Here is a 144,179-nt window from a genome sequence, read left to right on the forward strand (position 1 = left end):
TTTTTGACACAGTTGGACTAGTGAAGTAATATGACATATTTACGTTTAACTATAAGTTGGTACAAATAAAGAAACTGATACAGAACTATTTATGTTACTTTATATGAATGGGACATGTCACATCAACTGTTCGTTGGTCCAAGATTGAGACCACTTGACAGGTCAAACGCCCATATTGTATTAATGGACATAAAATTCGATTATAATTTTTTCAATTTTAACGAATTTGTTTAAAATTCATTGACAAATTATCAACTTTTTGACATAGAAGAACAATTTAAGCGACATGTCATTTTATCACAAGCCACAGAACCCGCAACCTGTCTGCGTCAGATGTTTTTCATATATGCAACTCGTTTGTCTCAGAGTAAACATTGAACTGAAGGACCATGTATTTTGATATATTCAGCATGGTAGGTAATTTCTACATTTCGTGCTAAATTTGGCCTCCTCGGGTATGAAGACACATCTACCCTGTAACCCTCGCAAATATTAACCGATCTAAATTCAGCTAAAGAAGGATGCAAACATTTCACAACACAATATTTTATGTCACTGATACCTTAGGAGATATGTATTTGAGAAAAATAGTTTTTTAATTCTTAGAGTTTTCAATAAAACATTAAAATTTCTGATAATTACAAGACTTTGTTAACAATTTCTTTATCGTTAAGATTAATTTAAGAGTTAATTTTTATTTACATACACTGGACTTCAGGATATACTTTTCTAACGTTTCATAAAAATTAACCGAATAATTTACAATATTTCGTCATGTTTCCATAACATATCCCAAATATTGCAAATTTAAGTAAAATCTTCTGTGCAGATTTTTTATTTAAAATGTATTACAGTAAAAAAAATTATGGCTAATTTGTCAAAATAGTTCAAAATATATTTTTTTTAGAAGTACCCAGAATTCAAATCCAAGGTACGACTAAATTGTTATTGAAAACATGGTTTAATAGTTTTTATTCAAATATTATAACATAACATGTAACATAACTGTACATGTCAGCGTATTCATGCAGCTTGGCAATGAATTTTACAATATTGTTGAAATTTGAGCAGTTTGGAAGACGGCCGCACAATGGTATAAAAAAATATAGGGAAATAAATCTGTAAATGCACAAAGAGTAAGTCTTATCGATTTCAAGCTTTGAGTTTGGAGCTAATGGACCCACCAGGGGATCCCAAAGTAGGTCACCTCGGGTATGTTAACTTTTTAAAACGATTAATTTTTCTTCTTTTGGATTCCGATTTCAAACAAATTATATATAATGAATCTCCTCGCCAAGCTCAATAAAAAATCAATTATCTCTTTTAGCTTAGGAGATATTCGTATTTGAAAATTAAAATTAGTTACCTTGTTATTTAGTGTTTGCTTGGTTGGGTTGTGCTAACAAAGTAATATTTATACCATGACACAACAATATAAGGTACACTCATTAGAAAATAAATTCTCAATTATACAATTGTAACGTCAAAGAAAAGAAAATATGAAGAAAATCAAAATCAAAGTTTGACATTATAGGGGTAAATATTGAAAACTCCCCCTTCTCTACCTTCTAAAATTATTGTATCATGCTTTATACTATACTCTTTGATAAATAACGTAAGTAATAAAATGGTTAGATTACTTACTACTGTGACTGAAATATGTTTTATATAATGTGTTTCTCTACATAATATTATGTTATTTTGTAAGGATGCCGCGTGTATTCAATGAACATTAAATTGAAGACCTTCGGATGGGAATATGTCTGCAGTCTTGAACACGACGAAGAAGAGAATTATTAGGAGTATGTCGATCTGATGAAGATGCTCGGTGATATACCTTCGGGGCTCCAGTTAAAATATGATAAAATTTGGCTAATACTTCTGTTAGTGACTTATCTACCGAAACTGCTGTGGTGGAATCAAAACGGTGAAAAAATTTTAGATTGGAAGAGCCGGTTGATTATACAGAAAGTGGGTGTATACAAAATTATATAAAATAATTGGAATATAGTAGGTGAGACACCTACACAGCAATTTCGTTTGTTTTGTTCAGAAAATTTAGTCAAAATTTATACGCTACGAAAATTTTTATTATAATTATTTTATAATATTAATAAACTAACCACCTCCATAAAAACCTTTTGCTGTATTTTTATTTTTTTATACCCTTCACCATGAATGGCAAGTTTGTAATTTCCACATTTTTCATTTGCGACCCCATAAAGTATATATATTCTGGATCGTTATAGATAGCGGAATCGATATAGCCATGTCCGTCTGTGTGTTGAAATCAACTTTCCGAAGCCCCCAAATAACTTACATACACGATTCGTACATCAATATCTCCGAAATTCTTCCGGCTCGGTCGCTAATAAAAATCGAGAAAATCGGTCAACAAATGGCTGAGATATATTTTTCACCTATATCTGGATTACTAAGTCATTAATATATACTATATGGATATCTAATGATAAATATTTCAAAGGCCTTTGCAACGACGTATATAAGACCATAGTAAGTTGGACATACAATGGGTCAAAATCGGAAAAAAATATTTTTTCACCAGAATTTTTTTTTCATCAAAAATTTTTTTTTTGTCATAAATTCTTTTTCCAAAAAAATTAATTAAAGAAATTTAAAAAAAAAAATTTGGACAAAAACTTTTTAAAAAAAAATTTTGAAAAAAAAATTTTAAAACATTAAAAAAATTTTGATTTTGTTTAAATAAAAATATTTAAAAAAAATATTTTTAAGTATAATTTGGTGAAGGGTATATAAGATTCGGCACAGCCGAATATAGCTCTCTTACTTGTTAAATTTCGAAAGGGTAATGTCCGAGGCCTTCAGTTTTCATCGGTTTCAACGTGCGAGTGATGATTTGTGCGGCCACCCATAATAATCGATGTAGAACGCTTAATCTGGGATACTCTTAACTTCAGAACAGAGTATCCAAAATTGGCTTGATTCGTTCTTGGCCTCAAAAGATTAGCTATTCTTTAGGCTCGCAATCCATATGTTGCGAGAAAAGGTCGTAGCTAACAATGACCAATAAATATGAATAAATTTACATTGTTCAAATGTTTAACAAATTTGCATTTTTAAGTTATACACCCAATTAAATTTATCAGTCATGTTCAAAACTCTCAGTCCGTTTGAGATTTTTAATTTCTAATTTATATTAATTGTTTAATTTGCCCTAATAATCAATCTAATTTATTTAGCACTAAGTAATCAATATAAAAAAAGAAAACAAAATAAAAAGAAAATAATAATAATGAAATCCTTAGGTAACACAACGAAATAATTTCACAATTTGGAGGAGCACATTATTAACACTGTTGTAAATTTGCAAATGTCCCTTCCTCTCTAACTCTCTCTCTAAATAAATCTCTCACTCTCATTATTTATTTCCAAATTCTAGATAATTTTTATTAAAAACCAAAATTTTGCTATTGAATGAAATATAAAAAGAAATACATTAAAGTTTTTATATTATTTATTTCAATGTCTCGTAATTTACATGAATGTATAAAATGTGCTTTTTAAATTGATGAAAAATATTTCATTTTTAATTGATTTATTACAACTTAAATAAATCTGTATGTTTATGTCACTATAAATTATTTAAATGTCATTTTGAGAAATTATTAACAGAAAAGCTGACTTTTGTAATGGTAAATATAATAAATTTTAGAAATTAAATATAAAAAAACGAAGCACACCGATAATTATAAATTAAATAAACAAATAAACAAAAATTATATAGTAAATAAATATATTCACGTACCTTTATTAATATAAAAACTTAAAATTTTCAAAAAAGAAAAAAAATATAAAATAAAATACATTAAAGTTAAAATGAAACAAATTAAATATAAAAAAACCAATACAAATTAGAAATATTTAAACAAAACACACGAAAACATTTGAATTTATGGCTGTTTAAACACTTTAGAAATTAAAGAAAAATTATATAAAATTATAAGAACAAAAAGTAAACAACAACAAAATAATATTATTATTAATAATATAAATAACTAAACATTTTTTAAAAAAGAAAATTATAAACATAGTTTAAACATTTAAAGTCTTTTTAATTTTTTTTTACATTTCCAGTTTATAGTATTTATACATGTATGTATTTAACTTAATACTAATAAAAACTAATATATTTAAAATATTTAAATAAAAAAAAACAAACAAAAAAAAATATTCTACACAAAATATTTAATAAATAATTTAATAAGTATTTAACAGAAATTCTAAAACAAAAATACAAATACAAATACATACAACAAAATAATAATAATTTAAAAAAGGCCGTCGTAGTAACAAAAAACAAAAATAATTTGTATTATAAAATAAAATAAAGTACATACAAACATATGCATAAATCCATTACTTCTAAAAAAAACCACAACAATAATACATATTTAATTATCATAAAATCAACTTAATCAACTCTTTCATTTAACATTTAACCCAGTAACGATTTTACTATATTAGTAGAAATGAATTTGAATTTACTAAATGTATGTATTTATGTCCGTGTATATACAGATGTGGTCATAAAAATAGCACAGCAATATTTACACTAATATTTTTTGTTAATAATTCACTTTAGTATGGTTCTGCTTAAAGCCAAAAAGATCTGGCTACACGACTGTCGACGAAGACATTATTCGTGAAATTTTGGTTATCATTAGACATTTCTGAAGATTCGATATTCGAAATAAGGCTCCAGTATTTAAACCATTGGTAGGAGTTCATTTTGTTGAGATTACGAACATTTCCGTAAATTTACACGTACACAACCCGAAAGTAAACAAAACAATCAGCAAGAGCGTGAAAAATACAAATAACTCATTTAGTTACAAACAATAGAGCGTAAAAATACAAATATTTCATTCTGTTGCTTGATGTTGTTGTGGATTTTTTATATTTAACCCATACATGCACACAAACTACAATTTCTCTTTTTGCGCTTCCCTGATTTAAACGAATATTATCCGAACTGCTAGTAAACTGAGTTTCAATCCTAGCAAAACTGAACTTGTATTGTTAACAATGAAATACATGATACCTAGCTTCTCGCTGCTCCGGTAATCAGAAGTATATTGAATCATCCAGATAACATTGATTATTGCACTCCCAGACTCGAGAAACTTTGGTTTTTCAATTCCGAACAACATGGAATTAGTGGAGGGTCCTGCTTTTGATGCGACAAGTCTTTAGGATGGCCCTAAAAAGGCGATCGAGTTGGCGGTTGTGTCTAAATTAGGGTGATCGGTCCGGTTTTTAATAACCGGTTATAACCGCTTTTTTTTGCTAAGGTCGGTTTCGGTTTTTTTGAAAAGCTCACATTTCGAATATCGAAGAAACCGGGGTTTTCTCCTCGAATAGCCGGTTTTATCTAAAAGTGTGTTTTTCTGAGTTTTAGTGTAAAACTTTAAAAAATATTCAAAATCCAAAAAAAATATAAAACAAATATTTCAACTATTTTAGAAGAAAATATATATTTAGAAAATGTCACAAGTGATCTGGAAAGCCTGAAAACTTACTCAATGCTTTGTTTTCTATAGGTCCTACAAATACACCAAGTAAAAGATAATTTTCAATGTCTAGTTTTATAAAAAAAAATCGATATACTCCAAAGTATTTAAACTGTGTTTTACTTATTCTTAAGAGATTAGTTTACCTTCACAAAGTCTTCAAATTTACTGACGTTAACGATCTTCGGGTCAAATTAGAATTATATTTTTTAAAAAAACCTAATGTAGTTGTTGACATTTGAAATTCATAAATTCACTCATGACATTTGAAAGTCATAAAATATCAAAAATATCAACCACTCATTTTTAGAAAAATTCAATTTTAATTTCTAAATGGGTAACATTTTACCCGAAGACCTTATGAAGGATAAGAAAAACAGTAGTTCAGCATGTATGAAAAGAGATATATATTAGAGCTACCAAAAATATATTGTAGTGCTACCAAAGCTCTGAAAACATGTAACTTAATTGTACGTAACTTAACATTAAGTCCAAACAAGTTTATAGATATCTTTTTTGCCAATGTGTTTTTCTAATAACCTAACATAGTGGTTGACATTTGAAATGAAATAAAATTCAATGTGTTTTTCTAATAACCTAACATAGTGGTTGACATTTGAAATGAAATAAAATTCATAAAATATCAAAAATATAAACCGCTAACTTTTAGAAAAAATTAAATATTAATTTCAAAATGGGTCAAATTTGAACCGAAGAACTTGTGAAGGATAAAAGAAGTATCAAAATAGTTTTAATCACTATTATTTTAATAAATAAAACTTTTATTCTTTTTATTTCTAGGTGTTTAAATATTTTTCCAAAAAATCGGTTAACCGGTTATTATAAAAAAAACCCGAAACCGGTTTATATTATATTGCAATTTTTCGAAGAAACCTAAAACCGGTTTCTAAAAAATGTCGAAGAATCGATCACCCTAGTCTAAATCCAAGAATTTTGGATAATGTTATAGTTTAGGATTCAGACTGAAAAAATATAGCTTTGAATTAAATCAATTTGAGTTTAATTTACTAAAATCTTAATTCAGAATAAAAAATTTCAGCAATTCATTGCATTAATCCATTCCCAAAAACCAATTCTTTAGCTACATTCATAGGCTTTCATTTTAATAGAATTCATTCACTGCTGGATCAATTCACAATGGAATTAATTCATAACAGAATTCATTCAACCTTTGAATGATAAAATTTTTGTTAATTAAAATCTAATCCACATTGAATGAAAATATGTCTGCTTCATTCAATTTGTTTATGTTTTTAATCATTTACCCCCTGTCTAACTTGACAAATATTTAATGACTCACAGTGGTATAGAAAACAAAATAGAAGGAAATAAATCTGTAACTCGTCCGATTTCAGTCAAATTTGACATGCGCAAGTGTTGTCGAATCCAGGAGACCTCAAAATAGGACACCTTGGGTATGTTATATTTTTAAAACGATCATATGTATTTCTTCGTTCCGATTTCCAAAAAATCACACATAATGAATCTCCTTGTCGAGCACTATAGAAAACCTCGTCGTAGCTATCAATTATATTTTATAGCTTAGGAGATATTTGCGTTTTAAAATTAAATTTTAAAAATGTTTAACCACCCTACTCCATTTTTTTGATAATACCGGGTCCAAATATTTTCCGATTTTTTCCATTTTTCTTTTATTGGACTAACAACAAACGTAAATGTTTAACAGAAAATGAATTGTTTAAAAATCATAACCGACTTCAAAGTTATATGCATTTTAATTTAAAAAAAGCCGATTTTTCCCTAGTTTTTTGGAAAAAAGTATTTTTCAAGGCAACACATAATCTTCGACACTGAATAAATAAAAAATAATATCATTCGAACGGATTTATCACAAAAATCAATAAATTCTATTATTTTATTAAATCTGGAAAATATGCGTAGTTTGTTTCGAAAGAGAACATTTTCAAATCAGATTGTATACAAACAAATTTAAATTACTATTACACAGGTCAACAGCAAAAAAGGCTTGAATAACCACTATGGCTACCTAAGTACAAAAGCGGTTAAATTTTTCAATTCTATGGAAAGATTTTTAAAAAAAAAAATTTAAGTAAAATTATAAATTCATGAAATTATAATTCATGACAACTCAAAAAGGGTTAGTCCGATATTATAAAAATAAACTTAGCAAAATTGTTGCGTTTTAATCGGCTCAGAAGTTTCGGAGTTATAATAATAACAAATTGAAGCAAAAAATAATTTTTTACATGAAAGTAGCAAATTTTTTTTGTTTTAAAAAAAATCATGAAAAATTTTAAACGGAAAATTTGTACATAGCACGGGGAAAATGTTTTCAAAGCTCAATCAATCAAAAGAAGAAAATTAACAACTCAATTTTATGTATGTATATCAAACAAAAAACTAAAATTCTGTGAAAATTAGCGAATTCACTTAATTGTGAATAAATTCGAAAAAAACGATATTTATGATCGATATCTTATTTTATTCATATTGCTATGGACTTTGCGATAAAGTAATAAATCGGAATATTTTTTGACGTTTTCGATTTTTCGTGATTTTTTTAAAACAAAAAAATTTTCTATTTTCACGTAAAAAATAAATGTTTTGTTTAATTAATTAAAAAAAAACAAACGATATTTATTATCGATATCTTATTTCATTCCTATTGCTATGGACTTTGCGATAAAGTATTAAATCGGAATATTATTTGACGTTTTCGATTTTTCTTGATTTTTTTAAATCAAAAAATTTGCTATTATCACATAAAAAATAAATTTTTTGCTTAAATTTTTTATTATAACTCCGAAGCCGATTGAAACGCTATATATAAACGGATTAAAAATTATGTAAATCACAACTTTTCTAAGTTTATTTTAATAATATCGGACGAACCCTTTTGAGTATGTGAAGAAACGTCTAAAAAAATAATAAAATTTTTTTAAAAAAAACTCTCCCTAGAATTAAAAATTTAGACCATATTTGTACTACTGGAAGCATAATACATCAAAATGGTTTTAAATTTTTTTCGATTTTGTTGCCTTGTGTCACTACAAATATTATATCCTTAGAAGTTGTAATGTTAGGCGACTTAATAATTCCTTTAAAAACTTAAAATATCAATTTGATTCGTTCGAATATCCACAAATTTGGCCATCATAACGAATCTAAATATTGTAGCTTTAAGAAGAAAACGTATAAAGAAATTTTCGACAAAAGTTTTCCCAAAAGGAAGGAATATTCTGATGGTTTAGCTTAATACTAATTAAAATTTTAACAATTTAAAAAACAGCATGAATTATTTCTAAGACTACATCTGTATTTTACGTTCAATTAGCATATTAAAATAAACTTAATAAAAATAACAAAAAAATAATTAAAATAGTAATAAATAATATTACAAAAGCATTACAAATAGGAGGAGAGTCTTAAATATATATAAAAAAATAACTTTTTGTGAAATTCAGTGTCTTTTTAAACACATAATTATAATAAACAAGAAAACATATAAATATAGAAACAAATACAAATACAAATGAGAGAAAATAATTAATTAACAATAAAAACAACAATTTGTTAAAATAAACAAATACAATGTGCATTACATTAGTTTATTTGTATGTGTAACAAAAAATTACCAAAAAAAAATATATAAATTAGAATTTTTATGTATGTAATAATACAATATATACTATACATTATACCTAAACATAACTATATTATTATTATTATTATTATTATTAATAATTAACTATTGCTCTGTATGTAAATGTATAAAAAAATAAACAATATTTATAGATTACAACAACAAAATATGTACAATATTATTATTATTATAATTAATATGAATTAATTGAATTAATACACATGAAAGAGAAAAGTAAATAAGTATTTAATAATTATACATATATATTTATTCATTTATTTATCTATGTATGTTTTACTTTAGATAGTACAGATCAAATCTATCTACTAGATATTTATTACCAAAAGTACTCACTCATCTATGTGTAATAGAATGTAGTAGATACTTGTAATTGTACTTATGTGTAAAAAATAAACAAATAAATACAACTTATACTTGGTTTATATACAGACGATGACAAATATATTTAAATATGTATTAAACTCTTTGTATTTGGATGAGTATATGTATGTATATGCCTCCCTCTTATTGCAAGCACTAAAACCACACACTAATCCTTATATACTACATACATAGATACATCCATAGATTCATACATACATATATCTATAGATACAACCAAATACTCATTGATTGCATGCAACCGTTGCATGTGCAAATAAACTAAAAATTCAAAATTTAATTATCCTTGTGTATGTATGTATACTTATGTAATTTAAGAATTTAAGCAACAACAATAACAAGATATACATACTTATGTACATAATTGTCAACAAATATATAATTTAATGTGTGACAATTAAATTTGCAATTAATTTCATAATAAATAATAGTATGACGAAAACCAAAACAAACAATGTAAAAAGAAAAACAACAAATAAATATTAAACAAAAATATATATTACAATAAAAAAAATACAAAACAAACACAAAACAAAGAAAATCAAAGGCAAATAATAAACAAAAGTAAATATTGAGAAAAAAAATACATACTTACATATATGAATGTTGTGTTTTATTTAATCATGAGGACACTTTTTCAATTGAGGACACTTTTTCAATCGAATTTAACTAACCCAATGCACAGTGGAACATTTTGGTCATTTTCGGATCAAAAATCTGTAACATTGGAATGGATGAGGACTTTTTTTGTTAAATAGGTGGGACTTTAATCTTTAATATGTATTTTTAATCATAAAAATCGAATTATTAAAAAAAAGTTATGAACGGTGAAAAATACATTTTTGATTTTTTGTATAAAAATAATAGTACTATAGTACCTCTAACTCACATATTTTTAGACCGATTTCAAAATTTTAAACAATTATGGAGAGGCATCGAATTAGTCTTTCATAAATATTTTACAAAAAGTTTCGCATTTTTTATTTTTTTTTTGTAATTTTTCAAATTCAACAATAGTTATTTTAATTTCTATTTTTTGCACTGCGTTTTAAAGATAATTTTATATAGACAAAAATGAGATATTACTTGTTAAAATTGGTTTATATTTGCAAAAGTTATTAAACTTTTTTGAAAAAATTTACCTTGTAAATTAAAAAAAATATTAAAACACTGTTTTATTAAGAACTAAATTTTCTATACATGTATAATATACATTTAGGGTGGCCCCAAAATTAAAGTTGCGGATGTTCCCACCTAAAATGAAAATTTGATTCATTCTAAGACTACGTTTTGATTTTTTTTCGTCCTGGGGTCAATATTTGGCGAGCTGGATCGAAGGATAAAAAGGTCCTTTTTTGAGGTTTTTTACATTTTTTCCATATTTCTTCCAAAGGAAGTATATGTAAATTTGGTATCATATGAAAGGTCTTTGAGAGACGCATTCAATTGGTTAAAAGAAATTTAAAAAAAAAAATTTTTAATTAAAAAATTTTAAAAATTTTCGACAAAATTTTAGTTTTTTTTAATTTTTTCATAGAATTTATTCAAATACATAGATGAAATTTCTTGATCATAAACATCATGTAATTTCACCGAAATGGTTTTTCTCGTTTTTTAAAATTCAGTCCAGTTCAATGTTTATTCAAATTTGTTTAAACCCAATTTCATCCCTATCTGACAATCTCTGTATACTCAATTCATAGTATATGTAATGGGCATCAAAATAACTCAAATTTTATAAGCTTTCCATCGATGTATAATTTCGTATACTTTTTTTTTGTTACACTACGAATATTTAAATTTAAGCTAAAACATTTACTATACATCGCGCTATAATGATTATTTTAATGTTATTCCTTTGGAATGTTGTTGTTAATTTTAAGTAACATGTGAAAAACTGCTTATTACATATATTTTTACATTGTTTAGTATATTGTTTGCTAAATGAGAAATATTAATAACAGTTAAAACTTAAAAATATAAATTCATAGAAAATATTCTATTAGCAATATAAGAAGGTCGATTTTTTTCGATTACTGATAGCATGGATTGACTGACAAATGTACAAATCGTTCTGTATTTTGTGAATGACATAGAAAATCTGAAATTAGTAATATATTATTAAAATATCACGATTTTATACATAATAGCTTAACCAAAGATAAAATAATTTTCTAGTAAAAAGTTAAATTTTATTATTTTATTTTTATGAGAATTTATAATGTTTTACCTGGAATATCTATAATGTTGCTTGAGTCGTTGTATTTCATTAATTGTTCTGTTGAGTAAAATTGAATGCAAGGGGTCTCTGAGAAGGCTACTTCTTTCCAATCTATTAAATCCGTATACGATTGACAATTAAAATTGAGTGTTGGAATTGTGAATTGACGAAGTATATAATAAATAATAAGTTTATAATAAATATGTAGTATGAAAACTATTTTTGTTATAAAAATGATTTGTTATTACATTTATTATCTCCCAACCTACACAATCATGTCTGATATGCCCTTTGAATTTTTCTTTAATAAAATTAAAATAAATAAAATTGGTATTGTTGACAACAGTGTTCTAAAATGTGCTATGTTGCAATGTATTATTTCCAATCAAAATGTAAAATTTTATTTTGTTGGTTGTTATGACCTTTTGATTTTAAGGTGACCATATACAAGATTTTTTGTAAAAATTAAAAAAAAAAAAAAAATAGAAAAAATTTTCTCTTAAAATTTTACTAGTTGTCAATGATTTTATACAAATTCTTCATTACTTTAAAAATAAATGACAAAAAACAACAACATTCAAAAGCAAATTATTATTATTATTATTATTATTATTATTATGGAATAATGTTTTAGCTTAAATTTAAATATTCGTAGTGTAACAAAAGAAAAGTATACGAATTTATACATCGATGGAAAGCTTATAAAATTTGAGTTATTTTGCTGCCCATTACATATACTATGAATTGAGTACAGAGATTGTCAGATTGGGATGAAATTAGGTTTAAACAAATTTGAATAAACATTGAACTGGATTGAATTTTAAAAAACGAGAAAAACCATTTCGGTGAAATTACATGATGTTTATGATCAAGAAATTTCATCTATGTATTTGAATAAATTCTATGAAAAAATTAAAAAAAACTAAAATTTGGTCGAAAATTTTTAAAATTTTTTAATTAACAATTTTTTTTTTTAAATTTCTTTTAACCAATTGAATGCGTCTCTCAAAGACCTTTCATATGATACCAAATTTACATATACTTCCTTTGGAAGAAATATGGAAAAAATGTAAAAAACCTCAAAAAAGGACCTTTTTATCCTTTGATCCAGCTCGCCAAATATTGACCCCAGGACGAAAAAAATTTAAAACGTAGTCTTAGAATGAATCAAATTTTCATTTTAGGCGGGAACATCGATACCTTATTTTTTCTCCATACAAACGGGGCCACCCTAATGTATATAAATCAAAAAAAGTTGATAATTATTTTTTAAATTTCTGAGTTGCTCAACATTTGTTCATGCCATTTGTTTATAGGCACAAAAAGGCAGCTAATTTTGATATATCTTTATAGATCGGCGGCAAGCGGTTAAAATACTAGTCAAGGTTGCGTAGGTAAGCCAAAAAACATTATAAGTATATTTTAAATGAATAAATTTCAAATCAGCTAACAATGTATACAAAACTCATTACAAAGATATAATCTGGACAAGATACCCTTTCCAGTAAGGTATAACAATTCTAAAAAAATAATTATAAATATTAAAAACTAGTTGATCGTCCCGGCTTCGCCCGGTAGCATTTACTAATGTTAGTTCTTCAAGTTTCTCCAACCCAAGTACACCAGCCTGTTCTTATTTACATATTTGCAAATAAAATATCTAAATTTGTACTGCATACTTTTGGGAGTTTCTTTTATTACAGTTGACAAGACTCACAAAAAAAGAATTTCCGAGTTTTACCCGGAATTTTTAAATTTTTTTCTTTACAAACCATATCTTGAAAATTTCGAATCGAATAACAAAAAATCAGCCAAATCTCTCCAGCTGTTCTCACGTGATGACATTACATACATGGACTATTTCATTACACCACCATAGTGGGGAGGTTATTATGCGTTTGTGCAGATGTTTGTTTAAAAAACCCACCTTAAAGTACACCGATCGACTTAGAATCACTTTCTGAGTCGATTAAACGATGTCCGTCCGTCCGTCCGTCCGTCTGGTTGGCTGGCTGGCTCTCCATGTAAACCTTGTGCGCAGAGTACAGGTCGCAATTTTGAAGATATTTCGATCAAATTTGGTACATATTACTTGGCCCAAGGACCAAGCCTATAGAAACTGGCTGAAATAGGTCCATTATTTCACCTAGCCCCCATACAAATGTCCCCTCGAAATTGGACTTTATCGGTCATAAATGTTTAATTTATCTATGTATCTACACTAATTTCGCTCCAAATAAGTTCTATATATACAAAATTCATGTCACTAAATTTTGTTACGATCGGTCCATAATTAGTCATAGCTCCCATATAGACCCGCTTCCGAAAATCACTTTAACGTGCATAAATCGCTTAAAAATTTTGGTATACACACAAAATTCAACATAGTTAACTTTAATATAGACATAAATCACACGACCTAATTTTATGATGATCGGTCCATAATTGGTCATAGCTCCCATATAAGGCCCACTTCCGAAAATCACTCAAATATAAAAATTATTGATATTTTAAAAGAAAAATATTTTTACTCATTTACTTGGTGTAGGGTATTATATGGTCGGGCTTGACCGACCATACTTTCTTACTTGTTATATATATAGATATGTCCTTGACTATGTTGTAATTTTAACTCCCCAAATATTTAAAGTAGTGTGTTCTGTCGCCATTTTCGAATACTACTGTTGACATAATAACTATAATTTGTGCAAATATCTATTGCTTGACATCTTAACTTTACGATAGTACTTGTTTTATGGTTAATTTCAATCATTTGGAAAAATCAATTATGAGATGCATACACCTAATATAATCCACTGTGCGTTTCTCTGTTCAGAATTTGTACATATATAAAACAAAAACAAATTTTTAAAATTTTTGAAATTTTGTTTTTGCTTTCCACATAAATATCACTTTGGTGACGTGATTTACAAAATTAGGGCCTTAATTATCACAACACCAACCTTAAAGTATACTAATGCTCAGGATCATTTACTGATCCGATGTCCGTCCGCCCGTCAGTCATGTAAACAGGATAATTCGATAAAATTTGGTAAAAGCTCTTCTATTGCTCCAAGGACGAAGCCTATTGAATTTGGTCCATTATTTTTCCTAGCCCCCACATGATTACCCTATCTGAAAATAGTTAAGCTCTCATAAATATCTTAGTTATATAGATACCAAACCAAATTCAGCAAAAATAAATAAGTTTATATAAGTCGAACACGACTCACCAAATTTTGTGACGATCGGTCCATAATTAGTAGGGTTTTCGAATTATTCGATTTTTCTCTTGTTCGAATAATTCGAATAAGAGATTTTAACTTGTTCGAATAATTCGATCACACGTTTAAAATTAATCGAATTATTCGAATAATTTAATTTTTTTTTAAAAAGTAAAGAATAAAGTTTTGATGTCGGTTTTTTAATATTTTAAAAACAAAAAATAACGTTAAAGTTAACAATTCAAGTATTGATAATGTTAAAAAACATTCGAAAACAAAGTCCATCATTAAATTTTCATCAGAAATATTCTGACGGTCCAAAGTTTGATATCATTGTCAATGAACGTGGCTAATTTGAAGTCAGGCAGTGCATGATGTTCAAAATCATTTAGAAGACGAACTCTATGCTTTTCTTGCAACAAAACGTTAGTTTGCAATATTTGTGTTTATCATTCGATTTATTAAATATTTTCCAACACGGTTAATAACATCACTTATAAACATATATTTTAAGATCATGGCCTTCATCTATTTCAATGTAATCATTATAAATGTCATCCTCAATATCACTTTCGACGACCGTTTCAAAATCACATTCTCCATCACATTCAACTACACTTTAATCTAAGTTAAAATTTTGATTATTAATTTCGATTCTTCTAATATTTTGCCAGCTAAATAACAAATATTTTATTCCGTACCTTATATTTTCATTGGTTTGTTTTTAGAATTGTAACTTCTTGCAGTACTGTTTATATATTTATAGAAGGAGCTATCGGTGAATTTTTGTGAGTCATTATTACTTATTTAAATTTGAAATTATGAACAATTTTAAGCAATTTAATAAATTTAAATATATGGGGCATTTCATGTCAAGTGAACCAACTTCTGAAATCGATGTCTTCCGATCGGTATGAAATTTGCACCAAGGTTAGTTAGTTCTATTGGAGAGTAACTCAGACACAATTTCAAACAGATCGGTCAAGAACTCTCTGAGTTAGAGGGGGTCAACATTTGACATTTTTGCCAAGTAGGTGTTTTTTTCTTATCCATGTAACTTATTACCAAGGCAAGGATTTTCATGCATTAAAAAATTAAAAATATGCTCTTAAAATATGCACTAAAAATTACAAAAATATGCAATAAAACCAAGTTTTTTATTTGAAATATATTTATTAATAAAAGAAAAATATAAATTTCACTAATCGTAAATAACTTATATGGGGGCTAGTAGAAGTAATGGACCGATTCCAACTAAATTCAATAGACTTCGTCCTTGGAGAAATAGAAAAGATTGTACCAAATTTTGTGGAATTATCTTTGACAAAAAGACACGATTTCGTTACATCATATGTATACATCCGAAGGTAAATGCAGACTGTTCTGCAGGTGTTATAGAATTACTTCGTTAGTAAAAGTTTAATGATTTCTTGCAAGCATTAATTTTCTGACATTAGGGTGGTAAGAAGAAAGATCTGGTGGATAAATACTAGAACGGAATAATTGAGGTATATTTGCCCTTAGAGCAAAACATTGGTCTTCCCGAGAAAAAATATTGATATATCATATTTTAAGATCCGACTGTATATGGCAAAGATATAACGAAAAATTTAAAAAGGCGACCCCTACGTTCGGCAAAAAAAAATTGTTCGTAACTGTCTTTCAGAAATACATTATATTAGGGGGTGTACGGGGATTTTTTTTTGAGGTACGGTCTAATGAACAGTGTACACTGATATAAAAATATATCCAAAAGAATATTAAATATGCAATAAAATGAAAAAATATGCTTAATATATGCATTTAAAAGAAAAATATGCAAAATATGCAACAACAAATCGATGCCATTTTGTTGCAAATTCTTCGATTCGGAAAGATAAATTGTCAATAGTGATTTTGAGTTACTGACTAAAAACATGCATTTGCATAGAAATCCTTGCCTTGCTTATTACCTATTGTTCTTAACAAAATGTGCCCCAAATATCTTAGATAGCTCTTTCTTCAATCTTTCGAAAAAAAATATTTAAAAAAAGATACATGTATAAGAAAAAACACCTGCTTGGCCAAAATGTAAAATTTTGACCCCCCTCTAACTCAGAGAGTTCTCGATCCCACCCTATTAAACAGGCTGTTACATGAAATAGTGTTAGGTTATAAGTGACTACACAGAGTTCGAGTTAAATTTCTTTTGAAAAATAAAAGTAAAATTTTATTTGCAATGAAATTTAACCCTCCGTTAGTCGCAATTATTTTCAATCGAGACGAGTCGCAATGTATCAAATTGATATCAATAAAAAAGGCGCGTTTGAAAATAATCTCTTCACTTTTTATTTCGAAAACATAAAAACAATATTAAATGCAATGTATTTAAAAGAGTAATACAAAAAATTGCAGTAAAAATATTATTTTATCAAAAAATATCTTAAAATTTAGGGTGTTTAAAAAAATTTACAATAGACAAATTTTTGTCTGTATCAACCAGATCAGTTGCGAGTAACGGAGGGTTAAACTTCAGAGTGATTGTTCAACATAAAACAGTCTCGACCAAAGCGCAGCTGGATGACCATAATCCTTCTAGAGTTTTCTTCAGGTACTTTCCATCGTGGATTTCCGTAGCGATGTATTGGTATCTTGCCCACAAAGAAAAACAAAAAATAAAAATATTACATAAATATCGTTATCTTAATATAGAAAGGCGCTAACTCGTGTTTTTTGGTAAGTCCAGATTTTCGTTTATTTCGATATATCATATTTAGCCAAAAAATCTCGGCTTAAAAAATAACAGTTGGTGCGTTTCTATTTTCAGGTAAATATATGCAACAGTGGGTAAATAGATCTTAAGTTCATATAAATACATTATGATCATATAGAAGACTTTTTTAATTTACTTATGACTTGGATTTTGTTAATTTTTGGCAGTTGCTTATGCTAGCTAATGCATATTGTGGTTGGGCCTTAAACTGTTTATCTAAATTTGTGTACAAGTATAAATATTCTGGGTCCTCATAAGATTCTAAGATATATCTATGTTCGTCCGTTTGTCTATTGAAAACAAGAGCCCAAACGCAACGAGCTAGCTGGCTGAATATCCCACATTATCGGTCCAGGATTTCACTTAGCCCGGAATACTGTTTGAGAAGTCAGAAATATGTTGATTATGCGGAAATCATGATAAAATTGAGCAGAAATTAATTCTAAGTACTCTGAAATTATACTAGTCCCCAAAATGACTTAACATTCATAATGATCATGTAGTAATTACCAGGGAAACCGGAAATATGCTCTAAAAAAGCGTTTTAGGCGCTTTAAATATGCAGTAAATATGCTCTTAAAATTTAAAAAAATATGCTCTTAAAAAACAAACTTTTACATAATTTTTAACCAAAAAAAATTTACTTAAATTTTCAAATAAAAATCGTTGTCTATTGGATCTGAAAACATTTTTAAACATAGAAAATGTTCTTTCGACATCAACTGATGTTACAGGAGCAAATTTAAAAGACAATATTTCTTTAACACTTAGAACGGTTAAGTTTGAATTAGAACTAAAATTTGATATTTAGATGGAGCTATTATTAAAATAGTGCTTAATTTATATTAAAACAAGTAAGAGAGCTATATTCGGCTGTGCCGAATCTTATATACCCTTCACCTAATTATACTTCAAAATTTTCTATTTTTAAATTTTTTTTTGGTGAAAAGCCATCTATTTTTCAATTTTGAATTTTAAACAAAGGAAGTAAAAACCTGTAACACAACAGCGAAAAATAAGTAAGACAAAATTTTTTTTTGATAAACTCAAAATATGCTATTAAACAGTAAAATATGCTCTAAAAACGCAAAATATGACATAAATATGCTCTTAAAACAAATATATGTTAGTGCATTATGCAAAAATAATCACTAACAAATCGATGCCAAAATTCTTAAATAGTTCTGAAACGTGTAAATATCTTATCTCATTAGACTCACCAGAAAAAACATGCATTTGCATATTTTGGTTTCCCTGGTAATTACTGTCATGATTGAAATGGACATAAACATGTTTCCTATGAACCTTAATCTTTCTAACAACTTTTGAGTTCCATAATTTACCCTATATAACCCTACACTAAGTAAATGAAAAAAAACATTTTTCTTTTAAAATATCAATAATTTATATTTGTGAGAGCTATGACCAATTATGGACCGATCACCATAAAATTAGGTCGTGTGATTTACGTCTATATGAAAGTTATTTATGTTGAATTTTGTGTGTATACCAACATTTTTAAGAGATTTAAGTATGTTATAGTGATTTTCGGATGCGGGTCTATAGGGGAGCTATGACTAATTCTGGACCGATGGTGACATGCATTTTGTATATATAAAACTTATTTTAAACGAATTTTGTGTAGATACATATATAAATTAAATATTTATGACCCATAAAGTCCAATTTCGGGAGGACATTTGTATGGGGGCTAGGTGAAATAATGGACCGATCGTAACAAAATTTGGTGACATGAATTTCATTTATATAAAATTTATTTGGAGAGAAATTTGTGTAAATACATATATAAATTAAATATTCATGACCCATAAAGTCCAATTTCGGGAGAACATTTGTATGGGGGCTAGGTGAAATAATCGTCCGATTTCAGCCAGATTCGAAATTTGATCGAAATATCTTAAAATTGCGACCTGTACTTTGCGCACAAGGTTTAATCGACTCAGATAGTGATTCTAAGTCGATCGGAATACATTAAGGTGGGTGTTAGACTAATTTTTTTGGGCATTACAAACATCTGCACAAACGCATTATACCCTCTCCACTATGGTGGTGTAGGGTACAAAAATTTGATTATCAATAAATAATAAAATACCCACATGTTGACTCTTAAATACTTGGTATACTAAAAATCGATTTAAGATATTTGAGCTTATTATAGTAAACTTAAATTTTTACCCTCTGAACCTTCGAATTTTCAAAAATACCTATGTAGATAGGGAGACGGGAACGTATAGTCCAAATTTCATGTATCTACCTTTTGGCGTTTGGGCTGGGTGATATTGAACAAGTCAGTATAGATAGGTATATACAGGGGTAGCTGATTTAACCTTTGAGTATTTTCTTTGTGAATTTTTGAAAATACAAAATCCTATGGAAAACAAAACAAATGATTAATTTTATTATACATTTTTTATTGTTCTTGTTTTTAGTGGTAAATTAAGTAGTATGTATTAGGACAAATATATAATTAACAAAGTGGGCAGTGTTAGGTATTGCTTTTGTTAAAAAAGAACTTCTGTAAAAATAGCATGAATTTAAAATAAAATCAAATAATTAAAATAAAAACGAAAATCTTACAAATATGTATGTATTCAAACTAAATCAAGTGAAAAATATATAAAATTCATTAGAATAGAATTAGAAGTGGAACGTATATGGAATTACTACAACTTACATTTAGTTATAATTGATATCTCGAATGATGGTACAAAAAAATTGTAATTAATCGTATTAAATTTATATAAAACTACATATAAAATAGTGATTGTTGGTAAATTCTAGCATTTACCATTGGAGGGTGCTTTGGGGCGACAGATCTTGCTGCGACCATTTGCACCATAGACTATGTTGCAAGAGAAAGTGAAATAACCGCAGGTGGATGATTTGGTGTAATAGGTGGACTGGAAGTTCTTGCTGTCTTGAGGAGGATTCTTCGAATTGTCCATGCTGCCAGTTACAGATTTTGTAACGGTGACATAACTGTCAGGAGTACGTGACTTGTGTTCGGATTTTTCATCGGCAGTTATGTTTAGCTTGTTTTCGGTCTTATGGGGTTCTAATGATTTGGTGTGGAATTTCTTCTCAACATTGACGGTGCCACGGAAACCACTGGGTACAGTTTCGGTGGTTGTGCGCGAGGGATATGTTTGGACGCGTCCATTTTGGTTTTGTACTACATTATATTTTTTGGTTGGATCGGCAACAGCCACTTGTTGAGTTTGAGTGGGTGATGTTTGGGTGTGAGTGCGATATAACGCTGATGACTCTTGGTTTTTATCATCGTCGGTCTTGGAAGCCATCTTAACTGGATTTTCATTATAATAATCTTCCTCATCTTCGTATTCATCATAGGGTTCTTCCTCATCTTCTTCGTCGGGTAAGTTCAAATCATCATCTAATTTATTTGAGTTTGCTACTAAAAAATGAACATATTGTTTTTGCTTACGTTATATGCTATCGAACAATTAGGTTACCTTCTTTAGCCGTTTTGGAAGCTTTCAATTGCAAATCGGGAATGTCAGATTCAGATGTAAGGGCTGGATTGTAGACAGTATCAACACGATCAGTTACCCTGTAATTAAAATGTTTAATTAGTTCCTTGACTACAATTCACAGAATATTAACAATATTACGCATCAGTGTTTCCAAATTGGCTGATTGTGTTAAAGAGATCTCTGTTTTGTTCACGATATGTTGCAACCTGTTCCTTTGTACCAGAAGCAGATTGAGCAGCACCATGATAAGAAACGCCATATCTACAATAAATCAAAGATTAATAAATTATTTACTCCATCATTTTTCCGAAAATAAAATTTCTTATTACTTGGATGTTCCTTGAATTTGAGACTGGCTGTTTCCGGAATGTGCACCTGACTGAGCTGAGGCTTGTCCACCGCCTGCAGATCGTACAATTTCACCATCTTGACCAGGCCTAAAACCGATTTGGGCTTGAGAAGATGTTTGTCCAGGACCACTTGACTGAGCATCAGCCAAACCACCTTTATCGTTGGCTTGTACCTACATTAAAAATATGTTTTTTTTTTAACATTTGCCTTCATAATCGATAACAGCGAAATATTACCTCGCTCTGGCTTTGGTGAATTATTCCACCACTTTGAGATGAAGCCTTTGTTCCTCCAGTTTTTTCGTTGACTTGCACTTGTGCTTGAGATTGAGCTGCTCCGCCTTGACCTTGGGACTGACTCATGGCACCTTCTACTCCTCCGGTAACTTGTGAACTTGCTGACCGGTCACTGTCTGATGTCATAGCGCTAGCACTGAACGACCCACTTGAACTGTAAGTACCCTGCACTTGCGTTTTAGCTGTGCCACCATTCTTTTTACCTTGAGCACTTGCTGCTGCTTGTCCATTACCAATTGAAGATTCAGCCTGGGAGAAAGCATCTTCAGCACCACCAACACCCGCTGCTAAAGAGAATTAATTTATCGAACACTCAGAATTTATTGCGATTACAAGTTCTTACCTAAACCTCCAGATCCTGCAACTCCCTGTTGTACTCCAGAAGGCTGTACACCACCTGGAATGAATGTTGATCCTGGTTGAACAATTTGTTGTGGACCTTGACCGTATTGTGTTACGCCGGTACCGGTAGGTTGACCATAACCAGTTTGAACTCCTGAACCGGGTACTTGAGATCCAGTGCCAGTTGGTTGTCTTAATCCACCTCCAGGCTGAAGTCCAGTTCCTTGTGATCCATAGCCAGGTTGACCATATTGAGTACCATCACTTGTCTGTCCATAAACAGTACCTGGCTGACCACCACTAGTTTGATCGTAAGCACCACCAACTCCAGGTTGTTGACCATAAGTAGTATCGTAACTTGGTCCATAACCAGTACCTTGTTGGACACCAGCACCTTGCTGAACACCAACACCTTGTTGTACACCAACTCCTTGCTGTACACCGGCACCTTGCTGTACTCCGACACCTTGTTGTACACCAGTACCTTGTTGTGCACCACCAGCGGGCTGTAAACCATCACCATGTTGAGTATAACCAGCACCAGGATATTGAGTAAAGCCAGCTCCAGGTTGAGCACCACCTTGTTGACCAACTCCAGGTTGACCAGTAACTTGCTGTCCGAATCCTGTACCAGTTTGAATTCCAGTTCCTGGTTGACCATACTCAGTACTGGGTTGTACACGTCCTGGATGCACGCCAGTACCTGGTTGTACAAATCCTCCACTTGGACGCATGCCAACTTGTTGATCAGTACCGGGTTGACCGAATGTAGTTCCTGGTAGGTAACCAGCACCTTCTTGACGGCCTGTTTGTGGTTGTTGTCCAAAGCCAACACCTGTTCCTGGCTGAACTCCTGTGCCTTGCTGTCCGTATCCAGGAACATAACTAGGGCCTTGTTGAACACCAGTAGGTGTTTGTTGCATTCCAGATCCAGGTTTTGTCAAACCTGCACCAATCTGAGGGCCAAATGCTGATCCTGGTTGATAACCGGTTCCTCTTTGACCGAAACCAGCACCTTGTGATACGCCTGCACCTTGTTGAATTCCAGCACCTGGTTGGCCATATCCAGCACCAGGTTGACCACCAACTCCTTGTTGAGTATAGCCAGTGCCGGGTTGTACACCTGCTCCTGGTTGTCTATAGCCAGCACCTGGTTGAACACCACCTTGTTGAGCGCCGGCTCCTGGCTGAACAAAAGTACCACTTGGTTGAAGACGTCCTTGTTGAGGACCAGTGCCGGGTTGAACAAATCCAGCACCAGGTTGTGCACCGGTTCCAGGTCGACCAAAACCAGTTCCTGGTTGAACTCCTCCCTGTTGAGTTCCAGCACCTGGTTGAACAAAACCTCCTGTCGGTTGGCGTCCTTGTTGTACGCCAGCACCTGGTTGGCCGTAGCCAGTGCCATGTTGCCCAAAACCAGCACCAGGTTGTACACCAGATCCTGGTTGTCTGTAGCCAGCACCAGGTTGAACTCCAGCACCAGGCTGTACATAACCAACACTAGGTTGAAGAGGACCTTGTTGAACTCCAGTACCTGGTTGAATAAATCCAGCTCCAGGTTGTCCACCAGTTCCAGGTCGACCAAAACCAATTCCAGGTTGAGCGCCACCCTGTTGAACTCCAGTACCTGGTTGAACAAATCCACCAGTACCTGGTTGAGCACGACCTTGTTGAACTCCTACACCAGGTTGACCAAATCCAGCACCAGGTTGATAACTGCTTTCTTGACCAGATGGGACACCAGTTCCTGGTTGACTATAACCTGCACCAGGATGTGTTTGATAACTTGGATGAACACCAGCTCCAGGTTGTTGACCAATGCCAACTCCAGTGCCAGTTGTTTGTCCAAAACCAGTTTGTACTCCTTGTTGGACTCCACCAGCTCCGGGTCTACTAATTGTTCCTGCTGCAGGCTGTTGCATAATTTGTTGGGGACCTGTACCCGGAAATTGTTGTCCTGGTTGGACAGCTCCACCAGGTTGTCTTCCTGCTCCTCCGTAGCCTGGACCATAGCCGGGTTGTTGTGGATATCCGACGCCTTGTTGTTCAGTACCGTATTGTGGTATTTGCTGTTGTCCGGGAGCAAAGCCAGAACCTTATATAAGAAGAAAAACATTACAATTCGTTTACAGGATTTGTTGAAATTATTGATTACTTGGTCTATAGAATGTTCCGGGTTGTGTAATTTGTTGACCAGGAGTCTGTTGTCCGGGTTGTTGTCCATATGATGGGATATGTTGACCAGGTTGACCAGCAACACCTGTTGGTTGACGACTGTCGCTGCCATATGTTGGTACCTGTTGACCACCTATTCCATATTGGGGAACTTGTTGTTTACCTGTAGGTTGTATCTGTTGACCAGCAGGCATTTGAGGACCATAGCCAGGCATTTGAGGACCAAAACCTGTACCAGGTTGTTGACCTATAACATATTAAGGAAAATAATAATCTTAGTAAATTATGCTTAAATTACAGAATACCCTTCATATTCAGAAACGTTTTTTTATTAAACCCAATTTCAATACAAAATTTGTTTTTATAGACCTTTGATAAATTTAAAAACTGTTTATGAATATGGGGGTACATTTTTATTAGGCCGGGTCGATTTTTTTCATAAAACATCGTATAGCAGAGACGCATTCTACGGAAAATTCTAAGAAAGTTTCCTCAAGAAACCATAGGTCTAAATATTAAAAAAAATATATACTGAAATATCATTGGATAAAAGTCGAAATGCGCAAGATAGGATTTCATTTTAGACCTATGGTTTCTTGAGGAAACTTTCTTAGAATTTTCCGTAGATTGCGTTTCTGCTATATGAATATTTTAAAAATGTAAATGTATGTATATTTTATATAAATAATCAAAATTCATAAACATAACCAATATTAAAATACTACTAACTAAACATCCCTGTGTACCGTGCAAATCTGAGAATCGACTCTGCATTGTCAGAATCAACTGTGAAAAATACAATCGTTGCTATGCCATTTCAACAGAGTTGATTATTTTTGTTTATATTGACATTGATTGCTAAAATACACTGTTGTTATTGTAGTTGGTGTATCACTGATAGCATCTTGTGAATTCACCTTGATATATTGCTTCAATTGGCAGCTGACTAAAAACAAACAAAATCAAATCTTTCATTGATTACATGAAGTCAATAATTAGCGTTCAGATATTTTGTATGTCTCAATCTCATTTTAGATTTTTGAGCTTTGTCATATTTCAGACAAATAAAAAGTTAAATAAGTAATAATCATTTGTCAGGGTTTAACCATTAAAATGTAACGATTCCCTTACTGAAAGAAACCTTTAATTGTCTTCAAAATTGCTATTTTCACAAGAAAATGCATGTGGAAGCAGGACAAAATGGTACAAATTTCGATCAAGTCTTGCCTTTGCACAATGTTCAATGTTGGAAAAAACCATCAACATCAAAAAAGAACCAGGAAGCTGATAAATACGTCATGTATGGTCAGCACGATAATAGAATCCAGAACTACCGAATCAATATACATGTAAAGAAATAATATTGGCCTTTGTGGTGTAATACATTGAATTCGGCAGTTGTGATTGCTTGAAAATTGCATTGCTTGATTGCAAAATATAAAGTTGAGAAACCTATGGATAAAAAACCAAAAAATAATCTTCGTGATTGTTGAAAGGAAAGAAACTAGCGATGATGATGATGTTGACGATAAGTAATATCGAATTCAAAAATCGTCGTTGTCAATTGAAGGGTTGTGATAAGCCCCTAATTTATACATACATATGTGCGAGAAATGCAATGTTAATCTGCACACAAAGGCCCATAATCATAGTCAGAAATAAAGTATATTTTAATAGAAATAAAGTCGTCTTTACTTAAGAGTGGACTTTAGGTCTACCATAGACAAGTTAAAGTATATTTTTGACGTTAAAGTCGACTGTAAATATAAAACAAGCTGAAGCTGTTATTAACTCATTTAACAACAGCTGTTCTTCGCCATGTAAAAAAGTTCGGCAATAAGTAAAAAAAATTAAGTTACAAGAATTTGGCAGAGATTTTGCAATTATTGAACAGTTATCAATAAAATTAGTACCAAAATATTCTAAATATGATATTAATCTTATCTTTTCCATTTTTCCACCACAAAAAACTTTTTTTCTTTAGTTGTCCCGGTTATTTTTATTGTTTACCTTTTTTGGTTTTTGTTTTAATTTTCTATGTCAGCTGTTCAGCGGTGCCACTTGTCTGTATTTTGTTGTATATTGTATGAAAACATTTTCTACATTTGAGGTGACACCCAGTTAAAGTCGGTTCAATTTAAAACACACTTTAATTTTGACTATAGTTGCAAAATAATTAAAAGCAGGTTTTTATTTTAAAGTTGTTTTTAAAAAGAACCGACTTTAGTGTTTGACTATGATTATGGGCCAAAATGTTTCAAGCTAAAACATGAATAAAAGCATTTTTTTCGCAACTTCTCTTTCGGCTATTCTTTTTTTGCGATTTATCTCAAATAGTATCAATATAAATTCAAGTAAAAACCACAAATCTTATATACCCTTCACCAAATTATACTTCAAAATACAAATTGTAAATATCTTTAGGTAAACAAAATTTATTTTTTATGCCAAAGTTTTTTTTTTATTTTTTTGAAATTAATGTTTTTTTAAATTTAAAAAAAAAATGTTGTTTTTTAATTTTTGTCTATATTAATGATTTAGTAATCCAGATATATGTAAGTCAAAAATCGAGGTTGTCCTGGGTTTTTCCTCATATCTCAGTCATTTGTGACCGAATTTGCTGATTTTAATTTTTGCATGTCTGACCGAATTATTGAAGATTTGGATCCCGAAGATATCTGGGATCTTCAGAAAATTGATTTCAACAGACAGACATACGGACATGGCTTAATCGACTACGCTATCTATAAGGATCCAGAATATATATACTTTATAGGGTCGGAAAATTACTTTATAGGGTCGGAAATTGGAATCGGAATGACAAACTTATCACGATAATAAATTTTCACAAAATTTAATAACTTTTGTACCATTTGATTCGAAAATAATAAAATAAATTAATAAGCCAAAAACAGAAAATAAATCCAAATGTTTTAATTGCATACAAAGCTGGCATATAGGATAAGCGGGAAATTTCGAACAGGCCTTTCTGGGAAAAACGAAACAGATTTTGCAATCAGTCCTAATTACACTAAAAAAGTATTTTTAAAAAAAAAAAAAAAAATGCAAAATTTAATCTCGGAGCGAAATGGATTATGGATGTATGCAAGATTGTCTAAGGGATTTCAGTTTACTGTCAGCAGAATTTATGTTTTTTGAGTACTACAGAAACAAGACAATTTGGTTATTAATATTTTATATTAAAGTTGGTAAAATATAAAATATGTCTTGAAATTATGGTTTCCAAAAAACCGAAGAATTTAAAAAATTTAAAACCGATCGGTTTCGGACGGTTTTTTTTAAAATAATTTATTAAATATCAAGTGTTATAGAGACAAAATCAGTTAGGAAAAGCTAAATCAGAATATGAATAGCTAACAAATTTAAAATTCAAACTTGACGGGTGTTCAAGAGAGGTGTTGTCGGTTTCGGTTTTAGGCCTTGAAAAACCGAAAATAAAAATAACTTTTATTTTCGACCGTTTTTTTTAAATGAACTTTCGGATGAATCAAATAACTTACGAGCATAAACATACATTAATATATCGGGTATGGTCTCGAAAAGGTTGCTAGGTTGCTATTAGGACTAAAAAAGACAAATAAGTTTAAAAATCATTTTTATAATAGATTGCCAAAGTATTTTAAATTAAATTAGTAATAAATACAACACTATTATTTACTTTATTTAGTGAATTTTAAATAATACAACCATAGTTTGGTCATACAATCAAAATACACCTAAAAGTTGTATAAACCTTTTTATTAAAATATTAAACATTTAAAAAAAATAGAAAATGTTCATTTACATATACATACGTACTTATATATCATTGCAAAAAATAACATTTCAGAACTAATTACAAACATTTCAAAATCCATTAATTTCGCTTCTATTTGAAAATTTGGTTTCGGTAGCAAAACACTACAACAATATAAATATTTAGTTTACAGATTCAAATTAAATAATTCGCAAAAAAAATAAAAAAATATAACGGTAATGAGGTTTTTAATTTCTTTAAAACACAAACGATTTTTTTTAAGTTTAATAATTTCAATGTGTTTTTGTATTCAATGTGTACTACTACTGCATTCATAATATTCGAAATTTTAATTAAAAAAATTTATAATCAATAGTTTGAGAAAAGTATATAGAAATTTTTTCCTTAAACCATGCACAATTTTCTTTGATGGTAAAGATCTTCGCTTTAAAAAATTCGAAAGAGCCGAATTTATAATTCTTACTCGTTTTATGTAATTTACAATTTGGTGAAACTAATGGCAATGTACCTTGAACTTGTCCTGGTAGTGCGGGAGGGGCGATCAGTTGTGGTTGTCTCTGTCCTTGTTGTCCAATGCCACCCATGCCAGGTTTGCCAACGCCTGAAATGAAAATGTTAAATTGTTAAACTATTTTAGAGAACAAAAATGCTATAATATGTATGTTGCCAAAAAAAACTTTTTCACAGTGAGACAGAATCACAATATTTCAGATATAAATCGGCCATTTCAAACTGACTGTTTCGGTTGACGTGAAATTTGACATGACAGAATAGTTTTTGAAATTAAGTTTTGACGAAACCTTAGTCTTGGATATTTTGAAATATTTTACATTTATGACCGATTTCAATAAAAGATATTTCCAAAAGTAATTGTTTTTATTAAAACAATTTCGTAGTTTCGAATTTTTTCGGTCGAAAAACCTGTATAGTATTTATTCCGAAATTTTAACTAAAAAATATCCCATTTTTGGAATAATTTTTTAAACATTGAAATTCCTTTCTATCAGAACTATCTTATCGTTTTACAATAATGCATTAAACACATTCAAGACAGCAGGCTACCAACTTCAATCTGTCAAAAATAAAATGCACACGTTTATATGGAGACGATTATTTTAACGACAGCACAGCTACACGGCCACACGACTACACATGCCGATGTAGCCGAATTAGGCTAATTTCTATTTTTGTCAACTACAAAACAGAAATAGTGTTGCTAATATAATAAAAAAATGTAAATCAAATTAGTGCTTAAAAAAATATATTTTTTTACTTAATTAAGAGAAGTTTTTGATAACCATATTGAAATAAATTAATAACAGGTACATAATTAATTATAACCATATATATATTTTTACTCAAAATAATTGTTTCAATCTTAATTACTTTGGAATTTTGTACGGTTATTTTTTATTAAAGTGGCACCACTGAATTATAAATCAGCTGTTTACTTTGTAGCTGTCGTCTTTAAAATAATTCAGTAGCTGCCACACGACTACAACTGTAACCAGCAGAATTTATGTTCGTGTAGTCGTGTAGCCTGCTGTCTTGAATGTGTTTAATGCATAACGAACAATAAATTCCTATTCTGGAGATACGAAAAACAATTATGCACAGTCAAGCATTAAAAATTAATTTAAATATTCAGAATCCGATGAACACACAAAAAACTGCCAACCAATTCTGTCGTTAAAACTCCTCGTTTACGTTTATTGGAAACGAGGAGTTTCCCCATATATCTGTGGTCACAAGCAATAGCCGCCTAATTCAAAAAACATGTTTTTGAGAAAAAGACATTTGGCTATTATAACAGCACTGTTTTTTATGAAAATTTATTTCGTGAAAAATATACAATAACAACTAAAGTCATTATAAGCTACAGTAGCGATCATAAAAAATGCAATGTGATTTTCAACAGCACTGATTTTGCTCAAAAAGATATCCAATTGTCCACATCTGCTGTTTTTATATTCTTATTGATCATAGGCAATTATTGTATGACATTGTGTCCAATATTTTTTTACGTAAGGATAATTATAAAATTTTTAGTAAAAACAGTGGTAAAATTGTGCGAGCAAAAAAAATGCAACTCTACGAAAATTTACTTAATTTTTAAAATGTTGAAAAAAAATAATTATAAAAAATTGCTAAAAACTATAACAATGTTGCATTACCATCATTTACTATTAATACAAACACATTTAAGGACTTTAAAATTCAAAAGGATAAACATTTGATAAACATTTGTCTGATAGTTTTGATCTTGTACTCAGGCCATCTGGTCACAGATATTTCCTTAAATATTACATTAAAATAGTAACAAATTGCGATAGCTAGTAATCACGTAAGCTAAATATAGGATTCTATGAAATAGGAACAGTGTCAAATTTAATATTATTTACAGTTGTCTTTCGCTGTTTTGAAATTCGTTTACTTACCAAAATAAATGAATATTTGAATATGATTTCATTATTTGTAATTTTTAAAGACTACATGATGTCAAATGATTGTGAAAATATTATTTTAGCATTAAATTTCAGCAACCTTCTAACATTAACTAGTCATATCCTTTTGATCTTGAGTTCTTATGCACTCAGATTTAGGCACACCACCACAATTATTTGATTTCCTTTTCATAGAGGATTTTAAATTGTTAAAAAAATTAAAAAAAAAAATTTTAAATTTTTCTTGGCTTTCAAAAAATTCACCATGCTGAACAGAAAATGAATCATACGTTAATTATGTTATCCTTTGTAGATTTCATATCCTTGAATTTATTAGTATTAACAGTAAATTACTGTATTGTAATAGTATCATAGTTTTTAGCAATGTTTTATAATTATGTATATTTTTCAAAATTTTAAAAATCAAGTCAATTTTCTTAGTGTTGCATTTTTTTTGCTCGCACAATTTTACCACTGGTTTTACTAAAAATTTTATAATTATCCTTACGTAAAAAAATATTGGACAAAATGTTATACAATAATTGCCTATGATCAATAAGAATCAGTGCTGTTGAAAATAACATTGCATAGCGTTGCATTTTTAATGCTCGCTACTGTATTTAAACAAAATAAAATATAATTGAATGTTTTATTAAGAATATTTTGGCGCTTATTGGTCTTAAGCCAATATGTTTCTAATTAATAACTTTTTAAATATGAAAGTTGGAAGTTAGGGATTTCATGTATATATACAGTTATATGAACAGAATAATGTAGCATATCAAATCTCAAATCTTTCTTAAGTCGACTTAGGTGGTTATTGCTTATGACCACAGATATGTTCATTGTACATACAAATATATTTCAAAAATATTTTGATTCTGCCACACTGTGTGCTGATGTGTTATTATAGATTGAAGACCTTATTCATAATCAAATTTTTTATATTTATCACAGGTTTATGAAACTAATTTTGTATAGAAATTTTGTTTAATAAAAACTTTTCATAAATTTAAAAATTGATTTTGAATAAGGGGAGAATTCGAGAATATTAAAATAAATCAGAAACACAATTCAAAAAGTATTTGAAACAATTTGCGATTTTTCTATATGTGTTTCTGAATTAGCCTCTTAATATTTTGAGTTGTAACTGTGTAAATATGTATATTTTTAATACCTGTTGGCTGAACTCCGGATCCTGGTCCAAATGTCGTTCCTAAAAAAAATATTATATTTATTATACCCCAAACAATGATTGTATATCGAATATTAGTACCTGGAGTTCCTTGTTGTCCAATACCACCACTACCAGGTGCTGGTCCATAACCAGGTCCATATGATGTTCCTTGAGAAAAAACATTAAACAAATATATAAATATAGGTTTGTTTAGTAATTACCTGGTGCTCCCACTTGTCCTGCACCACCAGTACCAGGAGCGAATCCAGTACCAGGAGCGAATCCAGTACCAGGAGCAAATCCAGTTCCTGGAGCATAAGCACCATCTGTGCCGGGTCTTCCGATTTGTCCTGCACCACCAGTACCAGGAGCGAATACAGTACCGGGAGCATAAGCACCTCCTGTGCCGGGTCTTCCGATTTGTCCTGCACCACCAGTTCCAGGAACACCTGCACCTGGAGCGTAACCACCACCAATTCCAGGCTGTCCTGGTGCAAAAGATCCACCTATGCCGGGTCTACCGACTTGACTCACACCACCAGCACCAGTGTCAAAAGCACCACCTGGCAATGCTCCCGGCATTCCAATCATTGATGATGGTTTACCATCTGAATAAGATACGACATTTGCGCCCAATGTAAGGGGATCGGGTGATCCAGTAGAATATTCTTAAGAAATTATTAAACATTGCAATAAAAACATAAAACATATAGTATATTAGGTTGGCTCTAATAAAAAGTTGCGGATGTTCCCAACTAAAATAAAAGTCTAGTTAAGATACCGTTTCTTAATATTTTTTCCTGGCGTCAGTATTTGATGAGCTGGATCAAGTGCTAGAAGAGTGAAACAAATCACAAAAACCTGTTCTTTGATCCAGCTCACCAAATACTCAACCCAGTACAAACATTTTGAGAATAAACGTTCATTTTAGTTGGGATCCTTATATTTCCTCCATACAAACGGGGCCATCCTAATGAATACATAGAAACATGTAAGGAAGTCCACGTTCAATTTAATCCCTATACGAATGTTATTCAGCAAACTCATTCAAACTCATATTTATTTATTCTTTTATCTGAAATACCTATCCAAAACTGAAAAATTTTAGCTGAATGATTTTCTAATAAACAGCTGGGAAGAATATAAATTAAAAACAAGCCATATTCAGCTGTACCAAATCTTATATACCCGATTTTGACCCATTGTAGGTCTTATATACGTCGTTGCAAAGGTCTTTGAAATATCTATCATTAGATATCCATATTGTCTATATTAATGGCTTAGTAATCCAGATATAGGTCAAAAATAAAGGTTGTCCTGGTTTTTTCCTCATATCTCAGCCATTTGTGGACCGATTTTGCTGATTTTAAATAGGAAAATTCTCGAAAGCATTTCTGACAGAATTATTGAAGATTTGGAACCCGAAGATATTCTGAAAATTGATTTCAACAGACAGCCAGACGGAAATGGCTTAATCGAATCCGCTATCTATAAGTATCCAGAATATATATACTTTATTGGGTCGAAAAATTATATTGTGGAAATTACAAAAGGAATGACAAAATTATGTATATGGGGCATTTCACGTCAAGTGAACCAACTTTTGAAATCGATGTCTGTTAGTTAGTTTGGATAGTATGTTAGTTCTATTGGATAGTAATTCGGACACCATTTTTCAACAAGATCGGTCAAGAACTCTCTGAGTTATAGGAGGTCAAAATTTGACATTTTGGCCAAACAGGTGTTTTTTTTATACATATAACTAATTACTAGGGGGCGGATTTATATGCAAATGCATGTTTTTTCTCGAACGTCCAAATACAATGTAGACCAATTATCTATACGAATCGCATATTTTGCTTTAAAATGGCATCGATTTGTTAGTGCATATTTTTGCATATTTTATTGATAATGCATATTTTGTTATATTTTACTTCAAAATGCATATTTATATGCATATTATCCAAGTTTTTAATAAAATTATAATTTTTTATCGACAATGGGCAATATATTGTCGAGACACAAAGTTTTATTCGAATTGAGAAACTCGCATTAGGTTCTTTATTTCTCTATCAGCAATTGACGATTATCATATAAAAAATGTTGCTTCAAAAAAGTCTAGATTTTGTTCTAAGTATCAAAAATTCATTAGATATATCGAAACCATTCATAATTGTTTTCATTGCAATTCCGAGTTATATGAGATTTCGTTATCGAAAGATTTTTTAACTCCAAATACACAGTTACCGCTACTTACAGTCATTTCCCAGCAGTTATAGGAGACTGTCCTGAACTAGTGATTTTCTTATCATTTAGGGTGACAACCGGTTACAAAACTAGCTACGTGACTAGTTATTTTAACACGTGCATATTGTAAGCTGGGGATTATTTGACCCTTTTGGATAGCTTACAGACTAATTTTAAGTAGAAATTTATAATCGGTTATGGCCAATAGGCTAGGTTGTTGAAAATAAATAAATGAAAAAAAGAAATGCAGTACACAATTTAAAGTGACTACACTACAGATTACTTAGGGACACTTAAGTGACAATTGTCTTTACGCTAGATTACATATATGTATGTATGTAAATTGGAGTCAGCCAAGTGATCAGATATTAGTGACAATTACTGTCTATAAGGGAAACATTTACTACTTGCTTAACTGCTGGGTTATTGTGAGATCAAAATTAAGGTTGGATGCTACTTTACATCATGATCATAATATTACCGAGATTAATTAATTACTATATTAATCATAGTTAATTATTTTATGTTTCTGTACTAAAATATAAGTGCATATTTTTTAAATTTTTAGGTCATATTTTGAGTTTTTTGAAGCATATTTTATTACCTATTGTTCTTAGCAAAATGTGTCCCAAATAGTTTAGATAGCTATTTATGCAATCTTTCTAAAAAAATTAAAAAAATTTAATAAAATATTTTTGATTTTTTTTTTTTAAATCAAAAATATTTTTGACTTTTTTTTTCAAAATGGGCCCTTTTTATTTTTTTTTTTTTATTTTTTTTAAGAAAGCTTAGGTCTTTTCCTAAGCGACCTATATGGTCGCTTAGTGGGATGCGAGTGGGATATCTATCAAAAAAAATATTTTGTAACTCAAGATTTAAAATTTTTGTCAGTCAACAAAAACTTTGTTGACTTTTTTTAAAAAATGGACCCATTTTATAATTTTTTTTTTTTGCTCAGAAGAAAGCTTATGTGTTTTCCTTTAACACCCTTTTTGTCGCTTAGTGGGATGCGAGTGGGATATCTATAAAAAAAATGTTTTGTAACTCAAGACATAAAATTTTTTACTTTTTTTTGAAAAATCAAAAATTTTTTTGACTTTTTTTTCCGAAATGGACTCTTTTTTTATTAATTTTTTTTTCTCAAAAGAAAGTTTAGGTCTTTTCCTTTAAAACCTTTTTGGTCGCTTAGTGGGATGCGAGTGGGATATCTATCAAAATAAATGTTTTGTAACTCAAGACAAATGTTTTTAAATTGATTTTTTTCATATTTTTGTGTAAGTGTTTCTAAAACCTTAAAAATAAAAACCACAACAACTGACCGATAATAGCCACTGGAGGGATGCAATATGAGGCCGACCGCTATTAATTTTCCACCCCCAAAATTTGTCTGAGTTTTGTATCTTGCGGCTTTTTTAGTCAATCCTAGAGGTAGTTTTCAGCGCACGTGATTTTCATTGTTAAAATATCAGGTGCCCCAGAAACAAATTTTTGGAATCAAGTGGAAATATTTTATGGCTCTTCTCCGAAGTACCAGTTAATTTATTATTTTATGACATTTGACTTTAAGAAGTGGGTGGAGAGGTAGAAGTTGACAGGTAGGTTATGGTTTATTTTTATTATTATTTGTAACATTTGGTTAAACTAGGTACTTTAGTATGTAAGCCCTTCTTGACCCTAATAAAAGATTTTAGACTCATTCATTAAAACGTACTACCTATATGATCTTAAAAAACTATTTATTGTCATTCTGAAGACATACGGAAATCAGTTTTTTAGAAACAGCGTTAAAGTTAAGACGTGTGTTGTTTACATAAATACTTACAAAATTCAAAATGTCTACGACTTCTAAAAAGGCTAAGGTTGAAAATGAAATTTATTCGTCTTTTTGTTTTAATCCCTTTAACAAAATGAAGCACAGATCATCAGATATGCGAAATATTTCCGACGGCTTATTAAAAAAATTCCCTACGCTGTCAAAACGATTGAAAATTTGTGGATCATGCAGGAAAGAGCTCGGAAAGTTGAACGAATTACCGAATTTGAATAGTAATGAGCCTTGCGTTGAAGTTATTCCAGATGAAGACAAAAGTAATTCCGAGAACGAAGACAGAACTGTTGATGATGATGGTTATTCTAACTTTTCAAATTCAACGAATGAGTGTCGAAACCAATACCATAAGGATGCAGTAGAAGTTCTCAAATAAAAGAGAAATACAAAACGTCACAGAGTGAAGCTGAAAGAATTCAACTTCTCACGCTTGCTCCAAGAACATGGAGTTCTGCAAAAACAATGACTGAGTTTGGAACGTCTCAACGAAAAGCAAGAATTGCTAAACAATTGGTTGCTGAGCATGGGATTCTCACACTCCCAAACAAAAAGAAGGGAAAAACTTTGGAGTGCGATACTAAATCTCTAATAACTCAGTTTTATCAGCGAGATGATATGAGTCGCCTGATGCCAGGGATGAAAGACTGGATGTCTGTACGAATCGATGGCAAGAAAGTTCAAATGCAGAAGAGAATGGTTCTCTGTAACCTGAATGAATTATTCGCTACATTTCAATCTGAATACGAGGATGTCAAAATTGGATTCACAAAATTTACACAACTGAGGCCAAGGCAGGAAGCAGCGGAACTCACACAGTATGTGTTTGTATTTACCATGAAAATGTTAAATTGATGTTGAAGGAAATCAACTTAAATTACTTAAAAGATGATTCATCAGAAGATTTACACCATTACCGCGATTGCCTTAAATTGACTATGTGCCCTAATGCTACAACTTCTTGCCACTTAGGTGAATGTTCGAATTGCCCGGAAACCACATCCATGAAAGAAAATTTAATCAACTATTTTGATCGAGAATGTATTGAGGAGTTAAAATTTGAATCTTGGCTTCAGACTGAAAGATGCACACTGAAAACCATAATTTTAAATGTGGATGATTTTGTGGAAGAACTGTGTAGAGGATTGCTAAATTTGAGAACCCATGACTTTTTAGTCAAAGAGCAGTGGTCATTCTTCAAGGACTTCAAAACACATTTGAAGTCTGGTGAATTCATTATTTCATTTGATTTCAATGAAATGCAGCGAAGTATAGCCTCCAGTGCTCTCATCAAGATCGCATCTTAGATGCGACTGCTTTATTCCATTGGGCAACGAATTATTGTAAAGAAACTAAAATAGTTTTTAGTAGCAAAGAGGATCATGAGGAAACATTGAAAACACTAAAGAGCAGATTCGATGCTGCGGTAACAATCGATGGCACTGCTCAATACCATGCTTTCATACCGCTTGTCGATGGAAGACTCAAATTAAAAAAGTTTTCTGCATCTACTCAATGCGATTTCTTTCCAAAGCCAAAAAAGAAGCCAGCAGCGAAATCAGTAGCTGAATCTAATAACGCCAAGAAAGGATTGACAAAAAAAAACAGCTAATAAAGGTGACAAATAAGGAGGATAAAAGTATGGATATTTGAAAATTTAAAAACTTCATAAATTAAGTGTAAAAATAGTTATTATATAAATTGATCTATTGTGATTAAGATTAAATTTTACTAAATTATTCATCTTTTTATTATTATTATTATTATTATTATTATTATTATTATTATTATTATTATTATTATTATTATTATTATTATTATTATTATTATTATTATTATTATTATTATTATTATTATTATTATTATTATTATTATTATTATTATTATTATTATTATTATTATTATTATTATTATTATTATTATTATTATTATTATTATTATTATTATTATTATTATTATTATTATTATTATTATTATTATTATTATTATTATTATTATTATTATTATTATTATTATTATTATTATTATTATTATTATTATTATTATTATTATTATTATTATTATTATTATTATTATTATTATTATTATTATTATTATTATTATTATTATTATTATTATTATTATTATTATTATTATTATTATTATTATTATTATTATTATTATTATTATTATTATTATTATTATTATTATTATTATTATTATTATTATTATTATTATTATTATTATTATTATTATTATTATTATTATTATTATTATTATTATTATTATTATTATTATTATTATTATTATTATTATTATTATTATTATTATTATTATTATTATTATTATTATTATTATTATTATTATTATTATTATCATTATATATTAAATTAATTATTATTACAAATAAATAACAAAATTAAATTATTCAACATTTCCATAGAAAAAAAGTGATTTTTATTCCTGAGGTTAACATATTATGGTTATTACAGTATCGAGGCTATGAAATTTTAGTTGGGTATGTTACATACCATCGGAAAGGCTAATGTGTCTAGTTTCTCTGCGTAAGTTTAATTTTTAAGGTTTACACACAAATATGAAAAAAATTAAAATAGTGCAAATTTAAAAACCTTTGTCTTGAGTTACAAAACATTTATTTTGATAGATATCCCACTCGCATCCCACTAAGCGACCAAAAAGGTTTTAAAGGAAAATACCTAAGCTTTCTTTTGAGAAAAAAAATTAATAAAAAAAGAGTCCATTTTGGAAAAAAAAGTCAAAAAGGTTTTTGATTTTTCAAAAAAAAGTAAAAAATTGTATGTCTTGAGTTACAAAACATTTTTTTTAAAGATATCCCACTCGCATCCCACTAAGCGACAAAAAGGGTGTTAAAGGAAAACACATAAGCTTTCTTCTGAGCAAAAAAAAATTAAAAAATGGGTCCATTTTTTTAAAAAAAGTCAACAAAGTTTTTGATTTTGCAAAAAAATTCAAAAATTTTAAATCTTGAGTTACAAAATATTTTTTTGATAGATATCCCACTCGCATCCCACTAAGCGACCATATAGGTCGCTTAGGAAAAGACCTAAGCTTTCTTAAAAAAAATAAAAAAAAAATAAAAAGGGCCCATTTTGAAAAAAAAGTCAAAAATATTTTTGATTTAAAAAAAAAAATCAAAAATATTTTATTAAATTTTTTTAATTTTTTTTTCGAAAGATTGCATAAATAGCTATCTAAACATTTTGCTAAGAACAATAGGTAATAAGTTATATGGATAAAAAAAACACCTGTTTGGCCAAAATGTCAAATTTTGACCTCCTATAACTCAGAGAGTTCTTGATCGATCTTGTTGAAAAATGGTGTCCGAATTACTATCCAATAGAACTAACATTGGTGCAAATTTCATCGCGATCGGAAGACATCGATTTCAAAAGTTTGTTCACTTGACGTGAAATGCCCCATATATGTATACCCTTCTCACGAAGGTGAAGGGTATAAAAATAATTTAGAAGTAGCCAATAATATATTTGAAAAGAAATTAAATTAAGCGTGGACAGTTGTTATACAAATTTAGTTACCATAGACAGGACTGCCAACACCACATCCACTGCAGTCTCCACTTGAAAATTGACTTTGCGCTTGTCCCATGCCATGTGTTCCAGCTGTAATAAAATTCAAATTATTAGTGTAACTTCTAGTTGTTGACAGATATTATAAAAATATACATACAAACAGTAGATCTGGAACCACTTTGTGTAGCTTCAGCTTCTGCTTTACCATCTAGTTCAGGTTGTCCAAAATTTAAGTACTGAGATTGAGTTTGACCACGTGCACTATAAAGTAGTAATGAATAAATGGTTATAAAAAAAATAGAAAGGTCCTTCAATCAGATTGTTTCCAAACATACACGAAATATCGATCCATCAAATTAAGGAACCAAATATCAAATGGTCATGTTTCGTATGCCGAAATTAATGAGATATGTATTAAATTTAATTGTTTTATTCTCAAAATAATATCTCGTACAGCTGAGTGCCCTGGTAGACGGTTTTCAGATCTTACAATATTATCTGGAAAATTTTCAGAAAATGTCTAACATCCGTATGTTCTTACAATTTTTGTCTTGCAACGATGTCAGAAAAAGCACACTGTAAGACTATAATATTGTCAGACATCTGAAAATCGTGTGACATTGTCATATTATTGTAAGATCATTTTCAGGCACTTTTTATTGTCAGATGTGCGATGTTTATACATTTGACCTGACTTTTCCAGTCGCCAACAAACTCTGAAGCTGTAAAAAATCCTACCGCTAAAAGGTGGAATTCGTGTGGTCACACGAAAATATCAAATTTATCGAAGAAGTTAAGGCACGGCGAAGTATATGGATTTTATGGAAGGTGTCGCGGAAGCCATCCTGGTATGTAAATCTCTGCCACTCTTTCAATTGCCAAGTCAGGACAAGTCACTGCTAAACAATTCCAAATTGTTTGCTTCAAATGATTTGAAAGTTCTAGTAATGTCTAACAAGGGATCTTGCAATTTTTGCCATACTACCGTGTTAACTGATAATTTTTGTTGGCAGATAAATTGATTGTCTGACAATCATCTGGCTATGAAATTGTAAGGTTATATATAAACTTAAGTATTGTCTACTTAAATTTACAACCTTGCGGGACGCGGGTTCTTGCTATCCGATTGGCCTTAGACTTTGCATCAGTTAGTTTTAGCTAACTGATCCCTGAAAGTAGTGTTGTATTATTCGGAAATAATTATAATTTTTCTCTATCCTTAGTCCGATTTGAATGAAATTTGACATGAGCCAAGAAGTGTTGTCGAGTTTAAGTTCCCAAAGTAGAACACCTCTGGTATGTTCAATTTTTAAAACGATCCTATTTCTTCTTTTCCTCGTCGAGCACTACAAAAAACCTCGTCGTAGCTATTATCTCTTATAACTTATGCGATATTTGCATTTGGAAATTAAATTTTCAATATTTTTACCCACCTTACTCCAGTTTTTTGATAACAATGGGTCTAAATATTCCCGATTTTCTCCACTTTTCTTTTGGAAACAACAAATGTATTTGTCAAACAAAAAAATAATTGTTTAAAAATCGTGACTGAATCCATAGTTATATGCATTTAAAATTTTGTTTAAGATTTTTTGCTAGTTTTTAGGAAAAAATTGTTTTTTTTTCTTTTTAAGTTAATTTATACTTTTTGAAAAGCTACCCAGCAAAAATTTTGTGAATTTTTGTAATGACAACTAGTTATTTCATGCATTCTTTTGTAAGGAGTGGTGGTTACCCAGCACATTATTTTATTTACTAGAATAAGTACTTATTTTTATACAGGCTGGTAATGAACTTTTGCATTTAGCACAGCTATCTAGTGTGTTTGACTGGAAAACGGGAGGTTAGTGGTTCGCCACCTGTCAAAGCCATTAATTTTTTTGTTCATTTCATATTCATTTATATGTTGATGTTAAAACTATTGTTAACTTCCAATAAAATAACTCGTACATGGAGCAGTGAGTTAGCAGCTTGACTATCAAACACAAGCAAATAATGTGACTGTTCGATTCCCACACAAGGCAATATTTTTTGTGTTTTTTTTTAGCTACATATTCTTGTTGTGAATTTACTACTTATTTCTCAACTGATTGTAAGTACATTTGTAAGCTTGACCCCTGAATTTTTTAAAAATCTCGAACAACAGTAAGTAGTGTTTCAGTGAAATAATAAGTAGTTATCGCTTTGCTCCAATTATACTTTCTGGCTTACTAGGTAAGTAAAGTATTTGCTGGGTAATTTTACACTAAATATTTTAAATGAAATTTTTGATACCGAGGGGACCAGATCCATCCAAAAAAGGCCTATTTTTTATATAAAATTCAACTTTAGGTTAAAATTCTCAAATCACATAGACGATATGAAAATATAGTAACCCATTTTAGATTCTATATATTGTTACGTTTTAACCTTTTCAAAATGTTTGTTTATTTCCCTTAAATAAACCGGATACTTTTGATTGCAAATAAAAGCCGTTTAGTAGTTTGAAAATTGTAACAACTCTTTATTTATTTAAAATGTACAACAACATAATTAAATAGTCACTCAATGTTTTTTATATACGTTTATAAATTCGCAGAAATACAGACACACTTTATAATGTACACGAATTCACTTGAAAAACACAGCACACTTTAAGGCACTCTGTTGATGTTTATTCGAATAGCGTCTCTGATAAACTCACTAACGACTGCGACCTCTGCCACTATTTATAACACTGTCATCTGCACTCTAGATGGCTCTTTAACTGTCAAAGCTCGTATATTCTAGAGATTTCTAATACATACGCCATCTGTGGTGTACTTTCTACAATGTTCTTTAACTAAATATTCGAATTTGAATATACGGTCGCAGCAAACAGCGTTGCCATACATACGATCAATGGTCAACTGAAAGCTTTTATTCAATGTTAATAATGCCCACAGATATGTTACAGTTTGCTATTACAGCACTGCTATTTGAAAGCATTATGCTACTTTTAAATCAGCCGTTAAAATCGTTATATTTGAATTCAAGTACAATTTCGTAACAATATGTATTTTTTTTTTAAATCGGAACACAGACTAAGAAATAGGATCGTTTTAAAAATTTAACATACCCGAGGTGTCCTATATTCGGGACCCCTGAAAGCACCCCTGGTGGGCCTTCATTGCACACGTCAAATTTCATTCAAATCGAACTAAGGGCTTAGAAGTTACAGATATATTTCCCTCTTTTTTTCTATAACACTGTGCGTTGTTATATTTCAAAATAGCATTTCTTCAGATTTTTATTTGTATCGCTTAAAAATAATGGATCTTAAGGATCAATCGGCTCAGAAAGCGATTACAAATTTTTTGATTAAACGTACACGCTGTTCAGTTAAACCTGAAAAAAATTTGGGAGGGCTTCTTTAACCAATGATTGTGTTTTTACTAATGGATTATGAACTGTCAATTTTGTTAGCACTGCTGAACTTTTCAGTCAAATCAGATATGCATTCATCAAAATTGTTGATATAAATATGTCAATACTTTAAAATTTATAATAAAAATAACAAGTAAGAGTGCTATATTCGATGTAATTTTACCCATTTTCAATTTCAGACCATTTCTGATCCAAAAAGAACATTTGTGGGACATTTCTATGTCCTTTCTCTATTCAATATTGTGTCTTCAACAGAATGAAGGACAGACGGTCGAGCATTGCTAGATCGTTTTAGAATTGCATTAGGATCCAGATTTAATCTTTTGTGGGTGTTCGACAATTATCTCGAAGTGTTACAAACACAATGAAAAAATCAATTACAATCCACTTTTTTGGTGGTTGATATAATTATAATTCTTTTTATGAGAATTTTAAAAGACAACAAAATTTAACACTGGTGGTTTTCTATACGGATTTTTGTTAATTCGAATTTTTCATTATTTTGGTTATGTGATGATTTATCATGTTTAATAATTGATAATTGATTACTACAATATCAATTATTGATTTCAACTTACAAGCTTCTTTTGGATCTTTGAACTTCATCCATATATTCAATATTTTCATCATTTCCAGCAGATTTCTGAAAAGTAATAAAAAAAAACACACATTATTTTAAAAATCTGTTGAAACATTCATATTTCTTTTTAATTATAATTCAAAACAACCTTGAATTATTTGTATTACATTTATTTATGTACAATAAATATTAAATAATAATTATACTGCTTACTAAATTAGACTACTTGTATGTTTGTATGTTTATTAGTCTCTTAGTTTTCAAATTAATTTCAAAAATATCTGATTAAGTGTTTCAAATAGTAAGTTCATCTTTAATGTCAACTTTATCAACAAGAAGACCTACTTTTTCAGTTGTTCACGGATTAATTACACGCATCACTGTGTTTGCTGTGCTTTAAAACTGATTCAATTTTATTGTTTTTTTTTTTTTGTATTTCTTGTTCTAATTAATTTTTTTCTAAAATATACATGACCTTGGTCTTTCATTTCTTTCGACGCAGCAAACTATTAAACTCTTATCATAGATCTTTGTAATTTCCTGTTCAATTTCAAATTGAGTGCGACCGCAATAGAAACGGATGTTTTGAAAGGCAGAAATAAATTGAATATACGGTGCAACCTCGCGTCGGCTATTGCCAAATTTTGTAGTATCTAACTTAGCTTTGCATTCGTTTCATATCTTATATTATGCAAATTATTTATCAAGGAGGGCGGGCTACCGATTCCAAACGGATAAACGTTATCGCTAATTTGAATTATGTCGGTAACGGTATTTGCTGTTATTTATGTAACGCTAGCTTAGCGGTAACAGTAATATACATATGTATCAAATTTAGGGTGGATCAATTATTGTGGTCCACAGGCGTATAGCAAAAACGTAATCTACGAAAAATTCTAAGAAAATTTCACCAATAAACTATGGGTCCAAAATCAAAACCTAGCTCCCGCTGATCGGCGCAAATATTTGAATAATAAAATCAATATAACCCCATCTTTTTGATGGTGGGTATAGAAATAGAACCATTACTGCTTCGAATTTATAATTCATGATTTTTGTTCAAGATGAGCTTCTTTGCTGCATTTATGTAAGCTTTTGCAGCGAGTAGCTATAATAGAAGCATTGCATTGTTTCCGTAAATTTCTATTGCATCCCAATGAGAATTATATTTAGAATTTTATCGCCAATATAGCTGATATTTTAAAAATAAATTTCGACACTCCGTAGGCCCGCCATATCTAAAAAACCATAAAAACATCGAGCAAAATTAAAAAAATAAATCAATAAACCTGAATATCTCTACAACTAATAGAGATAACCTATACTTGTAAGCCTATTTTTTGTAGAACTTCTCTGGGACTATTTATATTTAAAATGTCAGCTCATTCGGATCATAAATGGATTTTTGAGGAGGACGCGACCAACTTTGAGGAGCTACGCACTGGCGCCCATTATTGCTGGAAAGCTGAACAAACGTAAATCAACTCGAAATCACCTCAGCTCAAAGCATGTGAAATTTCGTAACAATATCTGAAATAGTTCCCAAGATACGGAATTATTTCCAAAAAAAAGTTTCTAAAAAGTTCTCCTTAACATTTAGATTTTTGATAAAAACCATCTGGTAACGTTAAGCATTACAAACACATATTGTGGTGTAGGATATTAATGCCCCCAGGGGGAACGGAACTGACAACTAAACTATTTATGTGATTGTTTTTTCTGGAATTTATGGGACCTATCACTTTGATAATTTTGGCCATGGAGGGGTAAAATAAAACATTTGAGATACTCTGTGACATGATAAGGTACTATTGCCCGTAACTTCAACAAATATATAAAAAAATAACCAGCAGATAAATTTACCTAAAAGGTAACATGACATTAATTTCAAATCAATATCTACGGTAAAAAAATAGCAAATATTTTTACTCCATAAGCTCTAATAGATATCTGATAGATTACGGGCATAACCCAAACAAACAGTTGAATTAATTACATGTCAGCAAAATAACTAAAATAAAATCGCTCACAATCAAAAACGATAAATTACCCAAATGAAAAATAAGCTAAATTTATGGAAAAAATTCCATAGCCGTAAGTTTTTCCTGTATAACCGGACTTTTGTCATAAGGAAGGAGTTTCTCCTCTGGGATATGACGAAAGTTAGCTTCGTTTATTAAAGATTTATTACTTAGAAAGCCCTCAACATAAAATTTAAATTCATTGAGATTTGATTATAAAATATTTAGTCGTGTGGTGTATTTAATAATTATTTTTTATACCCATTACTAAGAAGAGGGTTATATGGATTTTTTACATACAATATCGGAATATCGGTTGAGCAATTTTAATTTGTGCGAGCTCATTTTGAACACCTACTTTAGCATAAACGCCTTTTAAAAAATATGTATATTTGTATGTTTAATGAAAGTTATACGTATGATGATATATGAGGAAAACACTTAAAATTTTATGTTTTTTCTACACACAGAAAACAAATTGGTTGGAAAACGGTTACTATTACGAAAATTTTATAAAAGTAACCAAAATATTGTTTTCATAACTAAAAATTCATAAATTCAATAGTTTTTCCGTATTTATAGCTGCGGAAACATAGCTATAATGGAATTGTTGTTACTACAATAGCAACATTAGTTATTATAATCAATTTGTATTTGGTTAAAATAAATTCAACGAAATCGGCAGACACAACCTAATTAAATTCTCCTCTTAGTACTAAATATTGGTTATTGCAATCATAAACTTGTTCGTATTCAAAGAATTTACGTTTTAACTATATTTTCAGTTGTAGTTATTAATAAATTTACGAATTGTTCCCAACCGACAAAAGATTACGTAAACCCAATAATGTAAATTTGTTTGACTTTTTTTAAAATAATAAAATATTAAAACATAAATATCTTTAAATCTGCAATTGTTAACATAAAAAATTAAAATGTGTTAAAAAAGAAATAAATGTGAATTCGGTAGATAGCGGTAGGTCTTTTTTGGAATATAAAGGGTAAATATGCTATGTATGTATATTTTTTCAAAGGAAATGTATTTTAAAAGATATTCATCTTGAAAACGGAATGGATTATGTGGAATCTGTAGTAGATTGCAGACAAAAGATGATGGAAATTTAAATGGATTGATTTACTCCCTGACGAATAATGGCCGAAATAATGGTAAATTTTAACATATTCCTTAAAAATCATTGTTTAAACAGTTTTGTAAATTCTCCTCAGGAATTCTATAAACTTTGACCCACATGAGGATCGTTATGAAAACCTACATCATTAAGTGCTTACATATGCATTTGTGCAGAAGCACATAAAGAGCTGCCTTTAGAAACATCGCGTTCCATTTTCGACAGCGTTATTAAAGGGTAAAGGTAAATGTGCAATTATGCACTTATTGAACATATTAATTCATTGTCTCATTTGCCTAGATCAAGAAACTCTAGCTATAACATTTTTACAGACATTTTCCGATAAATGTCGAAATATTGGCTGTTTGTTTACCGATACCTGTTGGCGAGTCAATACTTTACAAGATTATAAATCCATTGTGGAATGTCGTTTTGCCGACTATAGATTCTGGAATTTTTACATTGTATATACTTAGTTTGACTTAATTCCTGATAATGAAGGTCCGAAATGAAGGTAACATAACTTATGACTTTTGGGATATGCTTTAAAAAACATTCATTGTCTTTATTATTCTCGTCAGGAATTCCACATGAAGATTCTACATACATCAGCCGTTTTGAAAAATTACCTCATTTTGCCGATGTACATAAAGCTGCCATAAAATCCATGTTTGGCTGCCAAATTTTAAAATTCAGCTGCTTTAGTGATTTTCTAAATAGTCTTTACGTATTCATACAAGTATAAATATGCGTTTATTTGCAATTGTTTCCCTATTAACGTTAATAAAACATGCATAACTTTACAAAATAATATTTTTTTACTTGGGTTATATATTAAATTCGTAAGTATTCCAACCGAATAAGTTTGTTATTAGCAGTTGTGACTATCAATATATTCAGTAACTACAACTGAACAATGTGATAGTGCATGCAACCGACAGAATTCGATTGGCGACAAATTCGGTTGTGACAACGAATCTGTTTTCTCTGTGTATTTATTTTAAATCCGAACCAAGTTTTTCATACATATATGTATTTTGATTCAAAACTTTTTACCGGCTCATCATATTTTGTTTATTTTTGGACACATCGGCTTTGTAGGCCTAATTGTTAAGGTTTTATTGTGTTTTAATTATTCTTAAACATTGGACGGATGTATATTGCTCGTTTTATTTAAGTGATACCTTTTTCTAACTTTTACGTTCTTTAATAAATTAATGTATACATATTAGGTTAAATTTTTCCTTTGTTAGAATAATACCATCACTTATATAAATTTTAAGGTCATGTTCTTATTCTATTTCATCAATATCACTGTCAACAGTCAACTCTGAGTTGACATTTTGATTAGGATAATTGGTTAATATTTCTGGCAATATTTCGTATCTGGACCATACAGTGTGATACAAAACAATTATTTTCAAAGGTTTTGGAGAAAAACTTGGTTTCGATTATACAGGAAATTGTAAGGGAAAACTTGAACTTAAACCGTGATTTGGGGCAAATCCATTCGATTTGAATGAACGCCATAGAAGACATAACTACTTATTTAAATTTAGAATTATGAAATATTTAAAAAACATGAACAATTAAAATAAATATATTTTTCGTTTTATTCGATTACACAGGTCAACGCAAAAAATTGGCTTCACTAACCACTACAACAGATTTGATGCATCATGGTTACTTAAGTACAAAAATTATAAAATTTTTGAATTCTATGGATAGATTTTTTTAAAAATATTTTTTTTTCTAAAATTGTGAATTTTTTTAGATTTTTCTCCACATAATTTATGATAACTCAAAAAGGGTTAGTCCGATATTATTGAAAGTTCAAATTTACATAATCTTTAATCTGTTTATATATCAGTAGTTTCATCAAAAATCGAAAAAGGGAGAATTTGTTAGCAAAGCCGCATTTGTGGAAAAACGTTTAAAAAAATTACAATTTTACAAAAAAAAAATAAAAAAAAACTTCTCCATAGAACTTAAAATTTGGACTATATTTGTACTACTGGAACCACAATACATCAAAATTGTGTAGTGGTTTAAAAAGCCTGTAAAATTTTTTTGATTGTGTTGCCTGTGTTATTCTTCATAAAATTATTCGAAATATTCGTTATTTGAAAATGGGTATTTTTAAATTCTTCGGATAATTATTCATAATAAATTGTTCGATTAACCCTAGTAGGTAGATACTGTTGTGGCTAGTTAATTATGATCAAAATTGTTTACTAAATTCCATGTGATTCTCAATTAATTTTTCAAATATTTCCACAAATATGTATGCATAAGGATGTTTTAACTTGTGTGTTTTATTCAACTGTGTCAATTCATATACATATATTCACCACGAACACAGAAGATTTTTCTACAACTTGACCAACGTTTTTTTTTTTTTTTTTTAAATAAACATATTTTCTAACATTTATATCATTACATTTTTATTATTATAAAATATTCGGACCAAATTTTGTGTTTATTAACAGCGGATGTTCGCTGAGGTGGGTCATATATATTCCTGATCCATATATGTTGTACCTATTTGTCCAAACATTTTTGAGAAAGAAAAATATTAATAATAAGTTTCATATCCTTAGGTCCTTTAGCTCTATAGCACTTAAAATTCAGTTGATGAAAAAAATTCAAGTATTTGTCCTAAATAGTTGGCCGCCAATGTACATATTGGAAATTTTAACAATAAGTGACATATGGGCAATTCCACGAGAATAGCTACCACGACTGAAAACACAAAAACCCTTGAAACTTTTTTTCAAGATGATTTGAATAGAAGAAAATAATAAAATGTTACTATGTGTAAGTTTTTAGATCATATTACAACATTTTAAAGACAAAAATAACAGTTTAAACTGATTATATTTAATTTTTTAATGTTTATGGTTTTTTCATGCGAAAAATTTTATATGCTGTTTGACAGCTCGCTGTTGCTTTTAATTTCGTGCGAAAGAAGTGCTGCGTATGTTATTTCGTGTGGAAAAATAAGGTTGCCAGATTTATTTCACATGTTTTCCACAATAAAAACAGAGTACTGCTTTTGCGAAATTATTTCGCATATATTTCATTCCAAATATTTTATATGGAGTTTGACAGCATTTCGCACGAAATTTTGAACAGAGTACCTAGCTTTAGGCTAAAATTGCGGCGAAAACTAGGCTCCCAATTAGCTTGTAGTATGAAATGAATTTGACTCTGATTGTTTTTTTTGCTATTGTCAAATTGTTTATTGAAACCGAATGTATATTTTCTGTTCACTTTTTTTAGTTTTTGTATACATACATATATTTACAGAATATATATTGTTTTATTATCACGTGTCACGTACGATATTAAATTTTATTTATTAAAAAATCATCCAAAGATTGGTTTTATTTAATAGAAAACTATTTCGTTTAGTGTAAGAAATTAAAATAAAACATAACGCCTGTCACGATTCGAATATTTTCGCATATTTCTACATGTACCTCAAAATGAGTTCAGTTTTATGTTACGTACGTATACCCTTATTTCGCTCAATATTTTGGACAACAATATTTCGAAAGAACTTTTTATTATTTTAGTACCCTCTGAATGGAACATAAAGACCAAATTATTTTTCAGATACTCTTATTTTTGCAAATTTCTATTCCACTCTATAGGCGTACAAATGTCATGTACGATGATATGGAATTGCCCATATTGGAATAAGGAACATATTGGACTATTCACCTTACTGAATACAATAATTAATATGACTATACAAAAAATCTAAAAAGTCTGGATAAAATTTTACTTGAATTTTTCGATACCTACTTTCTACCCGATCTAATGTTAGCTACATGTTCCAGCCATACACAATATAGATATCAAAATAAACATTACATTGCACTATGGCTGAATTTTTAAATTTCGCTGCAAAAACTCGATTTTTCAACATCATATTTTTCAACATTTTGCCAATTTTGCATAAATTTATTCTAATTCGTGTTATCAATTGTGAAGCAATATAATTTGTATTAAATAAAACTTTGTTTTCCAAAATATGCATTCAATAAAATAAATCTTTGAATATGGATTTTATTACTCGAGGTGTGTTGTAAAGATATTTTGTAAATGTTTGTATTTAGCACTTATTTTGATGTTTTTACTGGGTCATCTTTTTGTGAAATTGTGAATAGTGTTATCGTCCTTTGTGGAGTAGAACTCCTGTGTATAACAACCGATAAAGGAGTTTCCTATATCAAGTTATTCGTGGGAAACTAAGGTTTAATGCCATATAATTTTGCAAATACATAATAGCAAACTCACGATTTAATTCTGCTTTTGCAAAAGTTAAGTTAATATGGGAGGCCCACAGACAAACTGATACCACTTTCATAATTTTGTCTAAGGTTTATGGAAATGTATCTACCAAATTATAAAGGGAGTGTTTTAGTAAATATAGTTCTGTAAGCCTACTTCAAAAATTGGGCGTGGACCGCTCATTATTTCTCAAATCAAATATTTTGACAGTAGAAGACTGCATACAAAATTTGGTGAGGCTAGCTTGCCAGGAAATAGTTTTTGCCGCAACTTGGGGTTTTTCTAAAATACAACATTTCACGCAAAAAATTTTATTTATTTTAAAGCTTTCTTTGTGAATAACATTTTTATAGCTTTATAATGTATTATGGATATGCAATAAATTTAAAAAAGTAGTTATTACATAATGGAAAGTTTATTGTTTTAAAACTTTATAGATATTTTAGGTACAAACTTTGTGTCTTGAATATACATATATCTAATATCAGATCGGGATGAAAATAGGTTTTCAAAAATTCTAATAAAATTTTAATAGATTGGATTTCAAATAACATAAAAATCCATTTCGGAAAAATTATTTTAAAATTTAAAAAAATTAAAAATTTTACGAAAATTACAAAATTTCGGAATTGCAACCGTCTTTCAAAGAAATATCTTTCACATGGTATTAATATTTCATATATTTCCTTTGAGAGAATTATGAGAACAATCATAAAAACCATAAAATGGACCTTTTTATCCTTTATACTGAACCCAGTTATCCACAAATTCTGAACCCAGTTAATCGGTATCTTACAATTAATTAAACTTGGGAACATAAACTATTTTGATACCAATCTAATATTTTTCTTAATTGTTAATTTTTCCTGACAATATTGAAAATAAAAAACAAATTAAAAAAAAATTGTAAATGTGACCTCAAGCTCAATAAATAAGAATTAAAAATAAACAAGTATTTATTTTTTTAAAAAAAGTAAAAAATAAAAACAAAATATAATTACAGTGAATACAGTGAAAACTCTAAATTTCTAGTTTTCCTAAAAAAAATTGTAAAGGTGTCCTGATGAGCTGGCCTCAGCAAGCAACTTATCTCAATCACAGTACATTTCATTTTTAAATTAATTTATTTAAAAAATAAAATTTTTACAAAATATCGAAAAATTTAAATAATTCACTAAAAAACTCGAAGTAATTATATTCATGTTTTCATAAATGTCTTACATACATATATTAAATTTATTTGCAAAAATATGTTTTATTAAATTTGCATGATTTACGCTTTTATAAAATATCAGTTTTATTTATTAAATTTATTTATAGAAATTATTAAATAAATAGTCTTAATCATTTCGGTGTTTTTTTTTAATAATTTGCACTTACAATTGATGCTCCATGTGTGAAGGCGATCAATAGCGCCACGCCAAGCAGGCCCCAACGAAAGGGCAACATTTTTCTTATTAATCCAAAAATGTATTTGAATTGATTAAGAAATCACTGTTTAATTCGATTAGATTTTTATTATTTTGTCGTTGCTAAGACACGACTTAATTCCACATAAAATACCAGCAAACTAAAATGAGATCGAAATGAATTATCACTTTTTAGCACAATAATTTTATAATATTAATCTTATATTTTCTCAATTTGTTTTTTTTTTATTTCTTTCATTAAAACATTCTATAATCTGTAGACATGTGATTAAACAAGTGTCGTTAATTTTTAAATCTATTTTTTTATAGCATCACTTTTTTATTTTTTTTGTTCAAAACTGTATTTATTGGTTGTACATAATTACTGTAAAGGGTTTATTTTTATTGTTTTGACGCTCTTTTTAATTGTTTCAATTTTATTTTATTTTTAAAAAGGGTTTTTTTTTGAATGTTTAATTAACACTAGTTAAAAATATATTTAATAATCTTGATATATTCATATAAAGAACGTCTGAAATAAATCCTTTTTTATTTTTTCTCACAAATTTTGTTATTTTTTTTAATTTTCTTGTACATATGTATTGAGTTACATATAATAATTATAATTACTTTTCAACGCAGGAAATTGTTACGATTCCAAATGCTTCCGATCGCGACAACTGCTGGATTCTAAATAACGCACAATATTCCAAAGAACTAAGAGCTATACTTACAAAATATTGAAATTTATTCAGAAAATAAATTAAAACTAAAACAAAAAGACACAATTGCACACAGATACTTTTCTTGATCGATCGGATGGATGGTCGTTTTTATGTTCGTTCGTTTGGTGTTTTTTTTCTCACATTCAAATGAAATTCAATACAGACAGACCAACATTGAAACAACCCAGCAGTTTTACAAGTAGTCAATGTATCCCTTAGCGACAGTAATTGTCACTAAAAATTATATATTTTGACAGAGAGAAGTCAATTGGTTACTTTATACATCCCAGGTAATCTAGCGTGAAGACAGTTGTCATTTAAGTGTCACTAAGTAACCTAGAGTGTAGTCACTTTAAACGTTTATTTTATACTGCACGTTAGAAAGCAAGCTATTGGAGAGTAGAAGAAGGAAGGTTTATTTACATGTAATCGTCTGGAACTGACTATTTGATATCAATTAGCTTCCGCTTAGAACCCTTACATGTTAATACATATACATATGTACATGTTAGGGGTAGCAAGTAATGTACCCTGTATGAGAATTCGCATCTGTTGACTACTTTGGACCAGCTACAAGACTGTCTCTTTGTAATCTATGTATGTAGGGTCAGGATACGCATATATTAAAATAACTACTCACGTAGCTATTTACGTAACTAGTTGTCACTCTAAAATGATAGGTAAAATCTCTAGTTCGGGACAGTCACCCAATACTGCTGGGAACAATGATGTGTTTAGTCGTTGTTGTTACATTCAGATTACGATTAATTTTGTTTTTGTTGTGTCTTTTACATTTTTAGTAGAATTCATGACAGCCCCACAAATATGTAACAAATACACACTTACACACTCTATAACACAGATCCATACATAAATGCATATAAATGGATCTGTGTGTGCTGTTATTCATAATTTCCATCTTGGTTCGCATTATCGCACACATCTGAAACAATATCAGCAAGACCAGCCAGCGATTCCATTCATCAGATATTGTCAGAAACTGTTAAAATGTTGTTTTTTATATTTTACGAATGTAAACGATTTAAATTGAAATGGAGGGTGCGAACATGATGAGCGCTATCAAAACACTTTGATCGCATAATAGATCAATAGGATTGCATTGAGCAGACAGACGACTTGCTATTTTAGCGTTTCTTTAATAATTAAAGATGTCATTCTATCATAACACTCAATAAATGTAAAGAATATGTAACTGATGTAAAATCGTTTGGCTCTGGAAAAAATATATGTAAATATTTTTAACAATTTTACTCAGAAGACAGAGGTTTCTGCAGATTTTTGATTATACATATACAATATATATATGTATATGAAAGTATTGCATATGTAGGTGGAAAAGTCAGAAGATTCATTTCCATCTGAGTAAAATTGTTAAAAATATTTATATTTTTTCCCGAGTCAAACGATTTTACATCAGTTACATATTCTTTACATTTGTTGAGTGTTATGCTAGAATTTATGACAGAAATTAGAACTGCAACATAACTGAACTAGTATGAGTCTCAATATGTCATGGAATTTTGTGATCCCCTAAAGATTATGCTCAGCTCCTCAAGAGGTCCTTCACATGTCAGCAATGGGTTCAGTGCCGAACCAACCAGACGCACGAATTAATGAATCTATCTTCCTGACATCTACAGTGGATAGATCCTATTTTCACAGTCCGAGCCCCAGATAGAGCAGGGCAATGACAGAGGAGATGTTTAACCGTTTCTTCCTCGTCTTCATCGTGGCAACTTCTACATAAGTCTTTATATGTAGTGTTCAGTCTCCCAGCATGCATCAAGCAGTGCCCAGCAAGCACTGACATCAGAACTCGCCACCAAGCCACATTTGGCCAGTTCATTCGCAATAGCATTGCTAGGTACACCAGAGTGACCCAGCACCCAGAATAACTCCAGATTAGAATGTCTCACCATCTCATAAGAGACACCCGGCATTCATGTACCAATCTGGATGTCGAGTAGACACTAGATAGGGATTTGATAGCAGGCTTACTGTCAGTATAGATTCGGATATTCACACCAAATAACCTATAGTACCTCATCCAGTGTTGCCTGTTACCTGAAACACACCCCTTCTGAAAATAGGGATTATGGAAGACACCACCCACCCCAACCGCAGACTTGGAGCCATCTGTATAGATGACAAATCTGTCCCTAGAAGAAGGTAACTCTCCCACCAACGACACAGAAGAACGTCTGTCGATAAAGGGTAAGGGAGTGCAGTAGTCAATGTAAATAGGGAGATAAGGTACACTTCCTAAAATAGACGCATGGCCGGTACCAGACTTCCATACTCCTACAGTACTTAGCCTAACCGCCGAATTTATGCCCTTGAGATCAGCCGGTAGCCAGTACATCATAACGAACAGAGCATGAGACGGAATGCTTCGTTGCGCACCCGTAATCATTAGTGCAGAGATTCGCAGGATTCTCTCAATCATCCCACAGTAGGTGGATTTACTTAGAGCCTTCCACCATACTAGTGTTCCATACATTAGTATGGGCTTAACCACTATGTCAAAAAGCCATTTCGCATTCCTACGGCTTATTCCCCAAGACTTTCCCAATGGCCATTTTGCAGGCAATAGATAGATATTTCAATAGATATTCGGGCTGTAGGATAGCTTAGTGTCTAGAATGATTCCTAGATACTTTGCACTTTCCGAGAGCTTAAGTTTCACTCCGTTAAGACGCGGTAATGGCAACGAAAAAAGCACAAGCTGCGTTTTCTCATGATTCTACTAGCAGTGCTTCACTTGCTGAGTGTACTAAGTGAAGTTTTTAGGCATTGTATGGAAGAGGTAGCTGACAAGTACGCCCTTCTGAACCTAGATCAGGTAACGTTGGCACATTTGTTAAAATGGAGCATGGTGAGATTGATTCAAATCAATCTTCACCACTTTAGATCCACCAAATCAATGTATTGATTTTAATATTTCTGTACGTGGTATGTGTGATAATACCATTATAAATATAATAAAGACAAACTGGGAAATGCAATATGATGCGCACACTCAGTGTCTACTATGTCCAATCGTTATCGAGAGTAGGAACAACATTGAGGTAGCTATAGACGCACTAACGGAGATGTTTCTAGCATGGGCTATAGGCATATTATCCATAGAGGTAGTAATAAACCTCCATGGTGAAATCCTGGTAAAATGCATACTAGAAAGACGTGTCGTTAACTTTTCAATGGGGTAAAGATACTAGAAAACTGGTCAGCATATAAAAACACAATGAATCACTTCAAAAACATGACAACAAATGCGAAGAGGAAAGCCTGGAGGAATTTCTGTAGCGGCGTTAGGGATCATCTGAGACTAACCGATTACATACGGCAAGCCTACTCACACTAAACCCACGGATTTCAGACCAGTTAGTCATCGATGTACACTTGACAATGGATATACCAACAGAACTCATCTCTAAATCCCGAAAAGTCCACACTAAGGGAGATCTGTGGAAACAGCTCTACATTCGCTTGTTGGCTGCATATCATAAGGAGTATTCTCTAGTTGCCATCCTGGATATATATGGTGTTTGTAATATTGTCAGATCCAGTGTCATTTTATCTGCCAGATTTTCGAAAGGATTCTTGGTAATAGGGTAATATTTGCTACGCTGGATGATGTCACCGTTTCAATACTCGTACTATCTTCAAGGGGTTCGGTACATCTTTCCGCACCCACCTGAAACACATTAATTTCTTCATCAGAGAATCTGGTTGGTTCAATATGAAACAACGAGTGTCGAATGAGAGATCTGCTGTTTAATTCATGGGTTTCACAACGGGATCAGCTTTTTGAATGGACCAAAAATTATGCGCGAAATTATCGTATGCTAGATTTTTGCATAGTAAAATATAATAGCGATATTCGTTGTATTTACGGAAATATTACTAAGTTAATTTCATCGTATGTGAAATATAATTTACTAAATCGGTTATTGAATTGCATTTAAAATTTGTATTGATGATACTAGCCAAAGCAAAGAAATTTAATAATAATAACGTTCTCCTGTAAAATATGTTTTTTGTAAGATACGATAATTTCAACAATTTATGCGAAAATTTTTGATACATCATTGAAAGCGCCTTTCAAACACCCTTCATATGGTACCAATATTTCATATGTTTCCTCAGCGAGAAATATATTACAAGAAAATATAAAAGCTGCAGTGGGTAACACTGGCGACAAAACAAATTGTGTACGAGTACAATTGAATTGATTCTATTTTCACACAAAATTCATTCATGTTCTTGGATGACCCCAGCAGTCAGTGTGGTAAAAATAATTCTCAAGTGTATTTCTTATGTTTAATTTATTTGATGTTTTGATGTGTTCGCTTTAATTCATTAACTTGTCATAGACTTTTGACCCATTTTAAAAAAGTATTGACATCCATTAAGTTTCGACTACATATGGCATTAAAATCCTTAGTAATTTATGTCCATATGTTTAAAACAAACATTATTATTGACATGAATATACTAGTGGAATTGGTATGTATTTCATAGTACCCAGCAATTTTAAAAATGACAATTGTCAACTTTACATTTACTACCACAATAAATCCTTATGTACTGAAGTATAAGTGATTACCGACACTAAACAGTTGGTTTTCAATATAAAATGCAGATATTGACTGTCAATTAGTCTGTTGTTGCAGAAAGAAATTACATTCACCAGTCAAAAGAATTGATGGGTAACTAGTAGTGCTTATTAGTAACTAATGAATTCGTAAACGCAAGACTATTTCAATGTACTGCAAAGTACTTAAATATGTAGATGATACAATTTTGCAAAACATACATAAACATTTATTTTTTGAACTTCAATACATTGCATGTACTACATATTAAAAGTTCTTATTATAGAAAACAAAAGAATTAAAATCTTTTAATATTATTGTGAGACATATATGGTCGATTCATAAGGTATCCTATCATGTCATATTGTCATAATGTTCCAATATTTCAAAATGGTTTGAAAATTTTGTTATTGCCTTTCCAGCAAAAATATTTTCTAAAATAATACTGCTCTGTATGCTATGTTTATTATGTTAACGTAACCAACCAGCATAGAACTGCGCCGAACGCCTAATTGTCGGGGTTAAGCCGAGCCACCGAGTCGTGAACAATTAGAACATTATGACAATATGACATGAATCGACCAATAGTATCAAACAGAGATGGTAACATGGCAGAAACAGGATTTTTGATCCTGACTATTGGTACAAACTAAATTGTATTACAATAATTGCATCCGATGAAGTAGCATGTCACTCTTTTTAGGTTAAGCATGGAAGATTATAATCCATTTTTTGGAAATCTTCCAATAAAGTATTAGTGATAGTTATATATAATTAAGTTATATAGATTGAATTGAATAAATTTACTTACAGTTAATAAAAATTCAAAAACTACCATTAGAATAAAGAAAGAATCCCTTGTAGTAACTTGTAGATTCTTACTGACTTAAGTTTAATTTCTTGTTGATCGTAACTACTCAGGAGTCATCCATAGGGAGGTAAAATGTATCAGAAATCTCCATTATTTCTGTAGAAAAATTTTACCCTCTATCTCCAGCCCTTCCAACCCTGAAAAAATTGCATTTTTCGCCTTGTAAATGCACCTCAAAACTTTAGCGCCATTGCGCCACCAGTTATGGTTATCCTATCATTCTAATATTTTACACAACGTGTTTCTACAATTCTGGAGGGTGGGACGTTCAAAATTAGCAATATTACTTTTCGTGAAATTTTTTGATTCCTGAGTAGTTACGAGCCTTTTTCTATCCATTTTCCTCCAATTTCCTTCTCACGAACTTTAACCCTTGTAAGGCACTCCAATTTTTAACCGATCGAGTTCAAACTTTTGTCAAATTTTATTTTATCCTAACCTCACACAAAACTGCCCTTCGTTTTTGAAAAATCGAAAATAAAACAAGTAAGAGAGCTATATTCGGCTGTGCCGAATCTTATATAAAAAAAATTATTTTTTTGAATTTTAATTTTTTTTTTGTTTTTTCAATATTTTTTTTGGTGAAAAAAAAATTCGGGTTAAAAAATATTTTTTCCGATTTTGGTTCAACTTACTATGGTCTTATATACGTCATTGCAATGGACTTTGAAATATCTATCATTAGATATCCATATTGTCTATATAATGACTTAGTAATCCTGTTATAGATCAGAAATCTAGGTTGTCTTGGTTTTTTCCTTATATCTCAGCCATTTGTGGTTTCGATTTTCTCGATTTTATATAGCAACCGAGCGGGAAGAACTCCGGAGATATTGATGTATGGATCGTGTATGTAAGTTATTTGGGGGCTTCGGAAAGTTGACAGAAAGACAGACGGACATGGCTTAATCGACTCCGCTATCAATAAGGATCCAGAATATATATACTTTATAGGGTCGGAAATGAAAAATGTAGAAATTACAAACGGAATGACAAACTTGTATATACCCTAAGCGGCGAGGTACCTCTGGACTTCTCTCCAAGTACCTCCAAAGCCGCGAAAGCCCAAGTCGTCAAGGCGGCTAAACCCCCTGTTTCGGGTGCCTCTAAGGGGGAAGCGACTAAGTCGCCCCTCACGGATGCTTCCCATATGCCAACTGTGCGCTCAGGTCTTGTGAAGGAATCCTCCTGTCCTGAAGACGCATCACCCCTGGCCAATCCCGGCTCTGAAACTAACCCCAGGCATAAAAACCCTGCTAGAAGGGCTGCTACCACCAGGCGTTCCGCTTACCGCTTTGTTGAGGCACTTGGCTCGAAAAAAAGTCGAGGACCTCACTAAGGAGCAACAAGCTTCGCTTTCCTGGGCGAAAGCCTATATTGCTGGTCTCAATACCGCTCCTCCTTCTGCTGAATTACCAGCGGGGCCTAAACGGCAACGTTCAGAGGAGGATACAGCGACCAAGAGCCAGCAACCGGGACCTAAACGTCCCAAAGCGGCACAAAGGTCGTTAGCTAAATCCTTTAGCGAGATTGTCAAAGACAGTCTTGTTAGGGCGGTTATCGACCGGAGTGCGAATGACGGATCCATATCTCAATTGAATTGGGATATGGTGAATCAAAAACTGGTAGGGGTGTTTTGGAAAGTTCTCAAAGAGAACCCAGGCACTCCTCCACAATGCGATGACGCTGGTTGGTACCAGGGTCACGTAAAACTTATGTCTTGTGTAGATGAACGCTCAGCGTTGCTACTAAAGACTGCCGTCGCATCACTGGGTGAGGTTTGGCCGGGGTCTAGGCTTGAGGTGGTATCTGTGAGTGAGATACCCCGAAAGCCTAGATCCATAGCTAAAATACCAGCTGAGCCATCTAGCCCGGAGGAGATCTTGGAGATCCTTCAGTGCTGTAACCCACAGCTTCCAACTCAAGACTGGAAAGTTGTTAAGGTTACGGACGCTGAGGGCTCTTCAAGGAAAGCGATCGTTGTCCTGAATAAGGACTCTTTGGGGCCGCTAAGGAAGGCACAAGGGAAGGTCTACTATGGATTTGGTACGATCATCCTGCGTGTCTACCGTAGCGACAACAAAGGCGATACATCCTCAGGTGATGTAAAGCCCATGCTCTCGGAAGAGGGCATGGATTGCAATGACGCCACTGATCCAGCCGACACTGAAGATACCAACTCAGTCTCCGAACTAGTTGGTACATTCTTTGAACGGATGGATGAGGTGGTGGACGAGGACGCCCTCCTGAATTCTGACCAGGAGGACGCCGACGTCACTATTGTAAAAATGGAGCATGGTGAGGGTGACCCAGATAAACCTTCACCACTCTAAAGCAGCATCAGCTGCACTGCTCCTCCGAATTGCTCAGAACGGGGAGGAGCTAGTCATGGTCCAGGAACCTTGGGTCCATCAGGACCGTATCTGTGGACTATGTTTGAAGGGCTATAAGCTCTACTTCGCTAAAGGCGCAGGTAAAATTAGATCCTGTATATTGGCTAAAAGCTCTTTGAAAATCTTCATTCTGTCTGATTACAGTAATGAAGATACAGTAGCAGTCTCATGGGAAACTAATGAAGGCTGTTTGTTATGGCTGATATCCAGCTACATGGCGCATGACCACGGGGAGCATCCACCAAACGATGATATCCGTAGTGCTGTGAAAAAGGCGAATGAGTCCAGGATACCATTGGTTATCTGTGCTGACGCTAACTCGCACCACATTGTATGGGGTAGCAGCGACACCAACACAAGAGGTGAGAGTCTTTTCAGTTTCATACTTAATAGTAGTTTGGAAGTAGTTAATAGGGGTTCAGAACCTACCTTCATTGTTTCAAACAGAAGTGAGGTACTAGACTTAACACTTGTGAGTGCTGAGCACCACAGTATGATTAACAATTGGGCTGTCTCCGACGACTGCTCTTTTTCTGATCATCTATATATTGATTTCAATATCAGTGTAACTTATAGGAATGATAATACCATTCTAAATAGGAGGAAGACCAATTGGGAGTTGCAGAGTGATGTACTCTACCGGTCTCTACCAAACCCGCCCACTATTGAAAATAGGGACGATATTGAGGTAGCAGTTGAGGCACTTACAGAAGCGTTCCAATCAGCTACTAATTTGGCCTGTAAGCCGAATATCTGCAGGGGTAGGAATAAGCCACCCTGGTGGAACCCTGAGATTGCACACGCAAGAAGGGCGTGTCGTAAATTGTTCAACGAGGCAAAGAGGCTGGGTAACTGGCCGGAATATAAGTCCTCAGTGAACCACTTTAAGAACCTTACGAGGAATGCGAAAAGGAAAGCCTGGAGGGACTTCTGTAGCGGCGTGGAAGGATCCTCTGAGACTAACCGATTACGTAAAATTCTATCAACTTCACCGGTTGTACCAAGCTATATCCAGAAACCCTGTGGTAGATGGACTCTGAATAGTAAGGAAACACTTGAGGTCCTATTAGATACTCATTTTCCAGGTTGCCTTCCAGTCGATGATGTGACTATGAATGGGGCTGCCGATTCTGTTGCTCCGGGTGATAACTCTGTTCCGATAAACAGGGATAGAATCCAATGGGCAATCAAAAGCTTCGACCCGTTTAAATCTCCAGGGCCGGATGGCATTATTCCTGCTGATCTTCAAAAGAACGAAGAAATAGTTGTACCATGGCTCATTAGCATATACACAGCGTGTATTAGATGGACCTATATCCCCACATGGTGGACGAGATGCAGAGTAGTCTTCATTCCTAAAGGTGGTAAGGCGACTCACACTAAACCAAAGGATTATAGGCCAATTAGCCTTGCATCCTTCCTGCTGAAAACCCTAGAAAGGGTGATTGACGTATATCTGAGAATGACCATTCCGTCGGAACTCATCTCTAAATCCCAACATGCCTACACCAAAGGCAGATCTGTGGAAACAGCTCTTAATTCGCTAGTTGGCTCCATTGAGGAGTCGCTAATACATAAGGAGTATTCACTTGTTGCCTTTCTCGATATTGAAGGAGCTTTTAATAATGTCAGGCCCGATGCCATCCTATCTGCGATGGATGAACTGGGAATTGATCTATGTGTTCGCCGACTAGTCGAAAAGATACTCGGTTATAGAGTCATTTGTGCTACTTTAGGTGGTGTAAGTGTTTTAAAAGTGGCCAATCGTGGAACCCCGCAGGGGGGTGTTTTATCACCACTTCTGTGGAATTTGGCTATGAATTCCCTGTTGATCAGGATGGACAACAGAAGGATCAAGACAGTCGCATATGCTGACGATGTTGCAGTTTTTATATCTGGTAAATTTCTGGATACAATATCCAGTTGTATGGAATCAGCATTAAGTACACTGAGTGAGTGGAGTATTTCATGTGGACTTAGTGTGAACCCACAAAAAACGGAACTGGTTCTCTTCACTAGGAGGTATAAGATCGATGACTTCAGACCACCTAGACTGAATGGAATCAGTCTTGAGATTAGAGATAATGCGAAGTATCTTGGCATCATTCTAGATAAAAGATTGTCCTGGAATTTGAATATTCAAAACAGGATTAACAAGGCTTATGTAGCCATCTACTCCTGTAAGAAGGCAATTGGTACAAACTGGGGTATTATGCCGAAGGGTATCAGTTGGATCTTCAAAGCAGTTGTTAAACCCATCTTGTTCTATGGAGTGTTGGTGTGGTGGCACGCCTTGGATAATGCTACTCACCGTAAGGCTGTGGAACGAGTTCTCAGGACTATTGCGATACTGATTACAGGCGCTATAAGGACTACCCCCTCTAAGGCACTTTTTACTATCCTGAACTGGTTACCAGTTGATTTGATGGTGATACAAATGGCTCTCAACTCTGCTGTGAGACTAAATGCTGGATGTTCGTGGTATGGTAAAGATCATGGGCACTCTAAGATACTGAACTACTATGGGTACTTACATAGTAATGTCGATTACTGCATCGCAAAACCATTTTTCGATATGCATTTCCATATTAGGATCCCGAATAGGGATTCATGGCAGCGCGGACTCTTACCCCCTGATGATGTCATAAGGGTATTTACTGATGGCTCAAAGAGGGGCAATAGGGTCGGTGGTGGTTTCTTTATTGAGAACTATGGGATTAAGTCCTATTTCAGGCTACCTAACTTCTGTACGGCTCTTCAGGCGGAAATTACGGCCATTAAACGTGCATCCAACTGGCTGAGGTTTTATCAAATATCTGGTGATATATGTATATTTACCGATAGCAAGGCTGCCGTTAAAGGAATAGCGGGTGTCTTTACGACATCTAGGTTAACCGAGGAATGCCGGGTATCCCTTAATGAGATAGCGAGACATTCTAGGATAACGCTTATATGGGTCCCTGGCCACGATGGTAATCAGGGTAATTGTATAGCTGACGAACTGGCCAAAATGGGGGCGATGATGGATGATGATGAGATCGACCCCTTTTCTGGTATTTCCCTTGCTATATGCAAGATGGCTGTTCAGCGGACACTATATGAATCTGCACAAAGCAGGTGGACCAATGAGTCTTCCTGTGTTACAACGAGGTCTACTTGGCCCGTATATGATGCCAGCAGGACGAATCTACTTATGGAATTTCGTCGTGAGCAAATAAGGCTAATTGTCTCCTTCATTACAGGACACTGTATAATTGGGACACATGCTAGGAGATTGGGCCTACGGTATAATGACTACTGTAGGAGCTGCCATAATGAAGAAGAGGATGAGACGGTGTCACACCTATTCTGTCAATGCCCGGCTCTGATAAATCTGAGGGAACGCATCTTCGGAACACCATTCCTATCATGCTTAGATGAGCTATCAAGGATAAGTCTTAGACGAATCTACTCTTTCATCAGAGAATCTGGTTGGTTTAGCCTGGAAACAACGGACGTATAATTAATACCAAGATGTTTACCCCTTGGGTATCACAATGGGATCAGTTTTGAATGGACCCAAGTGAGCTGCTTGAAGAGTGGCTACCCATGGAACCGAACCTAACCATATACCCTTCTCACGAAGGTGAAGGGTATAAAAATCTAATAGAAGGGCGGATATTTATAAAATAAATATGTTCGACATACCCCAGAGTTAAATTACATACTGATTTATTCTAATTTGTTTTTTTTTTAAATTGCTTCTTTAAATCATCTCATGATGAGAACTCAGATAATAATACTAGGCCTAAGCCAAAACTTAGAAAATAAAAAGTATTTTAGTTCATGATCAATTGCAACAAATCACCCGACCGCCTCTATTTACGAATTGTCACAGAGAATAATATTGTTTGTTTTTTTTTTTTAATAATCTTTTTGTATGTGTATGTAAATATTCGGAACAATTTACATTCTTTCGAACATTTAGTTAAGTCGACTTCTCTCATATTGATCGTTATCAGATGTTTGCTGTCATTGTTAATGTCCCTAATAAAATGTATTTATGTTGTTCGTTTTGTTGTTTCATTGCATTAAGATTTAAATGTCCCTGTATTCATTTCCATATTCTACTTAAAAATACTTAAAAGATCGATTCAATTTATTTGTCGCAGCTTTTTGTACTTCATTTATTACTTCATCATACGCACAGTATAACTTTGAACAATTAGAGCTTCAATGCATTTAAATTACAATAGAAACAAACAAATAAGAAAATATTATGAAATTATCGATCACCCTACTCTCTAAATTTTTGTAGACAAAATCCTCTATACATTGATATATAACATGTCTACCTTATGTTTTTTTACGTGGCAAATTAATTAGGGAAAACTTAATAACTCGCAGATAATATACATAGCACTGTTATTTACATTCATAAAAATGTTATTATTTAGGCAACATGCTTTTTTATGAATTTCTAAGTTAGGTAAATTCTCAGCGAGTTGTTAAGTTTTCCCTAATTTATTTGACACGTAAAAAACATAAGGTTATATATCAATGGATAGAGGATTTTGTCTACTTTTCAATAATGTAATCACTTTTGACAATTAAAAAATTCATGGAATACTTTTTTTGAAAAATATGACAAAAAATGTTTTTTATTAGGTTTTTTCATAGATACAAATTTTTCAAATTGTAATAAAATTTTTATTTATGCATATTTTTTAATGAAATTTTACACTTATATAGATTTTTTTTTATTGAAAATGGAAAAATAAAAACAAATTTTGAAATTTGTAATCACGAATCCCGCAATTCCCAAAAAAGAATGGAAAAATTCCAAAAATTGGATTTTTTCGTTTTTTGGCTATAATATCCATACCAGGGGCAGGGTTATCGAAACCCTTTTCAAAATAATTAAGAACATATTGGGCCATCTAAAATGGGTTACTATGTTTTGATATCAACTATGCGATTTGAGAATTTTTACCCTAAAGTTGAATTTTACAGAAAAATGGACCTGGTCCCCTCGGTATCAAACATTTTTTTTCATTTAAAATATTTGGTGTAAAGTTAGCTTTTAAAAAAGTATAAACTCATTATACATCCTTTTAGATTTTTTTTAGATAACTTAAAAAGAAATAAAGTACTTTTTTCCCAAAAAAATAGCGACAAATCGCTTTTTTTAATTTTTTAAAATCAAATGCATGTAACTTTGGACTCAGTCTTGATTTTTAAACAGTTCTTTCTTTATTTGATATATACATCTGTTGTTAATCCTACAAAAGAAAATCGGCAAATATTTGGAACCGCGGTCATCAAAAAACTGGAGTAGGGTGGGTAAAAATGTTGAAAATTTAATTTTCAAATGCGAATATCTCCTAAGCTTTAAGAGATAATTGATAGCTCGATGAGAAGATTCTATATATGTAATTTTTTTGAAATCGGAACACAAGCCAAGAAATAGGATCATTTTAAAAATTGACCATACCCGAGGTGTCCTAATTTGGGGACCCCTGGCGCAGCTCCTGACGGGCTCATGAGGTCCAGATTCAAAACTTAAACTCGACAATACTTCCCTTTTGCGCATGTGCAATTTCATTCAAAATCGGACTAAGGGTTTAGAAGTTACAGATTTATTTCCCTCTTTTTTTTCTCATACCACTGTGCATCGTTGAACATCTTTGTCTAACATGATAATAAACTTTTTTCGTATTTGTATGTGCTCAAATTTTTTAAAGCATAGCTCCAAAACGGAAACTAACGGGTTAGCTAGTCAATTGATTTGTAGATTGTTCGGGTGTTAATCTGATCAGAATATTTCTGTTGAAAATTTAATAATGAACTTTGTTTTCGAATGTTTTTTTAACATTATCTATGCTTGAATGGTTAACTTTAACGTTATATTTTGTTTTTCTTTAACAATAAAATATTAAAAAACCGACATCAAAACTTCATTCTTTATTTTTTTAAAAAAATTTAAATTTTAACTTGATCGAATTATTCGAACAAGTTAAAATCTATTATTCTAATTATTCGTTTTATTCGAACAAGAGAAAAATCGAATAATTCGAATACCATAGTATACATACATGTATTTGTTTGTTATTGTACCTATAATAAAAGGGTTCAGTTTAAACATATTTTTGTACTACAAATGTGTAGCGTATTAGCATAATCGATTAAACACGATCAGTGTTCTATTTTAGCCTTTATTTATTGTATGTATGAAAGTCATTAAAATTTGTTCAATTAAATGGCGACATTGCCTGCACTAAACAATTAAAATTATTTTTCATTCATATGGTAAATTAAACAAGTACGAGTGTTATATTCGGATGTGCCGAATCTTGAATACCCACTATAAATAGTGACATTTTTTGAAGGGAATCTTTTATAGGGACTAGGGACAAATGTTGCGCGATTCTCGCCATACTTTACAGTATAATTTCGGAGTACTTAGAATTGATTTGTGCAATATTTTATCCGGATAGCCGCATAATCAACATGTTTATGGCTGCTCAAACAGGGCTAGGTGTAATCATGGACTGACATTACCAATTTTCAATACCAAACAAATTTCAGCCAACTGTTTCAACAGAAAAACATTGCTATATCGTCTTAGAATCGAAGAGGACAGAGAATATATACAAATGTGAGCCTGCTACAAATATTTTGATGTGTTACAAACGGAATGACAAAATCAATATACCCCCCTCGATTTTGATAGTGTATATAAAAACTCTAAAATCTTCAAACAGCTACATATCGTCACCTAAAATGCCAAACAACGTAACAACAAAAATTTCAAAATCGAATATTTGATAGATAATGACGAATAACTTAAAAAAAATCTTAATTTAGAAATGTGTATGTCATTCTGTTTAAAGATTGAATAGGATATATTAAGTTTATATCAGAGATACTTTTCATTTTGCAATGGTTTTTTGCACATCACTTTCAACATTTTAAAAATGATGTTGCGTTATTTAGCATTTTAGGTGACGATATGTACATAAAGCATTAGTTTTTACATAAATATTGTGACACACAAATGTGTCAATTCATCTTTTGAGTCTTTATGAAATACTCCAGAGTACCACAAACTATAAATGAGTAAGAGTTAAATAAAATTCATGTAAAACCAAAATTTCTAATAGATTTTTGATTGATAAGTTATTCGATTTATGTTCGTCGGTATTACGAAATACATTTTTGAAAATTCAACATTAAAATACTACGTAAAATAGGAAATCGTTTTATTATTTAGATTAAATTGTGAAAAAAAATAACAAATAATCTTTTGCATACATTGAACGACGACAACTATGTATGAGACAAACTTTAAAAATAAATGTTGCGTGAATTTCAACTTTTTAACGTTCAAAGGTTATCAAAAGAAAGAGTAATTGATTTCAAATATACACTGTACTAAGCTGTACTAAATTAAGTAGAAACTCAACATATTTAAATAAATATTTGCTAAATGTGTACATATAGTTCTTAAAGTAGAAAAAACACACTAAAATAATTATGTTAAACGAACAATTCGCTGAAAGTTTATAAAATGTATTTTCGGTTTTTCTAAAAAAAACAATTTAAGGAACAAAAATTTAAAAGAAAAACAATGTAACTATATTTTCAAATCGGATTTGCTTTTTTTTTTGAGCATTCTAATACTCCCCGAAGATAGAATATGTTTAAATTAGAGTTATTTATAGTATTAATCGTGCTTTTAAAATATTAACAGAGCCAAGGGTTTCAAATATGCACTCAAATATTTACCATGTGTGGCCCCTACCTTAAGTTCGATGGGGGAGCGAAGTGTATCCTGGTATGGCCAGGCTTATTCAGTAGTAAATTCATAAAATCGATTAATGTCGTTGTATGGAATATTTTTAACATACAGAAATAAACATTTCGGCTCAATCGGATTATAAACTTTTGGAGATTTTTTAAACGATTCAAGTTCTTCGTTTGTATTCCTATTTCAAAAAAATTATACATATAGAATCTACTCATGGAGCATTACAAAAAATTATCTCTTATAACTTAGGAGGTATTCGCATTTGAAAATTAAATTTTCAACATTTTTACTCACCCTACGTTTTTTGATAACAGCGGATCCAAATATTTCCCGATTATCTCCAACTCTTTATTGGAGTAACAACACATTTAATAGAAATAGAAAAAATAATTGTTTAAAAAGAATGACTAGGTCCAAAGTTATATGCAGCGAATTTTCGCTAATTTTTTGGGAAAAAAGTACTTTTTTTCTTTTATCGAAAACAAAATCTAATAGGATGTATAAGGAATTTATACTTTTTGAAAAGCTAACTTTTCATCAAATATTTTAAATGAAAAAAAAATTTAAATTGTTGAAAAACAGTTTAAAAAAAAAAAAAATTCTATAGCATTGGTTCTTGATCAATTAATCGGGTAAAAAAATAATGATGGGATCAATTAAGCGAAAACAACTGTATTTTGATAGCTGGAACGAAATACGATTTTTTTTAATAAAACACACTTTATTTTAAGGTTTTTGGAGTTTTTTGTTTTATTTTAAGTTTTTTTTTTTTAATAAAGTCTAAAAGGTTACTAAAAACTAAAAAAAATAATAAAAATTCTATTATTAAGATATTCTTTGGTATAATTAGCTGTATGTGTATATTTGTATGTATAACATTTGGCATAAATACTTAATATTGTACATAAAAATATATAAGAAAAATAAAATATAAAATTAAATGTATTTAAAAAAAATAAAATGCTTTTTTTTACTATAAAAATAAAATTAGACTTCGTATCATAAACAGATAAACGAAAAATATTGACTGTTCGAAAGAGACTGTATCAAGGATCGTTGAAAAAAATCAATTGTTTTAACGACCAGATAAATTTAGATGAATATTTTTATATAATTCCAAAATAATAAAGAGTTTTGCATGTATATCTGTTAAATATAATATGTATGTATTATTAAATATTGCACCAACAACGGCCAGTTTTATCTAGTTATAATTTTGAATGGTTTTCTCAGACCGACTTAAAATTATTTAGATTTGTTTTTCATTTAAAAAATAACAAAAAAATAATCAAATCATTTTGAAATGTTCACTTAATGATTTGATTACTTTCGACTAATTTTAAAGACTAGATCATCTCGTCTACGAGCACTTAATGCTTTGACTGCCATGAATCAAAGTTAATTAAAACTCATATGTAACTTAAAATTAGTTTAATTAAATTTATATTAATAAGATTTATTTATTTATATACTTTTTTAATTCTTTGGAATCTCTAACTACATACAAGATAATTAAGTAAGTATATTATTTGTAAAGTGACATTTAAAATTTAATTGAAAATACTGTAGTGTTTTTTTATTTTTATTTTTTGGTTTTAAGTACATTTAAATACATACTACATGCTAATAAATGAAAGTTTCACTCAAACTCTGGCCTAATTAATTTATTTTTTAACTGAATTTATAATTATTTAATATTTTTTTAAGTATTTCCATTTCATTTACTTGAATTTGAGTTTAAAATCGAAAGAGTTTGACAGCTAGAGTTTGAGAGAGTGTGCTTAAAAAATATTAAGAGAACATAGAGAACAAACTATCATCTACATATTTTTGTTTTCTTTAAAAACAATCAATATTTAATATTTGAATGTTGCTTTAAGGAAAACAATAGAGTGCAGTGTAAAATCAATAATAATTATTACAATAATCTGTAATTGGAAATATAATTAATAATAGAGTAAATAAAATAATAATAAACATAATCTTCATACATATAATTAAGCATATACTTGTAAAATAAATTTACTATCACATGTGTTTTTTTTTTTTTAATTATCATTTTTTTTTTTGCTGATATTTGGTTAGTTTTTTTTGGTCAATACGAGTAAATATGGGCTAATCCTAATGTATGGTCCAACTGTCCAAGCCGAACTATTAAAAGTAAATATTTGCCTTTATTTTAGTTAAAAATTTTGTTATATCAAATAAATGTTCTGCTATAGTTTTTGCCAAAATTCTTTAGAACAAATTTAAAAAAATATCCCAGGAAACAGCAGGCAAATTGAAGCAGATTTGTTTTTCCTCAACAGCTTCACGAATAAAATACATTGATGAAAGAATTAGTTTTAGAATTGTTCTAATGAAGGGTTGTTTTTTCATAACGCGTTCGTAGAACTAATTCCGAATTTGTCATTGAAAAAACTAGTACTACCTACATATTACTTAGAACTAATTCTGGTACTATACCATTTCCAATTGTATTTCCGAAAATTCCCATTGAATTTCAGAAATTTCCAATTATATTTCAGAAATTTATAATTGAATTTCAGAATTTTCCATTTGTATTTCAGAAATGTCTAATTGTATTTCAGAAACTTCAATTTGTATTTTAGAATTTTTCCAATTGTATTTCAGAATTTTCTAATTTTATTTCAGAAATTCCTATTTGTATTTCAGAATTTTAAATTTTTATTTCAGAAAATTCCATTAGTATTGCTATTAAATTTTTCGGAAATACAAATGGAAATTTCTGAAATACAATTAGAAAATTCTGAAATACAATTGGAAATGTTCTAGTAGTACAATTTTTCCAGGGATAGTACATAATTTCATTGTTTTGCTGGGATTATATTTTTAATCAGAATTATTCAGGTATGTAATGTAAATTGATTGATTTGTAATGGAGTGATGAATTTTGATCGATTTTAAGTATCAATTTTAAACAATTATTTGAACAAAAAAACCAATTGATTAAATGAAAATTATGAAATTAGCTATCTGAATTTTAAATACCTTTTTCGGTTTCAAATCGCTGCACATATCTGATTAATATAATCGACCAAAAATAGTTTGTTGGATTTAATAAAGCACATAATATCGAATAAACCATATTAAGTACAATATTTTTCATGATTTTGTCCTGTTAATATCTGAACAAATGCACGAGAGAGTCTAGGATTTGACAAGGATTACAAATATCTGATTTAATTAATACTACTTCTTGGAAAATACTAATCGAGAACTTCGATCCAACAAAAATTGAAATAATTGTCAAACCATTAAAACTGAAATCAATGTTAGGATGTTGAATCTAACAATTATTTAATTGTATTTTTAATATCTTAAAAGTCCAAATTTTTAATTCTAGATTTTCAATAAGATTTTCAAATTCGTACTCTTATTTATACATATTTATTTGGATTTCTTGTCAGATTCTGAGGAAAAACTAACTGCCTGTTCCACGATGTCGAAAGAAAAATGAGTCGAAAAAATTTGTATGAAAAACACTCAGTTTTTAAAATTCTTTCGAATAGTTTTCATACATATTTGTTCCAATAATTTTTCATTCGGCATCATGAAACAGTTTTAAGAAAGGGGTTGTTTAAGCTCTAAATTCCAAATTCAATATTTTACATTAACATCAATTACACAGGTCAACAGCAAAAAAAGGCTTCACAAACCACTATATAAATTTGATGCATCATGGTTACCTATAGATTAGATAGATAGATTTTTTTAAATTTTTTCTTCTAAAAATTGCGAATTTTTATAGATGTTTCTACACATAATTTATTATAACTCAAAAAGGGTTAGTCCAATATTATTCAAGTAAACTTAAAAAAGTTCCAATTTACATAGCCTTTATTCTGCTTACATATTGCATTTTAATCGGCTCAGTAGTTTCGGAGTTATAATAACAAATTGAAGCAAAAAATTAAAAAACTCATGAAAAATCGAAAACGGCAGAAATGGTTCAGGTTTATTGTTTTATAGCAAAGCCGCATATAAGAGAACAAAATGAGATATCGAAGATAAAAATCGATTGATTCATTTCAAATTTATTCACAATTAATTGAATTCGCTCATTTTCAAAAAATTTTACTTTGTTGTTTGATATACATAAAATTGAGTAGTTAATGTTCTTCTTTTGATTGATTGAATTTTGAAAATATTTTTCCAATGCTATTTACAAATTTTCACATATATATTGCGTTTCAATCGGCTCAGTAATAACAAATTAAAGCAAAAAATATATTTTTTACGTGAAAAATGCATTTTTTTTTGTTTTACAAAAATCATAAAAAATCGAAATCGGCAAAAATTCTTCAGATTTATTACATTATCGAAAAGCCACATGTAATAGGAACAACATGAGATATCGATCATAAAAATCGATTGATTCTTTTCGAATTTATTCACAATTAAGAAAATTGTACGTATGTACTTATACAATTTTCTGAAAATAAGGGAATTCACTTATTTTTATTTCAGTAATATTGTTTTTGAGTTATCATAAATTATGTGAAGAAAAAAATTAAAAAAAAACTTCTCCATAGAATTTAAAATTTGTACCATATTTGTACTACTGGAACCACAATATATCAAAATTGTGTAGTGGTTTAAAAAGCCTCTAAAATTTTTTCGATTTTGTTGCCCTGTGTTATGTTTGAACATTTTGTACCTCTGTTCTGAATGTTTCAAAATTAGTTTCCCTTTTTTCCAATTTTTTAATTTGAAATGTAAAAATTTGGCAGTTTAAATATATATTTTTTAATTATTTAATGTCTCGCTAATTATTCATTAAGGCTCTATATTTTTTTTGTTATAGTTTTGGTATGTATTCAAAAAATCTACACCATTTCCCATTTAGTTTGTAATTGTATATTAGAAAATTGTAATTATATTCCGGAAATTTCTAATTGTATTTCGGAATTTTGTATTTGAGAATTTTCAATTTGTATTTCAGAAATTTTTATTTGTATTTATATTAGAAATTTCTGAAATACAAATGTAAACTTCTGAAATAAACTGGAAATTTCTGAAATATAAATTAAATATTAGAAATTGGGGAACAAATCTAACAAAAATGAACAATTTTCTAAATTACAAAAATAAACTGTAGCCAAACTTCGTAATTCTATTCGAAGCAGAATGTTTAAGATCAAATAAATCTTAAATTTAATTTTTGAATCGAGTTGTGAAGTAGTCTCCCCATTTGCTGAGGCTGTCTAATGAACAGTGATAACAAAATTAGTCAAACTGCATCTCGTACTGTTTGAAATTGATTTGGACTTTAGTTCAAAACATTTACATTAATTCACATACAAATTGTATTAAAATTATGTTTCTAAATATGTGCAATAAAAATACTGATAACATTTATTTAGAATTTGACGCTAGCGCCAGTCGTTTAAATTGTGTTCAATAAATTAATTGTTACATTTTGCCAAGCAATTAAAAATTGCATGGTTAAATGGTTAATCATTAATACATATTTCATTTAATTAAAAAAATTTTAAACAATTTTATAATTTGTTTTTCAATTTCACAAACGTTCATAAAATAATAAAAAAAAGTTAGTTAACAAACAAAAAAATTTCCAAATTGGTGTTTTTTTTTAAATTATATTGTTGAGATTCGCGGTACATTAAAAACTCACAGATTCATTGTCTTTTTATTATTGAATTGAAGTGCTTTTCAAAAGGATTGCAGGAGTAAGGAAGTATTTTTAAACCTTCTTAAGCCATTATAGCATAATTACCAGTCAATTCAAAAGGACTGGTCTTTGCTGAATGCGTGAAATTATTTTTAGGTGAAAAATCTACAGGCTGTTCCTGAATTTGGTCGTGATCATTTACCGTCTTAACGCTGTTATAGAATTGCACTTGCATGTGGGTGGGAGCTAAAGCAGGTGAAACTGTTAAATTGGCAGTCGAGAAGGGGTGGATATCGGGGGAGGCCAGATTGGTACATGGTAACGGTGAGGGAGGTGTTGTGTTTGTTACTGATGGTGTCTGTATAACACTGATACGCTTATAATGTTCATACTCCTCCTGACCCATTGGACTCGTTAACATTGTATACGATTTCAGACTGGAACCGTCAACTAGCGGTGCATCTGTGCTGACTGTTATAATCTGTAGACCAGAATTGCTGGTCATCATTGTATGTGGTAAATGGTTATATTGCAAGGCTGCCTGTCTTCTGTCCTTTTCTTTTTGCAACAGCTTTGTAGCCAAAGTCGTTTTGGCCGATTCAGGGCTCGTAACTGTAACGGCCAAATTATTACCGTTAGTAGTCACATAATTTGAAGTTGTACTTTTTGGAGATTCAATTTGTACCGGCTGCATGGGTCGATTATTTGATCGTGTTTCCTTCTCAACACTTTTGTGATGATTTTTCATGCAGGAGGATTCTTCATGTTTGTAAAGATACGATTTCAGGGCAAATGCTTTGCCACAACGTTTGCAGGTGTGTGGTTTGGTATTTGAATGGGTTTGAATGTGAGCGCGTAAATTTGACTTGTCCGCGAAGGCTTTGGTGCAAACATTACATTTGAAGGGTTTTTCGCCTGAAAATAAGAAAGTAAACGCAAACGATTTAATAAATTATGACATGATTTATAAAAATTACATAAGTATAAGAAGTCTGGTAGTCTCACGTCTATGGAAGGATTTTATAAATTTCTATCGAATATAATTTGATAATTAAGAGCTATACCCAGTTTTGAAAACACATAGTAGTGTATAATGTAGAAATCCCAAAATCTATTGCGAGAAAGTAATACAGAGAGTGAGAAAAAATAGTGACCCTTTAAATCTTCATAGCCGGAGGACATATTCCTGTAATATTCAAGAGTCTGCCGGACTTAATCATGACCGTATTGGTCACGGTACCATCCCACAAAAAGTAGACAAGTCAATATTGGAGCCAGAGACGGATTGTATAGTAACTACGACGAACTTTGATAGAACCTTAAAGATCTATAGGAAGATAAGGTTGTATCAAGGGCCTCTTTCTTGATCTGGATGTACACTCAACTCACGGAGACTACAAGATTACGGGTTTACAATGGGACTAAGGTGGACTCGCTAACTGAGAGCGACCCATGTTACCTAACATAACTTTACCTAACCCGGAAGAAAAACTAGATTTTTCTAAAGCTTGAAATGGAAATTTTATGTCAACATGTGTAACCAGAACTTCTTCAGGAAAAAATGCTTAAAAAGTGCAAACTCATGTTAAATTTTTTAAAATCTTGTGTAGACCAGGGCACCAAGGTGACAGCGATGAAACAGCTGATTATTTTTTTTATTCAGTTTGAATTGTCAATTCACTTGTGGCTGTTGTGGCAAAAGCAAAAACAACAACAGGCAACTTTGACAGTTCACCTACTTTTTAACAAAAACAAAGTAACTGTTGTTTTTGTATTGTTGTAGTGATGCAGTCACCTTTCTAAGTGTGCCCTGGAGTAGACATTTAATATATTAAAAGTCAAAATATTACCTGTGTGTGTCCGTATGTGACCCTGCAACAGCCAAGGTCGTGAAAACTTTTTGCCGCAGTACTGGCACTCACAACCCTGATTGTGGGTACGCACATGCATGGAATAGGCCGGCATCGAAACATAGACTTTCTCGCAAAATGGACAATGTCGGGCTTTTTTATCCATAATCGACCTAAAATCATAAAAACTAATATTAGAAATATTACAACAACTCGCATGCTTTACGGCATATTCAAACTGACCTGTGGGTTTGTCGATGTCTGGCCAAGTTGGAGGATGTTGAATACTTTTTACCACACTCCGGACAGATGTGTTCATCATCCAAAAGATTTAGACTAGAGCCCGTGGATGAGTCAATGTGCATTTGTTTAAGTCCACCTATATCAGCACTGCCACCCTCAATTGAGTCATGATGAATTTGTGTATAATGATGTTCATCGCCACTGGTGCTATCACCGCTGCTGTTGCTACTACCACCCGGGGCACTACTGCATGATGAATGCTCGTCGTAGCGTGAATTATCCGAGATTGTGGAACGACGTAGTTTTTTTCGGTCGAATACCTTGTGACTGTAATAATTGGAATCGTCATCTGAAGATGAATAAAACGTTCCCAACACATTTGTATGGTAATGCTGATGATGATGATGAGTGTGAGGGTGATGATCATCATGATGTTGTTGATCTTGATGTTGGTGTGTCTGGTCCTGGTAATGATGATGATGATGACGACGATGGTAATTATCAAAAGTTGCTATGTGTTGTGATCTGTTTTCTGTCTTTTGTGTTGATTTTCCATTACAGCTCAATTTTGTTAGTGTTATGGATGATGAGTCTGCTGTTATTTGTTGTTCTAGCTCATGTAGCTGATGTTGTTGTTGTTGATGCTGCGGATGATGATTATATTGTAGCTGCTGTTGTTCAAGAGATCTCATGTCTTTCGTTAGTACATCTGGTTTTTCATTTTCATTTACCACTTCGTGTTTCGTATTTAATGTATATTCCATTGATCTTTGCACAATGTTCGAGTGTGCAACGATATCGCCGGTTTCAACTTTATCCGTTGTACTTAAACGCTCTGCAGCGACTTCAGCCAATTGTGTTAAATTGTATAATTCCTCTGGTATGACGGTTGTTTGTTCCTTGGTCATTTTCAATTTTATCAAAAAATAATTTAATATTAAAACTGAAATGAAAAGAAATAATTTGTAATTTATTATTCTAGAATTTATTCATTGGCAATTATTGTAGACGTTAATTTGTTATGTGTGTTGGTTATCCACAATCTACCCCAGCAGTCTACGGACCCAAGGTATCAAAATATCAGATATAGTCATGATAATTGGTATTGAATATAAGCCAAATAGACCAATGCTGCCTCTATTTTTCATCAATAATTTATAAGCAACAATTAACACTTGATGTAGAACTAAAACACTCAAATCTAACAGAAATACCTTCTGAAAATTTTGTATTGAAATATCATCCAAATCGGTTCATAAATAACCGAGACATTAGCGAAAATCACGTCTTTAAATATGCACATTTTTTACTACATTTCCGATACTAAATTATGTAAGAAAATAAGTTTTATTTTATATTAAAGATCTCATACTTATGATAAAGAATATACATGCATTCTAATTACAAAATATATGCCTTTTTAAAACGCTTAAATACTTTTTAATTCTAATTTTGATTACTTCTTTTAACGTTCACAAGGTCTTCGGGTCATATTCGACCCATTTTGATATTAAAATTGAATTTTTTCTAAAAGTGTGTGGTTGATATTTTATGAATTTTATTTAATTTCAAATATCAACAACTACGTTTTAGAAACACAAATCTGTCAAAAAAATATCTATAAGATTTTTTGCACTTAAGGTCATTGGGTCAAATTTGAGCTGGAGCTAAAATCTTAAATTTTTGTTACGCACAATTAAGTTAAATGTTTTCAGAGCTTTGGTAGCACTAACATATATCCGTCTCTTTTCATCATACTTGCTGAACATTACCAGCCAAATTATGAATAAAAAATTCCGCGGGATTTTTTTCCCATTCAATTTAAATAGGAAAAATGAGAAAAGGGGAAAAACTCCCGGGGAATTTTTATTCATAATTGGGCTGTATATTTGTATGAAAACTAGGATTCCCCTTGTAAATACCAAAGCTATTGTTTTCTTAAGATATTCGGGTCAAATTTGACACATTAAAATTGAGTTTTTTCTAAAATGAGTGGTTGATATTTTACGACTTTTATTTAATTTCAAAAGTCAACAACTACGTTCGGTTTAAAAAAATGGAAAAATATATAGAATACAATATAGATCGATTGTGACATTTTCTAAATATAAAAAGTCTTCTAAAATATTTTTTTAAAGATTTTAATGCACTAAAACCATAAAAACAAACTTTTAGAAAAAACCGGTTATTCGAGGAGAAAAATCCGGTTTCTTCGATATTCGAAATGTCAGCTTTTCAAAAAACCAAAAAAACCGGTTATAACCGGTTATTAAAAACCGGGCCGATCACCCTAGTACATACACTATATTTTCTACTGAAGTATAACTTGGAATTTATCCAAATTTCCAAGTTAACGGTCCAATATCGGATAATGTTTACCCGACTTGTTTTCTAAGAAGATCCGAAAAAGTATGTAATTTTATTGAAAAAGCGCTAAGCACAGTTAACCCTAAAATACCCTTTCGACTACAGTTACTGTGAAAATACTTTTACCGAAAATTATATTTTTTGGAGGTCGTTTTAGTCATGTTTTTCTGATCAACAATCAACAGCCTAAAATTAAGGTTTTACCGTTAAAACCTTAATCAGCTGATTTTACGTTCACACTATAAGTTTTCATAAATCTGGTTTTAACATTTATTGGCAAACTATTTAGCCCTGAATTTATTACATCGAAAACAAGGTTGTATTTCAGAACCCATAATATATATACTTTTTGGCCCATTTCTATATGGGCAATTCTATGTCATCGTACTTGACATATAGAGTGGAATTGATTTTGCAAATATAAAATTATCTGAAGAATAATTTGGTCTTTATGTTCCATTCAGAGGGTACTATATTTTAAAAACTAATAAGGTCCTTCGAAACATTGTTGTCCAAAATATCGAGCGAGAAAAGGGTATACAGTACGTGACATAAAATGGTATCATTTCGAGGTACCAAAATAATCTAAATAGCATTACCGTTATCTTTTTACCATTTCGAATCGGTTGTCAAACTTGTACAAACATTTTAAAATTATTTTCCGTAGGAGTTTCTGAATTAAGAGGTAAACGCCGCGGCGCACCGCATGAACTTAAATTTCAGAGATATTAGTCGATTTTTCACATAAAAAAACTGATTTCCAGACTAAAATATCTAAACGGGGTCACAAAAAACAGTTTTCCATATACAATTCGGCCTGCTGAATAATAGATCTGTAACTTGTTATTTGTAAGCAACATGAAAAATTTGCACTTTAATATTCGTAGGACTGTAAAATTTATTGACTACCTATGACTATGCAACCATTGTCATTCTGTCTAATCACATAAATTTTATTCAATTAGTTTTTATTTATCTGATTTTATCAGTGTGACTTTGGTTTTTCCCCATTTATCTAAACAAGAAAAAGAACTATTAAGTAAAATGTTTTACATTATTTAGCAAATTAGATATTTCGGCAAAGAGTATTTAAATAATTATTTAACAAATATAGTATGATGTACTTGCTAACATAAATATATAAATACATTTAATTGTTACCCTACATCCGCAAATAAATTTTGTGTACGACAATTTCAAATTTTCGTCAATCATTTTAATCAATTCTAAGCAAATGACGTAGTCTAGAGATACATAAATACATGCATACGTAGTCGTATTCACAAACGTACCAAAGAAAATCTATTACATGCAACAGCAGTTGACAGCAGTGGTTGCAGTACGACGTTAACAACCTGCTGCCTGCAAGTTGAGTGCGTCACATGGGATCGTTTAAACAAAATATGTATTTAACTTAAATATTCTACAAATTATTTGTTGTTATTCTTTTTTGTTTGTTCGTTGTTCTTAATTAATTGAAATGAGGCCAAAAATTTATTTATGTTCAATTTTTTTTTTGTATTATTTCTTTGGTTTTTTTTTTGTAAATATAATGACTGGCGCAAAATTAATTTTTCGCAATTATTTTGCATGTTGTGTGGTGCTCGGTATATAAGTTGGTTCTTTTTGTTGTTTAATTGTTTTTGTTTAAAGTTATAAACAAATGTGTGCGTGCACTAGTTTATTTATTTTATTTACTTAAATGGCCACTTTATCAATTTTCAATTTACGGATAAAAATCATACCGATACTTTTACGAATAATTATTTTTATAGACAAAAACATCGCAGACATCACCGAACGCTACGCAATGGAAACACAACATACAGTCAAGGGCAAAATTTAAACATCACCCACGTTTTTTTCTATTTTCAGACATTTTAAGGTTAAATTTAGAACCTAAAAATGTTTGCTATTTTCTAAATAAATCTCAAATTGTTTACCAACGAAACATAATTAATAAAACACAAAAACACAACTAAGAATCGCGCCCATTTGTAGAGGGCGTGCATGTTATTTGCAAAATATTTATGTGAACTCTTTTCAAACGAAATATTTATTTAGTGTTTCTATGTGAAGTCTCACATGGTGTCACATGGACTTGGTTCTACTATAAACATTTTTAGCATTTAATAGTTTTGGCAATAGTGGTTTGTTGACATATTTGTTTATTTTTTTAAAAGAAAATTAAGAAATATCGGGAACATTTTTAAACAAGTATTTTATGTGAATATATTTTTGCAAATTTACTTTATTATAAACATTTGAAAAGTTTTCCATAATTTGTTTCAAAATTATTTAAACAAAAACAAAATATCGATTTAAAATTTGGTATAAACGTTAATTTTCTAATTTTTATAAAATTTTTACCAAACTGATTTTGCCATTCCGTTTGTGGCATATAGAAATATTGGTCATAGAACCAAAAAGGATATATATTATGGGTCCATATAAAATTCTAGAACCATCTAGCTATGTCCGTTTGACTGTTGAAGGTACGATACCGCCTACAGTGAAGAACTTAGTTGGAATTAATTTTGTTCAAATATTTATTATAGTTATGAACCAAAATGACAACATCCAAAAATGTTGCTATTTTATTTAAATATATTTCAGCTTGCTAAAAGACCAAACTCTGTTGAAAATGGTAAGAATATCCCAGACTGCATACAGATTTCTTTCCGGAATAAGGCTCTTTGGCACAAAAATGTCTATAAAATACCAGTGGCCACACAAAATTCAACAAAAATAAATTTCATTTAATAAATCACAAAACGATTTTTTGTTTGGATCGGTCCATGTTTGACCATAGTCCCAAAAATAATGCCTACTTACGGCTAGTCGTAAATCTGACATTATTTTTGTTTGGTTCTCACAGAGACCACTATGGCAATGAACAGGCACACGAATTGGCCAAAATGGGAATTACTTTATATATCTCCAATGCAATTCCACTGGGTACTATTCTTAAACCCTGGTTATACGTGATACATTTTTATCATAATAAAATGGTTGTCTGATAAAAAATTATCAGGTATAGTCTTCATTTATTAGTATTATTGCTTCGTAGTGATAAAATTGTTAGTGCTTTTGCTTAGACAACTTTGTCTTGGCAACAAATGTCATTTATTGTTATGATGAATATTTGTCAAGTATAGACAGAGAGTTACAAAGTAGGGTCCTATAGCTGAAACAAAAAGTCGACTTGTCGACCTATCGACTTTTTCCGTTTTTTAAAAAATCGACTTTTCGAACTTTCGACTTTTGGTAGTTTATGAAAAGTCCACTTTTCGAACTTTCGACTTTTTAGTTAATCGACTTTTCGACTTTTTTCGACTATTTTCGACTTTCCGACTATTTTCGACTTTTTACCATTTCTTGTAAAAAATACATGGTTTCTACATTTATTGATGCGGCTTTTGTAATATTTAGCAATAAAAATTAAATTTATCAAGGCGATAATATTTAGAATAATGTTGTAAGAATTTTGTATAGAAAAAAGCTGTATTTTATAAACATTTATTTATTTATTTATTATTTACATATATTAGCATACACTACAAAAAATGCAAGTGCAATATTTTTTTTTAACAATCTAAAAAGTCGACTTTTATCGACTATTTTCGACTTTTGATATAACATAATCGATTGTTCGACTTTTTTCCGACCAAAAAGTCGATTTCGACTTTTTTCAGGACATAGTCGATTGTTCGAACAATCGACTTATAGAACCCTATTACAAAGGCTGAGAATAGTTGGCGTAACTTAGGCAATTGTACGATGAACAAGTTAATGTGGCCCTCTTTTAACGAAACACGAACTATGAACTGATAACCCGAAATAGAAGGAATATATAAAAGTTGCTGGCAGTATTAATGGATCACTAGATCACTAGGTAAGCATGCAAATCGCCTGGGACTTCCTTTTAACGACCATTGTCGTAGCTGTAAGGATACGAAAAAAAGGAAACGATTTCCACCTTCTCCTGGGAAACTACATATTGACCAACCTTCGTAAGGTAGACGGTTCTAAACTTAATGAACTACTGAGATATCACACTGCTATATGTTGGGTTTAACAAACACGACATTCCACGCAGTGAACTACCACGTAAACCAAATCGAGCCCTTAGCGCCAAATTATCGTAAGCAACATTTTCAACTGATGTTTTAGTGTTCTCAGCATATCAAAATTGTTAATAACTTCAAAATTATATCGTAAGCGACATACAGTGGTATAGAAAAAAAGAGGGAAATAAATCTGTAACTTCTAAATGGTTAGATTGGTTTGAATGAAATTCCACATGCACAAAGAAGAAGTGTTTTCGAGTTTAAGTTGTGAACGTGGACCTCATGGGCCCATCAGGGTCGCGACCATGGGTCCTCAAAATATGACATCTCGGATATGTTACATTTTTAAAACGATCCTATTTCTTAGTTTGTGTTCCGATTTCAAAAATTACACATATAGAATCTTCTCATCGAGCGCTACAACCTCTCGTAGCTATCAATTATCTCTTATAGCTTAGGAGATATTCGTATTTGAAAATTAAATTTTAAAAATTTTTACCCACCCTACTCCAGTATTTTGATAACAGCGTATCCAAATATTTCCCGATTTTCTCCAGTTTTCCTTTATTGGACTAATAACATATGTATGTGTCAAATAGAAAAATAATGACTAAGTCCAAAGTTATATGCATTTGAATTTAAAAAATCGCAAAAAAATTTTAATTCGTTTAGACGGATTTTTTAAATCCGTCTGAGAAAAATGGTATGTAATTCGTTTCGAAAGATTACTTTTTCAAATCGGAATGTACATATATACATAAACATATTAAACCACCATTATTGTCATTATTTTCTCCATTATTTCATTAATATCCTTAGAAGTTTGAATGTTAAATTTCTTAAGGAACTTAAAATTTCAATTTGAATTCAATTTTGTGTCACACAGAGAAAATAGTTCTGGCCAAAAGGTAACATAGAGACGAGATGTGATTGTCAAAAACCTAACTCAAATGGCAAATTTTTGAAAAAAGACCGCTATTTATTGTCAAAAACTTCTTTTACTTAGGACAATTCAAAACAAATATTTATTTTTATTTTATTTGATGCTGTTTGATCTTTTAAAACAATTGTAAGAGTAAACAACGTCAAACAAATTTGTGAAAATATTTGCCATGTGTACCTAGGGTTTTTAATTTCCCGACCTTTTTTGATTCCCGGGAATCTGTAACATTTTTCTCTACATTCCCGGGTACCCGGCTATTCCCGAAATATATAATAATACTGTAAACTATGAATATTATATCAAAATTTCATATAAAAACTTAGTGTTATAATCATTATATATAGAGCTTCGTATTAATTAATTCAATTTGAGCTTAGTTCACTAAAATCTTAATCCGTAATTAAAAAATTTCATTCATAAATTCATTCCCAATATCTAATTCTTTGGCTTCCTTCAAAAGTTTCATTTAAATTGAATTAATAACAGAATTTATTCAAACTTTGAATGATTAAATTTTTGTTGATTCCAATCTATTACAAATTGAGTTAAAATGGTTTTTCTTCATTCAGTTTTATTTAGCTTTTAATCATTTTCAAAATAAATTGAATGAAAATTTCTTAAGCCTTTTAGTAAAAGGAATGAATTCAATACATTTAGCTGAATAGTTAAGAGATAAAATTGATGTTGATCTCGAAAATTTCCAAATTATTGGATTCCAGGGTGAATTTTTATAATACAACATCTGCAAAACACACTCATTATAATGCAGTCATTGTTACCAAGGACTATTGCTGTGTTTCCTTTCAAGGCCAAAATCAATTCTATACTTTAAAATACCAAATGGTGTGCCGCCATCAAAAGTAGGGGCATTTGTTCTACTAGTGTTTTCTGGAATAATTCGCACAGGTCAATCTTGGCATTGAAGATTATTCACCATTATTTCTAGATCGTGAAGTTTTCCATGTGCTTTTTTAAAAGTTCATTCAAAAATCCCCAAATAAATAATTATAATAAGCGGTCTATTATTGCCGAAATATAAAAGAAAAACTGTAAAAAATAAACTTTTCACATTTTTTTTTAAAAAAAATAGAGTTCTAATGTTTTCTTTGTAGTTTTGTCAGTTTTTAATTCCCGGGAATCCCGACGAAAAATCCCGGGAATCGGGAGTTGAAAAATTGGCAGAATTCCCGGGAAACCCGACGAAAAATCCCGGGAATAGGGAGTTGAATCAGAAAAGATTTTTTTGTATTATTGTTTGACAAATCGGAGTGTCTCGTCTCTATGTATAATTCTGTATGGTTTTGGCTGTAATAAAATTTCCAGAGTAAAAACTCTAGTGTCAATTAATTATATGTGTAAACTAATGAAAATGTGGCAATTAGCAGATTAAAAATTCAGGGCAGTTGTAGATTCATAATTTTTTTTTATATTTTTTATTTACTCTTTCAATGTGATATTTTTGATTAAAAGTTTTGTAAAGCAAGTTTGCTTAACTTTAGCAACCTGTAATTGAACGGAAACTTTTGTTACTAAATGTATAAGAAAATATATTTAAATTAGACGAAAAGAGCCACTTGTTTCGATTGAGTTTATTATTAAAACAAAAAAATAAATTGAAAAGCTGTGTTGATGTTTGAAACATCATCAACTAGAATCAAACAAACTGGGTCAAATCATTTGGAAACTATTCAAACGATCGATACAGTCTGCACCATAAATTTGAAATTAAAACAAAAAATTATTTATGTAAAAAATATGTGTGTTAAAAAAGTAAGGATTTCTAAAAATAATGGCACACATTTTATGATATTTTCAAATTTACATAAACATAGATATATAAACATAAACTTATAGTAGATTTAACTTAAGTTTAGTTTATGTTCAATAACGATTCTTCTAATTTCCATCAACAAGCTAAACTTAATTTGAATTTTTAAAAATCTGAGTTAAAAATGTATCCAAAATAAATGTTGTAGTTTAACAACAATTTAGTAAACGCCACTATAATAAGAAAAATGTCAGTACTAAGAGCTGTGGTTAGTGCTAACTATTGGATAAGATTTATTAAGAGTTGAAAATAACCTGCTTAAACTTTCAGCCCTAGTTACATGTAACCCTTGAAAGTTATTACAGCACTATTTCTTATTTTCTTCATCTATGTATTTTCATTCTAATATTTTCTGCATGCATAAAATTTTAATTTTTAATTTGTTGTGGCATTTAATTATGAGTCTTTGAAAATTTACAGACATTAATTCATTCGTTTTCTTTTCTTATTTCATTCCTTTCTGCTCTTTTAACCAAATTGTACAATCAATGTCAGATTTAATGATTATAAATTAAATGATATAAATACAAACATAAATTATACCAAAAAAAAAAGAAAATAATAAAACAAAATTCAAGAGATAAAACCGAAAATGTTTTATTTCATTCAACATCAACCAATTAAGTTCAATGTCAACATCAGCCAACTACTGTCTCAATTAATAAAAAACATTAAACAGGACGATGCACACACTCCAATCCTTTTGAGAAAATGTTTCCGTTAACTAAGTGATGAAACATTATTTTAAAGTCATGTGGTTTTGTGTATTCTCAAGTAGTTTAACAATTGTTCTTTTCAATGTGAATTCATCGATAAATATTTATTTATCAGAATCAAAGTATTTGGAAATAAGGCGGCCATTTTAAACTGGCTATTCCGATTGAAATGAATTTTCTCAGAGGCGTAGCAGAGGATTATTAGCAAAGTAGACCTATATACATATAATATTTTATATACATACTAGCTGTACCCGGTCCGCGTTGCTGGCCTTTAGAAAACATCTGTTTTATATTGCATCTCGATCTCGATTTTAATATACAGTGTCGGAAAAAGTCGGTAATCCAGTCGGTGGCATTTCGGCTGGTTCCAATGAATTCAAAAATTCAGTAGGAGAATTGACGACTTGTTCTTCGTTCATTACTGTGTCAATCGATTTGTATTTTATTGTTTCGCCAGACACTTTCAATTGTATTTGGTCATCGAGCTTGTTAACATCATAATTTTTTGATTAAAAGTAGATTTGATATTGAAATTTCTATTCATGCACCTAATATGCAAGAGTAAACAAAATTGTTTATCACAGACCGAAAATCAAAAATCTGACTATACACTGTTACCCAAAAGGCTTTTCTGAAGATTCCGTGAACATTTTATCAAAATCGGTCCAGCCATATTTGAGTCCATACGGAACATACACACATCCATTTTTATGAAATATATGGCATTAGCGGTATAATATAAAAATTTGATTTTTACACGCCCCTCCGCCCACAGACCGAATATTTAAAATATGACTATACAGTGTTACCCGCTGGGCTATTCTGAAGATTCCCTGAAAATTTCATCAAAATCGGTCCAGCGGTTTTTTTTATATATATATGGCATTAGCGGTATAATGTAAAAATTTGATTTTGACACACCCCTCCGCATACAGATCGAAAATAAAAAATCTGACTTTAGAGTTTTATGATGTATGAGAAAATTCGAAAATCTTCTTAACAAAAGCACCGAATGGACCTAATGTAATATTTTAGGTGTCTAAAACCATATTCAGCAAATTTCCTTTTCAATGATACCAGTTTGGAGCTAATCGGTTGGATGGTGTTAGAGTCTATAACGGACATAGGTAGAAACATTTTTTGTTTTTTATGTATATAGATTGGTAACAGGAATGGAAAAGTAATTTGTTGGTACTACATTCATATTCAAAAGTAACGTTGTACTCCCGCGTCTCATTGGATACATTCATACAATTTTCATTATTTTATTTAATAAATAAAGGCGAATGCCCTGGTAGCCAGTCCTTTTTTCTTTATATTTTTTGAAAATTAAATTTGCATTAAATAAATATTAATAATAATAATATTTAATAAAATAAATTCACAAAATTCTTACAACATTCTTCTAACTATTATAGCCTTGATAAATTTAATTTTTATTTCTAAACATTACAAAAGACGCATCAATAAATGTAGAAACCATGTATTTTTTACAAAAAATGGTAAAAAGTTGAAAAAAGTCAAAAATAGTAGAAGTCGAAAAAAGTCGATTAACTAAAAAGTCGAAAGTTCGAAAAGTCGACTTTTCATAAATTACCAAAAGTCGAAAAGTCGACTTTTTAAAAAACGGAAAAAGTCGAAAGGTCGACTTTTTGTTTCAGTTTTAGGTAAGCTCTTGTTTTCGAGATATACCGTTTTCGAAAATGCAGAAGGTTGCTCATCATATATTCGATTAACTTAAAAACGGTTTAGCTTATTGAATAAACTAAAAAAAACCGAAATTCCATAATAAAATTACCTTTAACCCTCCCTTAGTCGCACTGATCTGGTTGATACAGGCAAAAAAATTGTATTGAACATTTATTTAAACACCCTAAATTTTAAGCTATTTTTTTATAAAAATATATTCCTACTGCAATTTTATTTTTATTACTCTTTCAAATACATACTTTGAATATAATATTGCTTTTATGTTTTCGAAATAAAAAGTGAAGAGATTATTTTCAATTTGATACATTGCGACTAGTCTCGATTGAAAATAATTGCGACTAACGGAGGGTTAACTAGGACTGAAAGTTTTTTAATCTTCGCAGTCGTTTTAGAAGTACATATTAATTTTTATTGACAAAAAACAAATTAATTTTTAGCAAAATTTCGAAATTTTTGTTTTTTAAAACGTCATAAAAAATTGGAAAATGCAACTATGCTGTTATATTTCTCTAAGTACATAGAAAACAAAGTTCCAAACAAAGCAAGCTATATAGATCTGTACACAACTTTTGACTTTAAAAAGTTTTACTTCGAATTGAATTACTTAAGTATTAATTAATAACCCACTCGAATTTAACCAACTGATTTATTTCACCACAAACAACTCATTCACATTCTGAGCAAATGAGCTAAATGAGCGAACTAGTTCATTTAAGTGAATTGAGCTGAAAAGAGCTTTACAGAGCAAATAAACCTAAATCTAAAAAAATAATTTTACATTCTTATTGTTAATGCTCTCGTTTAGACAAACAAAAAATTTTACAAAAACTTAGTTTCTTTTCTTTCGGACACAAATTTTGCCCGGTTTCGCCAGGTTGTTAGTTAAATTATAATATTGGCAATAGTACAAAACAATATTGTAATCCTTTTTTTAAACAAACACAAACTGCTAAGCTTTTTGCTTGTCTGCAGCTACACCCAGAGTCTCTGGTGGGAATCGAACCTGCAACACTCAGATTGATAGCCCAGCAGATTATACCAAAGACCTTCGTCGGTTGGTATTTTTTGGCGTTTCAAACATGAGCGCAAATCCATAATACCCTCTTCAAGATAGTGGTGTAGGGTATATAAATACTGGCGTATTATTTTGATTCAACACAAGTAGTGGTGGATATAAAAAATGCATTCGAATTCATGAAAAACATTGACAATGATGGCATGTAGTGAAATACAGAAAGGCAAATTGTTTAGTTTAACCAAATTATTTAAAGTTTCAACTTGATAGAAGAAAAACAAAAGAATGGCTGTCTGCATTGTTTATACATTTTCTGGATGATGCCTTTAAAAATAGATCTCCACCACTAGTTGTTTCGGTGGGTGGTGACTTGATCGATCTTTGCTGGCCTTTAAAATACATTAAAATCTGGCTGCCTGATGTTCATTGTTTGGTTGTTTTTCAACATCAACAACTATTTTTATTTAATGTTTACATTTACATTAAAAGGATTTTGAACTTTATGGAAGTAATTTCTAGATAATGAAATATTTAGATTGCATCTTACCTCAACAATTTGGTATTTGAAGATTCTATAAATATTTGTGTTCTTTCTCACTTTTGGAAATCGTTTAAAAGTGTTAATTGTTGCATCGTGTGGGTGCTGTTATATGAATATTAATTATTATTACTCTGGTATTCGTATTTATATTATAAATACAGCAATTAGGATTTAATTATACATTATAAAATTTGTAATTTTGCATAAATACTAATATTAGGAAATAGCTTTTTCTTGGATACAAAATATTTAAAATAGTCATATAAGTATATTCATAACCTGCAAATTTTGTTCTGCTGACATTCATATTCAGCAGTAACGTGAAAGTCACATCAGAAGAAATCGTGTTTCCTCTAGATTTAACCAACTTCAAACGAAAACATTTTGTTATCATGAATTTGTCTGACAATAAAAGGCTAGTAATTAATGTCCATATTCTTAATCCGACATTACAGTTATTTGAATATGTTAATAAATTTTTGTGTAAATAAATCTCATGTAATTTTCATACATATGTACGTAATTAATGATTAAAAGAAGCAAAAATATGTATGAACATGCATATATAGATTTTAATAGATAAATAATAGTTTTTCTACTTGTTCTTCATAATTTTGTTGTTCTTTCTTTGTAAAATATTTCGCATATTTTTAGTTCATTTCGTTTTTAAATGTCAAAATACCATCGAAAAACTGCAACCGAAATAATATTCATAATACTTAATAATAAATTTTAACAAGTGTTGCTGAATGCGTTTATTTTATTCTTAAAGATAAATGGACGTTAATTGTATGTGAATGCAAAAGATACAAGTGTGTCTATAAATGTATTGAAGCAGTGATTCTTAAATACTCTGATCCCTCTTGGGATCATAAAAGGCATAACTTACGAGACACGATCTCAAAAGTTTGGTCAGATTTAATGCATTAATTAGTGATCACAAATACAGTATTGTTACGTTTTAACCTTTTCAAAACGTTTGGTTTATTTCCTTTAAATAAACCGGATACTTTTGATTGCAAATAAAAGCCGTTTAGTAGTTTGAAAATTGTAACAACTCTTTATTTATTTAAAATGTACAACAACAGAATTAAATAATCACTCAATGTTTTTTTTATACACGTTTATAAATTCTTAGAAATACAGACACTTTATAATGTATACGAATTCACTTGAAAAATACAGCACACTTTAAGGCACTCAGTTGATGTTTATTCAAATAGCGTCTCTGATAAACTGACTCACGACTGCAACCTCTGCCACTATTTATAACACTGCCATCTGCACTCTAGATTGCTCTTTAACTGTCAAAGTTCGAATATTCTAGATCATACGCCATCTGTGGTGTACTTTCTACAATGTTCTCTAACTAAATATTCGAATTCAAACAGCGTTGCCAACTTACGATCAATGGTCAACTGAAAGCTTTTATTAATGCCCACAGATATGTTACAGTTTGCTATTACAGCAATGTTATTTGAAAGCATTATGCTACTTTTAAATCAGCCCTTAAAATCGTTATATTTGAATTCAAGTACAATTTCGTAACAGTATATTAGCTGAATATGTAGCTATTATATTCTCTCTAATGTGCATAATATATTAATTATTCCGGGTAAATTTACCAGTTTCATTGGCCACATGATTTGATTTTGCTGCTAAGACATGCAGCACATAACGTCACTTTTCGTTAAAATCTGAAATGACAAATCCACTTTGAGATGGATCATACGTCTGATACAATGATGCTCCGAATTTATGGCAATTTAATAGTTCATGGAGAAAACACAATCATTATTACAGTTATTATTTAGTTACAAAATAAATTGTATAATAAATGTAAATACATCAATTTTAACCTAAAAACCTTATTGGGAATCTCTGCTATTAGAATAAACACCAAAGAAAATATCACTGCAACGATTTTGGCAAAAGATTTATGCATGATTTCAATCAGATAAATGTAGAAAAAAAAATATTTAAGAAAATAAATAAACAATATTGAAGGATCAGTGAGATATTAATTATATTGTGTTTTTTTTTTGTTATTCTTCTTGAAATTTAATTTCGTTTCTTTGTAAATAAATTTTAATTTAAACCATAAACTTGCAGTTTTGACGTGATATATTATGTTTATCGTAACCTTTAAAAAGTGTTGCATTTAATTTATATATTTACATACATTTTATTGAAATTGTATAAGTCTCGGAATGAATGGGGCTAAACAAAGGGTTATAATTCTGACGACAGGTGTCGGCTAATAGATATATTGAAGTTCAAAGGTCACTAGAAGTTGGCTTTTTTAGCAAACATCTATACCGTATTAGGTTAGGTTACATGGGAAGCCACTCGTCAAGCAGCTCACTTGGGTTCATTCAAAACTGATCCCATTGTGATACTCAAGAAGTAAACAGCAGGGTATTTATAATACGTCCGTTGTCTCCTAGGTGAACCTGGTAGTCTTCTAGCATGTGTCCTAATTATACAGTGTTCTGTAATAAAGAAAACAATTAGCATTATTTGCTTACGACGGAATTCCAAAAATATTTGGCCAAGTCGACCTCGCTATAACACAGGTGGGTTCATTGGTCCACCTGTTTTGTGCAGTCTTATATAGCCTCTGCTGTACAACCGTTTTACATTTTGCAAGGGAAATACAAGAAAAGGGATCGATCGCCTCCTCATCCATCATCGCATCCCTTTTGGCTAATTCATCACGAATGCGTTAGTTTAACTTCAGAAGTCATTACTAAACTACTTCAACCAAGTTTTATTTTGTTCTATTATATTCTAAATCTTGATGATGATGTAGAGGAATTTCAAAATTTGTTTATCCAATCGGTCAAATCATGGTAGATAAAATTCTATTGCCAAAAGTTTTCTAAAAATCTGGTTTTCCAAAAAAAATGGATTTTTCTTTAGTTAAATTAATTAAAATTGTCTTAAGTCAAAAACAGCGATTCTATACCAAAAATATATTATAATAAAAAGAGCTCAACATGGACCTACCCTAAGTTTTTGGACCCATGCTAATTTTTGTTATATACACAGTAAAAACAGATTCTTGATAGCAACCAAATTTGTTGCCAATCGAATGATTCTACCTTAGTGACCGAATTTTACAGTTGTGGCTACGAAATTTTGGAATTCTTATTTATCAACTGACTTTCTGTTGATAGAACCGAAAAATTCTGTGTGTGCAACCGAATCATTCGATTGGCAACAAATTCGGTAGCTATCAAGAATCTGATTTATCTAGGAAATCAAGGAAATTTTAAAAATGAATCGATCACTCGAGTAATAAAAAAACTGATTAACTTTTATTCGATTAAAATTAAACTCGAATAATTGACAACTCCAAGATGTACATACTTTCTGGAATATAAAAATAGTTATTGTGGAATTTAATTTAAAATTTAACATAGTTGACACCCTAAAGAAATTCGGGTGTCAACTATGTTAAATAATTTGAAAATATTTATTTTTCTCTCTACTCTAAAAATGAATTCAAAAAACCTTTTTCTTTTCAATATTGATTTATATAAAAGCAAGGTGTATTAATACGCCTTGTATAAAAGTATTTAATATAGCTTTCTGTCAACATAAATAAAATTATTTTCAAAAGTTAATTAAGAACAAAGGAAATTTCTAATTACGTTATTAGTTTATAATAAATAGAACAAACATAAACAATAAATAAAGGAAAGAAAGAAAAATTAAAAAAAATATATATTTATTCGTAAATAAATACAGACACATGGTCACCCACTACAATTCAATCATAGAATTTTTGAAATTGAAAATTGTCCATTTGTTGTCCACAATGTGTGATTATTTTCTAACACTGACAGATTTAGAATTTGTATTTGAAAGGCTGACTAACAGAACAACAGCAATAACAACGAAATAAAATCGGACGGGCGGGTAGTCAACAAATCTTCACATGTGGTAACAGATTTTAAACAACAGCAACAACAACAACATTAAAGAAATACTTTAATGATGATGTTCAAAATACCGAGTCAAATAAATACTCGTTGTACATTTTCAAAGATACAAAAATATTAAAGAAATTCTCATGTTGTTGTTATTGTTGTGGGTTTCAGGAAATGTCAACATGTTCATTCGCATTAATTATTTTGCGTATTCTGGTGAAATTATTTTCAATACTTCGCACTCATTAACATTCGCCGAATGAAAAGAAAAACACAAGAATCATTTAATATAAATAAATGTATTTATATGAAAAAATATACAAACATACATTAATTTATTATGAATGTGTGGATTTCCTCAACATCTAACGAGTAATTTTCCGAAAATTCTAAAATAACAACAACAAATAAGCAAATTACACTACAAAAACAATAATATTGAAAATGAGCAAAAGAAAATATAAAAAAAACTATGGTTCGCTTTTGTATTAAAAAAAAGAAGAGAATTAATTACCAAATTCATGTTTAAAAAATATAAACACATGCACTCAAACAATTTTAACAATTAAATATAAATATATCTAAGTATATTTCTAAGAACTGGTTATAGGTTTCTATGAAGTCTTTGAGATCCTTAGTAGTACAAATCATACATTAAAGCCTGTATGATTCAAGAAGAAAATAGTTATTCTTTTCTTTCATAGAATAATATTGAATTGTTTTTTTTTCAGAGTATATTATTTGGACAATCGGTAAATTTTGACTTTAACAACCCAAAGACTATCGTTTTCCAAAAATGCATGCAAACTTTTAAACCTGTGTATTTTAATTAGCAGTAGTGATCACTTTTCTAACCACCTTTTTATAGTCTTTAAAACATAATTTATTGGCATTTTGCTAAACAATTCAATTTTTTGAAGTTGATGTTATGCTTTTTTTTTGCAAAACTTTGCCATTAGGGAGCTCTGGTTAGATTAATATATTAATTTGAAAATATTGTAAACCACAGTTTTTCTCAGAGACTATCATGCATTCAATAAAAAAAGTATAGAGTGTTTATTGTTCATCGAATTCAGTGTTACTTTGCTATTGCGTTTGTTTGGTCAGAAAATTTTGTCAAAATGATTAGCTTTCAAACAAATTTATACGCTACGAAAATTTGTATCATAATTATTTTTAATGCCCACCTCCATGGTGGTTAATAAACTAACCACCCCATTCCATAAACCATTTTATAAACTTATACACATAAACACGTTTCTGAAAGAGTTAAGCCCTTAATAAACTAAATAACCGGTACAGAATTCTAAGATCTGCCTGCATTAGATACCCTACGCTCATTTATACTATATAGCTTTATAGGTAGATGATATATCCACCTATAGTGCGATGAGACTATCTGACTCTGGAAGCTGGATCTTATATACGTTTGCCTACTCCTCTGACTACATAACGCTTCTTAAGAACATTTATAGGATTGCCAAAATGTTTACTCCTTCCAGCCAGGAAAATGGAAGAGGTAACATGATAAATGAACTATGATTACAGTTCTCAATACGTCTTCAGGATAAGGATAGTGTTTTTCTGGCCGAGATATTGGCAATCAGGAAGACATACAAAAGTTCTACACTAAAACGACATTCATGGGATCATTGGCATCATTCTCGACAGTCAGGAATGTACGAAGTCTTCTCCATAATCAGACATTGAAAAGCACTTCCCTGACTATCCAGTCCGGGACGTCTATCTACATCATCCTAGCTGGGGTCCCTGAGCATTGACACTATTACGGTAATGAGCAGGCCAGATAAAGATCCGATTTAATGTCTCAGTATCTGTCCTAATACCACTTAGGGCTGTTAAAGGCGAAATCTTTAGACATTATCTTAAGAAGACTGGCAAACAGAAAAATGTGGCCTATATACTATGATAAACTCACTATACAACTCTTGAATAGGAACTGGAAGGGCATTTTGAGGCTGATGGTAGTGTCAACTGGTTGATCAGCAGTCACGTAAGTATATTTGGACTTCAAGGAGGACGCAGTTTTTATATTTTCTTTGAATATCCGGCTCTTCGTCTGTAAAGATATATGATATCTAATAGGAAAATATTCTTAGAGTTACATCTAAGATATCATAAATCAGACTGTGTAACCTTATTGGATTCCTGAATGGGACAGGTTGGATCCAGTAATAACTTTACTAGCATTAAGTGTTGATCTAGTTCATCGATCTTAGTTAACGGTGTGGTCGTATCAAAAGCTAATCATATCGATTATATTTTAATGCTTGCGTTCAGCGATCTACCACGTAAACCATCATACATCAATATCTCCAGAATTCTTCCGGCTCGGTTGCTATTCAAAATCGAGAAAATCGGTCAACAAATGGCTGAGATATAAGGAAAAAATTAGGACAACCTTTATTTTTTACCTATTATTGACCTATATCTGGATTACTAAGTCATTAATATAGACAATATGGATACATAATGATTAGGGTTCCTACGCGGGAAAAAATTCCCGGGAATTCCCGGGAATATTTTTGTTAATTTTCGGGAAATGTTTGTCGGGAATTTTCGGGAATACCTTCATACGATTTCTTCTAAAAGTTACAACATTCAGATTCGTTTCGATTGTCAAATTTGTTGCTAACTGAATTATTCTATTATATCCATAGATTTCTTCGGTTCTAGCAAACATAGTCAGTTGGCAAAGAAGTATTACGGTTGAAACCCCGATTTTTTTCACTCATCTCAAGCCACAGCAGAAAAATTCGGTTATTAAGAATCAAATTTTAAGCTTATAAGCTTAAAGGAATTATTAAGTTGCCTAATATTACAACTTTTAGGGATATTCAATGAATATTATTCATATTTAGAGAAAATAATAACGATAATAGTGGTTCAAATTTGTTTATTTAAAATTATATTTGTTTTATAGATTTAATATACTTGAAATTCTTAAGTATTTTAATTAAACGATGAATTTATTGATTTTATACTAATTAAAACGACGACTGTGACAATACCGATCAAATGCCACTATTAAATTAGAAATACTTATAAAGGCTGGACCAACACTGTACAACCAAATATAGTTATTTCATACTTCTTTTAAAACCCTGCAAAAATTATAAGTCAATTTATTGGAAAAAAATTTCTGGGTTTTGGTTAAATTTAGTATTAAAAAATTCCCGGGAATGAAACAACTTTTTTATTTCCACCCGGGAATGAAAAAAGTCCGGGAATTTAGGAACCCTACTAATGATAGATATTTCAAAGACCTTTGCAACGACGTATATAACCATAGTAAGTTGGACCAACAAAGGGTCAAAATCGTAACAAATATTTTCTAACCCGATTTTTTTTTCCATCAAAAGTTTTTTTTCGCTAATTCGCTATTTTAAAGTATAATTTGGTGAAGGGTATATAAGATTTGGCACAGCCGAATATACATAGCTCTCTTACTTGTTAATTTTGAGTTTAAAATTTAAAAATCTAATTGTTAAATTGAATTTTTTAATTAAAAATATAATTAAAAAATTTGTTCATTATATTTTTCAATTAATGAAAAATATTTAAAAAAATAATCTGTAGATCAGCCAAAACAAATATTATTAATAACTAACACACACATTCGAGCGTAAATTTATCACAATATATGTATATTAGACCTGTTCTTAATAAATAGATTTGCTTGGGATGGGTCTTATATTGTTCTTTTGTAGCTAAAACCATAGAGAATATACATAGAGCGGAAACTCTCCTGTCAAAGACCTATCTCAGTTGTCAGAAACCTAATTGGTGAGAATGTATTAGTAGAAAAAACTATGTGAAAACAAAAACAACACTCGTATGTGTGATTATTTTGAGTAATTTTTTTGTTTGAGTTTTTTTCTAGTTTCCGCTCTATGTTACACTATGGCTAAAATTTGAGGCCAATCGGATAACTAGAACCCTATTGAAAGTTGTAAAATTGGGTAAAAAATTTTCCTTCTTTTTATTTTTTTCAAAAAAATTTAACCTTATAGGGCATTACCTTTCTAACAATGTATAACACATGAATATCGAGTGAAAAATAATCAAATTATGTTTGAATTATTTACTTAACGTTTTGCATGCAAAAGTTTTTTAAATAAACAACTACTTTCTACACAGAAATGCGAGTAAAATATGCGTAAACTAGTAGTTTTTTTCTCAACATATGATCAGAGAAAATGCGTATGAGTTTGCTATTTGAATTCCAACTGATTGTTTTATATCTTGTTAGAAAGGTAATTTCATCTAGAAGATACAAATTATTTCAAACTTTTAAACTATATTATTTAAATACGAATATTTTTTAAGAAAGCAAAAAATGTACAATTATTTACCCAATTTGACAACTTTCATTCGATTTCCTGCACGGGATCTTAGTGCAGATAGTTTTAGCTATTAATGAACAAAATAAGACCCATCCAAAGCAAATCCATTTTTAAGGGCATGTCTAATGTACATATTATTTAAGTGATCACATATTAAGCATTCAATACTTATTCTAAATATTTTTTTTATTTAATACTTACCAAGAAAACACACCACAACAAAAAATAAATATTATTAAAAACAAAAAAAAAAATCTAATTAAATTGATGTGAAAACAGAAAAAAGAACACTTTGTGTTTCCACAAAAATCGAAGACGAGTAAATATCGATAAATTTAGATCGATGATTCAGTCAGTACACAAACAAAACGTCAATTCAATTTTTATTTTTATTCAATTCAGTTTCTTAATTTTTTCGATATTCAACTTTTTTTGTACTTAAAATTAGATAGATTTTCTATAAACACACACTGGAAGAAATTATTGTATATAGATATTTTGCGTTTTTATCACAGGTGCGTTGTATTTAATTATTATTATTTAACGATTATTTATCGTTTTATTTGAATTTTTTTTGAAAAATTACATTTTTCAAAATTCTTTACAAAAACACTTATTTATGTCATATTTTTCTTTTCTTCTTAATATTGTAAACTTTTGGATAATCTGTGTGAGAATATATTTAAAACACTTTTAATTTTTTTAAGAAAAACTATTCTCTTTTTATTTATTTTATAATTTTCTTTCTTTCGTTTTCTTTAAAACACGTTGTATCATTTGAAAATCTCGTAAAGGACTGAACCGTTTTCAAATCCGACACTTACATTTTACATATCGGAAATTAGTGTGAAACAACTCAACACAAAAAATCGAAAATAAGAACACAAAAAAAGATGTGTATTTTGAAACATTTATTTTACGAGTACAAGTATGCGAGAATACTTGAGGAATTCTTGAAAGAGTTCAGGAACACAACAGAAATAAGTGAAATAAATGTACGTGTTCTTTCTCATACGGACGGTACTGACAGGCACAGCACAGCTGTAGGGACACTGCGTTGAAGATCGAAAAAGAGACTAGACTAAGTACATACAAACACACATATGAACATATGTATCTAGATGCACTCGTGAGAGACAGCAGTCGGTCGTTTCGCCAAGGAACAAGTGTGTGTGTGGGGTTAAAAATAAATTTCGTATTTTCGAAATGTGCTCACAAATGGATGGACGGATGGTTGAATGAATTGTGGAGCAATAAAAACAAAAATAATAAAATAAATATGTTTGAATATATGTATGTATGTAAGTCGGAAAAACAACATTTTCAATATTAAGGATATTCACATGATTTTAAAAATTAGTTTGGGAAAACGAATGTTGGTGGATTTGAGAATTTTTTTTAAATGTCTACAATTAGTATCCATGCTGATCCTCGTTACTACAACCTTCACTTCCAAAGTGTTCAATGAATACTTAAGTATGAATCAAAGGACTCCATTCGTACTCCCACCAAAGACGACTAGATGCCAAATTCTGTTTTCCGAAATTACCCGATTTCGGTTTTCAACAAGACAGGCTACCGTGAACCCTAAAATGTTCATTCAGCACTACTAATGGCGTTTTATTTTCTGGCATAAATGATGCCTTTATTTACCCTTTTCTGTGGTCTTTTCTAAAAAAAAATGTAGTTTGGTAAGGGTATAACGTGTTATTTTCAAATAATGTTGCCCTAAAACCCCGAGGATATGCTATACGTTTCACCCGCAATTTTATCAAAGGGTTAGAAATGCAGCACTTTTTTAAACAGCAAAATGTATAGTTTTACAACATTTAGAAGGTACATAAAAGAAAATTGCATAAATGGTAATGGTTTTTGTTCTATTGTGATCGTTAAAAATGTAAAACATTATGACGGTATGGGTAATATTTAATAAATGGTACAAAATATAAAAAATAAAGAAAACGCCATAATATTACCTCTAAAAAACAGTTACAGAAAAAACTGCAATTACCGCTTACCTTTTTAAAATACCGTAAAAATATTCGATATTTTTTGCGTCACTTTATTAGGACCCCGCATTTACTTTAGTTTTCTTAAGCAAGTAAACAAGTGCAATAGAAACAAATTATTTTAAATCAAATTGATTTATTTTAATGAAATTTCTTTTTTTAAATGGTTAGATGCAAAACCTTAACAGAAGTTGGAAAAAAGAAAAATGTATAAGGAATGTGGACAATCAATCCACAAAATTGCTGAACGAATCAAAAGAAGCCGAAATGTGGTATCTAATTTGTCAGGGAATGCAAACTACGGGGGAAATATGAAAGACCGTACTAAAAGAATACTTTCAGCAAAAGTGTACTTACAGCAGCATCAAATTCTCACGGCTCGTCTGCACAAATTAATGCTAAAACTGAAATTTCGAAGGCTGAACATCTCAAGCTATTAAAACTTAAGCAAAAACCACCACTTAACGATGCTCGATAAAAAAATGAGCTTGGATTTTTGTCGAACTCACATGACGTGAAATAACGTGTCGTTTTTTCAGATGAAAAAAGAAAATGATTTGAAGGACCTTCAATTATTATTTTCACGATCTCCGAAAAGAGGAGCATCAATTGAATAGTTTTCATAGCAGAGTGGGAGGGGTATTGATATGGGAAGCCATATCCTATTATGGTACCTGCGAGCTGAAATTTTTATCCAGTACCATGAACGCTAATTGCTGTATTCGAGAGCTACAAGAAGCGATTCCTCACTTTCAGAACATTTTTGGAAGCTTACAGTGGACATTCCAGCATGACAATTAACCATTTTTTTCCATAAGCTATAACCTTTTGAAAAACTTGTGTTAGGGGGTCCTATTCATGTGACAGGTAGTTTATATAAGGGCCTTTGATTGAATTTAAGATTCCAATAATTTTTGTAGGAGACTCACATGAACTAACCTATCAGCTCATGGCTTAAATATCTGTATTTGTATTATTTCGATAACATAATGCGTAATTATTAAACTTCAACTTGAATAATAATTTTACTAAATTATTTAACCATAATTTTCAATTTGAAAATAACAGAAACATTTTTAAATTGTTACTTTAGTTTTTCTGTAAAACTGTAAAACTGAAGAAATGTAATAAAAATATATTTATGAATACGTTAGCCAACATTTGTAATGATAAATATTTTTTAAAGGGCGGTTCGATGTTGAAATGGAATAAAACATGCTGAGATTTGAAAGACCAATGTATGCCTTATGTATGGAATATGACATTGTTCAAATGTTCGGATCCGATAGGTCCAATTTTTAGTGTATCTGCCTAGATTATGAAGGCATTGGTCGCGGTTTCAGAAAACTATACAAGAAAAAATATAACGGGTTCAAATCGCACGATTGTTCTTGCAGTTCGGCCCAACACAATTTGTTTATAACTGATATTAAGAGCTCGTCGTTGACAACGATGGACTCACCAACGTCGTTTTCGAAAATCTTCGGACCAATGGTGCCATCAGCACAAAATTGATACCAAACAGAAACTTTTTGTAGATGATCTGTCTTTGATTGAACCTCGGGTGATCATTTTGCACGTTAATGTAACCATTTAACAAAAAATGCACCTCGTCGCTAAAGGACGTGATAATGATGTTAGCACTAATGAACACTCATTCGGATAATAAACTTGTAACCTGTTACTGACTTTCAACCTAAACCCGTCATACTTGAAAACCTTTTATTGCCCACTAAGCTTTTCAGTTACCATGAAAAAGTTAAAATAATTATATAGGAGATCGTTTTCTGACTACTATGATAAACACACATACTGGGGCTACTGACTAATATGAATCCATAATAAAAAACCTGCTCCCACGCACTATCACATGATTTATATTATCCTGTAATAGTTATTTATAATGGAACCAATATACCAAACTTTGCGACAAAGATTTTATACTTTAAGACAAATTTGCTAAAATATAGAAAATATGTCGATAGTCATATCCACACAAACACTTGTGAGGGAACTTTAGATAGTTTCGGCTCTAGAATAAGAGAAAACTTAGAAGAGAATAAAAACTAAATTATCACCTGCAGCAAAGCAGATTCTGTCTATTGCAGTAAGGAGAAGATCATAGAAACGGAAAATATTTTAAATATTTGAAGAACCCCAAATACACAAATTTCTCCCTTAGGAAGGAATGAAGTATATAAAATCGCCGGTATAGGCAGTATTAAAGAAAATCTGAGAGTATCTGGACATGTGTTGTTAATCCTAATGACAAGATTTACTTAAAAAAAAAGCAATAGTTTCAACATTTTACATACGAAACAATCGATTTACACTACATACTTAAACATTTTTCTTAAAACTACTTGTTTCTCCATCAGCCTAATTATCAGCAAATATAATTTCTTATACACAATTTGAAACATTAAGTGAACATCCTTACTTTTAAAATATAAATTCTCTGAGTAATAATTGATCCTAACCAAAAATTTTAACAACGGAAAGTTAAAAATCATTAGGTTCGTTGCCACCTCTAAGCAAATGGTGGCCATTATAGACGATACACATTTGCCTCCACTAAAAAACACTTGACATGAGAAGAGAAGAACGTACTCGTAAATGCTTGTGGTTGATGTTTTTCTTTCATACTCTGCAGTGGTAACGTCAATGTGCCACTGCGCAGAAGCTGACAAATTAACAAACAAAACAAAAGAAAATCTTATTTCTTAAGCAAAATAACACATACACAAAAAATCGAAAAGAAAAAACTGATCTCCCTCACAATGAAAATGAACGGCCAGTGTCAAAAAACTTAGAAAAATTCACATAAAACAATAACAAACCACAACAAAATAAACAAATAATCTAATTATCTAATGACGCCATGTTAAATGAAAAAAAACAACATATTCAAATTGCCGGTCTCCGAGTACGAATATAATTTAAACTCTCCATTTTTCTTTCTTTTCCTGTTTCGGTTTTTTTGTTTTGTTCTCTAATGATTTTCAAATTTACCTGTTCTTTAAAGCTTTTCAAATATTTTTGTACTCTTGTTGTTGTTGTTTTGTTTAGATTTTTGATCTCTTAAGAATAAACTTTGTTAGTTTTTTGACATTTAGGTGATTAGGTAAATATTTTCTTCATCTTATTTATTTCGATATTTGTTGTTTCGGTTTATTTGCTGGCGAATTTAAGTGGTTGAATATAGTATTTATGTACTTGTACATTCAAATATTCTCAGGTCTACATTGTTCATTTGTGAATGTTGTTTGTTATTGGGATGAAATGGTGGCCAACTTGTATATTTTTGGTACAATTGAATAATTTACTACATTTAATAAATATATTGACTCAAAATATCCTCAAATCATTTCGATTTCCTTTTCAAACAAAAGAAAACATTTTAAATTTTTTAAATTTTAAAAACATTTTTTTTTTGTTTTTTCATTTTATTTTAATATTTAGCGAAATAAAAAATATTTATTTTCGATTTTGAACCATGGTAGGTCCAACTTACTATGGGTATTATATACGTCGTTGCAAAGGTCTTTGATATCCATACAGGTTAAAAATCTAGGTTGTTTTTTTATATCTCAGCCATTTGTGGACCGATTTTCTCGATTTTAAATAGCAACCGAGCCTGAAGAATTCCGGAGATATTGATGTATGAATTGTGTATGTAAGTTATTTGGGGGCTTCGGAAAGTTGATTTCAATAGACAGACGGACATGGCTTACTCGACTGCGCTATCTATAAGGATCCAGAATATATATACTTTCTCACGAAGGTGAAGGGTATAATTAGCTCAAAAAGAAAATATTGTTACGAAATTGTACATGAATTCAAATATAACGATTTTAAGGCCTGATTTAAAAGTAGCATAATGCTTTCAAATAACAGTGCTGTAATACCAAACTGTAACATATCTGTGGGCATTATTAAATAAATGCTTTCAGTTGATTTGATCGTAAGTTGGCAACGCTGTATTCGAATTCGAATATTCAGTTAATGAACATTGTAGAAAGTACACAAAATATGGCGTATGTATTAGTAAGATCTAGAATATTCGAATTTTGACAGTTAAAGAGCAATCTAGAATGCAGATGGCAGTGTTATAAATAGTGGGAGAGGTTGCAATAGTGAGTCAGTTTTATCAGAGATGCTATTCAAATAAACATCGACTGAGTGCCTTAAAGTGTGCTGTGTTTTTCAATTGAATTCGTGTACATTATAATGTGTGTCTTTATTTCTGCGAATTTATAATCGTGTATAAAAAAACACTGAGTGACTATTTAATTCTGTTGTTGTACATTTTAAATAAATAAATAGTTGTTACAATTTTTAAACTACTAAACGGCTTTTATTTGCAATCAAAAGTATCCGGTTTATTTAAAGGAAATAAACCAACGTTTTGAAAAGGTTAAAACGTAACAATATTTATCATATTTTGAAGTATATATACGTTTAATCTAATTTAGTTTTTTTCGTCTAAAGATATTGATCTTTTCTGATCCTTTCAGATGAACTATTTCTTCTACAGAAGTAAATAAATTGTATCATCTTTGTCTCGACATATTTCGTATTCCACTAGGTTATGTTATACAAGTTATAATTTTAGTACAAATAATTCTGAAGGATTTTAGATGGAAATCCATAAATATTCATATTGTGTTACAGCTATGTAAGGTTTATAAGTAAAAGTACTTTTGGAACATCATTGTTTCCTGGTACTATTAAGACTGAATTAGTATCTATAATTTCTATTTGACATCCCTGGTGTTTGTTTAAATTTAAACAATTTCATCACAGGTGTTGGTTGTTCAACAGTTGACGTTTTAGCATTAGAAAATAAACTTTCATTTGAATAGAAATATGTGTATGTATAGATATGTATGAATATATACATAAGTATGTATTCATAGATATATTTTCGTCTATTTGACAATTTGTCAGGTGTGAATATACATAAATAACAATGATCATAGTACATGTTCGAGTATTATACAATGATAATTATACAAAATACGGCCAAACTAATACATTTTAAAATATTGTCAAATAGAAATAATTGTTTTCTTCATCTAGAATCGACCATCTACATACATACATAAATATGTACAGTAGGGAGGCCCTAAGTAATTCTATGTACAAATTAAAAAACTTTAAATTTTTGCCAAAAACTCCTAATATATTTAGATTGGTAATACAGATATGGATTTGAAATCGCCTTTCATAGACATTTCACATGATACTAAATCGCGAAAAATATGAAAAAAAATCATAAAACATTAAAAAATTACCTCTTTATCATTTGATCCAGTTCAGCGCATACTGATGTCAGGACAAAAATTTTGAGAAAAGGTCCCTTCAAACAAACTAAATTTTCATTTTAGTTGGGAACATCGACACCTTATTTTTCTTCCATACAAACGGGGCTACCCTAATATACATAATTTATTCAAATGTACAAAAGGTATGTATTTTATTTACTCGTATGTATTTTAATGTACATCAATTTTCAACCGCATTTACGTAAAGAAATCATATAATAATTTATAAAGATTCTTAAGTCACTTAGGATTTTTATTTAAAATTAACAAATTTGGGCTGCACGTGCTCTTCACCTAAATCTTGTGATGTATTCATTTATTGACAAGTGTTGCCGTGTTATTTTTAATTAGTATTTTTTTGTTAAATTGTTGTTGTTTTAAGAAGTGCAAAATATTTTGTTAATCGTAAAATTTCATTAAAGTTATAAAATGGTATATTATCGCAATGTTGGACAAAAATATTAACACATGATAAATTCCCTATACGTTTAAAACAACACACTTCATATTGTCATACTGCATTTTCCTCTCGTGATCTTTTCTTTAAAAGGATTTTAAATTTTCACAAGAAGTGAAATTTTAATTTCTTTTTTCTTAATTTACACTTGCCCTAGTATGGAAATAGGGATGTCAAATGGAATGACACCTCTATAGAAACAATTGTTTTGATTTATCTTAATAAACACGTTAATTGGATCGCACAATGTCCAAAAAATACACAACAGTGTTCCCAGCGGCTAGGACTTTTTAAATTATAACAGGAATTAAATAGTTAAAGTTGTAACTATTTATTTTTTCTTCTGAGAAAACGATGGATATATTAATTATATCTTGGTATGAATACTTTTTTAAAACCATTATCTTTAGAGCTTCTATATTGCGACTTGGCTTTTAAATTCATCAGTAATCCAAAATGTTAATTTTACCCTCTGATTAGGACGTAGATAATTGTGTAACTATTCGTCACCCTAAATTATACGTAAAATCACTAGTTCAGGATAGTCTCCTAATACTGCATGGTAAGGAGCGTTAACTGCTTATGTGAAGTTACAAAATCTTTCGATCTCTTATAAATCTAAATTGCAATGAAAACAAATATTAATGTTTTCGATACATTTTATGTATTTTTGATACTTAATAAAACTATAAAAATGTTTTGAAATGATAATTTTCAATTGCTGATAGAGAAAAAAGTTTGTCCAAACCATGACACAACAATATAAGGTATACTCAGTAGAAAATAAATTCTCAATTATACAATTCTTTTAAAGTCAAACAAAAGAAAATATGAAAAAAAAAACTAAATCAATGTTTGACGTTATAGGCGTAAATATTGAAAACTCTCCCTAGTGATTCTACCTTCTACAATTATTGTACCATGGTCCAAATAATATGTTTCCCATTGACGACAAAAAAATAAGTTTTTATTAAAAACTTGGATAATATGCATACAAATATGCATTTTGAAGTTAAATATAACAAAATATGCATTATCAATAAAATATGCAAAAATATGCTCTAACAAATCGATGCCATTCTACATTGTATTTGAACGTTCGAGTAAAAACATGCATTTGCATTTAAATCCGGCCCCTAATAATAAGTTATAGAAAAAGTTCAAGGACATTATATCTCAAGGTCATTTTGGACATCATTTGAATATGAAAAATTAAAACATATAAATATTCTGAATGCAATCGGAGTTCACTAAGGGTGTATTTTGTAGCTAATTTCTTTATGATAATCCTACAATTCATTTAAACACCTTGAAGATGTCGAATATAATATGCAAGAAAACATCACTGCACTAAACACAAAGGCCAAGGATGCAGAGCTGAAAATCGTTATAGCTAATACAAAATTCAATAAAGGCGGATATTGTGCCATGCAATAAACTGATCTCAGTAATGAACATGATACTATTGAAAGTGTGGAAAGCTTAAATAATCTTGGCAGCTTAATCAATAATAATAATGAAGCTGAACTTGACGTCACTAGCTGAATAAATAAGGATAAAGGTACATTTGGAATGTTATATAACGTTTGGACATTAAGCCAAATATGTATCAATCAACATGAAATTGAGAATATTTAATTCCAATGAAAAATCAGTGTTTACTAGCTAGCGATTTGGAAAAGCACTAAAAAATATCATTGGAATATGGTATAAGCTACGGCACCAGAACTAATCGAAAGCCACCCCCAAGAAAGTAGACATCGACACTGGATAAGTCATAGACTTCGAAGACCTTTTCAAAATATAGCCCGACAAGCATTAATATAGAATCCACAAGGTAGTCGGTGACCTGCTGCTCTTGCAGAAACCTGGAGGAAAACCATTGACGATGACCTGCAGTAATATATTTAGATATATACTTCAGAGATAGATATGCATGACAGAAGAAGAAGACGAAGACGAATAATCCATTAATACTCCCATTAGTCCCGAAATATTGTTCTGGTGTATAATCAGAGTTAAAAAGTTCATTTCTCAAGGCATTTAAGCTACATTGCGGATAAATCTAATACGGCTCTGACAATTTCCTTCACCTTCCCATTAAAATAGTAGTCTCAATGCGAATACTATAGACTACAGACAGCTATTTAGTATTGTAAGATTTTAGCGACAGAAGTTGATCCTGAAAATTAAAATATTTCAGTCATATGAGTACCATGTGCCAAGTTTCTCAGTTCCAAGTCCCTGGCACTTCATTCCCGACTGGAAATAATTACAAACATTACACACCTGATTAATATCAAATAGATAGCCTAACCAGCTCTTCTTTACAATGAACAGCGGGGCAGACAAGAATAGAAGAAGTAATTTATGATTTGAAATATACTAAAGAAATATACTAAAGTATACGCAAAGATGATATGAGGTCTCTATTCAGATTTCCTCAGAGACTACAGTTCATATAAGAACCTTGGTGCCATATTATTTATCAAATTAGTCACACGCCATTTCGATCTGAAAGGAATTAAATTTTGAGCAGTACTCTTTGATGTTAGATCATCCAAAAGCTTTATACTGTGGGGACGAATTTCCTCTATGTTGCTAATTTGTATTATTTCGGTAACGAATAATAAAGTTTACAACAAATTAAAAATATCACCCATGTTCTGGAAAACGCAGTGTTTTCAAATCGCTTACGGTTTGAAAAACGCAAAATGCATTTCCCCATGTTCTGAAAACCACGCGATTTGCTATAGGTTTCAGGGGGCTATTATGTAACTCCTTTCGAAAAGAAAATCGTACGAATTTGTATGCTTTATACATTTGCCCAATTCACAATTGGTGTCGTAGTGTTGTAGCGTTGTATGTCGTAATTTTTTTATTAATATTTTGTTTTTGTTTCAAAAAATTTTATTTGAAAAATATTTTTCACAAACAACTTACAACGCTACGACTTCGATTGTGAATTGGGCAATTGTATTTCGAAAGTGTTTCGTTTCGAATCGAATTACATAATAACCCCGAAATCGAAACCGCAAATTTTTAGCTATATGCGCTTTTCAGAACATGGGCGTATGTGCACTTTCATAATTTAAAATTATTTATAGAATTGCGGTGACGGTAATAACAGTTATTTCGGTAACGATAGCAAACCATGGTTTTAACAAAAGTAATTATTTTCTCAAGATATATCGATATTTATATCTTAAAGATGGCACTATTTTAGATGTTGTAGATGGGATCCCATTAAAGGAGTTCAAGATTAATTTACAGGTACCAAAAGGCTCCGTTATTTATTTTGTTCTATGGATTTGTATTTTTTTAAATGAACTTATACGTCAAACTTTAAATCTTATCCATTATTTTGCAGATAACAGCAACCATTAGCTTTCATATTCATTGAATTAAAGCATGATCATGTCAGAGTCATATAATTCCATATTGGAGCTTTTCGGCACCTCACAGGAGAGGACAAAGGTGTCAGTTAGTTATCCACCTGTTTTGAATAGCCGGACCATCGTTGCAATATGGGTTGTGTTTTACAGTTATATCGACACTATAATGAAATTAGAGCGTAATTCACTAAAATCCTAAAGCTACGTTTCCGCATGCACCGAAAAACGTTCTGAAACGAACTTTTTTTCGGGGCAAATGTATGGAATTTCGTTTTCGGTGCCGATTACGGTGTACGCGGAAACGTAGCTTAATTCGGTATTAAAAAATTTCCGGCATTCATTCCATAAATCCATTCCCAATATTTAATTATTTAGCTAAATTCAAAGGCTTTTATTTAAATAGAATTCATTCATCGTTGAATTAATTCCAAATTGAATTGAAATATTTTTTCTTCATTCAGTTTTGTTTTTTATATCACTCAATAAATTTTTAAAGCTATTTTGTAATGGATTTGAATTAAAGAAAACGTAAAAGAATGAATTCTTGTTAAGAGAATATATTTAATTTGATTTTGAAAATTTAATTAAGAATTAATTCTATCGAACTTTTGATTCACTTCTGCCAATGATTGAAAGTTGTGCAACTCTGTGATTAAAAAAAGAACTCATGAAATTGCGCACCTTATAACTAAGATCAATTTAGCATTTTCTTTGTAATTTGCATATTTGCAATTAATTTGTTCCTATTTCTTCTGCATTTTCATACGCACAAGTGTGGTGGGTCGGTCGATCTTATTATTATGGGGCATGTGCGTGGTGCGTGAAACGCCACAATTTCTTTGTTGTTAAAGAAAACTACATGTAACAAAGAAAAGCACAAAAGATGAGATTTTACATGCCACCATACAAAAAAATAAAAACAAATAATATGCGAGAAAGTAAACATCATCCGGGAGATTTGGTAAAATTTATAGCTTTTTAACTAAAAGCAACAGTAGCACCGCCTGCCGGATACATGTGACATGTGCTAAAATAACAACAAAAGAAACAACAAATTCAAGAAATCCCGTAATACAATTAAATTAATGCCTTAACACTGTGTTAACGTATTTTTAATCGCAATAATTAATAAAAAAAACAAAAAGTAAAATAATAAAATAATCACCCAACTATAGAGCAAAACTTGAAGGGAGATTTAAAATCATACGCATAATAAGTATAAAATAAAATGATCATATTTGTTGCAACCAACAATACATCGGTGGCACGAGCTTCTGAACTGATATTCAAAACATTTGTATCTACACTAACTAAATTGCATGTGCATACGATGTACGATTAAATACATACATATAATATACATACATACATACATATGTATGTATGCTTACAGATCTATATTTAATTCCATAGAATGTCGCCGACTAGGCTTGCCAATAATATTTTTGGCATCTGTTTCTGTTGACTTTAGCATTGGCCAAAGTGGGAATAGTGACTCGTTTTTATGTGCGACATGTCGCTTGCAAAGAGGGAGATGCGCGTATTAATAAGTTTGTAAATACCAACTGCTCTGGAGAGGAAATCTCATTTCTGTGTACTAAGAAAACATTTTGTTTTCTTTTTGGAATTATTCTAGCTTAATGTCGTAAGAACTATCTGCAGCCATAGAAATAAATAACAGAGGTGTACTTAATGTTATTTGGGCCCATCACTGAATTTTTACTGGAATATTTGTCGAAAATATCTTATTTACGAGTACATATTTTAAATTTGTGAAATCAAAATTCTGCTTCTGATCCTCCACGCGGCGGCAGTTGCAACACTTGGCAACTGGTCAGGCAGTAGCACATCCAGGATGTAAGTTTAGAAAATCTAGACTGGTTGACTGTTTCAAAAGAAAAGCAACTAGACTAGAAGACGCTTGACAAAAGCAACCATGTGCCTGTACTTTGAGCCCCAAACAACTCCAAAAGCCGAAATGAACAAATTGTCAGATCCCAGACTTCCCACCTGCACCTCTCACTGCCAATTTAGGAAAATCTTCATAATAATTCCTCCCAACGGCACTGCAGAAGAGTGGACCAAACATCGGAAAGCTTCCTTAGAATGACATAAAGTTCATATAGATGTTTTGCAAGACGTCCCTCCTCCTGCTTAAAATACAGATTCGCCTATAGACTTTCCGATTATTTTTGTGTGAAGCTTTTCATCTTTTGGAATGAAAATAACCCTAAATCTAGTCCAGCAAACTGGGATGTATGCCAAACTTATACACTCCCTAAAAAACAGAGTGTCAAGGTATAATAAATCTAGAATTGATCTGAAAGACCGTAGAGACTTGGTGATTTAAACATATCAAAACTATCGATCGCTCATCGTAGTCTCTCTCTCTCTCTTTATCTCTTGAGACCTATCTGGACCTAGTGAAGTCGTAATTAATCACATGGTCCAATTACAGGAAAATTAACATCATGCAACTCCTCAAGGATTTGTTGGCTAGATACAACCATTTCTTGGCTAGATACAGTCATTGATCTCAGAAGATACCTCCTCAGAAGTTCTTCTTTTTGCGTTTTAATTATATTTTCGAATCTATTCAACTAGCTCTTGTAGACCAACCAATCGCCTGGTAATTTTGTCTCGTTTAATAGCCATAAGATTGCCGTAAGAACACTTCACTGGCTTACAAGGCCCGTAAGATGTTGTAAAGGAAGTGAATTTTTTAAATTAGCTAATACGTTTTCCTCCTATTCCGTTCAGAAGTATGGGTCGATCATAAAATTGTATATCAAAATCCATATAATGGTGTTTCGAAAAAGATCAGTCACCACTAATCAATCAAATGGAAGTGTAAATCACAAATACTTCCAGTATTTCTTAGTCACAGAAATCAGACAATCTTAATATGTCCTTAGTCAAAATGTGGGATCTAATGTATGCTAATATTTTAGCATATAACAGAGTATAGCCTTAATCCACAAATCCAACCCAGATGAGTCCAATGTTCTTGTTTCATCTTCAACATGTTTCATGTTTGCGACACTTCCAGATTAGTGCCCTCCCAGAGTTTTCCTTAAGATTTAATGGGAAGTTTTATTAGCAAGTTTAGTATACATGAGCTTCATGTGTCCATGATAATAAACAAGTTCATTGCCTTGGAAGGATTTTGCAGAACACAACCTTCGCGAAAGGACCTGCTTATAATCTGGATGCTGATTTTGGGAGTCTCCAATTTCGTCAAAACTTTTCTCAACTTCACAACATACTCAAGTTTATGTCTTTGAAACGGCTCTAGTGGGTTAAATATAGAAATCACTAATGAATGTTGATTACACACTTGGATCCTACTTAGATATACACTGAATCAATTAAGTCTCCGTACAGAAATACTTGTAATATAAACTAGCAATTTATGGTCACTTTTCAATACATATTTAAACATTTTTTTAATTAATTTTATAAAAAATTTTATAAACTAGAAATCAACATAAAAAAATACAAACATTTTCATTAAAAACATAAAAATTTACATAAATTCAATAATTGTACTAAAAGTATCACCAAAAAAGTCTCCGTACAGTTGACCGTTTTAAGGCAAGGAACCCCAATATTAAAATTAATTGCATTTAATATGTGGTAGGTCCTCCTTTCTGAGCAATTGCAGCATTTAAATGGCAGTGCATGGAATGGACCAGCTTTGTTGTTGTTAGGAAATCTATTTTATAACACTCTTCCATTATAACGGCTTTTAGCTGATCTTTACTCGATATATTGTGCTGCCGAATCTTTCTTTCCAAGTGATTCCATAGATGCTCAATTGCTTAGGAACATTATAAATAAGACATTCCTTTACTAATCCAGAGGTGTGTTTGGGATCGTTGTCTTATTGGAAGCAATACATACGTCCCAACCATAATTTTTGCATCACTTTGTTTCAAGTTTTCTTTTAATATATTAAGGTATGCATATTTATCCATCATCTTTTCAATAAAAATAAGATTTCCCACCCCAGATGAAGCCATGGAACTCCAACCAATTACGTTACCTCCTCCATGCTTTACGGTTAGCGTCAAATGCTTCGGATCCATTTCAGTATTTGGCTTTTTCCATACCATTTTTCTTTCATTAGAACCAAAAATATTATTATTTACTTTCATCGCTAAAAAAAAATTCGATTCAAAAAAAATCTTTATCAATATGTTCAATAGCGTAATCCAATCTCTTTCTCATGTTTACTTTTCGAACAAGCGGCTTCTTACGGCTTACCCGACCATTTTATACATTTAGTTTAAGAGCGTTTCTTACAGTTTGGGGGGTTTACCGTTTATTCATCACTACTTTTCAAGTTTCCCGCAATTACACATGCGCTAATTTTTTAATTACCTTCTACAAATCGTACAATTCTTCTCTCTAAGTGGTGGTATAGTTTTCTTGGACGGTGATTTCTTGGTTTATTTGCCATTGTTCTGGTTTTTTTGCACTGTTGAATAACGTACTGAATGGAAGACCGTGGTCTTTTTACAATATCATTGATTTCAGTTAGACTTTTTCCTTAATTTTGCAGGCAAATAATAATTTTATTTCTATCCATTGAAATTTGCTTATTTTTGCATTCCCTGACAACAACAAAGCTGGTTCATTCCATTTAAATGCTGCAATTGCTCAGAAAGGAGGACCTACCACATATTAAATGACTGCCTTAAAACAGTCAACTGTACGGAGACTTTTTTGGTGATACTTTTAGTACAATTATTGAATTTATGTATATTTTTATGTTTTTAATGAAAATGTTTGTATTTTTTTTATGTTGATTTCTAGTTTATAAAATTTTGTATAAAATTAATTAAAAAAATTTTTAAATATGTATTGAAAAGTGACCATAAATTGCTAGTTTATATTACAAGTATTTCTGTACGGAGACTTAATTGATTCAGTGTAGATAATAATCTGACTCTATAATGAATTTAGGTGTGTATGCTATCGTCTGTAGGTTTAAAGAAAATCCTGCCTACGATCGTTACGTTCTATGCCAACTAAGGCAATTTTCTTGTTGATAACTGGACGATTTGATGTCGATTTAGACAACTCTCAACTCGACGATTGGCAGCAAAAATGTCAAATCTTCATCAAAACAAGATAATTTGTCGGCAATCGAGCGTGCTGTGTCAACCAAGTCATGATAATGATGCTCAGAAAATAATTAACTATGTACTTTAAAAAAGCAAGACAATTACTACAACTCTTTTTTTAAATAATATGGGATTCATTCTCATGAACCATCCAATAAATTTGCTATATTTTAGTGATTTTTGGTAATATAAATTTTTTCTGTATTAAAGTAATCAGAACTAATCCATACTGCTTCAAAATCAGCAACAATTTTAGCTTGACTTGATTGAATGTTTCTTCGAAATTACGAAAGACTTACTACAGCGATTTGTAGAAGTTATTTATGTACATATTTGTTTTACTAATTTAAGGATCCCTGTGGGGCTACTTATATTTTGAATTGCCTTAAAACAGCCCTTAAATTTGAATAGCCCAGTTGTTGCGTTGCGTTCTGCCCTCTAGGGTGCCAAATTTAGTAATAAATATGCAATCCGTAGACTTTTTGTAATTAATCTATTTTCGTCCTGGATTCTCCGTTTTACAATTTTTTTTTTTGCTTTTAATTTTTTTTTTATCGCTTGTACTTGTAAAGGGGGCAATTTTTGTGTATGTTTCTTCAGCAGTCGGTGCAATGTCGTCTTCGTCGTCATTTTTGTCGTTGCTGTTTTTGCTGGTGTCGTTGTTATTGTGATCGTCGTCAGTCAGCAGCCTTCATAAGATCGTTGGCATTGTCGTTACACTTGTATGAATGGTGTTGAATGGCATGAACTGAACTGTTAGATGTTGCTACTGCTGCTGTTTCTGCTTCTGTAAATTGTTGTTGGTACAGCGAATAAAAACAAATAAACAAACAAACGAATAAACATTCACACTTGTGCCACTTGATCAGTATTTACAACAAAATGTATACAATTCAGTAAATATTGCCTTTATTGTAACTGAGGGAGGGAGGATCTCTTATACAGTGCACTGCACTGGAAGAAAAGTAAAAATAAATTATGTACTTGCATCATAATTTGTATATCCTAAACCAGGATGTTTATAAATATTATGGGATTTACTATGTAGATCAACACAGACACAATTTTGGAGTTAGCTAAAGAACTTTTGCTGCGTATACAATTGTATCGTTTTAAGGACATCTAACTTTTTACAAATTGACAAGTGTGTAATATTCGTTTGTGCTGTATCAAGGCGAATTCATACAAGATGGTGCCAGTTCTACAAAAACAACGATTGGTCTTAACAAATGTCAAAAAACCAAAATGAAAAATTAAACAAATAAGTATTTAAGCTTAATATAGTGTAGATAATTGAATAGTGAGGGCTTTACTTATTTATGTAAAAAATAAATATTTTGTTAATACGATTAGAATATGTAGATATTTAAATATAAAAACAAGCTTTGACAGTTGTTAGAACCAAAAAGCGTAAACAAGAATTATCAGCTGTGTGACTGACTCCACCTTGTATAAATTCGCCTTGTGCTGTATCTTATATACATAACATCAATATGTGACAATAAAATATTTGTCTGATATAGGGCTGATATGGGGTTAGGGTCAATTATGGACCGTTGGTAGAAAGATTTATGTTTATATAAGACTTGTTTATGTCCAATTATAAGACAATTACGAATGTACAAATCATTTTCTGAGGGGGTCTTGTATACTTTTCTTATAACTAATTTGTGCATAATTTGTTCGTTTGTCACCCAATTGGGCCAGAATATTTCGTTTATTTGTCGGAGACAACGATTAATGAAAGTTTGTAGACTGGCTATTTGATGTTGTGTGTACCCCAGGTAGTGCAGCCGTATACACGTATTGATATGACACTGCAGTTGAGTATGCGTATTTTACCTTACCTTATGTAAGCCATACCTTATGTAAACTGTTGAATGCTAGTTACTCTCGCCTTATTAATCCGGTTGTTTATATCGTCTTCAGAGCCCCCATCTTTGCTAGAATACTTCCGAAGTAAAACAATGATTCAACGCTCACTGCTATTGAGTTTATCCTCGATATCGGAGAAACGATGGGAAATTAAGTACAAATCATCTGCATAATATATATCGTAGAGATATTCCTTTAAGTCCCATAACATAATCAGGAAAGTGCAGGTGACTGAACACAGTTTTTTTTTTACGCCACAGATAGTTTCGAAAGGTTGACATTCATGTCCATTAAAACGGACTACGGACTCTGCATCATTGTATAACTCCTTGATTATGTTTATTATCATTTCCGGTATTCCTTTCATAGCGAGCGCTCTCCAAATCTACAAAGAGAATATATAAATAGCTGCGAGTTGTGCATTAATGGTTCGGTCTAAAACCGTAACATTGGTTCAATGACCGGGCTGATAATCACAAGTATTAATAGCGACATAACCTTACAGATGGCATTTAACAATTTTTACATTGGGATAGGTCTGCTTTTTTGGACACTGTTACAACTATTCCTTCTATCCACGACTTGGGTATCCTGTTGGTGTTCCATATCCTTCGCATTATCGGTGTAAGATCTTGTGCTATTGGTCCGCCTCTATATTTTAATAGTTCAGCGGGGATGTAGTCGGAGCCGGCTGACTTTCCGTTCTTTAGACTATTTAGGATCTTAAGAACTTCTTCCTGAGTGGGTGGTGAGGTGGATATTTCCCGTAGATGGCGATGATTAGACACTTGTTTTTAGTTAAAGATATTCAACGAAATGATAAATATATTGTAGATTAACAAATTTATTAACTTTTATAAAGATCAGAAATACATAAATGAACTTAATACTCTCACACCTGACATTTATCAAGAGATTTTTTTTAGTGTATGCATATTCTTCTTTATGATCCATAGGTATTTTCCTTGATTTACTTGTAAACGAACTCTCTTTCTCTCTCTTTCATTGACATACCAACACTGGTACAATGTGCATGAGGTATGAAAGTGCGTTGGCTGCCATGCAATGCATGTTGCATTACCACCGATAATAAAAAATTTATTTTTAAAATAAAAAATTTCATGAACAACAACTTTGCGTAGGTACATCCTCGTAAAATCTTGCACTAACTAACATACAACGAACACTGTGTGTGCATAAACATTTTGTTTTTTCACAATTTACATCGACCAAGAAGATTCGTACATTTAAATTTAACACACATAGATACGCTGCATAAACTCATACACATGAACACCGTTCACAAATAGTACATTATCGAAAAAGTACTTGAGATTTTGTACATCCAAAGGCAAGCAGTTCAGAGCAGGCAATGGGTATATGGGCGAAAACAAAATTTTGTTTAAATTTGAGTAAATATTTTTCACGATTTTCTATTTCTTAGCACAACAAGTAGTACCTAAAATCCGCTTGGGTGGATTATTTCGGTGAAGGGCGGCTTAAAAAATATAAAAAAAGAGATAATTTATCACTCTATTGCAATAAAGTATTCCCATTTACGTTAGTTTTAGGAATTAAAATCAAAATACATATTTTAAATATTTTAATCTTTTTTTCAGAAGAGATCAAATGTTTTTAAAAACATTTTTGAAGTCTTAAAAAAATTATACAGATATGCTGTTTTACACAACAAATTTTTTTTATCCAATAAATCTACAAAATTCGATCTTTTTAAGGTGAAGTTTGGCAAAAGCTTCTTCGATCTTAGATGTGCCGCAGCAAAATGTGTTGGGATAGAAGCATCTCGTCTAACATCCACCTGGTGGAGGTCAATGGATAGGGCCTCCAATCGCATATTCTTTGAAAGGGTATTAAGACGAATGGCAATCCTGATAACAGGGGCATTGCGAACAACGGCGACAAAGTCGCTTTTAACTCTACTCAATTGGATTCCAGTAGATCTAATGGCCAGGAAACTGGCACTAAACACAGCCATTAGGCTCAACGCCTGCAACGCATGGAATTTTAGATCCTATGGACATGCCTGCATAATAGGAAGCTTACAAAATCTTCCTGATCATATTGATTACTGCAACCCCAAACCCTTCTTGCTGAGGAATTTCGGTTTCTCAATCCCAACCAGTATGGAACCTACTGGTGGTCTCTCCGTTAAAAATTATGGTATACAAGCAAAATTCATGATAAATAACTTTCATATAAACACAAATCACACGACCTAATTTCATGGTGTTCGGTCCATAATTAGATTTGTAATCCAGTTATTGAGCAAAAAAGGTGAACAATTGGTAAAAAAATTTGAAAAAATGGGCATTTTTGCGATTTTTAAGGCACTGGATGCAACTTTTTCGGGTAGGTATGTTCCGTACTTTTCTTCTACTATTCAATATCTACAACTTTTCTTCAGCCACAAAAGAGATATTCCGTACGGTATACGAGATATAACCGTGCTAAAATATAGAAAAAGTGATAAAAATCCACCTTGAGGAAAAAAATTCGTATGGCCATTAAATTATTATGGCAGCCAACTTGACAAAACTAATGATACAGAAGTTCTTATTTTTGGGGCTACTTTCACGTGCAATTGTCAGAATTGAGTCCCAAAACAATGGACTGAAAAATGTTGTACTGTGTTATTTTATCAACAGTATCAGCTCAAAATACAACCAAATTTAAATAAAACAATTTGATTATTTTTAACTTGAATAAAGGCTCAATTCAAAATAATACATTTTTTTATGAAAATATACGATGTATTTATATTAACTCAAAATTTTTGTATTAACTCAATATAATACCTTTTTGTTGATACAAGGTAGTCACTAATTATCACGAAAATGGTCTCAAATGTGGTTTTCAAGATGAAAGAATACGGAATACGTTGAAATTTTTACAGTAGATATTGATTGACATTGTCGTTTTTTTATAAAAAGCGAATTTTTAAAAATTTTGAGTTAATACAGTATTGTTGAACGAGTGCGACATGTAGAATAAAAGAATAATGTTTTTTACTCAGTGTAGGGAATTATATATACTTTCTTACTTGTTATATCCTACATCACCATAGTGGGGAGGGTATAATGCGTTTGTGCAGATGTTGGTAACGCCCAAAAATATTAGTCTAATAAATAAAGTATATCGATCGACTTAGAACCACTTTCTGAGTCGATTAAACGATGTCCGTCCGTCTGGCTGGATGGCTGTCCATGTAAACTTTGTGCGTAGAGTACAGGTCGCAATTTAGAAGATCACATTGGGTACATATTATTTTTTCGGCCCAAGGACCATGCCTATTGAAACTGGCTGCAATCTGTCCATTATTTCACCTAGCCCCCATACAAATGTCCTTCCGAAATTATACTTTATGGTTCATAAATGTTTAATTTATATTATCTCCACAAATTCCGCTCCAAATAAGTTTATTATATTCAAAATTCATGTCACCAAAATTTGTTACGATCGGTTTATAATTAGTCATAGCTCCCATATAGACCCGATTCAGAAAATCACTTTAACGTGCATAAATTGCTTAAAAATGTTGGTATACACACAATTCAATCGGTCCATAATTGGTCATATAAGGCTCACTTCCGAAAATCACTCAAAAATATAAATTATTGAAATTTTAAAAGAAAAATATTTTTGCTCTTTTACTTAGTGTAGGGTATTATTGACCGACCATACTCTCTTACTTGTTTTTTTAATAGTTTTCAACTTTAGGAAACTACTAACAGATATCATTCCTTAGCTTATGTTGCTTGTAGTGTCATTGACACAAAATTATTTTCAATTTTGTAAAAATCATAAACACTTAAGAAAGTGTTTTTGCCCATATAATAATAATATGTACGAGAATACAAAAACGAACTCTTTTAGTACCATACATTCATTATTTATCTACTTCTTCTGTATTTCTTATTGCGTATGTAAAAATAAATGCACTAATAGATTATTTTCTTTGCCAGATCAAAATGGTGGTTTTTATTCTGGCTGTCGTTCCAAATGTTTCTTCACGATGGCGATCAACTCAAATAGACAGACGACACATACAGAAGCAATAAATCTTACCAATGATTTACAAAAGTTAAAGACTTCTTGTACTTTTTTTCGCTGCGTTAAAAACGGAAAATTCTGAAAAACAAAGAATGGGTTGAACAAAAGGAAAATTAATTTGGACACAATGAATAAAGAAGAAGTACACACAAAAGGCAATGATTTGTTCATGAAAATGGTCTTAAAACGACTAAGGTACCATATATTTCTTTAAATAGAAATTATGAAATATATATTTTGTCAAATATCCATGTTTGTAAGTTGGTAACAATTCTTCTTATTTTCAAAGTCGAAAGTCTTATAAGAGCCAAGTGACTACAGGTTGAGGAGGGAATTGTATCAACATTATATCGAATATTTCGAAGCAAGGAATAGAGAAGAAACAAGTAAGAGTGTTATATTCAGCTGATTTTGTATAAAAACATTGATTTTTATCGGTATTTTGGTACCACTATTCTATACACATTTATATATCATAGAGCCATATCCCGGGTAGATATTTGAAAGGGTGCTAGGAGAAATCATGGACCTATTCTTACCATTTTAAACACAAAATTCTTTTTATTACGTGTGCAAAATTTCAATGTATTAACTGCAATATATTACTTAAAGAACTGTTCATTAAATAAGGACGAAACGAAAAATGTCGATAAAATGTTTCGTAACGATTTTTGAACCTTAACTCTTCTGAATTCGATAATGTTTAATATCCATATTGTCCATGGCAATACAAAATTTAAAGTTCTCCAGCATTTTGAAATTTGCTTAAGTTTGGTATCAAATATCTAAAGTAAAACATTTATTCAGATCTTACCATGAATCGTAGATTTTAAAGTTTTTTTTGTAGCTTTGAAGAAAATCGTTCTTAGTCAAAGGGTATCTCAAAAAGACAATAAATTTTCCAAGAATTTACAAATATAAACCATTGCACGATTAAAAACACACATTCATATACAAGGTGGCGCAATAGTAAACTTCCGATGTTTTTTGGCTGTAATTAAAAAAAAATTAAAAACTTTGATTCTTCTTGTGGATTATTTTTATTTGGTCTTTTAATTATTTTTACATCAAGTCGAGAATATGATGTTATGTAAATGGACGCCGCCACTGTTGATTGTCATTTGAGCCCTTTTTATGGCATTTTCCATCACTTTGGCCAAATCTTCCGGCGATAAGTCCTCACATTCTTGACGGATATTGTCTTTAAGAGCTGCAAGAGTCTGAGGCTTGTTGACATAAACCCGCGACTTCAAAAAGCCCCACAAAAAGAAGTCTGGAGCGGTCAAATCAGGAGATCTTGCTGGCCAGTGCAAATCGCCAAAACGGGAGATTAGGCGCCCGGGAAATGCATAATTCAGCATATCGGTTGTGGCACGTGCAGTGTGTGCCGTTGCACCGTGCTGTTGGAACCACATATTTTCCAATCCCAATTTATTCAAGTTGCGGCAAAAAGAACGCGTTGATCATTGCTCTATAGCGCTCACCATTCACAGTAACCGATGACTCCTCCAGCGTAAACAGCACACCATACAGTGACTTTGAGCGGGTGTAATGGCTCTTCGTGGATTACACGCGGATCTGCACAGAAAAAATTAAAATTCGTATTCAATCACAAAATTTATAAAACCAAACATATTTTTTACTCAAATAGGACCTATCACAAAAATTGTAAAATCAAACACAACAAATCGTAATTTATTTATTGAAAAAAAAATATTTTTTCTTTATTAAATTATTTGTACTATTATTGAAAGAGAGTATTTGAAAATAATTTAAATTTCAAACAATTAATTTTATAAAAACAATGAACAAAATGTTTGGTTTTAAATTTTTTTTCCATTAAAAAATTATTTTTATTTTTTATTTTGGTTTCTTTCTTTAAACAAATAAAAAACAACAATTATTTATAAATGACATGTTTTTTTAATGACACATAATTTCTTACAATACATTTATCATGTTATAAAACAAAAATATCATCCGCAGATTCCTAACAGATTGTATTCCAACATTATTGTCTGTCCAACATTAGTCCATCTGGAAATTGCGAAAGTTTTTATTAGAAATTTGGATAAAATTCAATTAATTAATAAAAAAAAATACTCACATTGTGTCCGAGTTATTTTTGGTTGTCTAATTTCTGGAAGAGATTCCGGTTTGTTATGTTTTAACGGCCATGTCTTTAAATAAAATTATAATGTAGTTTATATTGCAACAATAATTTACACAACTTACCTCCAGAAAATCGACTAAAACTCCTAAAATCTTTGAAGAATCACAAAATATGTTGACAATATGAGAAAAGCGATATTTTATTTTCATTTTACAAAATTTGTAATTTCTAGTTATTTTCTTTTTTGGTGTCAAAATTTAATTTTTTTATTGTTTTATGAACTATTTTTGAAAATAGGAAAAACAATGAAAAATGTTTATTGAATCAAATAAAATTGTTTATGAAATACAATTTAAAACCAAATAAAGTTTTGTTTGGAGAAAAAATAGTAATAATTTTTTCTGTGTGGAGCAGTGTAGCGTAACATTGTTTATTAACGTGTATTTCGCATGTGTTTACTACACAAATGTCAAAACAGAACTGACATAAGGGGCCAATCGCAAAATTTATAGCATTTTCTGATAGGAGGATTACTTTTGCGCCACCTTGTATAAACTTCTAAATGGGACTATGGAATTTAGGGATATATTTGAAAACATACATATATTTTTGTGCATATTTTTATACTAATTGTCCAATTTTTATAAACTTATGTGCTGTTTTTCTTTAACGTAAGAGTGCTTTGAGTGGACGTTTTTGTTACAATAACAAAACCCATGTTAAATTTCCACTCAAAGTACTCGTTCGCTATAGAAAAACAGCACATTAGTCTTATATAAGTCATTGAATGTTTTTTATTCCAATATATTACTAAAAAAAACATTTTTATCAGAAAGAGAATAATTAGTATGATTAGGGTCCTTTGAAGAAGGATATCTCGAAATTTATGTCCTAAATTTTTGTATTTCGTTTTCACAAAAATCAGCTTATACTCTTGGAAAAAACATGTCCCAAATTGGAAAAAGTATGTGATAAGACAAATAAAACTTTTGGAAACCACATAGCTTATTTTTTAATAATTTTTTACTTAGGAAGTCATATTTTTTACGACAAAGGCGCATCTCGATTATTTTTCTATGGGTTATTCCAAGAAACTTTGCCGAACAAACCATAGCTCAAAAATTTACTTCGAGCTCCCGTTTTTTTGAAAAAAAAGTATTTTTTAATAATATTCAAGAATCGAGCTAAAATAAACTTTTATTTCCAGTGGGAGCTTTTGTACATTTTTTTTGGATTTTATAGCATTTTGTTGGAGAAAATTTACGAAATTGTTGTTAAACTTCTCGCTGTTCTTTCATGAAAACCAAACACCCAATTAAAAAGCAGTTTTACATTTTAAGAGAGCAAGTTGTTGGCTATTAAATATATTTAGCTTTATTCTGAATAAACACATTTTTATAATTTTGTCCGGCTAGATTTGGGATTGGAACCACAGTGCACTACGGTACGTTAATTGTTGAAAATTTGAGCCAAATCGGACAACGATTTCGGGAAGCGCATCGAGGTCGAAGGTCAGATATATGCATAATTTTACTATTTTTGAAACTACTTAACTTTCTGCATTATGTTACAGAAATATGTAGATATATTTATATTAATAATAATTACTGTAAAAAAAATCATTTGCAGATTAACCCTATATCTCCTTTGGGTCAAAATCACCCTCATACTGTAATATCGCTAAAATTGAGAAAAAAATTAAAACTTTTCAGTTTTAGTAAAAATTTTGCTACTAAATAATTACTTTTGCAATTGAATGCAAATTAATCAATATGTGAAATGACAAAAATTGGTTAAAAAATGTTAAAGTTATTAAAAATTCCCCAGACCATTAACGTGTTTCAGGCCACTTGAACAAGAAATTTAGGAAAATAAATTATCATATCTTGAGAAATATTAAAATAAAAGGTATTTTTTACTATTATTATAATGAACCAACCTGCTAATATGAAATTAGACACATATAATCCTGAATGAGAAATGGAGACTTTGAATATTCTAAATTAAAACTTAGGCCGGGTAACTTATCAAAATTTTAAACAAAATTTAAGTTAAGGCATAATCAATGTTTTAATATATTTTTTTCATACACTTTAATACGTTACTGTATTTTTATTATGAAACCCTTTGAAATTTTTAAATTTATGAAGCTTGAAACATAAAAAATCACCCAATAAAACACGTTGAATATTTCCAAAGTTGGATTTAGCAAAAATAACTTAAAATTTTGACAGTTACAATCAATGCCTTATCATATTTTATTCAACATAGGTTTAAATGATAGTTCTTAATAAAATTCTTAAGAGATATAGAGTAAATATAACACTACATTAAATTGTATATGATAAAAAAACTGCGTTTATTTGTAAATAAAAACCTAATTGTTTATAGTTAAGGTGATAAAAGAAATTTATTTACATTCAAGTATCGTTTATTTTCAAATATACCTACATACATATTATATATGTATATAAATCTAATAAATATGTATAAATAACAAAATATATACATATATACAAATTTTACTGTGATCGTTTCTAGGAATCGCCTGAAAGGAAACAAACACACATTGAAGGGGATCTATTTTTAAGTTGAATTCTACATGAAAACAACATTAAACATGCAACAATAACAACAACAACCGACGCAAATATCAATCAACCAAATCAACAAAATGCATCCTCCGTCGAAGTTGCAGCAGAAAGAAGTAAGTAGCAGCACACACTCTAGGGTCGCCTCTAACCCCATGCTAATGAAAATATAATAAAAAGAAATCTTCTAAACTAGAATGCACACACACACATTATTGGTTTATTGAGTCTACACATTACATTCACGTTGCACAGTCAGGTCTATCGGAATAAAAGTGGTGATAAATCCGAATATTCTAAACTACTTTTAAGATTGCAAAACAAAGTATAAATAAATCGTAGAATCAGCACCCTGTTAAAATGCAAAGTGGTATATAGGGTGTTAGGAAAATTTTGTTCAGCTTGTAACTTGTAAAAATAATTTATGAATGAAGCTTTTATATAAAACAAGTGGGAAGGTAAAGAATTTCCTGTCTATTTCACTAAGTTATATCTTATAGTTTAAAAGATATTTAAGATTAACATTTTCGTGTTTTACCTTGACTTTATATGTATATGTAGCTTTCCAAATAATTTTCTAAAAATAGCCTCCTATTTTTAATAAATTCCAAAATGTCTCAAAGATTTTTTAAAACATTTTTAATATTTTACATATTAATAAGAAATTGTAAATCGATATGGACGTGTTCTCTACCTCATACTTATTATATTTTTCTCTACCTCATACTTATATATTATTGACCCCTCCACTCAAAAACGTTAACAGGAGATCAAATTTTCAAAAAGAGTCAAATTTTCAATAGGATTTTCAATTACATAAAAATTATACTAAAATTTATGTTTCCAAAGTTATTATTTCTATTATTCATTAAAAACATAACAATCTGTTTAAATTTTAAAAATTATTACGATATTTTAACGAACTTTTTTATACCCACCACCAAAAAGATGGGGGGTACATTCTAAGCCGATCTAACCATGTCCGTCCGTCTTTTGTTGGCATGATAGGGCCAAGAGGGTAGGATGTAGGGGTATGAAATGTTACCCAAATATTCTCTGTAGATCAGTGTGATGGTCCAAAATGTGAGAAAGCCCCCATAAAAATGTCTTCCTGAAATATGGATATATGGTACATAAATGCTTATATAAAAGCAGACTCCATACTAAATTCAGCAGATATATGTAAGTACATAGAACCTAAACAAAAATCACGAAACGAAATATTATTTGGATCGAACCATATTTGACCATCTCCCCCATATATAGCCCACTTCCATAGATCACTTTAATACGCGTAAATCTCTTACAATTATCACTAATTAATTAATAATAATTCCAATATATCGTTAACAAAAAGGTCCTAACTAACAAAAATGTCAAAAACATTTTTTTTACAAATTCCGATGTATCTTTTTTAAAAAAAGTATGTTTTTAATTTTTTGTTAGTTAGTGCATTTTGCGTTTTATGTAACGATATACTAAAATCACCGTACCAAATTTTATGAACATCGCACAGTGGTATGAGAAAAAAAAAGATAGAAATAAATATCACTCAAATACTTAGGCCCATAATAGGTCATAGGTTCCATATAATGAACCAAAATAGTACACAGATCAGTAATTTTTAAAATCATACTACTGAATTTTGTGAATATCAGTCCATATTTGGCAACAGCTCCCATATAAATACATAAAAATCGCGTTAAAATATTGGTACCGTGAAATAGCTCCCAAATGAAATAACTCCCAATGAAATAATTTCCATCAAAAATGAAATAATTCCCAAACTTGAAAAATGAAATAACTACCAAAGGGTAAAATGAAATTACTCCCACTAATCGGCGATTTCATAGTTTTAAAAATATTAGTCCCAAAAAAGCGAAATAACTCCCAATGAAATAAATCCCAATAAAAATTAAATAATTCCCAGCCCGAAGCAATTTATTTATGTAATCTAAAATAGGGAACTACAAACGTGAAATTATTCTTCTCTTATCAACAATTTTTTGCATTGCGGGCCTATAGCGTAGCGCAAAGTTTTACTCCTCTGGGATGTGTCAAAAACTGGCTTCACTCAAAAAAATTTGTTTTGCATTGCTAAGGTTTTCTCCTTCGGGGTGTATCAAAATATGGCTTCGCTCAGAAATGATTTCTTTCATTGCAGAAAGGTTTTTATAATATTTCAGAAAGCCGATTTTCATTTCGCACCATATTAAGAAATCGTTGCAACCTGACAAAGGCCGACGAAATAATAAATAATCTTTTCTGAGCGAAGCCGGTTTTTGATACACCCCAGAGGAGAAAACCTTTGGGCCCGGCCGAAGGCTGTCAATGCCAAAAACTTTTCTGAGCGAAGCCAGTTTTTTATACACCCCAGAGGAGAAAACCTTTGCGCCAAAACCTTATTGAAGCCAGTTTTTGATATTTATGGGTTCTGCTTTTGCAAAGGAAAACGAAATAACTCCCAATACAGTGAAATAACTCCTAATTCCCAAAATAAAATTAAATAAAACCCAACAAAAATTTCATTGGGAGTTATTGCATTATGAAATAAATCCAAACAAAAAATTATGAAATAACTCCCTATGCGTTAGGAGTTGTTTCATAATGAAATAAGTCCTAAGTTGTATGAAAAAGTTGTTGGGTGTTATTTCATTTTTTCGTGAGGAGTTATTTCATTTGAAAGTTATTTCACGGTACCTAAAATATTTTATGACAATCGACTCATAATAGGTCATATCTCCCATATAACCCAATATCTTGAAATTTGTCTAAATATATTTGTATACCCTTTTTATACTCTTGAGGTTAAAATAGAATATGTTGATCCAAACGTATTAACTTATCATTAAGTATGTATAAATTGTTAAATTTCATACGTTCTAATAGGAATTTCAATTATAAATTGCTGAATTAGATAAAAATTGTTGTACATTTGAAATAAAAAATCTTCTGCGTAAACTAGACTTACTAACAATTGTTATATTATTTCAGTTGTTATACCATCATATTTAGGTGGAGGGTATTTAAGATTCGGCACTGCCGAATATAGTACTCTTACGTGTATTTTCTTCTGAAGTTCAATATGCATTCAGTAAAGAGACCATACAAAACTTTATATCTGTTAGATTTGTTATTATTAAATGTAATCATTTATTTAAATGATACATAAATATAACATATCATTAAATATGTGTTTTAAAGGCATTTTTAATACAATAGCAATGTTTTTAAAGTTTTATTCGGTAGTCCGGATAATTTGATATCCGGACTACCGCATTAGGGTCTGCAATCAATTATCCGAATTATCAAGGTTTTACTGTAATTGAAATCTGTCCACATTTGTACAAGTTACAAGCTGAACAAAGTTGTTCTAAACAAAAATGGTTGACTTTGACACGCTTTATCTTACCTTGTATTTTAATAGGATGGTCACTATTTATTAACACTTTTTTTGCGATCGACCCCACTGTGCGTAGGCACTATCTATGCGTGGACTGAAAATAGAATGGAGTTCAAACTTCACATTTATTTGCAGAAACATTTAAAGTGCAGTTCGAATATAACGGTAGAGCACATTATTTTGTTTTAACGAAGTTCGGCATATTTCACACTGACTGGAACGCAATTAGCTTTTTTTGCCATATCGTCAGTAAGTCAAAATAATGACTCACCGACCATTTAAAAAAATTTCGTTTCTCGATATTTTTTATGCTTTATGAGCAAGGCAAGTTTTTAAAAAAAAAAAATTGAAAAGTCGACAAAGACGGTATTGTATTTTAAATTCTGTAGATTTCAATAAACTCAATTAATAAAATTAAAAAAAAATATTTTTATACTTAACATAAAATTATTTGTAGAATATCAGTAATGGTATTTAGAGGTATCGGTATTTATGATTATATCGGTAAAGTTAGTTTTACGGGTAAACTAACTTTACCGATATTTTTTTTCGGTAACGGAAACTTTGCGGTAACGATGGTTGAGCTGAAGATACCTGGATTATTGTTAAAGTTGATTCGGCAAAAACGAACCTCACTGTATAAATATAAAAGTTTCTACATTTACAGACAAGAGAATCAAGTGCGAAGCATACAAAAAAAAACATTTTGAATATGGGCATTTCCATTGTCACAGACGAATTACTTTCTTTTTTTTTTTTTTTTAAACATACACAAACTGCGAAGCGTTTTGCTTGTCTGCAGTTACACCCAGAGTCTCTGGCAGGAATCGAACCCGCAACCCTCAGATTAATAGTTCAGCACACTATCGACTGGTCTATCGGGGCACCCGACGAAGAAGAAATGAGAATAAAAAATGTTTTATGGTCACGACTGCGACATCAGAATGCTAATGATAATTAGTGTTGTAACAAATATTTTGTGGTATGAGTGCATCGCATTTAAACAAGTAAATATTTGAAATAAAATGTTATTAAAAATTAATATGAACACAACAAATATTTTTCTGTAATAATACTTGTCTAACGAAAATTGTATTGTCAATATTTAATTTTTCGGTCACGGTGGTATTTTCTGTGGAAATTCCCATATGTAATTGTTACTCTATATAAAATGTTAACATTCACACACTCATATGTTTTTAATTTTTATATTCTGATATTAAGGATTTTTGTTTAGGGCTAAGAAGATTATTTGGATTTCTATATACAATACAAATTGGTTTTGCCATACACAGAGAAAACAGATTCGTGATAGCAACCGAATTTGTTGCCAACCGAATGATTCGGTTGCACACATAGAATTTTTCAGTTCTAACACCAGAAAGTCGGTTGATAAAGAAGAATTTCAGTTGAGGCAACCAAACTTTAGTTACCCCTTACAAAATATTGTAGTCAAAACTTTAAAATTCGGTTACTAAGATAGAATCATTCGATTGACAACAAATTCGGATGCTATTACGAATCTGTTTTCTCTGTATACATTATTTTAACTATAGGAATATTTTCATTGGAATTTTATTTATTTTATTTGTAGCACAACTGCTTATTACCATTAATTAAGAATAACGGAAGCCAATTCGTTGGGTTAATCTGTTTTATAAAATCTAAATAAATAAATTGATCTGCAAAATTTCGATATCTGTCCTTGAAAATTTTGAAATAAGATTAAAACTTTGATCACCTACTCCACTTAGTAAAAGGGATCCCGATAGATTTTATTTAACAAAAAATATTGGTTCTGATTCATTAATAAACTATTCAACCCAGCACCAGTATCTTCTTATATATAAATAGGCCACACGTTTTTTTGTGGTACACTTTTAGGTATGTTATTGTCCACCAATATTGATGAAACTTATATGGTTTAAGAGGTTATTTTCTCTAGATGTGCACAATATAAATTTTTTTAAAAAATTCTTTCCATAAAAGTGGTAAAAAGTGTTTTAAATTTGCTTGAAAAACAACAACATCGTGTTTATGCACATCTAAATACATACACATGCATTTGTACACACACGTGAAAAATATTTTTGCATATACCCAGTGGCGAAATTTTTGAGGCCTTCAGCTATAAGGCCTTCTGTAAGACCTTCCTGGAACTTTTTTTAGATCCAGTACTCATGCTCGCTTGCCATCTCAGGAAGACCTTATGGAAGGCCTACCTGCTCCCTTCTTTTTGTTGCTACAAGCGTAGTACAAGCAGAAAATACCGTTAAAAACTCACATTCCAAAGACAAAACTACAAATACAAAAAGTGAAGAGAAAAAAAGAAGTGAACTTATAGTTTTGCTTAAATTCTTGGACAAAGCGGTTGTGCGAATTTTTTACTTGGTCATTATTGGTTTTTATTATAAAGAAATTAAAATAAATAAGATATCGCTTAGGCCGGGTAAGTTATTAAATTTTAAACATAGTTTAGGCTTAATCAAAGATACAATTTAATTAACAAAATTTATTTACAAAGGCCTGAAAACAAGCCTGTGAAGAAGGCCTGCTACCAGGCCTGTTGAAGAAGGTAAAGCAGAAGGCCTTGGCTGGCTAGGACATCGTGTGTAAAAAATGTATGAGTATGGAATGGGGCAATAAGTCCTTGTGTCTGCTAAATAAGGCCTTCCAGAAGGCTTGCTTACTACTTCTTTTCGCCGATGGGTATGTACTCAAAAGTAACTGTATAACATCGTTATTAGTGGTCGAATTTTGACCACCATGCGGTCCTAGTCAGAATAAATCGCCAATGATATTTTTCGAACATCGCGAAAATCGTGGACGTCTAAAAAAGAGACAATGTTGCTCGCTCATCTTCTCATCAATTGTGTTTGATGTAAGACATTTGTTACATACATCGCCAAAGAAAGTGTCGTCTACGATGATTTGGCCAACTGGCTGTGTAATAATTGTAATATTTTTTCTATGCTCTTGGGAAAATCGATATGTACGTGAATGTAGAGACCATACATTGCAACACTACGTACTCAGGTTTTCTTCATCGGATTATAAAATAAACACACATAAAGTATTTCATCCCAACATCAAATAAAAGTTGAGAATATCTGTTTTTTTTCAATATACACCATGTCATGGTTCTGTACCGGATTAAATCTCTAGTCACAAAGTCAAAGATTTGATGAACTCTTTGAATATATAACATCGCGATGTTATATGCATCGATGCATCGGTGGTTCATTGAAATCGGAAATGACAAATCCGAAAAAATAATTTTCTGTCCGTTTTGTAATGGATTCTAACTTTAATGTAATGTAATCTTAATGGAACGGAACAGCTGATCGATGTTATTGTGCTGCAAAGTACACTAAGGTCTCGTTTTATGCGATAGATGCGTTCCAAAAAAAAAATCGCATAAATTGAATTCGCATAAACGATACTCTAGCTTCATATAAAAACTAATGATTCGTTCCAAAGTTCTGAAAAACCGCATAAATTCAGATTTTAATTAAAAAATCAGAACAAAATCGCATAAAAAAATCAACAAAAATATACATATTTATTTAATTTACTTAAACAATAAAAACAAAATATTGAATAATTGTCTGCATCGGTTTGGAATTGGTTCAACGTCACTTTCATCACTAGATGATATAATCATATTGTCATCATATGGTAAAATATCATTTTCAACACTAGAATTAATCTAGTGAATAGGGGACGAAATCGAAGAATTTGTAGGAGCTTCAATTGCTTCTTGCAAAATAATTTGTCATTAAACTTTGCCATTTTGAATTTTTAAGTTGCTTATGCAACTCTTGATATACGGAAAACAGATCAGTCAGTTCGCGGTGAATCTTTAATTCTCTTTCCGTATCTGAATCTATATTAAGAATTTGATTTTGTAAAAAACAAACTATAACCATTATATCAGTGATGCAAAATTGGTTTAATTTAAAAATGGTAAAAAGGTTAGGCCCTTAAGGGTTCGGTTATGTAAATGAAGAACTAAAAAAAAACTTTAAAACCCATCTAAAATTTCAAAATCTTTTAAAATTCTAAAAAAAAAAATTAATTTAAAAATCGCATAAATTTGAATCCGCGTAAAACGAAACCTGTAGCTCGTTTCTGTATTTCTCGCATCGGAAAACTTCTCACATGAAGTGTGAAACAAAAAATTCCATCGTTTCTCGATGTGCGAGAAAAAAGTGTTTCTGTATTTGAATGCGAAAACAGACAACACAGATTCTGTTCTTACTGGAATATTTCCAGTAATTAAGTGTCAAATGCAAGACAAACGTCAACGAAAGAAAGAAATTATAATAAAACCAACAGTGAAAGGCTAAAAAAAGTTAAAATGCCAAAATATAACAATTGTGTTTTATTGATTGTCATCATTTAAATATAAAACAAAAAGTAAAGTGTGGCGCTTAAAACTGCTGAATTTATAAATAAAATAATTTAGAAACACATTTTTGTGTACTTCCATGTGTATATATAATTATTTTATTCAAACTCTGTGCTACTTACATTTTCGGCTGATTTGGGTTCCATATTTATACATACGAAGTTAAAAATATCTATATTTTTTAAAATTTTGTTTTTCTCACACCAATTTCAAATGTGACTTGTTTTGACAGTTCTTGTGAGAAACTTTTCGCAAAATATTGTTACAGAAACACTTTTTCTCACATCCTTCCAATAATTGCTGGAAAATTATTTAAATGACAGATAATTCTCGCAAACTCAAGATAAAGAAACACTTGTGCGAGAAAAAACTAATTTTGTTTCATTTTACACTGTTTTTGTTGCAAAGAAACACTTGTGCGAGAAAAAACTAATTTTGTTTCATTTTACACTGTTTTTGTTGCAATTCAATCGTTTCATGCGGAAAGTTTTTCGATTCGAGAAATACAGAAACGGGCTACTGAGTGTACCTAGTTAGAGCTGTTATAGTGATAAAATGTAACGTAACTGTAACTTCTGAACCTGTTGAAAATAACATTTCCTTGCGTTTTTACGCATTACCATTACAACATTACATTACATTCTACCCTAGGCGAATTTATACAAGGTGGAGTCAGTCAAACAGCTGATAACTTTTTTTTCCTAACAATTGTCAAAGCTTGTTTTTATATTTAAATATCTACATATTCTAAGATTATTAACAAAATATTTATTTTTTACATAAATAAGTAAAGCCCTCACTATTCAATTATCTACAGTACATTAAGTTTTAATACATTTTTGTTTAATTTTTCATTTTTGTTTTTGACATTTGTTAAGACCAATTGTTGTTTTTGTAGAACTGACACCACCTTGTATGAATTCGCCTTGTGTACAGCGTTCAGAATTTTGTATCTAAAAGTTATGTTAAAAATATCATTCATAAAATACTAAATGTTATGAATAGTGTGTAGTAACAAGGTGTCGCACAATTTTTGAATCAATCAACTGTAATATAAATTTCCTGTTTTATGAAACTGTAATGCAACATTTCCAACAAAGTTCATTAATCTAATCTCAATTTGTTTAAAAACTACATAATCGAAATCAAAAAATTTTCAAGTGGCACGTGGTGTTTCGAGGAAACCGTAAAATTAATCTGTTTTAATGCATTTTTTCTTCTTTTATGTGTGTTTTTCATTATATTTTAACGTTAAAATAGAGAACAGGAAATAGTAGCAGCTAGCGTAGGATCGAACGAAGCAACTTTACTTTCTATTGATGAATCGTCTTGCTGCACTTTGAAATGAAACAAATTTTGTTATGATGCCATTAATTTGTTTAGAAATGCTTCATTTACGGAACAACAAATACATTAATAAGAAAAATATGTTTATACAATTAATGCATAAGGTATTTTCACATATTCAAATAATTGGAAAAAATAACACTCAATTCTAACCACTATTTTATGGAAATGTTAATTGATCTTACATGATTCTTGCAAAATCTAACATAATAAATAACTAATTTAAAGTTTTTTTAATTCTTTCGTTACTTTTTAAAAATTAAATAAAATGAAATAAATTTATTTATTTCATTCATGTGGCAGACGCTTTCCGTTTGTTGATTATTTGCATAGCATTAGTCTTTAACGACACCCCACAACAAGAAGTCTAAATGAGTCAAATCGCAGCTCCGAGACGGCCAAATGACATTGGCGAGGCGGCTAATATCACGATTACCCAACTTAGTGCTCAAAAGATCGATTGTTTGATGAACTATCTAACATGGTGCACCATGCTGAATTTAATGAATCTGAATTTAAAAAATGTAAACAAATTATATTCTACAGACAAAGTCCAGTACTCTGTTAATGAGTATCAACTTGATAAAGTTGATGGATTTCTTGATCTTGGCGTATACTCAATAATAAATTAAGTTCTAATTCTTACATTTCGCAAACTATTAATAGTTTGTCCAAAGGGGTTTTAGGTTTCATCAAACACTGGGATTGGAATTTGATGATCCTTATGTCCAAAGCAATTGTTCACGTCACTTTTGAGAATAATTTTGGAATATGCGTTTGTTTGGCTGGGATCCACAGTACGAAATCTATATAAAGAAAATTATATCCGTCCAAACAACCTAACATTGATCTTAATATGAAAGTCATATCATATGAAAGTCAGTTAGCACTTATTAAACGCCCTACTTTAAAAATTAGAAGAATATATGTTAATCAAATTAATTTAATAAATGGTGCAATTAATTCCAAATTTTTACTTTTCAAAATCGAATTCATAGTTCCAAATCGGACCACAAGAAATTATAATCCTCTTAAGATCCAATATTTCCCGTTCGAATTATGCAAACTTTGATACGATGCTTAGAATTTGTGTTCAATTCAACAATTTACATATATAATTTCATTGATATATACAGTAGCCCAAGAAAGTCTACATACAGGAAAAATTATTATGTTACTTTAATTTAAAGCAGTTTTTTTAGTTTTTTTATGAGATATATAATAATAAGATATGTATTATTTTAGCAAAAAAAAATTCAAATAACGCCCAAAAGTTCACCGTTATTAGAGTTATTGATTCTGAGTAAAATAACGAAAAATTTATTCTCGGTCACGCCTACTTTTGGGCGGGCAGGGCTATTAAGTTTCATAATATTTTGAACATTAAAGCCCAAAAAACCAAAAAAAAATTTCGTTATTTGACTCAGAATCAAAAATTCTAATAACGGTGAAATTTTGGACGTGATGTTGTTAAACCCGATTTAAGTGATGTTGTTTTAATTTTTTTTAGTGTGAATTTATCTTTTTAACAAATATATTTCATTACTTTTAACTTACAAATACAGCTTTCAACGAAAGAAATTTAATTTTAATTCCTGTATGTAGACTTTATTGGGCTACTAAATATTAAAATTGTTAAATATTTTCAACAAAACTGAACTTGGTCATAAAAAAGTTGGCCAAATAATCAAAGGTCTGCTACCAAACTGTTTCCAATGTTATTAAACAGTACCGGGAGAACTTGTCCGTTGATATAAAACCTGGTTCAGGTAAAAGGAATGGTCCACATGATGTTTCTAAAGCCAACAATAATAGAAAGCATTTTCAAAAGAGCTCCCAACATATACGATAGGAAAGCAGCCCTGTTATGTCAGTACTCGGACTATTTGGTACGAAAAGTTAAAGCTAATGCAGGTTTAAAAGCATACAAGGCTCAAAAAGTTCCTGACTCTGCTAAAAATTTAGAGGCCAAAGACAGAGCACGGAAATTGAAGTCAAATTTTATACAAAAAATATACCTGCTGCATAATGGATAACGAAATGTACTTATGGTCAATTTTTTTCCCAAAAAGTTCTTGGTATGGAGTTGCGCCAAATATTTGTTACAAAGGGCTCTATAAATACCGACATTTACATCATGGAGTGTTTACAAAAAAGGATGTTTCCATTCATAAGACTTCTAATGTGTCCACTTATTTTTGATCTGATTTGGCATCTGTCACTATGGTAAGAAAGGTCTTGAGTGGTACAAGAACAATAATGTGGTATTTGTGCCAAGAGAGACAATTCCTCCAAACTGCCTGAAGCTGAGGACAGTGGAGAGATATTGGGGTTCTGTTAAAATAGAATTGAAGAGCACAAAAGAGGTGTTCAAAAGTGTGGTAGATTTTAATCGGAGATAGACAACCTATTCAAACAAAGTGACAGAAAGCACTATAAAAACCATAATGGAACGGTTTCCGAAAAAGGTTCAAAATATCATCATTAGTGATTAGAACTATAAAAATAATTTTTTTACAATAATTTAAATCAAATAAAAAAAGATTCAAAACTATAAGTTTAGCTGTTTAATTTTTATTAACATATAATACATATCGCACTCGTTCAACAATACTGTATTAACTCAAAATTTTAAAATGTTCAGTAGAGGGCAAAAACGGTTTGTGGTTAAATTTTAAGAGAATTTGAAAATCTAAATACATCAAATTAAACAAATTCCATTTGAAAATATATTTACATTGTTTTTCTTTAAAATTATTGCAATTATTGCAAAATAAATCTATTTTTTGAGTTAATACCATTTTTCCGAAACTACTCGATATTTTTTTGTATTATTTTATCAAAAAAACAGTATCAACTCAAAATACAACCAAATGTAAATAAAACAATTTGATTATTTTTAACTTGAATAAAGGCTCAATTCAAAATAATACATTTTTTTAAGAAAATATACGATGTATTTCTATTTAAATTTTTGTATTAACTCACAATAATACCATTTTGTTGATACAAAGATAGTCACGAAATGGTCTCAAATGTCGTTTTCGAGATGAAAGAGTAATCGGAATACGTTGAAATTTTTACAGTAGATAGATATTGATGTTGTTAGTTGATTTCTTGCAAAAAGTGAATTTTTAAAAATTTTGAGTTAATACAGTATTGTTGAACGAGTGCGATATGTATGTTAAAAATTGTTCTATCTCAGTCCTTACTTATAAATATATACATACATCCCTTTGTTTATTTTTAAATTGTTGTTATTAATTTTACAATGAACTTCTTATTTTTTTTTGTATAAACAGAATTTTATTCTCATTCTATTTCAGTGAATAAAAGGAAAGTGTTGAAAGTCTTTGGTCGTATTTCAATTATATCAATTTGGAATGTTTCTTTCATTTATTAGTCTTTAAAAGAAATTTAAAAACAACAAGAAAAGCATCATCATAAAAACAAAAAAAAATATTCTTTAAAAAAAGCGGAAGCTATTGCGGAGAAATTTTCCAAACAACAAATATTTTTTAATAGGCGCTGTAAAGAAAAATAAAATAAACTAAATGCGTACATATATATATTAGACCTGCCCTTAAAATATAAATAATTGTTTGGGTTAAATTGTTTTCTTTAGTTATGGAAAATTTCAGGACAAGTGAATAACAAGAACTCGTACCAGAAATCGATTAAATGCTGTAATGCAGTCTTACAAAAATTATAATTATTTTTGGACTTTTGAAGTAAATTTTATTTATGTTCTGGATAAAGTTTTATCTTTCAAGCTCAAACAAAAATCACAGATTCACCTCAAATTACGTTATGATTTTTCTTTTCATCTGGTTTAAAAATACTATCATAACATTGACTTTAACTTTTCTGAACATCAATCACTTTGCGATATTCCGACATTTAGATGATCAGGCATAAATCAAGATCATCGAAACAGCTTGCATTTTAATAATATTTTATAGCTCAATTAATTATAAGCACACAAATGTTAAAATTTTTGCCTGCTCTCTCTTAGTTTAAGAGTTACAGGCATTTAAAATAAATATGTATATATAATAGTAAATTTCTCATGTATTTGGAAAATAATCTGATCATTATGTATCATTAAAAAGTGCTTCAAAATACCTTTAATATGATATATAATATGGAACTGTTTATTAATATGTATTGTGAACCAAACATTTCTTTTTGAATTTATATGACAGTACTTCAGAAAATTTTTATTTACAGAAAAAGTGAATTTAGCGAAGCCGGTGATCGATACACTCCAGAGTTTAAAGTCCCTTCGCCCGGCCGAAGGCCAGCAATACAGAAAATATGAATATTAACAGAAAAAAATTATAAAGTAATAAACTGTTGCGGGGATCTTGATTAGTTCCGATGATCAAAATGCATGAAGAAAGCAAAAAAAAAAAATACAATTTCCACTATACAAATACTACTTACTAACTTCGAATCCATATATCTGGATTCCAAGACTTGATCCAGCGAAACTCCGGCCGATATAACTTTTACCGGTAAGCAGAACCCCCACCGATTTAGGCAGTCGTGTTATTATTTAAATATCAACATGTGAAACTCCAAAAAACATGTGAAATCAAAAAATTTCCGTCACGGATTCCCGTTATAAAATATTAGCCTTAAATTGTCCATCAGTTAGATTTGCATATTAATGGATAAAATTATGGGTCTAATTAGACCAAATTATTTTCTAGGTGCCTGTCTAATCTATATGCATTCAAACCAATATATGGAACTTATATACATACATACTATATATGTGGCCAATGAACTTCATCGTTGCTTTAAAAACAAATAATAATAATAACAAAAACAACAAACAGCAGCAACAGAACATTAAGAATACGTCAATATACGAAAAACATTAATAATTTTTCACGTGCTACTGAGAAAAAAGAACCACTTGAAACATAAATATAGAAATTATTTATAAATATAGACCCTAGAATCGCCCAACTAAACCGCAATATCAGAAGGTTGGTAAATTATGACAAGTGAAACGAACAAATAAATGGAGGCCAGGCAGCAACTGCAACTTAAGTTTTGGAGGTGGCAAATTCTGGCACTCTCCAACCCAAGGAAGGCGCGAATCCCGAAATACCGACCCGGGGTTTCGGGATTTTCGGGAAATCTAAAATCCCGAAAATTATAAGAAAGAAACGTACATAATTATGTCTTTACAATTGAAAGTAAATTTTTTATTTAGCAATTAATTTTTATTAGACACTAAAAAGCATACTATTGCATATATGGTTTCGTCTGCCATTCTAGAACGAATTTTGTTTCCGACATATGCTGCTGCCGAAAAACATCCTTCACATTGGCAAAACAGTTTGCAAATACATACTTGTAACAAATCTGCAAGTATTTTCCTCTTGTTCCTTCAGAAATAAAGTGATCTATTTCTTTTGCAAGTTGCCACCCCAGACTCTCACCTGCCCACGCCAGATAAAAATTTGGAAAGTCGCAGAAAGATTTTTTTGGATTTGTAGATGCCACGTTTTAAAAACGGTTTACAAGCTAACATAAAGGATAAAGCCTAAGCCAAGCTCTTCAAATTAAACAGTATAATAATATAATATAATAAACAGCCTTTGCACAACTAGATGGAGTTGTAGATATAAAAATTGTAAGTCAGTAATTAAAAATTACGCTGTAATTAAAAGTGATCTTGAAGATTTCAACATTAGGTAAAAGCTAAAATCTGGATTTGCCGGATTCTATTCCTTCAGTTGATTATTAGAAGTTAAATATAAATAATAATAATATAAATAATCCAGTAATAGATAGCATAATTTTTAATATCGAATATCGATTCCAAAACATTCCATTACCTAAAGCTGTTAACTATTTCTTTAAATTAGATTTGGATGGCGCCGATGAACTCATTATTAATTACATGTTTTGCATGATAATTGATATGATAAAATCCAAAATTGACAAGAATATCTCTCCAAGCATTTACATACTTTTACAAGTGGCAATAAGCCTTACTATCAGTTCTGCAAGTTGCGAAAGAAGTTTCTCAGCTATGCGTAGAATAAGACAATGGTTACGTAGTGCAATGCTTCAGGAACGATTTTCAAATTTAGCAGTTTTTTTTCAACTATACTTTATTTATAATAATATTTGTACAAAGGCGTATACAGTGAGTGTCACTCAAAATCGTACAACATATTTTTTTTTTAATATTATGAAATTATACAGGCAATAATAGGTGATTATATAAAAAATTAAAAGTAATTTTATTAATTGGAACAAAAAATATGTATTTCAACAGAAAAGTTAACAAAACCTCAGTTCCTTAAAAAAATATTGATGAAAATTAAAGAATATCACAAAATTCATATTTCACTTAAATGCGTATACTTGTATTAAATTATAATTAAAACTTTAAAAAAAAATTTAATATTAAATAATCCTAATACTTTGTAGGGTATCTTTTGCCATTTTTAGTGCCTGTATGATTTTAAATGAAGCGTTGATATTCTGGGCACTGACAGTGTTACCCAATTTTTTATTTGTAGATAAGGGCAATTAAAATTATACCATATTTTCTGATAGGTAATAGCACACACAATATAAAAATAGCATTTTAAAATATTTCCAAAACATCAACTTTCTAAAACTAATGAATACAATTTTACTATAGTATACGTATACGATGGTGTACGATTTTAAGTGACATTCACTGTATATGTATATGAATACAATATTACATTTTTAAATATAGAGAGTTTAGATATAAATAAATCTTTTCAACTCAAAAATAGTATTTTGTCTAACTAATATAATATAATAATTTAAATATAAAAAAAATTATAAAAATCTATATATATAAAAATGGATGTTTGTATGTGGGTATGTATGTATGTTCCGAATGAACTCAAAAACGGCTGGACCGATTTTGATGAAATTTTCAAGGAATCTTCAGAATAGTCTAGAGGGTAACACTGTATGGTCTGTAACGGCTCTACCGGATTGTCTGTGGGAACATGCAGTTTTGGCACCAACAAATAATGATGTTAACAAGATCAATAAGCAAATACTATTGAAACTGCCTAGCAAAACAATAAAATACAAATAGATTGACACAGTAATGAACGAAGAACAAGCCGTCGATTATCCTACTGAATTTTTGAATTAATTGAATCACCGACTTTGTCCGAAACTGTATATTAAATTCGAGATGCAATATAAAAGAGACGTTTTTTTAGGAGCCAGCAACGCGGACCGGGTTCAGCTAGTATTTTATAAAATAAATAGCAGTTTTAAATATTGAAAATGAAGTAGTTAGTTAGCAAACTCAATTTTTGTGATATTTTAGTCATAGAGAATAGGCATAGAGCGAAAACTCTCCTGTCAAAGACCTAATTCAGTTGTCAGAAACCAAAGAGGTGAGAATGTTTAGTAGAAAAAACTATGTGAAAACAAAAACAAGTAAGAATGTATGGTCGGTCAAGCCCGACCACATAATACCCTACACTAAGTAAAAGAGCAAAAACATTCTTCTTTTAAAATTTCAATAATTTATATTTTTGTGTGATTTTTGGAAGTGGGCCTTATATGGGGCTATGACCAATTATGGACCGATCACCATGAAATTAGGTCGTGTGATTTATGTCTATATGAAAGTTTACTATGTTGAATTTTGTGAGTATACCAACATTTTTAAGCGATTTATGCACGTTAAAGTGATTTTCGGAAGCGGGTCTATATGGGAGCTATGACTAATAATGGACCGATCGTAACAAAATTTGGTGACAAAAATATATAAAACTTATTTGGAGGGAATTTTGTGTAGATACATGTATAAATTAAACATTTATGACCGATAAAGTCCAATTTCGGGAGGACATTTGTATGGGGGCTAGGTGAAATAATGGACCGATTTCAGCCAGTTTCAATAGGCCTCGTCATTGTGCCGAAAAAATTATATGTACCAAATTTTATAGAAATATCTTCAAAATTGCGACCTGTACTCTGCGCACAAGGTTTACACGGACGGACGGACATCGTTTAATCGACTCAGAAAGTGATTCTAAGTCGATCGGTATACTTTAAGGTGGGTGTTAGACTAATATTTTTGGGCGTTACACACATCTGCACAAACGCATAATACCCTCCCCACTATGGTGGTGTAGGGTATAACAACACTCGTATGTGTGATTATTTTGAGTAATTTTTTTGTTTGATTTTTTTTCTAGTTTTCGCTCTATGTTTCTCTATGATTTTAGTTTTATTTTTACTATTTGGGAAGTGAACTTGCCTACCCCAGAGTAATAGTAATAGCTACTAGGGTATTCAATTAATCGGGTTTCTGGTTTAATCGGTTAATCGAGCAAATAATTAATCGAGGTTTAGATTTATTCGGTTAATAATCGGTTAATTTAAAATTATTCGATTAACCGAATAATTTATATTTTCATTTTAAATTGAAAATACAACGAATTTTGTGTACAAAAACATAAAAAACAGCAAATAAGGTATTTGAGATCATTTTTATAAACATATTGCCTATTTGCTGCAACAACGTCATAACTCAAAATCCGTGTTTTATGAACTGAGTAATACAAAATATACGCTGTTCTATAATCTTTCATATAGTTTCATCAGTTTTCAAAAAAGTCAATTATTTTTTGTGTGTGAGAGTGTTTTTTTGTTATAAACATCAAAATTAAAATTCATGTTTTCTAGTATATTTGATAAGTGGAAATTTTGTTAAATACAGATTAGAAAGATATTAACATCTACTGTTTATATTTCTGAAATCGCACGATTTGTTGAAAATTTATTTAATAAATAGTAAAATGTCATAAAATATTCAAAGACGTTTTTCTCGAAACGACTTTTTTCAATTATGACGTTGTTGCAGCAAATGAGCGATGTGTGAGTTTTTTAGGGTTTTAGTGAGATCTTCTGAAATAATCTTTTATAAAAATAATATAATTTAAACGATTTTTTTCTTTAGATTTAATAAAACTTTTCTTGGAAAAAAACTCTCTCGCTGATTGTATATGTTGGAGAAATCAAAAGCATGATAAAGAATATTCCTTTTTGGATTGTTTTAGATTTTTATTAATTCAATAGTTTCGTTTAGTTATGATAAAAGACTCATTTCAAAAAAAGTTTCGTCTATACATGTAAATACAAAGTTTCAAATACATACATGTAAGTCAGTTGTTATACATACTCACTAATCATGTTTAAAAAATATCTAATTTTAATTTGAAATTTGTATTTGAATTGAAACGGAAAAACAAATACAAAAAAGTGCAAAAAAAATGAAATTCTGTTAATCGGTTAATCGACACAAATTAATCGGTTTATTTGTTATTTGAAAATCGGCAATTTCAAATTATTCGAACAGTTAACCGTCCAAAATTAATCGGTTAACCGATTAACGGTTAATCGATTGAATACCCTACTAGCTACGCTTATGCCTGTTGCACTTTCATCTTAGATAGATATTTCTGAAACTACGCCAATTTCTACAACATTTGTTCAAGAAAAAATTAATTTTGAACAACATTTGCCCTGTGAGGATTCATAAAAATCATACCATAGTTTCAGTTATTATTGGTCGGTCCCTCGCTGTTATGAGCTCTCCGTTATCATCTTTGAGTGGTTTTCCGCTTGTTGATCTATTGTTGTTAACAATATTTTAGCTGCCCGGTATAACTACGATAAGTTTCAGCGGCTGCCTGCGCTTCCCTAGCTCTGTTGTCAGTCCTTCTTTTTATACCCTTCACCTTCGTGAGAATGGTATATACATATAAATTTGTCATTACGTTTGTAATTTCCACAATATAATTTTCCGACCCTATAAAGTATATATATTCTGGATCCTTATAGATAGTTGAGTCGATTAAGCCATGTCCATTAGGGTGGCCCTTAATAAACGAAAGTTGGATTTTGGCCATTCTCACCCTCCAGTTTGGTGAACATTAGTAAACAAATCATCCTGAAAATTTTTTAGGTAAATCGGTTGGGGATAAGACGTGCCGCAAGCCCTCTGAAGTTTTGAGATGCATTTACAAGGGGAAA

At 30.6% G+C, this 144,179-nt stretch overlaps 2 protein-coding genes across 5 annotated transcripts; both read right to left on the minus strand.

Moving 5' to 3' along the window:
• Window positions 1–20,208: 20,208 nt before the first annotated feature.
• Window positions 20,209–53,093, minus strand: prc (pericardin). 3 transcript variants are annotated; one of them, XM_065504111.1, is made up of 16 exons: window positions 52,973–53,093; window positions 52,314–52,503; window positions 43,482–43,546; window positions 39,656–39,759; window positions 39,505–39,588; window positions 32,097–32,543; window positions 31,975–32,043; window positions 31,876–31,914; window positions 28,763–28,855; window positions 24,457–24,723; window positions 22,303–24,396; window positions 21,900–22,243; window positions 21,642–21,835; window positions 21,451–21,573; window positions 21,292–21,389; window positions 20,209–21,233 (listed from the first exon to the last, which is right to left on the minus strand). In XM_065504111.1, exons 2-16 carry the CDS (start codon window positions 52,380–52,382, stop codon window positions 20,596–20,598), a joined length of 4,728 nt encoding a protein of 1,575 aa, XP_065360183.1. In that variant the 5' UTR covers window positions 52,383–52,503; window positions 52,973–53,093; the 3' UTR covers window positions 20,209–20,595. The 3 variants fall into 3 exon arrangements, with proteins under 3 accessions (XP_065360183.1, XP_065360184.1, XP_065360182.1); XM_065504112.1 differs by having other exon boundaries at window positions 20,209–21,230; window positions 21,900–22,246; XM_065504110.1 differs by having other exon boundaries at window positions 21,900–22,246.
• Window positions 53,094–72,491: 19,398 nt separating this feature from the next.
• On the minus strand, window positions 72,492–98,975 carry Kah (Kahuli). Of its 2 annotated transcripts, none has more exons than XM_065505409.1 (4): window positions 98,185–98,975; window positions 76,489–77,431; window positions 76,246–76,433; window positions 72,492–75,310 (listed from the first exon to the last, which is right to left on the minus strand). In XM_065505409.1, the coding sequence occupies exons 2-4, from the start codon at window positions 77,394–77,396 to the stop codon at window positions 74,478–74,480; spliced, it is 1,929 nt and encodes a 642-aa protein (XP_065361481.1). In that variant the 5' UTR covers window positions 77,397–77,431; window positions 98,185–98,975; the 3' UTR covers window positions 72,492–74,477. The 2 variants fall into 2 exon arrangements, with proteins under 2 accessions (XP_065361481.1, XP_065361482.1); XM_065505410.1 differs by having other exon boundaries at window positions 76,246–76,418; window positions 98,185–98,972.
• Between the last annotated feature and the right edge of the window lie 45,204 nt (window positions 98,976–144,179).

This window comes from Calliphora vicina, chromosome 3 (assembly GCF_958450345.1).
Source record: "Calliphora vicina chromosome 3, idCalVici1.1, whole genome shotgun sequence".
Taxonomy (NCBI): domain Eukaryota; kingdom Metazoa; phylum Arthropoda; class Insecta; order Diptera; family Calliphoridae; genus Calliphora; species Calliphora vicina.

Coding starts and splice junctions, on each gene's coding strand:
- prc (XM_065504110.1), bottom strand. CDS start 52,382: ATGTTGCCCTTTCGTTGGGGCCTGCTTGGCGTGGCGCTATTGATCGCC. Junction 21,390..21,450: donor CAATTTGGAAACACTGATGC/GTAATATTGTTA, acceptor TTTTAATTACAG/GGTAACTGATCGTGTTGATA. Junction 21,234..21,291: donor TTCCAAAACGGCTAAAGAAG/GTAACCTAATTG, acceptor TTCATTTTTTAG/TAGCAAACTCAAATAAATTA.
- Kah (XM_065505409.1), bottom strand. CDS start 77,396: ATGACCAAGGAACAAACAACCGTCATACCAGAGGAATTATACAATTTA. Junction 76,434..76,488: donor AGACATCGACAAACCCACAG/GTCAGTTTGAAT, acceptor TTCTAATATTAG/TTTTTATGATTTTAGGTCGA. Junction 75,311..76,245: donor TCACATACGGACACACACAG/GTAATATTTTGA, acceptor TCTTATTTTCAG/GCGAAAAACCCTTCAAATGT.